General features: G+C 50.6%; 1 protein-coding gene and 1 long non-coding RNA gene across 6 annotated transcripts; one reads left to right on the top strand and one right to left on the bottom strand.

Annotated features, from left to right (window-relative positions):
• Positions 1-28,713: 28,713 nt before the first annotated feature.
• Positions 28,714-32,536, bottom strand: LOC131402049 (uncharacterized). Its single transcript, XR_009218223.1, has 3 exons — positions 32,445-32,536; positions 31,036-31,332; positions 28,714-29,236 (listed from the first exon to the last, which is right to left on the bottom strand). It is a non-coding gene; the product is annotated as an uncharacterized LOC131402049 (long non-coding RNA).
• Positions 32,537-49,630: 17,094 nt separating this feature from the next.
• KANK4 (KN motif and ankyrin repeat domains 4) lies at positions 49,631-111,052 on the top strand. Of its 5 annotated transcripts, XM_058538182.1 has the most exons (11): positions 49,638-49,666; positions 74,818-75,019; positions 80,606-80,692; positions 86,689-88,626; positions 90,413-90,524; positions 93,136-93,354; positions 95,040-95,127; positions 97,185-97,404; positions 103,241-103,383; positions 103,856-104,056; positions 109,159-111,051. In XM_058538182.1, the coding sequence occupies exons 3-11, from the start codon at positions 80,674-80,676 to the stop codon at positions 109,261-109,263; spliced, it is 3,045 nt and encodes a 1,014-aa protein (XP_058394165.1). In that variant the 5' UTR covers positions 49,638-49,666; positions 74,818-75,019; positions 80,606-80,673; the 3' UTR covers positions 109,264-111,051. The 5 variants fall into 5 exon arrangements, with proteins under 5 accessions (XP_058394164.1, XP_058394165.1, XP_058394166.1 ...); XM_058538181.1 differs by lacking the exon at positions 74,818-75,019 and having other exon boundaries at positions 49,631-49,666; XM_058538183.1 differs by lacking the exons at positions 49,638-49,666; positions 74,818-75,019; positions 80,606-80,692 and adding an exon at positions 80,707-80,839 and having other exon boundaries at positions 109,159-111,052.
• Positions 111,053-111,287: the final 235 nt, after the last annotated feature.

The following is a 111,287-nucleotide window of genomic DNA, read 5'->3' as shown; positions in this document are numbered from 1 at the left end:
CCAAAGAACTGGACTTTTATTGCCAAAAAGTCTGCCAAAGGTTTTATTAAACACCTCCCAGTCAGAGCTCCAAAATGTGTTTTAGCATGTTGAAGACTCTAAGAAGTAATTAAACCTAACTCATTTTCACTGTTTTCTTCAACTGCGTTGACCATGAAAACTTTCTTGTTCATTTAACACCGAATACATTACACTGACTGCATATTCTTAGAAACACACTTGGGGGACACCTGCCGTGAGCAGAGCGGGGTTGGTGAGGGTCAATGTGGCTGCAGTGTGGAGGGTGGATTCAAAGGGGTGGTGTGGGAGATGGGCAGACCAAACAGAAGCTCCTCCAGCATCCCAGGTGAGAGATGAGAGGGGCTTGAACCTCGGATGCTGCAACAGGAGTTGAGGAAGAGCAGGTTCCTCTTCAGTGACTGGGGCGAAGAGCAAACCGAGCCTCCTGGAGAAGAAGTCAGACGGGGGCTGTGAGACATTCAGGCCGGTCTTGAACACACAGAGCAGGAGGTGCTGTGGGATTAACAGAGATTTTTAGTGGGAAATTGGGGATGCAAGATTCTGGTTTTGGAGAATGGTCGCTGCTCAAGGTACACATTTGAAAGCCATCAACACATGGGTGACACTTGAAGTCCAGGGCGTGGTCGACCTCCCCCAGGTGGAGAGAGTAGAGCAGAGGGGCTAACGTGGCTTCGGGGTGTGAAGGGACCTCTTGAAATTACTTAAAACTGAACACCAAGTTTTGTTTTGTTTTGTTTCAGGGAAGAGTGTCCCATCGCTTTCAGCAAATTTTCAAAGGTGTCCTTGGAAAAGAGAAGTGGAAGAAGCATTGGTGTAGAATGAGAAGAGAGGAGGGTTAAGGGTGGAGTCTGCAAGGAGGGTCACCAAAAAAGCCTGACGCCTTTTAGCCAGAGCAGTGGAGACACGCAGGGTGAGGGGGCCGCAGGGTCCACACGGCAGGAAGGATCAGCCATTCCCAGTGAGCGGAGGGAGGCCCAGTGCGATGGGTCCAGAGATAACCCTCAGGATCTGACAGTTAGGAGGTCCCTGGTGGCCTCAGCAGGGGCGGTGTCGGCAGGGTGCTGGGGGCGTGAGAATACAGTCAGGGAGTAGTGAGGGCTTGGGAGGAAGTGGAGGGGATGAGAGGAGACGAACTCCATCAGGGAGCCTCTGGTCAAGGCAGGGCTAAGACTGCATGTACTGGGTTCAGAATGAGAGCAAAAAAAGCAGTTGACATCAGGGCTCATCCCTGAAGACACTGTTGTAAAAGGAAGACTGGAACCTACACACTTCAAGACAAAACAATTTCTCTGGGTGAATAACAAATACAACTCATGAAACTCATCAACACACACTCACGCACGCACACACACGCACGCAAAAGCAGCAGCTCCACGTAGGATGGGTGTTCAAGGAGAACCTTCAAGGTCAAAGCCCAGGGGACTTGCTGTTGACTTGGCAGCGGATGAAAGGCGTGCCTTTCACAGGGTGTGGAGACCAGGTTAGGAGTGGAAAGTGAGTTCCATTCTGGATATCTTTTTTTTTTTAACTTGACTGAGTTCTTTTCTCCCAGCTTTAATTGAGATATAATTGATGTATAACATTGTGTAAGTTTAAGGTGTACAACGTGATGATTTCATATATGTATATATTTCGAAGTTATTACCACAATGAGGTCAGTTAACACACCCATCACCTCACATTGTTATCTTTTTGTGTGTGTGGTGAGAACCTTCAAGATCTACTGTCTTATCAAATTTCAAGTATACAATACAGTATTGTTGACTATAGTCCCCATACTGTACATTAGATCCCAGAACTTATTCATCTTATAACCGGAAGTTTGTACTCTTTGACCCCCTTCACCTACTTTCCTCCCCCACCACCCCGCCCCTCGCAACCACCAGTCTATACTCTCTGTTTCCATGAGTTTGGTTTTTTTAGATTCTGCATATGAGTGAGATCATACAGTAAATATTTGTCTCTCTCTGTCTGAGTTATTTCACTTAGCATAATGTCTTCAAGGTCCATTTATGTTGTTGCAAATGGCAGAGTTTCCTTCTTTTTTATGACTGAATAATATTCCATTGTGTATATACAACATTTTCTTTATCCAGTCATCTGTCAATGGACATTCAGGTTGTTTCCATTATGTTGTGAATAATGCTGCAGTAAACATGAGGGTGCAGATATCTCTTTGAGATAGTGATTTCATTTCCTTCAGATAAATACCCCAAAATGGGATTGCTGGATCATACGGTAGTTCTATTTTTAATTTTTCTGAGGAAGCTCCACACAGTTTTCCATTGTGGCTGCACCATTTTACATTCCCACTAACAGTGCAGAGGGGGTCCCCTTCTCCACATCCTCACCAGCACTTGTTATGTCTTGTTTTTATTATTTTTTTTTAACAGGAGAAAAATCAAACAGAAGTTTAAAAACATGTATACATGGGAGAAACTCAGGAAAACTGAGTAACTCTCTCTTATGTTTTTGATAATAGCCATCCTAACAGGTGTGAGGTGATATCTCACTGTGGTTTTGATTTGCATTTCCCTGATGATTAGTGATGTAAAAGCATCTTTTCACGTACCAGTTGGCCATCTGTATGTCTTCTCTGGAAAATGTCTATTCAAATCCTCTGCCCATTTTTTAATCAGATTATTATTTTTTTTGCTATTAAGTTGTATGAGTTCCTTATATTCTAGGTATTAACTCCTTATCGGATACATGATCTGCAGATCTTTTCTCCATTCCCTAGGTTGCCTTTTCGTTTTGTTGATCATTTCTTCTGCTGTGCAGAGCTGTTTGGTTTGACGTAGTTGTCTGCTTTGCTTCTGTTGATGTGTGGACGTCTTAAACTATGCTAAGCTTCAGGGGCCTGTTAGACGCCCAGGTGGAGATGTCAGGATGGGGATAGGGTCCGGAGCTCGAGGAGAGGAAAGGGCTGGAGACAGAATTTTGGAGTCATCATGTTGGATGGGATTTGAGCTGTGAGCTTAGCGGAGATCACCTTAAGAATGAGGACAGGTTGAGAAGATGCCCGAAGACTGAGCTCTCGGCGCTCCTGTGTTTAGAGGTTCAGCAGGAGGAGAAGGAGCCTAGCACTTGGCCAGACCCAATTCAAAGTGACCTTCGACCCCCAGGAAGAGCAGTCTGGGAAAAGTTACTTGCTGGGTACGGTGCTCATAAACTGTGTAGTCACAGCCACCGGGGTAGTAGTCAGCTTGGCAGTATTGCCTGTTCTGCGTTTGTTTTCTTGTGACAAAGTTGAAGCTCAGAGAAATGAAGCGACTTATCCAAGGTCAAAAATCATAGGAGCTGATTTACACTTCAAGGTCGATGCCCACTCAGAGCATATGGCCATGCAGACAGTGCCCGGCACAATTTCAAGGGTGAAATTGTTCACATTAGGAACCATAATGTGAATGGCACCCCCTGGAGTTGTATAGTGCCCAGTACGCACAACCGTACGCGGCAGCCTGTGCCCTTTCTTACCATGTCTTGCTGCCTGGGCATCTACCCTAGAAACTTCCACTACTTTTAACATAAATATTCAAGTCCTTCCAAAGCTTCCTGATAAAAGAGGGTTATCACGGTGATTATAGGCTTGAGCTTTGGAGTAAAACAGAAATTTGTTCAAGTCATAGCTCAGCCTCTTGCTAGTTGTAACCCCTGAAGCTTCAGTTTCTTCACGTGTGAAGTGAAGGCACTAGGAGCAGACACCTTGGAGGGACTAAGCACTGAGAGGAAGGCGGCGCGGAGAAAGTTGAGCCTGCTTTCCTTATGCTCTTTGCCTGGTGTTCATTCATTCCTGTTGTTAACTGCAACTTCCTCAGCCCAGACCTCGGTTCTCGGGACGGATTGAAGTTTTCATGGAAAGGACGGGAATCAGCTTCGGTTCAAATTCAGCAGCATGTTAATGAAAAGGACACCAGGCATCAGGAATCAGTGTGCAGAGCAAAGACGCGCAGCTCAGCATGCGAGGAAAACAGTTTGGGTGACTTTCTTTGGGTCTGTTACTCTTTCTGTTCAGAAAAATGCTTGTTTCATTTCAAGTTTTAAGAAAACAGCAGGGGGCCCAGGGGACTGAAATCTATTTACAACCTAGTTACAGTGTATCCTGTTTTCTCCCCGCTGCTGTTCTGGGCTGAGTACCTAACACAAGCTTCTCCCACATATCTGAAAATAGAATGGAGTTCTGGCTGCAGGGGCTATGAGAAATTTTCACCTATGTTTGCATTTTGTTTTTGTCAAAGGTGCATAATGTTTTCCAGGTTTTTCTGCTCTTCGCCATTCTTTAGAGAAATGAGAGGAAAGAGACCAGTCCCAAAAAGGGGGCGGTGCTGGCGCAGAGCCCAGGATGGTCCTTCTGGTCTCAGAAGGAAATGTGAAGATGGTCTGAGTTTGAAATGAAGACAGAGGAAAAAAAAATTGTGTTCTGGAGGCTGACATCATGGGCCTCAGACAACTGTGTGCAGTAAGCTGATGGACAAAGTTGCTCTTGAATGTTTGTTCAAATCACTTATTTCGAAAGACATCAATATGTGTGAGGGATAGAGCAGGGTCATCCCACTCCTGCCACCTCCATGCACCTCGTCCCACAGGAGGGGGACAAAGGGGACTTTGCAGCCACCTTCAAGAATGTGCAAGGTGACTCCTTCCAAGAGGGAATGATCAATCCTATCTCTTGGAATGATCTATCCTTTTTTTTTTATTACGGAACATTATACTGTATAGCAAGGTAGAGAGAATAGCATCACAAGCGCCCTGTAACCACCATGCAGCTTAACAAGGATCAACTCATAACCCAGCTGGTTTCTTCTATATCCCCTTCCCCCAAGCTTGTTATTTTGAAGCAAATCTCAGGCATTAGATCATTTTTTCCATAAATAGGTATGAAACTTTAAAAAATAAGAACAGAACCATTCCTACACTTTAAAAAATTAACAGTCCTTAAAATCACTATATATCCAGTCTGTTCAAATCCCCTGATTGTCTCATCATTGTTAGCCATTTTTAGGTAGAATCAGGATCCAAATAAAACCCACGTAGTGTACAGTTGATATGTTTAAGTCTAGTTTGATCTAAAGGTCACCCCTCCCTCCTTTTTCTTTTCTTTTCCTTACGATTTATTCATTGGAGAAATTGGGTTAGTGTCTTACAGAGTTTTCCATACAGCCTGTATTTTGCCGATTTAATCTTCTTCTGACCCCTGTATGTCCTATAAATTTATAGCTAGATCTAGAGACTTGATCAGATTCCAATTTAAGTTTTTTGGCAAGAATACTTCGTAGATGATGTGTCTTTCCATCAGGAAGCACAAAATGTCTGGTTGTCTCTTTTTTTGTGTTACTAACAGCTATCAATGATCATTATATAGACCCATTAGGAAATGTAAATAGGCCATCGGCAAATTATATCATTCCTTTATAATGCATTTAGCTGAAATACTCTGTAAAGAGAAACTTCTCCCTATCCACTGCTTGGCTGAAATACAGATTGTATAGGAAAGAGGATAAGTGCTTGATTCTTTTCCTTTATTTACCAGTTTCAAAATAATAAGTTGGTGCCCTAGGATCCTCCAAACATGACCAATGCAATTTGTTGACCAATGAAAATTTAAACGTATCATAATAAACTCATGGATCTTTAATACATTTGATGGTTTCAATACATTGTAGGGATTATTCTTACTAATATTCAAAGTGTTCTATCTTTGACCAGTGGGTGGTAAGGTGGCTCTGGGTCCTTCCGACACAGCCCTTGTGGTCCTCGATGGTCTCCTTGCTTTCCACTGTGCAACACCATCCAGGCTTACCTTGTAGTTTTCTGCCCTAGATTTGGAATCAGCTATTTCTCCAAGGAGCCCTGGTTCCATTTGGTGGAAAATACAGTTTGAAGATCACAGTCTGAGAACTACGTACGCTCATTCGACTGGGTCGGTTATTTGCTGCTAGACTTTTTCCATGGACAGAGCTGGGAAATACTTTTTTTTTTTTTAGGATACAATATATCATGATTTCATACTGATACTTTCATTTCAAATTCAGGGCTTTGGGGTTTTTACTTAACCTCATCAGTCTCACATCTGTATTTCCTTTTTCCAGTGTCAATTCTTTCCTCTCACTCTGAGTAACACTGTTTTTAAAGATGTTCAGAGAAAGAGATTCCACAGTCTTCTGGGAACAGAACACAATGCTGCTTGCCTCCCCCATGATTCATTGGTTGGGTCAGGGCAGGCACAAATTAAATTTTAAAAATCAAAATTGTAATGACTGTGTTTGGAGCTCTCCTCTAGGTTTTCTTTCAGAGAAGCTAAAGTCTCAGGAACTTTTAGCCTTTTGTCTTCTGATTATCTCAAAGGATTGGTTGGAAAACCAGCCCTCACTCTTCCAACCAGTTCTGGGAAATGGTTAGGTCAGTCTCAGAGGGACCAACTGGCTTCCAGAAGCAAGTGTCAGTGATCAGACTCGGTGTTTGTAGGAGCTGAGGTTGGACCACAGGTCACCACCCTCCTTACCTCCGGAGCCATCCAAGGAGTTATGAGGTTCTCAAACCAACTCTGGATGTCGAAACTTATCAACCTGAGGTTTGGGGAGGAGAACAGGCACTAGGACCCTGCCTGAGACACTTATTTAGGAAGACGTATCGGAAGAGTTAAGGAGAAGCATGCTCATGGTTCTAATAAGCACAAAACAACCAGAGTTTGCCATTTCTCACGGCGCTTATCATCTTGTTGTCTTATGAGAAGTAGATATCTATTTCATACGAACTTATCTAGATGCCACTCATGGGGAAGGACCTAAGAAAGAGAAGTTTCCCAAGGCTGTATCTTAACTACAGCAGCTCTGTGAGGGGCTCACAGAATCACAGAATGACAGAATGGCATGGTTGGAAAGTCCCTGAGTCATCTCATCAAGTTTTCAACTTCCTTGAAGATAAGGACCTAGAACCTTTGCTTAAAAACAAGTAAATGAGCAAACAAGCCTATAAGCAAACAAAAAACAAACAACCTAGATCCATTAATCGGAGTTTCCACGGAGGGTTTAGTAATCTCAATATTTAACCACCACCCCCAGGGATTCTTATCTTTGGGGAAGTTTTGGAAACGCTGTAATCCAACACCCTCGTTTTCCAGATGCCGAGATTGAGATGCATGTCGGGGAAGTAGTTTGTCAAAGTCACCCAGCTGGAGGGGAGCAGTTAATATTCCTGAAGGACACGGACCCTACAGTTACTACCCATGAGCCCACCCACTTACAGATGACCATGGTACTTCTTTAACAAGTTGGTGTTGTAGTTGCCCAATGGATCCACAGACCAAGCAGGTTGTATAAATACATGTTAATGGCCCCCCATGGCTAATTCCATGGTAAGGAAGAACTTTTTAACTCATTGTACTTTTGTTTAGCTTTATAATTTCAGAAAGGTCTTTATCACAGCAAAATGTGTTTTCAGAACTTGGCTTTATTGGGAAACATAAGACTTGGAAATGCAAACACACCCTCTCGCACAAAGAGCCCCAGTGAGCCAGAAAGCCTTGCTTAAAGGAAAACAAACACTTAAAGTCGAAAGCAGGATGAAAGCACAATGCAAGGATTATTCCCTGACCTTGGACACTGGCCAGAGTTTATCCACCTGTGTATACTTGCTATTAGGCCAGTGTGCCATGAGGAACGCTGCTCTGGAGATATTAACAGATGTGCTGCCAACAAAGATTTTTCCTGATCAAAGTTTGGGAAATGCTGCATCAGGCCACCCTGTCTTGGAGATACAGAGGGCACGCTAGCCTACTGTGATGGGCCCAATGGCAGGGAAAGAAAGAAAACACCTGGACTGCCTCCCTCAGGGCCTCCCTTCTACGGAAGGAGGCCTCTCCCCTCCATTCCAGGGGTCAAAGGGTGGCAAGCCCACAGCTCTGGTCTCTGGCTTCGCTGGTTCCTCATTTCCTGCTTTGACCCCCAAACCTCAGGCACACCCCCAGGAACAACAAGGAGGCACCAAGGAGCTCTGTCCTCTCACTTGAAACCTTATTTTGCCATCCCGACTTTTTCGTGCGCTGTGCCAAGACGTTCTGCTACTAAAATCTAGAACTTCTGTCTTTTCCCCAATTTTCAGGAAAATACATCATTGTCAATAGGTAGAATTTAACTTTTTTAAAATTTTAATTTCTCCTTAAATCTTTGGACCTGCCACTCCTTGTCCATATTCAAGTATAGTGTAAAGTGAAGGAGGATTCTACACCCAATGGTGTGGCTGGTTATTTTCAGTTGTACAGATTGTAGTGGTTCATGGTCGTGCAGAATGCCCCCAGGACCTGCGATTGGACACTCCGCTGCCTGCCTTCACTGAGGGCTGACCCCAAAGTGGTCACTTAGGCTGTCGTCGTTCAGCCCCTGCACCAACTCTCGTGAAGACCTTGTTCAGCAGGTCACCCACATCCGCCCTAGGAGAAACCACACTGCGAATTTAGCTGGGAGTTTGGTGCCAGAAATGTCTTTTGAAGGACTGAAAAGTGTCTGGTCAGTGTAGATGTTTCCTAGATTTTATTGATGAATAAACACAGAGGAGTGACCCGGGTTCAGGGGAGGGGAGGGAGAGCACAGCTTGTTGTTTAAAACCAGTTGCCACGTGACATGTTATGTTTTCCGTTTTGCCTCAGTTGCTCGGAAGCTGAGCTCTAAATTAATGCTTGATGCAATAACTTCTTTATCCTAGGTTTCAGTCTCAGCTATTGGCCTCCTTCCCAGAAGCTTTATTTATTTTCAGCATCCTACAGCATTCTATCGTACATGTGTTTTTGTTAGCAATAGCTTGAGACCATCATAAGATGTATCACGAAGTGATGCAGGAGTTCTGGAGACAGACACTGTGGTTCAAGTCGGCCCATCCCTGGGCGAGCCACTTATCTGCTCTGTGTCTCAGTTTCCTCGTCTGTTATGGAGAATGTTGAGAGGACTAAATAAGACAATGCTTAGAAAGTGCTTAGCAGAGTGCCTGGGACAGAGTAAGCAGCTGGTGAGTGCTAGTGTACATAATAACAGCAATAAAAATTAGGGAGTACAACACAAATCGTAGATACCTTAAATCAATACTTTGTGTTCACATTCTGATAAAACCATTTTGTTCTTTCAGTCTGTGATACCAGAATTGCTCCTGATGTTAAAAGTGAATGTTTAAATAATGCTTACACCGTTCTAGGCACTTTTTTGAGAACTTCACATGTTAACGGATGCAAATGTATGTTTCTGATGTTCACTGATGGAAATGTGATCCTTACAACAACGCTCTGAGGTGGGACTATCGTTTTCCTTACTATTCAGATGAGACAGTTGAAGCACAGAGAGGTCGACTCATTTGCCCCAGGTTATAAAGAGAGTGAGAGTAGAGCTGGGATTCACCCTCAAGCCCTCCAGCCCCAGAGCGGGTTAGCCATGGTGCATTCTGCTCCCAGCCAGTGGGTACTGAGCATTCGTGAGCCCCGCTCTTTGACAGGGCGCTGCCTGCAGCATCTCAGCTCATCCTTCCGACAACCATGAGAGCCAGACCCATTGGAAGGTGCCATGTGAAAAAAAACAAACCCATGGCCTCTAATATAAAGATCAAATGCGAAACCATCTGCAGATGAGTATGGTCACGATTTATATGTTATTTCCTCTCTGACCATGGAAACTCTTTATTAATAGAATTCATGGTTGACAAATTGAAGATCTTGTGTGAAAAGGACCAAAATAATGAACAAAGGCCACAGAAGCCCTTCTACATATTCATCCTCACTGAAATTAAACCAGCAGAGACACCACACTCAACAGAGCAGTGTGGCATTCCGCCCTTGGCTCCTAACAACCTAGATGCCTGTTGTGTCTCACAACCCAGCTGCCCCACAGCTGCAACAAGACTTGGAATGATCTGCATTTCAAATTCACTCCATGTGAAATTTTTGGCAACATGGAATAATATACAATGTGTGTGTGAGGCTTGGAATTTCTCTTCAGGGAGAACTTGCATCCCTCGAGGGGTTGCCAGTCAGTGGAGTTGTGGGGTGCACATCCACGAGCTGGTGGATGAAACCCTTACCAAGACTGATGTCTGTCTCCTGAGGGGAAAACAGTTGCAGGGAAGAGAACCAAGAAGGTTCACTCTGCTCTGGGATCACTTTTCAGGCCTGGGATGCTGTGACAAGAGTCCAGCTGATCCAGAGTGCTCTGGACAGACTATTTTGCTAACATCCACAGACCACAAAAGAAGAGTCAACTTCTTTTAAGTATAGGCCACTTGAAATTTTCCCAAGACAACCTCAGGCTTCGAGCTCCTAATCAAATACGTGAATGATTGAGGCCTTACTGAAGCAGCTCGGTTGCTGGTAAAGGCAGGATTCAGTGCGTCATTGCTGTTGCCATTGGGTTCTTCAGGAAGAGGCTCTGAGACACAGCGTGGTGCGAGGATGTGTACTGAGAGCGCCCTTGGGAATGACATGTGCAGAAGGGAAAGGAAGGAGATGGGAGCGGGCAGAAGGTGCCGGCAAGTTGTGTTATAGGCTCAAGCGTCTCCACTGACACCCACAGGGAACTCCGGGGCTAACCTGGCCTGTCACAGTTGTCTCATGTTGGGTCAAAATGGCCAGGCCAGCCCTATGGTTGTGGGCTGCCCCTGGAAGGGCATGACCCCAGAAGAGGCATCTCTCCACAACTGAGGTAACCCCGAAGGGTCGACAGCTGTCTGCTGAGGGCGCTTCCGCCAGAGCAGGTGACAAGTCCTCCTGGAGGGGGGCTGGGCGGCTCATCTCCACGTCCGTCAGAGTTACTCATGGGACCCTTCTCACTCAGTGAAGTAATTATTGCTCATCCTCTCTAGGGGAACATCTTAACAGGAGCGGAGAAAAGCTTCTGATCTCCACTGTCAAGCTCCTTCAGCTGAGCAGCGCTCTTCCAGACCCGGGAGCTGAGACCCTGTGCGGAATCTCAACTCTCTCGGGTGGGTTGGTAGGGAAATTAGGTGACATTTTAACTGGAATGATGGCAAATCGTGCTCAATGAACCAAAGCAGAGAGAGGGGAGGAAAGTTGTTACAATTTGTGAGGAATGATTGGAATATATTACTATTTTAATAATGTTGATAAATGTTCCTATTCAAAACTGGGAGAAAATTAACCAAGCTGTATTTGTGGGTTGATAGATATAAAGATGATAGATGGGACCAATATAGTGTTTAAGAGAACAGATTTTTTTTTAAGTCTTTGAAAATTTTTGTTGTGTGGAGATTTTCAAACATATACAAAAGTAGGAGAACAATACAGCAAGCCCCCATCGCTCTGATACCATAATCGTCAATACAAGGCTGATCATGCTTCATCTGTATTCCCAGCCACCCCCCTTCCCTCCTTGAATTATTTTGGAGCAAATTGCAGACATTATAATATTTCATCTATAAATATTTCAGAATGTATTCTAAAATATTAAAAATCAAAAAACCCACAATATCATTAACACATCTAAAAAACGAACAACTTTTTAATTTTATCAAACATCCATTCAGTAATCTCTGAGTGCCCCTGTAAGTCCTAAAAGTATATTTTGACAATTTGTTTATTAGAATCAGAACCTACATAACATACATTAGAGTTGATTATGTCTTGTAAGTTTCCTTTAACTTGTGGATTCTCCTTTTCACCTCCTTTTCATTCCTTGTCATTTATTTGTCGGAGAAACCGAGGTGTTTTCCTACAGAATGCCCTGTGGTCTGGAGGTTGCTGATGGTGTCCCATTGTGTCCTCTAACAGTCCCCTTTCCCTTATTTCTTAACCAAGAGTTAGACAAAGAGGTGCCATCGGAATCAGGTGTAATTTTTTCTTTCTTTTTTGGCACAACTTCTCTATAGGTGGAGTAATTTTCAAAATAACCAGATGGTTCCCTGGTGTCTTCCAAAGCAATCAGGCAGTCGAATGCTAGTTTAAAGGCACTTTGGAATAGCCTTATATGGCTGTGCCTTCAACGCCACATAATCAGGTTCAAATGCAGCATTTGGTTTTATTTTCTTCAAATTTAGCGAGATGGAGAAAAGTATGTAGAGTGTGCTATCATTTACCTAAGAAAGAGAAGTGCTTATAGATATAAAAAATGGAAGGATAAACCATAAGAAAAGGGCTACTTATGGGAAGGATAAAATAGCATGGAGGGGAGAGGATAGAGGCTGTATTTTTATAGATTTGACTTTAGAACCGTGTTCACATTTTACATAAATATAAAACAAAATTTAAAAAAAAGCAATCCCTAAAACTCAAAAGAGCATAACTTTCGAAGGCTGCTTCCACCACTTCAGAACTGGAAACCCCCCAGCAAGTTACTTAGTCAGCCTCAATCAATTCTCCTCTAAAACCGGAATAATTATAGTGACTCCCTTGTTGGGTTGATATGAAGATTGAATCATGTACATTAACACACCTAACACAGTGCCTGGCACGAAGCAAGTGTCCCAATTACGTTAGCTGTAACGCGTAACCCTAGAACTTGGAACAGAGTAGTTTGGAACCAAGCATCCATTTTACATAAAGATTCTCCCTGAGATCCTTCTTAATACTAAGATCCTCCAAAATATTTAAGTATTTCATTTACAAAAATGTGGTTTTTCAGGAATGGTTCTACTGCAGTCTTGAGAAGGAGGGTGGTCTTTACCGACTGAGCGTGGAGGCTCCGATGAGAGCCGGACCTCGGAGGGGGCATTAATCTCACCTCACTCCGGTGAAGGAGAGGCAGTGTTCACTGCACACAAAGGAGCTCCTGCCTCCTCTAGCAGAAAGAAGCTTCTAGGATTCCACGCACAGAAGCGTGGGGCTTTCGTTGGTGGGAAAAGTGAGACATGGCTGGGCCAAGGACCCTGGCGAGAGGACGGCCTCCTCCAGCCAGTCTTTCTCCTAACAGGTTTCTCCTCTGTACTCACATCCTTATGAGCCTCACCCTTCCTGTCCTGGGTCTGAGAGGTCAGCACGTGGTTGGCAGGGCTGTTCCTGAGAGCCCTTCCTAACCAGGACGTCCAGCAATAACTGCACTATACACCAAAGTGGACCTGAGCCACATAGAAACTTCCCACCAAACCCAGACTCAGTGGGTTTACACCCAACTCATTCGTTCTTTACCTGGATCCTAAAATTGCTCTCAGACACCGAGAAACCCCCAACACGAGGAAGAGTGGTAAGGGGCGAGGGTGTTGCAGTGGAAAGAGACAATAACCTTAGCCAATTACAGTGAAAATAGTGTGCTTTTGTGAATTTGTAGAAAACACATGACCATGTAAACACATCGTGAGGGATCCTCCCAGGCCTTGGAAGGGCCTCTGCAAATGAAGGGCCTTGTAGCTTGAGCTCTGTCAGCTTCATGGTAAATCTGCCTCCGCTTCTCAGGAAGGCTCAGTTTTCAGAAGGATTTTCTCAGAAATCCTTTTCTAGAACAGAGCCTCATTTCTCAATTTATTAGCCTGTGGGATGAGGTATTTCCATGTCCAGTTTTCTAAAAATGGAGAGACACCTGCATCTAAGAGCTGGAAATTCCGTGTGGTGGCTGAGGGAGGCGAGGGGGCGGCAGCAGCTGCTTCCAGGACAGCTTTCAGGGTGCAGCAGCCACGGCAGCTGCCAGGTCTGGGTAGGGGGCAGCCCTCCAGGGAGCAGACGCACCCCAGACACAGGCTGGGGGACCACTAGTGACCACAGCGGTTAACAAGGTCAATGATGGCAGAAGGGAAAGTTCCTGAACAATCTCTCCTTCCCAGCCCCCCACCACACATCTTCATCCCCCCAACCCCACTCCCCACCCCGCCCCCTCGGCCAGGGAGCTATCACTACATTGGATTCTGGATGTGGTCCCGTTATGGCCTTATTGATATTCCCTCTGTTATCATGCCAGGGCCCCCAGCCAGGAGAAGCACATGGTCTAATTCTACTTATCACTAGATCCTTAATATCCCCTGGGAGTGTCAGGACGCCTCATTCCAAAGACTGCACGAGTGAAGAGCATTACCGCAAATTACTCATCTTAGACCTGGGCCTAGACTTCTGTTTCGCGTTTTCATAAATGGCTTAAAGGTTAGCTTAGGTTGCATCAGTCAAGATCACAGAATTTTAAATTTCACCTAAGGCTAAAGGTAGCTGCTTTCAAAACATGACTTCAGAATATCAGGAAGTGACTAATGAATTCATCGGAAATTATTATTTGAATTAATGAAACTTTCAGAACTGCCCTTGTGAGCTCTGTAACAAACTCCTTTTTGTTCAAATTTCAAAAAAAGTCAACCAGAACACGACTCCAAGTTCCTCAGATGCATATCTCTGTAATGAACAGGAGGTTTGAAAATGCGCCCTGCGTCTACAGCAGGCTTTATTGCTTTTCAAGAGGGCAAGTTTCTTAGCTTCGAAAAAACCTCCACCACCATTTCCCTCTTTAATTTCAAACCCTCCGACAGAGACACATGGGGAAAGAAGGAGTTGGTTGGGTGGAGTCTTAATGGCTTCCTGTGGTTGTAGCTCTACTGTGGGACAGAAAGGACAGAGAGTGAGATTGCGTCTGTATTTTCATAAGGAAGAAATGTAACGCAGTCCTCACATGAGTGAGACGTCGTGAAGTATACGTGTTGCTGCAGGAATGGATCACGTAACAGCTACATTTATGCAATTATTTGTACAATAGTTGTTTTCCCTACTAAATTCCCTAAATTGTAAACTTCACTTGGCAAGGTTAATTTTTTTTTTAGTTCACCTCTGTGTCCTTAGACACTAGCACAAAACAGATGCCAAAAATATATATTGAATAAGCGCTATTGAGGTCCCAAAGAATGATTTAAAAAAAACATAACTAAGGCTCACATTAAAAAAAAAAAGTCAATAATTTTTAGGGAAGAAAATGTACTAGTTTTTGATAACTTTTCATTTTGCAATAATTTCAAACTTTCAGAAAAGTTTCAAAGTTATACAAAGAACTCTTGAGTGCTCTTCATCCAAATGACCCAAATTTCAACATTTGCCTCACTTGCTTTTATGTATTTGAGAGTAAGTTGCAGACGTGCTGCCCTTGTACCTTTAAATACTTCAGTGTGTAACTCCTAAGAACAAGGACATTCTCTTACATAACCACCCTACAGCTGTCAAAATAAGGAGATTAACAGTGAGACAATATTATTATCTAATCTCTAGACATTATTCAACATTCACTCATTATCTTAACAATATTTTATATAGTAATAGAAAAGTAATCTTTAAGGATCCAATCCGGGATTACACTTTGCATTATCACATCTCTCTAATCTCCTTCAATCTGGAACAGTTTCTCAGTCTTTGTTAGTCTTTCGTGATTTTGACATTTTTGAAGAGTATAGGCCAATTATTTTGTAGGACGTCCTTCAGTTCAGGTGTATCTGATGTTCCCTCATGATTCCATTCAGATTTTGCCTCTTTGGCAGGATCACCAGACAGGTGGTGCTGTGTCCTTTGCAGTGCATTGTATCCGGAGGCAGGGATGTCAGTGCGTTCTGTTCCAGGGGTATAACCTTGGTCACGTGAATACCGTAGGGTTTGCCAGTTTCTCCACTGGAAAGTTACTATTCGCCTTTGTAGTTCCCCTTTGTAGTTGGTAAGTATTTTGTGGGGAGATACTTTGAGGCCATCAAAGTATCTAGTTTTAGCACCATTGATAATTCTTGTTTGAATTAATTATTACTGTGATACTTGCCAAATAGTGATTGTCTAAATCCCACCATTCATTCTACATTTGTTGGTTGGCTTTCTACTATTAGAAAACTGTTCTCTTTCTCCTCTATTTACTATTGATGTGTTTGTTTATATTAGCATGGAAGTGAATGATTGCTTTAGTCACTGGGGTTGTAATCTGTTAATACCGTTATCTACTTGATGTGCATATTCTCCCAGATTAAGTTGGCTCACATGTTCTTTTGACACGTTCCGTTATTTTTGGGTATTCCCTTTCTCTGTAAAATAACAAGATGTTCCAGGCTCAGTCTGAACCTGCTCTGCCCCGCCCTAGAATCAGTCATTCCCTCAGGATCCCTGCTTCCTTGAAGTGGAGAATGGTGCCAAATTTACTTTTAAAATAAAACAAAGACAAAGCAGAGAGCACACAACTGCTCAATAAATGTAATGAATATTTAAAACATATTCTGATGTGTACCATTGCCAGTTAAACAAAAGAGACACAAAGTTAGATTCGTTAAGACTGTGTAGTATGGGTTTGGATATATGCAAATATATAAATAAAACAGAATAGAACCACTGTAAATAGATCTAGTCGTATACCAGACCTCACGATATGATAAAGGATCGTTACAGTGGTCTATTCAACTAATGATATTAACGGTTTTTTAAATATTAAAAATAATCAACTTAGTTCCTTCTTCTCACAATTCAAAAAAAATAAGCTCTTCGTATATTAAAGCCTTAATTATGAAAACAAAACAGAATTATCAGAAGAAAATTTAGAAAAATAGCTTTAGAATACAGAGGTAGTGCAAGATTTCCTAAAACAGCACAAAGTGCATACAAGTTCATAATTTTTACATCTTTTTGGAGGACTCTCCCTTTTATTGTTGTGCCATGATCCTCTCATCATCATTAAATTTTTCATCTCAGAGTTGACCTCATCTGATATTCGTATTTGTATACCAGCCTGATTAGCATATGTGCAGTATGGCGTCCTCTGTCCCTTTATATTCTGTCATTTTCTGTCATTTTGTTGAGGCATGACTCCTGCTAGCTACATATAACTGGATGTTTGTTTTCAAAAATCCAACCTGAGGGGCCGGGCCCGTGGCTTAGCGGTTAAGTGCGCGCGCTCTGCTGCTGGCGGCCTGGGTTCGGATCCCGGGCGCGCACCGACGCACCGCTTGTCTGGCCGTGCTGAGGCCGCGTCCCACATACAGCAACTAGAAGGATGTGCAACTACAACATACAACTATTTACTGGGGCTTGGGGGAAAAAAAGGAGGAGGATTGGCAATAGATGTTAGCTCAGAGCCGGTCTTCCTCAGCAAAAAGAGGAGGATTAGCATGGATGTTAGCTCAGGGCTGATCTTCCTCACAAAAAAATAAATAAATTAAAAAAAATAAAAAATAAAAATCCAACCTGAAGTTTTGTTTTTTCATAGGTTTGTTTAATCCGTTCACACTTATTATCATTCTTGATATATTTGGACTTATTTCTAACATTTCATTGGTTTTTCCATTAACTACACTTTTTCTTTGCATCTTTTAAAATTTTTCTTGACTTCTCGAATTGGTCTTTTGTGTCTTCCTAGGAATCTGGCCAATTCATCTACTTTGTTTAATTTGTTGGCATAAAGTTATTACTAATATTTCATTGCAGTCGTCTTTTTAATTTCTGCAGGGTCTGTAATTTCATTCCTGCCAGTAGCGCTTTGCAATCACCCTAACAATTTAAAACATTCCCACAACTTTCCAGAACTTTCCCTAAGGATCAGCACCCTTCCTGCTGACTCTCCTGATGCAAGGGATTTTTTGGATGGCCGTTGTGTGGTCCCAGGGGCACACCGTGTGCTTGGCCTGGAGAAGGGGTGGGTGTTGGGGTCGGTTGTGGAGGAAACCTGTGGAGTTGCAAGTCCATGGTGTGCGCTCTCTGTGTTGGACGGGTCGGCGACGTCGTGCGCAGGTAAGACTTAGGGGAGGCTGTGACGAGCACTGGAAATGATAGTTCTATAAACCTATGGTTTTGCTTTACTTTTAATAACAAAAGAAAAGACAGGATATGATAATATAATAAAATAATAATAATAATCAAAGAAAAGGCAGATCCATAATAGCAACACTTTTTGCAGGAAAATCCAATCTCCTGGATTTTATAAGCATTCTTTTGTCAATTCAGTCTTTAAAATATCTGACAGAGGCCTTTTTATATGGAAAGAGTTACTTACAGTTGCTTGGTTTTCATGGATATTCAATTTAATAAAGTTGTAAGTTTAAAACAGCTTTTTCTTATGCCTTTAAGCTCAGTGTACCAGTTGGGTTAATTTATTCATAAATTTAGTGATTTTGTATAAAAATAACATCACTTTCACTTGTTTTTTAATTAATATTCACTTAAGTTTAACAGATAATATTTCCTTCAACAATTGACCCCATTTAACTCTTATGGTTAATTAAGGCCCCCTAAATGTTTTAATCCAAAATTTAATATATTTGATTCTTTTAAGCGTGTCAGACACCCGACAAGGCTCATTTACTGATAAGATGAACAAAACCTTCTTTAGCGTGGAAACTCTAGTTACAAACCCAAGACACCTGAAAAGACCTAAAAACATGCAGATAGTCAAACACGGTTTACCAAATTAAATAAATCTTCATGCATGATTTAAAGTAAAATGATATCTAAGAATAATTAAACATTTCAAATTAAAATACTATGATTAATATGTCAGATTTTCTTAAATGTTTCAAACACCTTAAGTAACCATTATATAGAATTTTTTCATGATAGTTATAAAACTTATTCCTAAACATCACATGGAAGTATTAATCCCTCGAGTTTCACTTACTTTGTCCTCTCTGTACTCTATCATGAACTTTCCTAAGTAGGAGAGTCACTTCCCGACCGCAGGGAGCAGATGCACATCTCAGCCCAGCGGGGGGCCTTGGCCTGAGACTGGCTACCGACCCAAGTCCAAGGACCGCGGTTCTGCAACCTGGATAGGACTTCCATGCTGAGGCTCCTTGAGACCCAGTCTCCCCTCCCTGACCATGCCTTAAGGTCATGGGAATCTAAATCCCCAAATTCCACACAGTCAAATTTAAAATCTTTACTGTCATTTCTGTCACAATTGTCTCTTCTCAAGTGGATTCCATGCTCTTCACAAATTGTATTTCCTTACCTGTCTCACTGGTCTAATTTCTATACTCATTCTGTTGACATCATCCTTTGTGCCCCACCTGAATCTTGTATGATTTAGCATAGCTCCTGAATTGTTTAAATTTATTCATTCATTGTGCCTCTCCCGTGTTCCAGGTGCTATACAACAGGAAACCAAGCAGAATGAAACCCAAACAATCCTGCCCTCATGGAACTTTTTTTCCTTCTCTTGAGCTACACTTGGATTCGAAGACTGACCATGTTACTGGAAACCCCGTGGGCTCAGGGCCCAGCACGTGACAATAATACAGGAACAGCTGAAGTTTCCCAGAGTTTTGCTGTGTCTCTCTGTAGTCCTTGCCACCACCCAGAGTTGGGAGAGGGTGATTTTACAGAAGAGGAAGGGGGCTCGCTGGGGTTCAGTAACAGGTCCTGGATTCTTAACCTGTCAGTTTTCCGGCTTGTGTTTAACAGCTATGCCACACTGCCTCCTAGAGTAGTGTGAAATAAATATCTGAAAAAAAAGAAAAACCCGTGGAAAATTCTTGTGGCCCTAACCAGCCGGTTACCTCGGTGTGTACTGAAAAACCATCTGCTCATCTCCCCCACCTGCCCCACCCGGTATCTTTCTTCTGCTCTGCCTGACTGGAGCGTCTGCTGATGTTTTATTTATATGTAATGCACTTAATTTAAACCAACTGTACACCAGGTGTCCGGAGACAGATTCTATCAGGAAACTCTTGCCCTACATTTGCAAGTGGAAAAATGGGATTGGATTAAGCCCAAAGGGAAAAGCTGTGCAGCATCTTCGGTTCATCTCCCCCTACCCCTTCCATGGCTCATCCTTGCTGGCCAGAGGCAACAGGTGTCCTGCTGGGAAGCCACAGGGCCTGATGCTTGCACGCCAGCCGTCGCCTGGAAGAGGAGGCGGATTCAGCTACGCTTGGATTCCTAGCACCTGAAGGACATGACCAAGGTCACTAATTAAATTCCTAAAAAGGTCGAGTGAAGGGGTGCTGGCTCCCAGAGCCCATGTCTGTGCTGTCCCATGAGAGTGACAAATGGGAAGGGTTCTGCTGGCCTGCAGGGCAACGATACCGACTTCTACAGCCCCAGGCTCTGGCTAAGGCGCTCAACAAACACGGTCTCTTTAAACCTCACAATAAGTTCATGAGGTCAGAAACTTTACAGATGGGGAAACCGAGGCTCAAAATGGGGACTCTCCTCCCTCACACTGTGCTCATGCTTCTGATCGAGCCCTTATCATGCTGCACTGTAATCGTTTTGTTCCAGATATTAAAGCGGGGCTTTGGCTGTGATGTGATTCTGGAACTTAGAAACCTTGATAAGCAGGACTTGGAAAGCCTGTGAGTGATTTTCAGTCTGTGAGATGGAGGTTTGACCTCACCTCTGGAACAGGTTGTTCCTTTGTTTTGGCAAAATCTCTAGATGTGAGGCTCCAGAATGTAAGCCAGGTGCCATCCATGGAACTTGGGAGGAAATTGTGAAGACACCATTTGTAGATGCTTTGGACTGGGAAGCGAATGCCCGGGTTGGGGAGGTGAACTGCTGTGTGTTGTTGCAACAGAACCGTATCTCAGCTCTTGCTTTTCTGGGGAGAGTCGGGGAGAGATGCTTCTTGGCTATTTTGAACTGAGCTGTCACCACTGCTGAAGTGCTGCCCACTCTCAGTGGGCCTGGACCAGCCCCCATTGTTGCAGGAAATGGGGAGCAGAGGAGAGAAGCTGGAGTGGCAGGATCCTGGGTCTGGGACCTGTGAGAGAGCATCCCAGGGGCACTTCAGTTACCTGGAGCCAATCACACTTGCTGCCGGAGAGGGGACGGTCCCCACAGAGAGGCTTCAGAATGTGGCAAGAAGAGTCCTTCCTCCACCTGGAGTCCAGCACCATGCTGGCACCCCAGGCAGCGGGCGACTTGGGGACACCAGGAGCCAGCCCCCTTCATGCAGCAATAGCGAATTCATGGGGCGCCTTCACAGCAGCCAAGACATCTCTCCCTTTTCAGATGGCTTCCTGAGCAGGGGCACCAGCCAGGGTGAGGCAGAACAGGAGAACGGGATTCGGGAGCGTCCTGTGGCGGCCCCGGTGCCCACACCCTGTTAGGACTCCCTGACGTGGTTCAAACAGGAGTGGGAATGTTCACGAGCCTCTTAAAATAATTCCTTGTTGTTGATCATCGTTAAATAAAAGCCACAGCAAAGAACCAGTGACCTTTTCATGTTTTTGTAATATTGCTTTAAAACAAAACTGTAATTCTTTGTTTCTCATCCAATAGTTAAGTCTCAATAGCACTAAAATGATTTTGATAAGGAGATAAGGACAAATAAGATGGTGGGGGTTCAAGCCATTGTGATTTGGACGTTGAAAAATACTACGAATGCTTTTTATATGCACGTGTAGACGAATGTGAGCACAGCTTATCACCCACCACCCGTACAGGTAGGACAAGCTTCAGAGGTATGTGACAGGAAATCCCCAGACACCAGGGGCTTAGACAGTGGAGATTGTTGCAGTAATGGCCTCCAACAAATCCCTCCTGGCTGTAGCTATGCCTTCGGGTGACTTGCATGGACCAATGGGACATTAGCATATGTGACACAAGCAGACGCTTAAAGAGAACTTGCATATTAGGACCTGCCTTCTCTGTTTTTTGAACCCTGAGACTGTCATGTGAACAAGCTTAGGGTGACCTACTGGAGGATAAGACTAGATGGAGCAAAGATGAGCCATTCCAGCTGAGGCCCCCTAGACCATCCAGCCCAGCTCCAGTCAATCCTTCAGCCACCCAGCTGACCCATAGAATCAGGAGCTACATATGATGATTGTTCTAAGTCTGAAGTAGTTTGTTATGCAGCAAGAGCTAACAGATACATATAAAACTGACACTTGTTTTCTTTATCTTATAAATGAGAGCTACGAAGCCCAGGGATGGTAGAGCACTCCACTTTGTCAAGGACTGGAGCTTCTTCCATCTTCTTGTTCTCCCAGCCTCAGTCTGTGGCTTACTCTTCGTGATCCGGGTGGTTGCCCGAGCTCCAGCGGGAGCAGTCTGATTTCCAGCCAGCAGGCAGCAGGGTAGAGGGAGTGATGGAAGCAGAGTTTGCTCCTTCTCTTTACAAACACGCCCTGGGAGTTTCACACATACTTGTTGACACACACTTCACATCTCGTTGGCCAGAGCTTAGTCATGTGGCCACAGCCAGTTACAGGAGAGACTGGGAAATGCAGTCTTATTTCTGGCAGCCGTTAGCCCAGCTAAAAATCTGAATTTTTTTTTAACTAAGGAAGAAGGGAAATGGCATTTTGGGGAACATGAGCAGCTTCTGCCTAACTTCTCCCTGCCGTGAACCACTGCAGCCCAGAGTTGTGCTCCTCCTTGAATCTGTACTCGTCAGGCACTCAGTAGCGCTTGGGGAGTGTTGCTGGGTGGATGAAGGATGGTCTGTTCCTAGACCCCTGAGGAGTGCTCACAAGTCCAGGAATTGCACTCCACTCCAGCAGACGGTCGGCATAACCCTACTGTGAGTGACTAGATAACAGAACTTCTTAGCAAGGCTGCAGAATGTAGCAAGAAAGCCACAAGCCTTACAGTCAGAAGTCCCTCTCTGTCACTTAATTCCTGGGTGACACTGGACAAAGGGGCTAACCTTAAGTATCCTTGTCTTTAAAGTGAAAATAAAAATTTCTACCTTAATGGAGACTTAGTGCTTAGCAGGTACAGGGTTTTGTCTGGGGTGATGAAAAGTTCTGGAAATAGACAGTGGCGATGATTGCACACACTGTGAATGGAATTGCGGCCACTGAAATGCACACTTGAAAATGGTTAGAAAACTCCCTGTCTCACAAGCTTGCCGTCCTTCTCTGTGGCCTCACGTGCGTTTATGGAAGGACGTGACAAGGGAAGCCATGAGAAGGCCAATGTAAGAAGCGGTCACAGGAGGGAGGTCCGGGATGGTTCGGGTGCACAGCTGTGGCTGGAGGGCCATAACCACATTTTCCAGGCCTTCCCTGAGTCTGGAACCAGGGCCCCGCGTGGGCTCCTGGCAGCAGGTAGATGGTGCAGAGAAGGCCCGATGTGCAGAGTTAGTGATGAGCGGTTCTCCGGCCAACTCTGCAGGACTGAGAGCGCTGTGTCTGCAAACTCAAGAATTTCATACATGGAGCTGGGTGAGACAGGTCACTCAGTCTGGTCAGAACTGGTCATTCAACTTCAGTTCAATCAATACTTAATAAGCACCTGTGTGCCATCATTAGGGCTGTTAATAAATGGTCTGGCTCTTGCCTCGGGACATAAGGTCAAATTTCACGTCCCTGCTGCCTCAGCTTCGGCAAAGGAGAGAAGAGCAGAAGCGATGCGCGTCCCGCTGGGTGGAGCATCGCCCTCCCTTTCAGCCTCCGTGACTACAAGCCCACTACGAGATGCGGCCTCGCTCACCGTGTCTGCGGGTGACTGCGATGAGCCACACTTGCCGCCCGCACAAGTAGCTCGAGGGAGGGATACACTTTTGGTGTTGTGCCACTGAGATTCTGGCGTTGTTTGTCATCGCACATGACCTAGCCTAACCAGACTGTGCCATGTACCACCCTGGGCTGAGAGAGTGTTTTAACGTAGAGATTAAGCTCTAGAGTTAGGGAGCCTGAGTTTCAATCCAGGTTAGCTGCTTTCTCCCTGTGTGATCTTGGACAAATCGATGAACTTCTCTGTACCATGTTTGGAAAATGGGGATAACGGAAACCATCGCACAGGGTTTTATGAAGATTAAACTAAGTGAGAAACATAGCCCAGCACACAGCAAGTCCTCAGAAACGTGGGGTGATGATGATTCCCTGTAATCCTCACAGCAAGTCTGTGGAGGGTTGGTTGCTCTGTCCAGCGTTGAGGTTTTGGCGTTGTTACTGCCGCACACCCTGGCCCTAGCGGCACAAGCAGCACTGACCCGTCAGTCCACCTTGCGGACATCCTTCTACGTCCCCAGAAGCTGTCCAGCTCAGCGTGCCTCCACGTCTCCTCATCTGCTCTCTAGGGGCTCCTTCACTTACTTAACACAGTGCCACATCCGTGTAACAGATCCCCCTGGCAGAGACTCAGAGCTACAGCCACAGCCCGGGTCCTTCAGTCAGAGACCGTCCTGCTCTCCCCCTAGAAGGCAGGCCAGGAATCAGACCCTTGGACATGGGATCCATCCGATTCCCTTCTGCACCAGACTTGCCTCTTAATCTGCCAAAGATACATCATTTATTAAAGCCATTAAAAAAAACCCAGTAATCGGTACACAAGGTAAAAATATCCCAAAGATGTGGAAGGGTGTAGAGAGATGGCTCTCTAGACGCCCAGTCCCCTCCCCAGAGGCAGTCGTGGTGACCAAGTTCCTCAAAGTGGGTCTTAAACCAGTTCCCGTTTCTTCCTCCGGCTGCACCCTCCTGGCGGTGCACTCTGGGGGCTAATGTCCTTCCTGCCCCAGAACTGCTCTCTCCCACCAGCAACACTCCGTCCCGGCCTCCTAATCCTGCACATCCTGCCTGCCTGTTGAAGCTGCCTTCTCCGGACGAGCTCGTTAGCGATTCCAGCTGTTACTCATCTCTGTTCTTCCGGACAACAGGACATTTCTGCCACATATTTGGAGATTTTGTCGTATCCAGTTTACCAGGTGCTGGTTTCTAATCGCTTGGTGTGGGCCGCCCTCTCCCTGCCCCAACAGCCTGAAGGTTGATCACCATCCCCATGGCTTCCACCACCACCCACACCCTTTGACTCCCAAATCCACTCTCCTGAGGTTCAGATCTATTTCCAATTGAAACTGGGCATCTTCCTGGTTGTCCTAGGGGAACATCCAAAACTGATTTCTTGCTTTTTGCCCTTCACTTACTCTGCTTCCCGAACCGCCTCTCTGCGTGAATGGCATCAACATCTCTGTAGTCACCCCGACGTGAGACGTCAGTCACCTAACCCCACGCGGTGCCCCTGAGCCCCCTCCAGGAGGACGTGTGTGTGGGAGGCTGGGAAAGGCACCACAGGCCCGTTAGCTGTGCATCACAGCGTCCCTCGCATCCACCCCCTCCCTGTACTCCCACTGTCTCTGCCCGGAGAGACTCCCACCACCTCCTGCCTGGTTTACAGAAACTGCTCCCCAAGTGCTCTCCCTCCCTCTTCCCTACACCTATCTTCTCCTCCGGCAATGTCACCTTCCTAAGGACATTTGTGATCCTATCACCTTCCTGCTCAAAAACCTGTCAGGGTCCCCTCAGCCTGGGGCCCCTCCAAATCTGCCTCCTGTCCTCCTCCCCAGACTACCACAGCCCCCACCCCCATGCCCCCCGACCTGACCACCTGCTGTTCCCCAGACAGAAGCCTCGCTCATGCCCTTACTCCTTTTATCCCTTGAATTTCCTCTCTCCTCCTCTCCTCTCCCACCCGAAGCCAGACTCTGGGTTCCAGCACAAAGGTCATCTCCTCGTGAGACCTTCCCCCCGCCTCCAGCCCTGACCCCGCTCCTGGGCAGAATTAACTGCTTTCCCTCTGTGCCCTGCATCTGTGGTGTTGTCCGTTCACATCACATGGACGGTGGTGTCCACCTGAGAGTGAGCAGGCATCATGAGTTCGTCTGGCACTCCCAGCGCCCGAGGGGACGGATATTCAATCTAGGTCTGTTAGACACACAAATGAATGAATGAATGAATTGGATGTTGTATAATTTTTAAATCTGTAAGCAAAGGGGTTGCAGCATATGCTCTTTAAGGGCCCTTGAAGCTCTGAAATTCTGTCATTTGGAGCTCCTCGGTGTCTCCAGCGTTCAGCCCTTTTCCTTCCCTCCTTTCATTCAAATGTTTGTTACTGAGAGCTCCCTGCGCACCAGGCCCTGGACGGGCACTGGGGAAACTGAGGATACTAAGGCATCTTTCTTGCTTTCAAGAAGCTCACAGTCTGATGTGGGGGTTGGTGGCAGGAATGTGTGATCCAGACGTCAGGCACCCACTCCCCCTCTCAGAGGGCAGCTTTCTTTAACATACAGGCCACCTACAGGTCTGGTCCTGCTGTCTCTCTCTGTTTTGCCTGCTATGGTCAGTATCATGCGTATTTCCCAGCCTCTCTGTGGGCCACCCTCTTTTCTGCTGGTCAGTACTTGAAACTCTGAGTCACGGTCACCTGATAGAATGACGCCCCCCGCCAGCACCAGGAAGGAGATGGAGAGGGGCAGGCTCCCCTCCTTGGTCGCCCTTCCAGGCTGTGCAGTGACCCATGACGTCCCCTAGAGGAAGGCGGGAGCAATTTCAGGACTCGGACGCTGCCCACTGAGGGCTCCCTGGTGAGCACTCCGGCTCTAACCTCATTCCTTCTGCCTTTGGGCTTGCATCTTCTCCCCCAAGCACTGTCCATCCGAGCCGACACCCACCTTTCCAAGAAGAGCTATATTCCCCCCTTCAGGGAAAGGTATCAATCCTTGCACCCACTTATCCCCCACCTCCTCCCCAAGTAATGCCCTGAATCTGAGTCATCCCTTCCAGGTAGGGCCACAGGGCTCCAGCCAGCAGCCATCAAGACTCAAGAACCATCTGGGGAGTGAGGGGGTTCCAGTTCCCGGGGTCAAGGATGAGCGAGGGTCCTCCAGGTTAGATTTCCTTTTCCACTTCTGCTGGCACGAGCGCTGGTCATCTTCAGCCATCTCATTAGCAGTCTGGCTGAATTAAGCAAACACGTGCTTCCCAAGGACAGAATGTTTTCTGGAAACATTATCGTCCCTGTAAACCCTGATCAAAGATGGAGAGAGTTCTGCAGTTGCCGGAATGCCTTGCCCATCTCTGGAGTCAGTGAGCCCTGTCACTGTGCGGAGCAGAGCAGGATTCCGTTCCTTTTCTGCACTGGGGGACAGTCGGTTTAATAAAGGAACAGTGACACCTTCTAAGGGCTGCTCCCGATGTTGCTCCAGGAGAAACACGCCTCTGTGTGTTCCCTGTTGCAACTCAACATCATGTGCAGTGAAGGGCACACAGCCGGTGCTCAATAATTGACTGATACCACCAGCTACCCAGTTGCTTAGGACAAAAACCTTGACTCCCCTCTCTCCCACATCCCAATTCTGATTCATAAGCAGATCCTGTATGCTCTATCTTCAGAATACATCCCAAATTTGACGATTTCAATCCACTGCCACCATTCCCTGAGGTATTTTTCTTTATTTCACTTGTCGCCCACCATGAGATTGTAAATCCACAGGTGACCCTCATTGTTTGTGGATTCTGTATTTGTGAATTCACCTACTCGCTAAAATTCATTAGTGACCCCCAATCGATACTTGTGGTGCTTTCAGGGTCTTTCAGACACACACAGGATGTGAATGTTTTGAATCACCTGACGAGCACGTTCCCAGCTGAGGTCGAGTAAGGCGACCCTCTGCCTTCCTGTTTCAGCTCTCAAACTATAAACAAGCGTCTTTTTTACGGTCTGTTTAGTGCCACATTTTTCGCATTTTTGTGCCTTTTGTTGGTGATTTTACTGTTTAAAACGGTCCCCAAGCACAGGGCTGAAGTGCTGCCTAGTGCTGCTCAGTGCAAGAAGGCTGGGATGTGCCTTACGGAGGTTTCTGCGTGCGACAGAAGCTTCCTTCAGGCTTAGAGTTATAGATCACCATGCTGTTGGCCGTGAGCACAGTGTTGATGAATCAACCACATATGTGAAATAAGGTGTCTTTAAACAGAAGCACACAGGAAACAAGGTTATACGTGGACGGGTTGATGAAGATGTTGTGACCACAGGCTTGCAGGAACCTCACCCTGCGCTTCCCCAGAAGCATGGTCAGCGTCCACGGTGACTTTACACAATGTAACTACTGCAAACAATGAGAATCAACTATATTCATTTATGTCATCTGACTCACAGCAAGAACGAGAACTCAATGAGGACAGAAACTTTGCCTATGCTGGGACGATGCCTGGCACATGACAAGTTCTGCATAAATACGTATTGAATCAATGAATGCGTTAGGGGACATTTTTTCTGGACCTTAGGTGATGAGAAAAACTGCATCTTTATTTCTTCACTCTCCAACTGAAATGAAACAGTTCCTTCAATCATGAATGTGGGCAACAAATCATAGTAGAATGAGCAGCGTCTGTGACGGTCACAATAGAAATCAGTGGCATTTTCAAATCACAGTAGAGTTGTTGCAGAAAACTTGAAGTATAGTTCAACTTTCATCAATACTCTGAGTTATAGTAGGTATTTTGCCCACCACCAGATATTATTACTTTAATGTGTTAATAAAGAAACATTTCTGAACCACACATTTTAATAATTGTCTTGAGTATAATTGATTTCCTTTGAAATCTTGTGGTTTTTATTTTCTGCACTTAAAACATTAAACATTAAAACATTCTGAGAAGAGCTCCATAGGCCTCCCACACCATCAGTGAGGTCCCCAACACAGAAGAGTTTAAGAACCTTGGTCTAGCTTCAGGTCAGGGCCACATTCAGGTAACATGTCCAGGGCCATGAAGCTACTTAGACAGCAGAACTGGGATCCACACTCAAGTCTGCCTGCCAACATCATCACAGAGGGGACCTCCTCCACAGAGACAGTCCTCTGTGTGTCCCCGCGGACGTCTGCAAGAGCGCTGGCGGGATGTTTCCACTGGACCCATCAAGTACACCAAGCGCCGATCACACGAGGAGCCTTCTCACAGGGGCTGGAGGCCACTGCTCCTCCAAGAGCAGCCTGAAAACCATCACTGGCCACAGATGAGAAAAGTACTGAAGTTGAGAGTAAGGGTTTATAAATCTTTATAGCAACTTAAATCTAACAATAAAATAAGTAAGGCTTATATTGTGTATATCTTTGTTTTTTAAATTTCATTTTATTTTACAAAATCATTAGTCTGCAACAGATTGAAAATATGCAAAAACAAAAACTAAGCCAAAAACAACACCGGTTTTTCCTACACATAGAGCTTGAGAGTCACCATTGTGAGGGATACAGTGGACAGAGAGTGGGGAAGGAGACACAGATACAACTGGGCCAACACTCAGAAAAACCCGAATAAAATGTGGGACACAGAAGCACATCAGACTGGCAGCACCGGGGCAGGCAGAGGGCAGAGGAGGCACCTGAGCTGTGTTTGACCAGCATCTAGAGGTGGAGATGAGGCCTTCCAGGTGTTCCAGACAGTGGGCTCAGCAGGAGCCCGAGGTACACAAGGGAAGGCGGTCGTCAGGCGTGACAGAGCAAAGGCCAGGGTGTCAGTGGCGAGTGGGGCAGGACACAGAGGAACGCAGCCTGGGAGGGCTCACGGGAGCACATCATGATGGCTGTGGAAACACGCTGAGGATCTGGGGCTTTTTCAGCAGCCGTGAAGAGCAGAGGACCTATTTCCAGCAGGGAATGAAATGATAGAATCTGAGTTTTAAATGATAATGTTTATTGAGCCAAACGAAATTTACAAAGTTCTCAGGCCCTGACACTTGCAGAGAAGAGAATTTCCCTCTTCCATCAGAATGTGCAAATACACGAGATTGACTCCCATAGATGAACATGTGCAAGGATGTGCAGGAATGAGGGGTTCCCTGGAAAAGCAGCTTGCCTCTCCTCTCCTCTCCTCTCCTCTCCTCTCTCCTCTCTCCCTCACTTAGCACTTCCCAACAGCACTTTCTGTGATGGTGGAAATGGCCCATGTCTGCACTGGTAGCCACTAGCCGCATGTGGTCACTGGGCCCTTGAAATATGGCTGTTGTGGCTGAGGAACTGAATGTTATTTAATTTTAATTAATTTAAATTTAAGTAGCCGCATGTGGCCAGTGGCTACCATATTGGACTGTGCAGCGATGTTTACTACCACGAAAACAGAGAAGGAAAACACAGATGCTAGAAGTCTTCAGACAGGCTGTCGTGGCATATTTTGTTAATGAGAATAGTCAGAACAGAGTGAACAAGGAAATGAGTCCTTTTGCTTTTAACCCAAATATGTGGGTTTTAACCTATTTGTGTCCCGTGGGCCTCTTGGAAGGAGACCCGGGAGCCAGGAGCTTAGGGTTCGCTCCTGATTCTGCTGTGTGACCCCAGACAGGTCAGCGCCAGGGGAAGGACAAGGACTGACGTCCCCCGAGCATCAGCAAGTACCAGGCAGGGGGTTAAGCATTTTTACAGATCATCCTGTTTGAACGTCAGAGCAGACCTGTGAAATAGCATTTTTATTTTGATGTTACAGGCGAGGACAAGGAGCGTCAGAGAGGTAAGCAATTTGTCCAAGTCTCCCAGGTTGTGAGGTGGAGAGGAGTCTATATATTTAGAGCCAGGTCTAAGGCCAAAACCCCTCCACGGCCCCCTGTGCCTCCCCGAAGTCCTCGTCACCAGCAAGACAGGACCAGTGGGCCTCAAGCATCCACTCTCCTAGTGAAGGGAAGACGACCCTGAAATATCGACAAGGCAAAGCTGCTGAGTGTGTTCCAGGGCGGGAGGTGGTATTTTCTGAGAATACAAACAGGGCACGGTGATCTGAGCTGGTTCCGCCCTCTCAGTGATATTGAAAATACTTTAAATTTTCCATTTAAGAAATGCCCGGGGCCAGGCCTGCTGCAATCATGTAAAAACCAATATCAGTCTGGAAAGGTTATCACAGCCTTTCCATTTCCAGTCAACATTAAAAATGCAAATGTTTGCTATTTAAATATAGCCTTTGGCCACCAGTGCAGGGCGCTCAGGACACTCGGTGAACCGCAGAGGGCAGCCGTCTGCCCCCAGGCGCACTAGCAAAGCAGGGAGGAGGCAGAGGATGTGCCAAGCCGGGTCCTACCAGGTGGATGGCAGCACTTCCACCCGCTGAAGGTCTGGGGCCTCAGAGGGTGTCCAGTTCCAGTCACCGAATCAGACAGCCATTCACTGGGGGCAGGGACCCTGCTGGTTTCCTTCATCCTTATCTTCCCTGCCCCCAGCTCCGTGCCCGCTGCACAGCAAGAGCTCGAGGGATATTTGTTGACTAGAGAGACTAATTCACCCATCATCTTTTTTTGGATACCCTATCACGTCCCAGGCACCGTGCTAGGCCTATAAACTGGTACAGAAATGAGCCTTTTGGGGAAATCAATCTCAAGTAATTTACCACCCAAGAAGGCAGGTAAGATGTGCAAATAAAAAATAATAGCATAAAACAGCATCGAGTTAACCTCACCGTAAGTATTAATTCTGGAAGTCTGTCAACAACAGGTGTTTGAAAATGTGCCCGATGAAGGATGCTTGCGTGGCTGCACACGGGACCCCGAGCGATCTGGGAGATGGAGTGACTGGAAGGTGGGATCAGCAGTGGGAGCTTCTTGGAGGAGTTGCCAAGAACCTCTCCTGGGGTGGACTCATGTCCTGGGCTCCTCCACTCAGACTGTAGGCTCCGTGGGGGCCGGACTGTGTCTTATTCAGCTCTGCACCCCAATACCTCAGATGGGGCCTGACACACAGTAGGAAGCAGCATATGCTGAAGAAATGAATGAATGAATGAATGGATGTTAGGAACCCATCAGGAATCATAAGAAGAAAAAGCATTTATTAAGAGTTTAGAATGTACCAAATGTTTTATATACTTCTTCTTCGTTAATTATAGCAGTCAGGGTGCAGCCAAGAGACAGGAACCACATCAGTTACTTGAACAGAGAGCATTTAAAGGATTGTTAACTAGGTATAAAGTTAACTAGGTCACTGAAATGGTGCAACGAGAACCATAATGTATAACAGAGAGAGCAACTGCAGAAAGCAGCTGTCACCCGAGGGATGAGGGGCCACAGGGGAAAGTTAGAATTATTAAAATGTAGAAGCTTTGTGGAGGGACAGATCGCTGAGCAGGGGCCCCTGCTGGGCTGGCGCTGAGATCTCTGATCGGACGTGAGGAGGCTGATCCTGCTGGAGTTGGAAAACCTGCACACTGGCTTCAGTTGCTGCCAGAGTAAAGAAGCATTGCTGGAGCGATGTTCATAGCCACCCAACAAACTCCTCTCCATTCTTCATGACCCAGTTAGATGTCACTTCCTCTGAGAAGCCCCCCTGATCTCTTCAGACCCAGCCATGCCCTATGGTGCTCCCGCAGGACTTGGTGCTGCCTTGTCTATATGCTACACCAGATTGAGGCTCCTTGAGGGCAGGCCTAGGTCCATACGGGCTCTGCCTGGCACGTGGTAGGCACCCCGTGTCTAGTGATAATTATAAAGGCCTGTGTCTTCTGGAAGCATGCTTCTGTGGGAGCACTGGCAACCTCAGCACCATACCGTTTGACTCACACTCTGCCTTCCCAGAGTTCTCCATCCAGTGGTGAAGACATGTTGAAAACACCCCCCGGTTTAGCCCCTCACCTCTCACCCCTTCCAACCCATTCTTCTCACTTCAGTGAGATGCAAACGCAACCATTTGAGCCTCTGCTAATCCAAAGGCTTCCCATCGCTCTTAGGATAGAGACTGACTCCTCCACACTGTCGCCGGGCCCTCTACCACCTGCCCCTGCCCTCCTCCAGCCGCGCGTCTCAGCACACCCGTTCCCCTTCCGCCTGCTCCTACTCCACACTCCAGCTCTGGACCTCTCGCGGTTTCCCAACTCACCACGCCCTTTGAATTGTTCTCTGCATCGTGGTCTTTGCAGGTGGGGTTTCCTCCACCCAGGACCCTCCTCTTGCTCCCTTCACCCAAGACACTCCGATTTACCTTTTAGGACAGCTGCTGAGTCACTTCCTCTGGGACGTTACCGGCAGAGTAACTTGATGCTCCCAGAGCAGCCTGTTCCTGATCACGCCTCTCGTCTAGTGAATTGCAATGGCCTGCATTTGCTCAGTCTCCTCCTCTAGACAGTGGCGAGCTCCCCGGCACGTGGCAGGTGCTCTGAAAAATAGATTCCAATTAACTAATTAATTAAACACAAAACAGAAAACTAAGAGAGTTCCCTCCAGATGATTTTGGGAGCCACAGGCTGCCTGAGATGCAGTGAAATAACTCTCTCGGGCCTTGTGAAGAGAGGAGACCTCCAAGGTGGGGAAGGAGTCAGGTCGGGACTGGAGTCTGGGTGAGTGGGGGGCAGCCAGCTTGTCTTTGTGAGTATTGGTTTCTTCATCTCTATAACGGACACTGTAGGGGAGGAAAAAACACTTTTCCTCTCCTCTCCTAGGTTCTGTGGCTGGGCCCCAGGAAATTAAAATGATAAAAGACAGATTAACAAGAGAAAAACCAGTCTATTAATGTGTGCATACACGTAGGAGAAACTCAGTGATGAGTGACTCCAAGGGGTGGTTAGAACTCTGGCTGATTAGCCTCTTAACAAAGAACAATAAATTTGTCAAGAAGTGACAAGACAAAGGAAAAGAGGTTCAGGCTTTCAGGGTCAGCAAACTTGGGAAGGTAAACGCATGGGGAAGTTGATGGAGGATAAGGTTGTTTTGCTGAGGTTTGCTGTGCAGGTGCCACATCTGGGCAGGCAAGAGTCAACAGTCACCTCCTGCAATTGAGTCTAAGAGGTGCCCTCCCGGGTTCTCCTCCTGGTACAGAAGAGGGAGATGCCTTTACAAACAGAAATCTATGTTCTGCTTATAGGTAAACAGGGGGCCAGGGCAGAGAGCCTTTTTTGGTTTTGGTGTCTGCTTTTTCTCATTTGCCTTCAGCTCAAAATAATCCTTATGCCCACGTGGCTTATTTGGGGGTGGCACCTTCAGATCCCCTACAGTCTAAACATGCCCGTCCTTCCCAACAGAGGGTTGTGACGGGATGGCGCACATGGAAACTGTGCAAACTGTGAAGTGCTGTACTAATGTCAGCCATAATCATATCCATGATCGTCATCTCCAGGAGACAATCCAGGCCACAGCCTTGTCCAGTGTCTTCACAGCAGCCCAAGCCAGGCCTGAAGCTCCACCTCCTCCTCCCCTGGGGCCAGGCCCGGCTTCTTACAGAGAAGACATCAAAGCCCCAGCTGAGGATTATTATGGGTCCACGTCCTGGTCCTCGCACAAGCTTCCATCTGAAGTGATAAGGAGTCTGGAGGAAAGGTGGGGAAGCTAATCTAAACTTCCTGCTCCCCAGCCCACCCCCATGCCTGACTCTTTTAAGACGAAGCTCCTGACGTCTGCATGTATTCATGAGGCCCCTGCCCACCGTGTCTCCTTTGGATTTCTTACTCTTCTCTGTGGAAGCCAGAGAGACACACTGGGTAATAAAAGGACCTCAGTACATCCCTCAAGTAGAGTTAAAATCCTCTTGAAATTGAACCCTTAATAAGGCAAAAGACATCCACGGACTGAGCATTAACGAACCTACCATATGTCGGATATTTAACATGTTTTGCATCAATTAAACCTTATATCAATTATTCCTATTTTATAGATGAGTAAATTGGGTCTCAGAGATGATTTAGCTAGATGGAAGGATGGGAGGATGGGAGGATGGATGGATGGATGGATGGATGCATGGATGGATGCATGGATGCATGGATGGATGGATGGGAGGGTGGTCGGATGGATTGGTGGGTGAATGAGAGTATGGACAGATAGGTGAGCGGATGAGTGGATGGGTGAGTGGGTGGGTGGGTGGGTGGAGAATCTTCTTTCCAGAGTCAAGAGGAAGTGATTGCATCTCCCCAGAAAGGCGGAGCTGCCATGTCACACGTGGTTTCACACTGAAGCCCCTCACAGGAATGGGCTGTGTGTGTCACCTGACCAATGTGAGCAAGGCCGTGTTCTGGCAGAGCTGTTCCTGGACCTAAGCTGATGGAGTGGATCTTTCACGGTTTTCTGTTGTGACTTTGGAGTCAGAAAAATCTGAGTCTTGGCTGCACCATTTATTTAACTGTGTGACTACAGACAAGTCACTGAACCCCTCTATGCTTAGTTCCCTCATTTGTAAAATGGAGAACTACCCAACCTCACAGTGCCATGAGGTTCAAATGATGTCACTCAATATAAATATTTGTGAAATATTTATAGTAAGTATTTGTGTTACATATAAGTCAGTTTTCCCCTCTCTGTCCCCTGGGCAATGAGAAAACCACTGCAGAGACGAGCTAAGAGTAAGAGTGGTGAGAATCTCCCCTGAAGAGGGAAGGTCCAGATGTAGTGAGCTTCTCTGGAACAGACCTGGCCGTATTCTTCTGGGGTTGAGAACAGAATTGTTTCTGTCCAGGTGGCCACAGAGGAAATGTGTTCTCCCCTGTCACGAGGAAAGCAATGGCAACTCCGACTCGGGGTGACCTGTGAACTGTGGGAGGGGCCTCAGCAAGTACATGAAATCACAGATGTCTAAGCACTATTTATAAACTCTCCTTCACTGAGGATTTACAAACAAGTTCATTTTCCATTGACTGACTGATGTTCATTCATTCATTTTCCCATCCTCAGCACTGGCCTACAGTGAGAAGGGAAGACGCAGATGGGTTTAGTAACAACGGTGAACATCCTGGCGGCACACCGGGCACCGTTCTGAGCACTTTGTGTGCACTGTCTGGTTAGCTGCTTATAACAACCTTCCATGCAGGTCCTACTGTGACCCACATTTAGCAGATGAGGAAACTGAGCTTGGAGTAACTGGTCCAAGGTCACACACGTGTGAGCAGAGCCAGGATGACAGGGCACGCAGCCTGGCCCCTGAAATGTGCTCTTAACTATCACGTCAGGATTGTACCATCTGCTCCCAGATGATCTACAAGGGCTAGGCTTAAGTCCCTTTTAGAGGCCTGGCCGCCCGGGAGCAACCACCCCGTCAACGCTTGGTATTCTAGCCCCTGGGAACACCTGACCTGTCGCCCAGGGTCCACTGCTGTCAGGCCCAATCTCTTCCCCATTCCTCTCTCTACATCTCCTGCGCTGTTTCTGCTTCTCATGTCACTCCAAGACTAGGCTGAGAGGAGGGCAGTGTAAACTTAAGGCCCATCTCCCTCCCTGCCCACCAGCTTCCCCACCAGATCTGGGGCGGGGGTACCGGTCCCTGATGTTCTTCACCCTGAAAGCCTCCGTCCTGCTGATCCTGAGAGGCGTTGCCCATGACAGCCACTGCAGTGGGGTCACTGGGCCTCGATACATGGAAGGACCTGCCTTTAGTCCTCAGGGTCGTGATAACACCTCCATCCAGAGAGCTCCTGCAAGGGACCAGAACAGGCTCAGAGGCTTTAGGTGCATTATCTCCTGCAGCTCACTTCCCATGGCAGCCCCATGAAGTCAGGATTATCAGCCCCATTTACGGATAAGAAAACCATGGCTCAGTGATGCCAGACAGCCAGCTCAAAGGGTGCTGCTGAGGGGACAGGCTGGTCTGAAGCTCAAAGCCCGGGCTCCAGGCCACGCTGTCATGCAGGCTGGTCTTTCCCTCTTCACACTGGGTTCTAAGTGGAGGTTGGTCCTGACCCTTTCCACTGCCAGGCGGGGGAGACTGGGTGGGTGGCGCTCCGCTCTAAACTTCCTCCAGCGCTGCGGGCCAGCCTCTGGGCTAGGCCAAGTCTACTGGTCTGAGACCAAGGAGCTCCCCGGGAAACACCTCACCCCAGGTGACCAGATGGAGGCCGATGCAGAGTAAGACCTGCCGTCTCCCCTCAACTTTGCCCCGCCTGTCAGTCCCCACACGCTCTCATGCCTGGGTCCTGGGGACAGTGGCCTGTGAGGACAAAGTGAACGAGCAGATTCATTCGGGCCTCCCCAAGCATCAGAGGCCAGAGCATGGAGATCTCTTTTGATAGTCGGTGACATAAACGGAGAGAAAAACTCTCCCACTGCAGTTGTTCCTTAAATCCCTGCAGGGCTTGGCTGTGCTGAGGGCATCAAGGGAGGGACACTGGGCCAGCGGACACAGTAACAGATGCAAAAATACGAGTGCCAGAGGTAGCGGGGCCAGCCATGTGTGTGTGCATGTCTGTGTGTGCACGTGCCTGTGTGTGTGCACATGTGCATGTCTGTGTGTGCGTGTGTGTGTGTGTAGCAGGAGCAGAAGGGGACAGCTCGCAGAGGTAGTCTGGCAGCAGGCTAGGCTTGTGGCTGACACAGGAGGCACCATCTGGGAGCTCCCGGAGACAACACTCATCTCAGTGGGGGGAGCAGTTTCGGGGGATGGGACCATGCAGTGGTGAACCCGCAGGGAGAGGGTGCTTGTGGTAAGTTATCACTCTCACAGTTACATCCTTACTTATGGAGGCTCTGAAGGCTGTGTTCCTGCCTCAGGGCCAGAGGTTTCAGAAGCACAGAACAAATGTTGGCCGTTGTCCTCCTAAAAGGACCAATTCAACAAACAGCCCTGGCTGAAAGGGGGAGGGACATTCCTCAGCCTTGTTTTGTCCCCTCTGGCTGTCCAGGATAGCAGGGGAAGTCATCTGAGCCAACGCAGGCCAGCCGTGACCTATGACCTAGGGCCCAGCCCAAAAAGGGAGCCAGCCAATCAGATTCCATCTCAGGAATCCGAACCAAGAAACGCTGAGACAGGCAGGCAGTTAGCAGCAGGGCTGGAGGCCACAGGAATGCCCTGGAAGGTTCTCTGTGGTGGAGTCAGAGCTGCGGGGGGTGAGGGGGAGAGACGGGAGCAGGCAGAGGACTGGACACGCAGTTGATGGTGCGCAGCGGGGGTAAATGAGACTGGACAAGATGGTGAGAAAGGCAGAGACGGCGCTGGAAGCCACATGTGCACGACACAGAAGTCCCGGCACCTTCAGCCCCTGCTCGGCCCGACTCCACCTCGCTCCCTTTCCCCCGGGCACCCGGGCAACCGAGGAAGGAGGGCTCTCTGCTCCTGGAAACTGGACACCAGAGCGTCTGAGGGAATAGGAGGACCTCCTGCAGGTGGAGGGGAGGTTCTGGGGGAGGGGACCCGAGCTTCAGTCCGTCGTGGCTCTGCAGACACAACAAGGACGCTGAAGAGCTGAGTGAACACGGCTGAGTCCGGACGGGACGTCTCACAGCCACACCCGAGGCAGCGCAATGGGGAGTGTGAAGGCTTCGCACGTGCAGATCTGTGAATTGGGCCGCGGGAAGGGAGATGGCACCGGGGGTGGTGGGGAGCCGGACCACTGGGATCCCGGCGTCTCTGTCCGCCTGTGGGAACTTGGGCGGCTGGGCGGGGGGGGGGGGGCTCTTCTAAGTCTCCCCTGCCCCATCTCTAAAATGGGGACAGAGTAGAGCCTCCTCCCTCGGTCATCGGGGGTATTAGGGGGATTTCTGGAAAGCGAGAGGCCTGGTCTGGGGTGGCGCTCTCCCCAAGCGCTGTGATTATCCTCCACGAAGGGCAGGAGGTGGAACAGAGGTTGAGGAATCTCTTTCCCTGTAGAATTTGCCACCTGCTATGACCAGCGTGGGCCTGTCCAGTGGCGAGCACACCCTTCCCTTTGTCACCTCGGGGACTCTTGGAAAAGAGGCTTTCAGAGCTGCCCTGGCCGCAGACAGGCTCATGTAGCCAGACTTATTAATAGGAGTGCGTCCATTTCTGTCTTAAAATAGCCATAGAAAGTTACTGAAAAGGAGCTTCCAGGTGGGTGGTCAGATCGCTTTTCACTGTCTTCCTCTGGGGAGAGTTCAAGAGCTCTCATACTTTTCTGTTTCATTTACAGCAAAACAGTCATAACAGGAAGAGCCATTGCTCTGTGTAACTTCCTGACTCAAGGATACCCGGGCTGCCTGGGGGTCTCACAGCCAAGAGCCGCCCCACCCACCGCCCACCACCCCGTCCACGTGTCATTGGCAGACAGTCATCTGCCAGGCACAGGGGCCTCCTGGCTCCAATGACAGGGGCTTGCCCAGGGGAGGGGCCCTGGACCTGGGGGCAAGGGCCTTGACCTAGAAAAGGCCCCACCGCCTGCCTAACCTGGCCTTCGCCTCTGTTCTGAACACTTGAAGAGGGTCCCTGCCTAGAGCAAGGGCCTTGTAACAAAAGTCCCCTCCCCAACCTCAAATTCCACCTCCCCCACCACTTCTATCCCTCCTTGTATTTCTTACTCACTCCAGTCCCAAACTCTGTGTAGACACTACACCCAGAACCCTCCCTCCATGTGAACACACACGCTCCCTTTCCCCAGACCCTCACAGAGGCTCTCATCATCTTTGTCCTAACGGCAGTCTTCACGTCCTCTGTAGCCCCAGAAGAGACTTGCTACCCTCCCAGACTCTTACCCTACACTTCTGAGGTAGAAGTGGTGGCTGGGTCGTCCTGGCTCTCAGTTGTCACTTCCACACCCCTGCTTGTCCCCACTCATGTCTTTCTTTGAGCCTCATGCCATCCAGCCACTCTCCTCCTAAGCACCTAAACTCTCCAATGCTCACTCAGGGAATCCTTCATGGCCTGGCTCTCCGTCTTCTCTCTGCTAAAGTGCTGTGTCCTAACCTTAAGAGATTTCAGGGCCAGGAAGACACCTGATCAGACTGTTACTTCCTGGATCCGCTTAACTCCGAGGGCCGTCACCTCCACTCCGCTCAGCACCACTCCCAGACCCACCCTGCGTCTTCACGTGACCAGGCCTGCGTCATCTAGAGTCCAGTAACTTTCTTCAGGGTGGCCTTCTCCCATCCTTTTAGCTATCTCATGACCTCATGCCCAAGACACCTGCACTTTGACCTCCAAGATACCGGAGCCCTGTCTTTCTGTTTCCTTAGTCTGTCAGTCCTCCCAGCTGACAGTCCAGACCCAATGGTGAGCATGTGAACCACACTCACCTCCGTGCCCCCATTTCCCTTGGGCTGCTCGGCCTTCCTCCCACAACAAACTCCAGTTGTTTTCTTCCAGTCTCAGTGGATCCCACATAAGCCCAGCTCTCCCGCCATGCCTGCACCTCCGCTGCCAGCTCCTCTGCTGCCACATCTCTTCTCTGCCTCAACTCTCCCCTCCTCTGACGTTGTCCTCTTGTCCTGTAAGTCTGCCCAGTCTACTCCGTCTGACAGGAGCCCTCCTAAGCCTCTTCCAGCACCCTCCAATTCGATCTCCCCCCACTACAGTCTACTCGTGTGTCACGCACTTCCTCACCTCCTGCACATCCCCAACCCGCTGCACTCCGGCCTGTGTCCTGACCGCTCCATGGAAACTGCTTTCCCTAAAGTCATTGTTCTAGGTACTATAACTGTGCAATAAATGACAAATTGCCCCAAAACTTAGTGGCATAAAACAACCATTTTATTATGCTGGTGCATTCTGAGGGTCAGGAAGTCAGACTGGTCACATAGCATGACTTGTCTCTGCTGCGTGACGTCTGCTGACCAAAGACCTACACGTGGCCTCTCAGTGTGGTTTGGCTTCCTCACAACATGGCAGCCCCAGGGTAGCCTGGCTTCTTACGTGGAACGCCCTACTGTTCCAGGAAACAAGGTAGAAGAAGCATTGCCTTTTATGACTCAGACGTCATTATAACATTTATAGCCTCAGACATCCCACAGCACCACTGCCATATTTCATTCAAGCAGCCACAAGCCCACGCAGAGTCAAGGGGAGACGGTACAGACCCCACTCTCAGTGGGATGGTAGTGAGGTGACATCGTAGAAGAGCATGTGGGGTGGGAACTACTGTTGCAGTCATCTTTGAAAAACACAACCTGCCACAATCTTCAATGATCTTCCAATGAGAATCTGAGGGATGTTTTTCAGTTAACATTGTGATCTCTGCATATTTGTTATTGTTGGTCATTCCCTGCTTTGTGAAACTGTCTGCATCCATCCATCTGCGTCACCATACTCCCAATTCTAGACAGACCTCTGTCTGTTTCCCCGCTTCACATGCACCTCTGTCCTCCTTTTAATGAGAATACTCCCTCGGGGTCCATCCTCAGCCCATGGCTTACCTCACTGTTTGGCCTCCCTCCCATGGCTTCGATTACCATCTATAGGCCATTAACTCCCAAATCTATCCTACCACGGATGTCTCTCTAGGCCTCAGACTGTACACCCATCAGCCTGGGTGATGTGTTCACAAATGCCTCGATTTCTGCATGTCCAAACTTGAACTCACCATCTTCCTCTCTAAACCGGCTCCTCCTCTAACCTTCATTCTCTCTCCTAGGGTACGCAGTTGTCCAGACTTTGACTCTTCCTTTCCCTTACCTCTCACATCTAATCATCTACCAAATCATGCTCATTTTGTCTCTTAAATAATTCTACAAATTTTATTTGTTATTTTACAAATGCAGAGATGAAGAATCAGAGAGGTTGTTATTTCCAAGGTTAAACAGCTATCATCTATTTACCTTCATGTGTTAATCACACAACTGAGTTCTAGGAACTGGAATGAAAAAGCTTGTAAGACACAGTCTGATCCCTTTCGTGGGAGAGATAGGCAAGTAAGCAGTGGACTCCTAAGAGGCATGGTCAATGCTGACATTGTGGGAGGCACGGAGTACAACTGGGGCAGTGAACCCACCCTGGGGTGGAGGTGAGGCTCCATTAGTGATCTATTGCTGTGTAACGAATCACTCCAAACTTTAGCCACTTAAAACAACAAACACGTATTAGCTCACAGTTTTTGTGGGTCAGACATCCGGGTACAGCTCAGTTGGCGCCTCTGGCTCCAGGTCTCACAAGGCTGCCACCTGGTTACATCTGGGACTGCAGTCATCTCCTTGCCTGACTGGGGAGGACTCGCCCTGAAGCACTCACCTGGCTGCTGGCCAGACACATCTGCTTCTTGCCGCGTGGGCCTCTCCACAGGGCGACTCAGAGCAAGGCACCTGACTTCCCCCAAAGCAAGGGTTCTGAGAGAAAGAGAGAGTAAGAGGAGAGGAAACCGTGCCCAAGACGGAAGCCAGAGCCTTTTTGTCACCTAATCTCATAAGTGACACCCATCACCTTGCCATGTTGTATTTGTTAGAAGCGAGTCATTAGGTCCAGGCCCCACCCAAGGGTAGGGGTTGCACAGGGCATGAACACCAGGAGGAGGGGGCACTGGGGCCACTTCAGAGACTGTCTATCACAGGGGTCGGGTGATACCTGAACTAGACTCAGAAGAGGAGAAGCTGGGTGAAGAGCTCTGTAGGACTGTCCCAGGCAGAACACGCTGTGTGTGAAATCAGCTGGAAGAGACACGGACAGAGAGCCGGAGGAAGCGCGTTCTCAGGAAGGCTGGACGTAGGCTGCCATCTACGTGGAGATTAGAATGCAAGCCGGTGTTGCTGAGATCTGCCTCACGACTACCTCTGTCATCCGATGGATCACCTGTGCCTCTCGACTTCACGCCAGCCAGGTTCCTCGCCTAGTGGGCTATTGTCCATTGTACGATTTAACCAAGTTTGAAATAGTTAATCAACACTAAATACTTCACATACACAACAAAGCTTCATTAGACAAAAAGATAAGGAAATTGAACTTACAATCTCTTTCCTCTTAGAAAACCTTAAAAATGCTCAGAACAATTTTCCAGCAGAGCACATTTATAAATCATTACAAATGGGAAAAGCACAACTAGTATTTTCAGTTATCAATCGTTGGAGACGACCCAACACTTTGGAATGTATTTATTTAATTTTTAAATAAAATTTTACATTGAACTGTAACACACACAGAAATGGGCCCAAATAAAGATCAATTAAGTGAATTTTCACAAAGTAACATAGTCTTGTAAATATCAGTTGGATTAAAAAAAAAAGAACATTGTCGCCCCCCCCCGCCGCAAATCTCCCTCATGCCACCTCTTAGTTCCTCTCTCCTTTCCAGATACCTACTATCCCGATTTCTGTCATCATAGAGTAGTTTTTCCTGTGTTTGAGCTTTACTAAATGGAATCAAACAGTCTCTACTCTTTGTATTTGGTGCTTATCATCCATTTTTGTGAAATTCATTCATGTTGTTTCATGTAACAGTAGTTGGTTCATTTTCACTGTTGTTTAGTATTCCATTGTATGACCAAACTACAGTTTATTTACCCATTCTACACTCGATCTAAATGTAAATTGCTTCCAGTTTGGGGAAATTATGAATAGTACTACTATAACCATTCATGATTCTGCCCTGTGGGGTACATATGTACACGTTTTACTGGGTCTGTGCCTAGGAGTGGAATTGTGGGTCATGAGTGCACATATATTCAGCTTTAGTAGATAGTGACAGTTTTCCAAGGTGGTTGTACCAATTTACACTCCAGAGCAATGTTTACGAGTTCCATTTGCTCTACTTCCTGCCAACACTTTGAATTATCAACACTTTTATTACAAGCTATTCTGAAGAGTGGTGCAGTGGTACCTTATTGAGGTTTAATTTACATTTCTCCAATAACTAATGATGCTGAGCACTTTTTCACATGATTGACCTTTTAAACATCTTCTTTCGTGAAGTGTTGGTTTGAAATTTTGCTCATTTCTCTGTTGGATTTTTTTTCTTATTGCTTTGCAAGATATTATATATTGTATTACATATGAGGCCTCCATAACAAAGTACCATAGGCTGGGGCTTAAACCACAGAAATGTGCTGTCTCACAGTCTGGAGGCTAGACGTCTGAGATCAAAGTGTCAGCAGAGTTGGTTCCTTCTTTTTTTTTTTTTGTGAGGAAGATCAGCCCTGAGCTAACATCCATGCTAACCCTCCTCTTTTTGCTGAGGAAGATCCGTTCTGAGCTAACATCTATTGCCAATCCTCCTCCTTTTTTTTCCCCCAAAGCCCCAGTAGATAGTTGTATGTCATAGTTGCACGTCCTTCTAGTTGCTGTATGTGGGACGCGGCCTCAGCATGGCCGGAGAAGCGGTGTGTCGGTGCATGCCCGGGATCCGAACCCGGGCCGCCAGCAGCAGAGTGTGCGCGCTTAACTGCTAAGCCACCAGGCTGGCCCAAGTTGGTTCCTTCCGAGGCTGTGAGAAAAAATCTGTTCCACGCTTCTCTCCTAGCTTCTGTTGGTTTGCTGGAATCTTTGCTGTTCCTTGGCTTGTAGGTCTCTGCCTTCATCTTCACATGGCATTCTCCCTGGGTACGCATCTCTGTATAAAAATTTCCCCTGTTATAAGGACACTGGTCAAATTGGAGTAGGGCCCATCCTCCTCCAGTATGACCTCATCTTAACTAATTACATCTGCAATGATCTTAAGATCACAGTCTAAGTTACTGGCAGTTAGGAATTCAAAGTATAAACTTTGGGGGGGACACAATTCAACCCATAACATACATGTTTTGAGAGCATCTTCTCCCAGTGCGTGGTTTGCTGTTCCACTCTCTTCATGGAGTTGTGGTAGAGGGAAGATGACATAAACTCTTCTCCACTCGCTTCATGGGAGTTGGTGTCGATTCCTCTCTCCCTCTGAGTCTAGGCTTGCTTTGTGACTGCTCAACCAACAAAACGTATTGAAAATGATGCTGCACCAGTTCCGGGCCTGGCATTTGAGAGATCAGGCAGCTTCTACTTCGCTCTTGGAAGACGTGCTCTAGAGAAGCCAGTCTGTGAGGAGCCGAGCGGCCATGTGGAGAGGCCACGTGTAGGTAGGTACTCCTGGTCAGCAGCCTAGCTGCGCTCCCAGTCAATGACCAGCACTCACTAACCAGCCGTGTGAGGGAGTCCACTTGGACGTTCCAGCCCAGCGCTCCAGGTGACTCAACGCCAACCAGCAGCAGTGGAGCAGCAGGTCAGCCCAGTGGAGCCCAGTCAACCCACAGAATCACGGGCAGGAATAATATGGTTGTTGTTTAGGTCAATAAGTTTTGATGAACAGAAGTTCTTAATTTTAATGTATTCCAAATTTATCAATGTTTTTCTTTGAGGTTAGTGCTTTTGATATCTTGTTGAAGAAATATTTGCCCCTTCTAGGACATGAATATTCTCCTGTGTTATATTCTAGAAGCTTATTGATTATCTTTCACATTTTAATCTATATTATCTAAATGATTTTTGTGTATGACATAATGCTTGGGGGCATATTCCTTTTGAATTCAATAATGATGACTTTTTTCAATTTAGAATTAAGTGTGCAGTATAAAACACCAACATAGTAGTAATTTAACATCACAAGTAAGTAAAAGAAAACTTGAAACCTCCATAATTATTTAATTTATCTGCTGTCCTATCGCTGTCTAATAGGTCTCAAGACAACGGAGATTTAGTCATTTATTCATTCGTAAAACCTTTACTGAGAGCCAGGATTTGCCCTTCTGTGTGCCAGATTCTGACCTAGGTGCTGAAATACATCAGAGATACAGGCCTCTCTTCACGTAATTACAATTTTGTGGGAGAAATGGGCAATAACACGTAATTTGAACTGTGCTGAGTATGATGCAAGATGAGCAGAGATGCTACGGGAATCAAGACCAGGAACTTCTAACTTAGTCTGGGGGTTCGGGGTGCATCAGAGAGATTCCTTGCAGAAGTGATGTTTAAGCTGGGACTCCTGGCTGAGTATTAATTATCTAGACAAAGAATTGGAGGCAGGAAAATTCCAGGCAGAGAGGCAGAGGAAAACACAGCATATGCAGAGAACTCTAGGCAGGGAAGAGCCCAGTGTGTTAGAGGAAGTACGAGAAGTCTAGAGGGGAGAGGATGCAGGGGACACAGATGAGAGTAGGGAGGTAGGAAAGGGCTAGACTGTAAGCCTTCTTAAAGGAATCTAGTCTTGGGCCGGCGCCATGGCTTGGTGGTTGAGTGCGCGCGCTCTGCTGCTGGTGGCCCTGGTTCGGATCCCGGGCGCACACTGACGCGCCGTTTCTCTGGCCATGCTGGGGCCCTGTCCCATGTGCAGCAGCTGGAAGGATGTGCAGCTATGACATACAACTATCTACTGGGGCTTTGGGGGAAAAAATAAATAAATAAATAAAATTATAAAGGAATCTAGTCTTATCCCAAGAGCAATGGGATGCCTTTGAAGGGTTTTAAGCAGGGGACTGGCACGATCAGATTTGTCGGGTTTTTGTGTGTGTGGGTGTGTGAGAAAGATTAGCTCTGAGCTAACATCTGTTGCCAATCCTCCTCTTTTTTATTTTCTGAGGAAGACTGGCCCTGGGCTAACATCCATGCCCATCTTCCTCTACTTCATATGGGACGCCGCCACGGCACGGCTTGATGAGCGGTGTGTAGGTCCGCACCCAGGATCCGAACCTGGGAACCCCTGGCCGCTGAAGAGGAGCGCATGAACTTAACTGCTACGCCACCCGGCTGGCCCCTCAGATTTGTGTTTTCTGAAGCTCACTAAGGCTGCCTTGTAGTACGAGGTAGAGCATGAGCAGCGTCTGATGTAGGCTTCAAAATACCATGGTGGTCCCAGGGATGGTGAAACCCCCTCATCTGGGGCATCAGGAAGGCCTTGGTGGAGGAGAATGGTTCAGACACGGGAAGACGGGGTGTGTGAGTGTGTGTGTGTGCGCGCGCGCGCTGCGAGACAGAGAAGGAAGAGTCCAGGTGTAGGGAGCAGCCTGTACCATCACAAAGCTAGATACGTGTGGGGCGTGTGTGGAGAGTGGTGCACTGTCTGGTCGGGCTGAGGATGACCAGAGACACGCCTGGAAGAATGGGTTGCAGATCTGAAGGCCCAGAAGGCACGCACGGCTGCGTACTTGGACAGCCAATCCTCACACTGTGTGGATTCTGTACTTGTGAATTCACTCACTTGCTAACACTGATTGGTACCCCAAGTCAATACTCGCGGCCCTTTCACAGTCATTCACGGACACGGGCTGAGTAGTGAAAATTACCGGTACGCACACCCCCAGCCGGGGCTGAGCAAAGTGACCCTCTGCCTTCCTGTTTCAGCTCTCCTGCTGTAAACAGGTGTCCTTTTTGTGGTCCATTTGTACTTCTATGGTTTTGTAGGTGATTTCAATGTTGAAAATAGCCCCTAAGCACAGAGCTGAAGCGCTGCCTCGTGTTTCCAAGCACAAGAGGGCTGGGATGAGCCTATGCAGAGAATTCGTGTGTTAGATGAGCTTCGTCCAGGTGTGGGTTACAGCACTGTTGGCCACCAGTTCAGTGTTGCTGAACCAACAATACATACTGAAAATATAATGTGTGTGTGTGTGCGTGTGTGTGTGTGTGTGTATATATATATATATATACACACACATATATAGTCTTTAAACAAAAACATAAAATAAGGTTATGTATTGATGAGTTGATAAAAATGTGCCCAGAGGCTTGTAGGGACCTAGCCTGCACCTCCCGTGGTTCAACATTAGCAATTTCAGCCACTTTATAGAACCACCTTGAATAGTGAGCACGGACTATACTATGCACACATTTCCCCCCGAGAGCGGGTCGTTAGACACTGCCACCACACCCCTGATTGAGGCAGCCCTGCAGGAGCACACCTCCCTGTAGAGGGGTCAGCTGACCACGCCGCTTACAGCCAGGCAGGCCTTTCTTCAAGCAGGATCCGAGGGACCGTCTGCCCGTTGGCCACAGTTCCAGGCCCTCAGGTGGGAGGGTTCAGCCTTTGGAGCCACCGAGACCCAAGTGTGAACCCCACCGCCCCAACTTACTAGCTGTGTGGCCTCAGGCAAGCATCCCTGAGAGAACAGCCATTTCAGGTGGTGTTGGGAGTTGAGGAGATGACATGTGTAAGACACTCACCTGGGTGCTTGGCACACACACGGCAGATGGCGAGTGCTGCTGGCCCTCCATCCCCACCCCAGACTCCAGCAGAGGGCGGGCACGGAGGCACTCCACCCTCTGCCTGCTCCTCAGTCCTCCTGGTGCAGCAGTGCTGTGTCCAGTCATTCAAAATCGGCTTCCCAGACTTCTCTGCCTGGAGGGCCGAGGCTAGGTCTCGCAGTGGAGATGCCCACCCTGAGATTCTGGACCCACTGCTGCAGGGAGTCCTCTCTTCCCAGGACTGCACAGGGTCCACTCTCCAGTCTAACTCCTGTTCTGACCAGAGAGGCACGTGATGCGCTAGCTGCTGTCTCTGTGTGTGTGGCTTCTGGTTTCATAAGGGCCTTGGGGGCAGGTGTATTTGCTTAGTCCGTTTTTCACCCCGTTTCTCGATACCCTACTCTGGGGTTCAGGAGCCCCGGGTGCCCCAGTTCAGACCTTGCTTCTTCTGACTCAGCTTTACCCTCAAGACACCACCGCTTCCTCTCTGAGTCATCAGGCTGAGCTTTCGAGGACAGCAGTCTGGCACTCCCACTCCATCTTCCCAGGAAGGGTGCTACATCTCCCCACCCCAGTGCCAGCCCCATGTCTAACTCGACTCACAACGATCAGAAACCAAGAAACAAGTTCTTAATGGGCTCAGAGTATGCAGAAGGAAAAGGTTCCAGGACCAGGAGTCAGATGGTCTGGGTTTCAGTTCCAGCTCTACCCCTAGCTTGTGCAACCTTGAGCTAGTCAAGGAACCTTCCTCCTGAACCAGGGTTTCCTACAGGGGCATCGAGAGGCCCACACGAAATAGGGTAAAGTACCCCTGCTCCCTGGGCTGGATCTGGTCCGTAAACTCATTTCATTTGGCTTGAACAATCTTGATATATATCAACTGTTTAGCATTTTTAAAATGAGTTATTAACAAATTGGGAGACTTCACTTAAATATCTGGATTTACAGCTTCTCTTAAAAAACAGGAAGATTGGGCCATATTAATTCCTTGCCCTGAACGGCAAAAATCGACTAGAGCTGAGTAGCAGCAGCCCCTCCTGCTAAGGTGGGAACCTGAAGCTGCCCTCCAGCTCACCACAGTCCCCACCACTCCCTATTGTTTCCTAATACTGAGGCCAAGCCTATTATTGCCCTAGGGCTATTGATGTTCTTCTAGTGGAGTCCTAGTGGAAGCGAAATCATTATAATAACCATGTTTCCATCAAAAGGGGAAAATGAAAATCCGAGAAGTGTCCCTTGCCCCGTTATCTCCCCTTTCAGGGTCTCAAGGTCAAAAAATGAAGCCCCTTTGGCTAAGTTTTACCTGGAGCCAACAGGCCCTTTGAAAGGCGCGCGGTGGGTCAGAGCCGGGGTCTGGAGTCCCACAGGCTCGTACATCCTACCCCTCCCACGCCTCTTGGTCCTCATCTGGACAATGGGTTGGTACCAGCTCTTTTCTCCTGGGTTTCTTGTGCACAACTAAGGCACTTAGTGAGCTGGTCCTTTAAGGTTAGTGATTGAAATGCAAATACTTCGAACTGATAAAAAGCGTTGTGACAGGTGGGAGTGTGAAGGGAAAGACTTGGGATTCCTGAGTGTGGCTAAAGCAATGGAATGAAGGAAAAAAGCAAATGGGAAAAGAAATGACTTCGGAGAGAGAACGTTCGGTTACATCCACCCACACCTCACTCGTCCACGCCTGCTGACCGCGTATCGCCTCCCGCGCTCGGACTCCGTCACCGGGACTGGGTTCTAGACCTGGCGTGGGCAGCTCATTCCCTTGCGTGATGGATAGAAACGCCCCTCCTAACCGGCTAGTAAAGACGAACTGAGATAAACGTATGTGGGAAGCGCTCTGGAAATCCGAAAAGCGCTATACACAGGTCAAGAGTTTTCCAGTCCCTTTACAAAAAGTTTTTCTTCCAAACTCTATCCAAGGGCTTTTTGAGTGTATCAAGGCTAAGACCCTCCCCTCGGTTTCGCAAGGCTGCCCCTTCCTACACACCGAGCTGCGCCGCGTCAGGACTCCTCTCCGCGCGCGAAGGCGGGGACTCGGGGTGTTGGCAGCGGCGACGCCGGGCGAAGCTTTGGCCGCGGCGGGTGCGCCCCCGAGGCTGTGCGCCCCTCGAGGGTGTGTGCCCCCAGGCTGTGCGTCCCCCACCCCGCCTCCGAGGTGTGCGCCCCTAGCCCAGGCCGAGGGGCCGGCGAGAGGGCGCCCGCGGGTGTGCGCGCCCGGACGCCGAGTGTGCGCGCCCGGGACACGGACTGTGCGCCCGGAGGCTGCGTGCGCCCCGAAGCCGCCGCGCGCCCGCCCGCCGCCCGCCGCCCGCCGCCCGCCGCCCGCCGCGGCTCGCCGAGGTAAGGCGCCTGCGACCCTCCGCGCGCAGGGGTGGCGGCGTCTGGCACCCAGCCCTGCGCCACCCGCTCTTGGCCCCGCGCTCGGCCACTCTCCTTTGCCTCCGCCGCCCGCCTCGCCCCTTCCTGGGCCGCGTCCCGGCTCCACAGAGGCAGAGGCTGCGGCCGCCTGGGCCGACCTGGCGCCCCCGCCCGGGGTCCGCGAGCGCGGGGAGGAGGCTACCGGTGCTGCGCGGGCCGCCCAAAGGCGGGCGCCGCTCCCCTTCCGCCGCAGCCGGCCCCCCAGTGCTGGAAGGGGGAGCCGGTGGGGAGAGGAGGCCGCGTGGCCCTTGCGGCTCCGGCGGTGCAGCCCCCGCCCGGCGCTGCCGAGCCGGGCGCTGCGGTCCGGGATGCGGCTGGCGGGACTGGGCGCCCTGGCGCCGGCTCCCAGGACTGCCTGGAATCGAGCTGTTAGTCTCCCTCCTTTCGCAAAAGCTGGCCCCCGGTTCCCACCCTGGTACTCCTCGGCCCCTGGCTGAACTTTCCGGCGCTCCCGTTGGGCCGCGACCTTGGAGGGAGGCAGTGGGGCCGCCTCGGGGTGCGCTGGCCGCTCAGGGCGCTTTTGCCGAGCCTGCGCGCCGCTCGGTGAGATTCCTCCCCTGTTATCCTCCCTTAAGGTCAAACTTCTGACCCCAAGTACTTCGTCCCTGCGGAGTGGCCAGTTACTTAGCATGAGAGTTGGGAAGTTGAGCCCGTGGCCCCTACACCAGGTCTGACTCTGCGCTTGTCCGGGGCATCCGCTAGGGCTGCAGGAACCAGCGGCTGTAGGTCCCAAGCGCCCTAGGGTGCAGGCCTGGTGGGCCGGGCGGAGGCATTTTGCAGGAGATGGGGGAGATTCTCCCCTTCCTGAGGATGACCCCCTGAAGCCTGGGCAAAGTCCTGTTGACCAAGTAGGGTCAGGGGAGGGTCAGATGCAGCCAGTGACCAGGTTGAGGCCTAGGGAGAAAGCATCTTGAATTAAACACGATCGCCTGGGACCTCCTGGGTGAATCAAAGGCGGGTTCCTCGGAGCCTCTGAAGACATGAGGCAGGAGAACGCGGTGCCACGCGAGGAGTGGAAGGAGAGTCTGCTGCCATATTGCCTTTTCAAGTCCAACCCTCCTGCGTTTCCAAACTCCTCACTGCACCGTGATGTGAGTTATGAGAATGTTAAGGGGCAGTGAGTTTAGGGGAATGGCTCAGGGTCCAGAACAGACTTTCATTCAGTCAACAAATACTTGGTCTGTGCCAGGCACCCGGCAGGGTAGTGGAATACAGAAACGAACAAAACTGGCACTGTCTGGCCTCACGGAGCCTGCAGGCTAGTGGCCAAGACCTACGAATCCCTCAGATAAATAGAGAATTAGGAACAGCAGTGAATTCTTTGAAAGGAAAGGATAAGGTGCCCTGAGAACCTGTGGTAGGTACAGGAGTTGCTGGCAGGAGTTTAGTTGAAGAGGGTGGAATGAGCCTTCCAGGCAGAAGGAACAGCATGTGAGGGGGCCCTGAGGCGAGTAGCAGAGTCCATTAGAGGAACTGTAAGACTGTTTACCAAGTGACCACCAGGGGCCAAATGGGCATGCCCCTTACCTCTGCGTCCTATCGCCAGGCCAGTCACTACCTTCCTGTCTCAGCCGTGATGACGGGCAGTTGGAGTTGCCCTGGCTGGGTCGCAGTGCAGGGGAAGAGAGGGAGAGACTGGCAGGCAGGTGCAGGACCCACCCTCCTGCGTGCACTGACTACCTGCACCTGGCTCACACGGCCCGCGCACTGCGGCGCCCACGCAGGGCGCCAGAGGCAGCGGTTCTTTCCTCCGCTTGTTCCCAGTTGCCCACTGAGTGCACAGCTGACCAAGGCCTCTGCCCGGCGTTCAGGAAGGTTCGTGCTGGGAGTGGGGGCTCATCCCAGACTTTAAAACTAGAAGGAACGCTTTGCCCGCAATGTGAGATTCCTGAGGGGGCTTCCAGGGCGTTTCCTAATCTGGCCCGGCCCACCTCTCCAGCCGCCTTTCTGGCTTCTGCCGCTCTCCGTCTCCCCCAGCCCGCCCCCTCAGTGAGCACCCTCTTCTCTGCTCACAGTGGCGCTCCGGGCGGTTCCTGGAACCCTGCTGCCCTTTGTCTGAAGTGCTTGGTACCCCTCATTCACCCAGTGAATGCACACTCAGCCTCCAGCTCCGGCGTTTAATGTGAGGTCCCCCCCAAAGGCCTTTCCTGACCGCAGTCCAGTGCTGTCTTTTCTGTTTCCAAAGGTCAGACGCCTCTGCCACAGTGAGCATCAGCTGCTCCGTCCTGTCCTGTCTCAAGCACCTGGCACAGAGAGGGGCACAGGGAGGGTGCTTCATCAATGCTGGTTGCATGAAAACCATCTAGTCTGGTATTTCTTAACTTTTTTTATGGGGAGGGGAGAGTATTACATGTATCTTTAAGATTCTGATGAAAATTATGGATACTCTCCTCCAAATGCATGTAACCTACAATATCTTACATACGACATCTCATTTTTTGCAGCCCTCCCCTCGATGTTGACCCCATGTCCAGAACTTTGGGCTTTAATTTTACAGGACACAGAGGCCCAGTGACGTACAGAGGCTGCCGAAGCCCCTACAGCTGTTAAGAGTATGGACCCCTCTGTCCCCACATCCCCCAGCTCCTGGCTCTCAGTCCAGGGCTCCTTCCAGCTCTCTCTGCGTCTTTTAACCAGGTAGCCTCTGTTTGTCCCTGGACCTTGTGAAGGCCACTGCTCATGGCTGGAAGATGGATATCTTAGTTTTGCTTCAGTTCAGGAGCAGCCTAAGGGGTGACGGGGAGAAAAATCTTATCATGGGCAGAGCTGACAGTTAGGAAGACGGGTGGGCCATCTCCCTGGCCTGCGTGTTATTTCATCTGTTTTAGCTGGAGGAGGCTCGCATGTGCCTCGCACTTGTCTTCTGGGCCCTGGATTGAGCCAAGTGGGCCAGGCTCGGAAACGCTCTGCTCAGGACTGTTGAGGTCAGCGGCCCAGCTCTTGGCTTTATCAAAGGCTTCTTCCCCATGGAGCAGGCTGTGGGACTGAAGGAAGAGAAGGGGGTCTTGCTTGCTGTCCCCAGAGCTGTGCCTGCCCGCCTCTGCCATTCTGCAACAGGACACCTGCTTCCGGCTACTGGGGGAAGCAGGGCCTTCTCATCTGCAGATCAGAATCTTCTTTCCCTCAGCAGTTCACTCACTCATCAGCACTGCGTCGAGTCTGCTCTGTACCAGGCCGTGTGCTGGTTCAAGTTTATGAGGAGGGGTCATGGGCTGGGAGCCGCGAGGCACCGGTGCTGCTCTGCGGGGGAGGAAGAGGTCACTTTCCTTCCGGTTCAGCCTACCTTGGGAGGTGCGGTAATACCGAGACCGTGCCAGCTTTTAAAACTCTGATCGCGTGCAAGTTACATCCTCTCTGGGGGACTGAGTTTTCTTAACCGATAACCATCTTTTCTTGCCTGTCTCTGGGCAGTTGTACAGATCTGGTCATCACGTGTCAGATGGCAGATCCAGTCACTTCTGTATGTGCAGCCGGAGCAGTGTGGTATAATAACAGGGTGCATGTGGGTGACGCTCTGGCACAGTTAGTCCTCGAGATGTTACAGTCACGATTCCAGATGTGTCGATGAGGCGCACAGAGGTTAAGTGACTTCCCTAGGGTTATAGAACTAACACATGATGAAACTGTGTTGTGGGAGCTCTGCCTCTGGGGAGCAGGCGGCTAATGCTGTGCCAGTGTGTGGTAGGTATTCGGGAAGAGGTGAGGGCTGGGAGGCCATGGCCTCCGGGGATGGGAGCCCGGATCTCCTGCTCGCCAGCTGTGTGCTCTACAGCCAGACCCCAGCTCCCCGAGCCTCAGAATGCTGACCTCCCAGACCCTGAGTTTAGACTAAGAGGCTTCTAATAGGCCTTTCTGTGAACACTTTCCAGTCTACAGGGATAATATTTCAAAGTAGGATTGAAGGAAAGAAGAGGGGCCCTCCCGCTAAAAATAGGCCTGCTGCAGTTTCCAGGAGAAATAAGGGGGGGGCCCAGATCTCAAGGAGATGGTTAGTGTGATACACAAGCATAGATCGGTGGTCTGAAGGAGCTGGCTGAGCCTGCCTTCTCCAAGGGAAAGAGCCTGTTTTCAAAAGGAACGCCTCCTTGTCTGGCCGGAGCCGTGGGTCCTGGGCCCTGCCCCTCACAGAGCTTTCCTGGGACACAGACATTGTGGGAGAAAATGTAAATGCCAAGGCCCATCCCCCTCCCCATTTTTTCCCCCAAAAGTAAGTAAAACTTGCAGGCGGGATGTATACTACTTGAGTGTGGCTGTGCTGTCCCCACGTGGAGGATCCTTTGTGTCTGCAGCTCCCTTTGCTGGGTATTTCTAGTTTGTTGCTCTGGCATCAGGTCGGGTGGGGGCAGAGGAATGTGGCGTTGGGGAGAATTCACTCCATGTGAGGATGAAAGAGCAGAATCGTCGATCCCCCCGCACAGCCTGGGTTCTGCCCAGAAGCCCCCGGCGCCGCTCTCAGTGAAGTCGATTTTGAATCTCCCCGAGGGGCCCCAGGGCCGAGTGCTTCCAGCTGCTGCTCCTCGCCAGGCTCCCCACTGCCCCCCTGCTGCCTTGGAGCGTGTGGCCATCCTGCGCTTGGGGAGGGGCCTGAGGGACAGGAATGTCAAGTTGGGTGGTTGGCGGATATAACCCAGTGTGGTCAGGGTCTGCATTGATTGGGTACAACACTGAGTGTGCGGGAGGTGGCATTTTATCAGGAACGCTTGAGTTTTTTAAGAGATTGTTTTCATGTATCACTTGTGTGAGTTTTAAATAAATAAATAATGAAAGCCTCTGCTCCTCATAAAAGGAGGAGGGCAAGAGAGGGCAGTGGCTTCACCCTTTACCAGCCCCGTGAGCCCGAGCAGAGACTGAGGTTTACTCGACCTCAGCATCTTCATCTGTGACCTGCTTTGGTGGTACTGACTAGGCTCCTCTGATAGGAGAGCGGACTCCCTTACGCTGGTTCTGATGAAGAGGAGGAGCCACAGAATGCAGCAGTGATGTCTAAGCGCAGGCCGGAAGGAGGCCAGGCAGCCTGGAGGCGGTGCAGAGGGGTCTGAGTTCGAGGCTGTTCCACCGATGCAGCCGGTCACTGGTCTTCACCTTGAGTGCCCCACTGCCCGCCCCGCCCCCACCCCGCCATCACACGAGCCTCTCCTTTGTCACTCAGTTCAGGTTCCAGAGGGCCCTGCTGCCTGAGCTCGGTGCTCTGGAAGCTGAGGTTTCTCTCCAGGCTGCGTCCCGGCCGGTCCCCGGTCAGCCTGGGCCTGGGTGGCTGCTCAGTCATCCTCCCTGGGCCGGTCAGGTGGGAGGGGCCGGCAGAGGGGGTTATATATACAGAACTTGACCTTTTAGGCAGGCAGGGCTGTGGGTGGAGATTCCTCAAGAGGGAGACTCCGGTGAGCTGGAACTCAGGAATACGGCCGGTGCACGCACTGAGCCACAGGACCCCAGGGACTCTTCGCTTGGGGTTAACAGCCCCAAGGGGCCCGTATGCAGAATTCAGGGGAGTCTGTGAACTTGGGGAAATAGCATCTTTGTTGAGCATTTTCTTCGATTATGGCTGTAGGCACGAAGCAGTGGATCTGCAGTTCCTGTGACACGTCACCAGTAGGGATCACAGATGCTTCATGTCACAGTTCAGCTTCTGCGATACCTCCAACTCTGATCCATGCCCTCACAGCTCTGGAATTACAGCAGTTAGCACACCGCTGCAAGAGCTCGTTGTGTAATGCGTTAATGAAGGACATATATTGCTATATTGCACGCTCATTTTAAAAATTTTAATAATTATTTTTTAGTGTAATTGGTTTTCTTTGTAGTCAAGCTATGCATTTTATTTTATATGTTTTAAAACATTCTGAGAAAGGGTCTGGAGGCTTTGTCAGTCTGCTGAAGGGGTCCACGGTGCAGAAGGGTTGAGACCCCCTGACAGGGGGTCTGGGAGCTTTGGTTCCCGATTTCCCAACTCCCTCCCTGATCTTTCATACACTGTCTATCTCCATCTAATTAGTGCATCCTCGAGCAGCAGTAAATTCTACTTAATAGTTTGGCAAATTTGCAAGCGCACATAATTTGTGGTTTGGGTAGAAGGTTTTGATGTATATCCAGAGGTTAATTTACAAATTACAGGCACACATGGACGAGTGGGTAGGCAGTTCCTATCAGCCCACAAGCCAGCAGGCCCTATCGACGCACACCAGTCCACTGAGACGACCACCCAGGGGACAGTTGGGCTCGTGAGGGGGTAAGGCGCTTGTGTGGGCCCCTGGGTGACTTGCCTGATCAGATGCGAGCTAGGATCCTAGGACGGAGGAGAAGCACTGGGAGGAGTCGCCTTGAAGTGGGTTCTGAAATGGAGGGAAGGCAGAGGAGGCCGAGGGAGGCGGAGGGAGGCAGTAAGGATGCGGGAGGACCAGCCGGATGCTGATTGTGAGGAGGAGGCCGGAGAGAGGAGAGCCCTAGGGAGCAACATCAGAGTAGTGGTGGGTTTTTTCCACCTTTTATTGGATGAGTGCCGGACACTGTGCCCAGCCCTTTAACTGGAGCAGTTATTTAATCTCTACCAACCACCCAATAAGGTCTGTGTTTCTATTCCCATTGAGTAGGTAGGTAAAGTGAGGCTCTAAGAGGTGGGACACTGGCTCTAGGTCACAGAGGCATTAGGTGGTAGAGCCAGGAGCTCAGCCCAGGTCTGGCTGATCCCAGCACCTGTGCTCTTAAAAACCAGTGCAGACAACCACACAGTCTGGGAGAACGGTGGCAGCCACTCTGTTTCACTAAGAAGGTGCTTGCTGTACGTCTGCAGTCTTCCCCACCCTTCCATCTGAGTCCTCTACTCTCTGCTCACGCCGGCTCATTGTCCCCGTCTTCTTCAACGTGGACTCCTCTGGGAGGGCTTCCCTGAGCCCCTCAGACCCGATCTGTGGGCAGCAGGCACCACTCCTTGGAGCGGCCAGCTCTGGTCTCAGTGGAGAGCTCACGAGCCTTACTCTGGGGCGTCCCCTTGGGTGTGAGCTCCCTCTCCCCTCCCAGCGCCCCGAGCCGCATCTGGCGTGGAGCCCTGTCTGGCAGAACCTTGATAACAGCAAATGAACCGTGTCCTCCCCTCCCCTTTGCGGGCCCCGTTGCCCGTTCCTGGCACCTCTTCTGGGTCCCCTCACCCAGGGCTGTCTCTGGGAAACCTCACTGGTTGCCTACACCCGCCTTGGGCTTACAGATGAGGATCCTGAGGACCGGCGAGGGCAGGAGGCAGGCCCTGGTGCATGGGGAGTAAGTGACTGAGCTGGAGTGAGAACCAGGCCTGTTGAGCCTGCACACCACACTGCGCTGACACTAACGCTGCAAGTGTCTCTTCTGCACCGTGAAGCAGGCTGGTATTTTTGGGTGAGGGGACATGTGAGGAGCTCCTGGAGTCACGTTCTTCGGCAGTGGCTTCCTTGCTCCACTCTGGTGCCTGCCTCAGGGCTGGCCTTCCCTGACCTAATCTTCTTCTCCCTCGTTCTACCCCGTACCCTCTGCTTTGCCAGCTGCTGAATGGAGCCCTGTGTTAGCCGGGCCGTGGGTGGCCGCCTTTGGGGGATGCCCGGTGGTGCCCTGAGAACCCTGCTGACTGGCAGAGCTGAGACCTGAATTCTGGGCATTAGAGTCATTCCTTTGGATTACTTTGTCTTCTCCAGAGAGCTGTTGTTAAAATACAAATACATTACCTGCTGGGGAACCTGTGAACCGGCTGGCACTGTGGCCCTGTGGAGAGGGCAGTTCCCCAGGCCCTGGTTAAGTCACACCACCTCCCTGTCCCTCAGTTTCTTATCTGTGAAATGGGGATCATAAGAGATTACGTGGTAGGGTTACCCCAGGGATGAAATGAGCAAGTGCACATAATGAGTAGTCAATAAAATTAGCTTTCTTTTTTTCTTTCTAAGGCAATAGGATTACTGGGTCAGTTCTCTAGCTGAAGTCTTGGTTCTTATTAGTTTTTATTAATTAAGTATTTTGTTTGTTCAAGTAATGTAGTCTCCTTTCATTTTAAGATTTTTTTCCTTTCTAGTTATAAAATGGTTTCCAACTTCATTTTCTTGCCTTTAACATGGGGGTAAATATCCTACTTTACTGGTTCGTTGGGGATTGACCTGGCTGAAGTGCCTGCAGATGCCAGGCCCGTCCAGGGCTCTGCCTGAGAGCCTGGTGTTCTGAGTTGTCCTGGGGGTGAGGGTTGAAAGCCCTCGGGGGCTGGGGGGAGGTTCTGGGTGGGCCCCTAGGGAGGAGATGGGGGACAGGGAGGGAGGAGATGGGGGAAATGAGGGCGACCCTGCCCCTCTGAGACCTCTGCCCGGGTCTTCTGCCTCCGAGGCGGGATCTCTGAGGTTCTGGAGTCCCTGGAGGAGTGGTCTCCTTGGCCCCTCCCCAGCGTGACTGGTGGAAGGGTGCTGAGGAGAGCAGAGGTCTCCTCACCCCTCTGATCTCCCGGGGTGTCAGTGGGTGTTGTAAACTGCTGCTTTGAGGGGGCAGTTGGGCTTTTGAGAACATCAACCCAGCTAGATTCTGTGCAGTTTCTCCAGAGACCAGGATGGTTCTCTTCAGCCTGGGCAGGGAGAGGGTCCACGAGCAGGAGCAGCCTGGCTGCCTCCTGGCCTGTGACTGAGGAGGGGCGGGGGCAGCATCACAGGAGTTTTCTAGCAACCGGTGGAGCAGAGAGCCTCACTTCCAGAGTCCTCTGAAAGAGGGTCCTCCCCTCCCCGTTGACTGCCCTGGGCAGCGAGAGCTGTTGTCAGCCCTTCTGCTCTGGCCTGCTGTGGGCCTCTGCCCGCCTTGGGGAGAGCTCCTCCCCCAGCACCTCCCCCCGTCATCCGTCGTAACTGAAGTGACCCTTCCGGAGCAGAGCCGGATGGATGCAGAAAGTCACCTTCCTTAGGACCAGACACCAGGAGCAAGGAGGAGGTGAGTACTGCTTCCTGGGGCCCCAAGCCAAACAGCCACCTGCCACCTGCCTGCCGCGCTCCGGGGCGCAGAGAAGGGGTGCAGCGGGAACCTTCCCCGCCATCTGCTCAGGGCTGGAGCACCTGGGAGCCGGCATCAGTGCCAGCCCAGAGGTGGCCCTTGGAGCCATGCCGTTTTACACCTCACGTTTGTTGATTGCCTGTGCCATTACTGTCCTTTCTTTCCCCCTCTCTCCCTCCCTCCATCTGTCCTTCCCTCTCTTCCTTCCTGCCGTCCAGTAAATACTGACTGATCCCTTAACTCTGGGCCCGGGACTGTGCTAGGCCAGGAGCTTGCAGTCAACAGCGGAGACAGGATCAGACAGTTTGATGGCTGCTCTGACGACCTTCCGACAGGGCGCGTGGGGGTGCGGAATTAGGGGGAGGGGGCCAGTCCTGACTGGTGTGGAGAAGGGGAAGATGCTGGTTGGTACAGCGGTCTTGAGGGCTGAGTAGCAGTTGCAGATGGAGAAGGAAGGAGGAGGATCCCGGGCAGCGTGCAGAAGGAAGTCCAGAGGATATGCAAAGCTGTTCCATAGAGAAGGTCGCTTGTTCACTGAGCTTTGGTTTTCTCTCGTGTAAAATGAGGATAATAGCACCAAAGTCACAGCTGGCACAGAAAAAAATGCTTCCTTCCTTTTTTCCAATTTGTGATGAACCAGAAAGACTTAAACATGTGAAAGTCATGGCAATGAGAGGCAGATGTGAGAAATGCTAGAATCGGTGGAAATACAATGGCAGGAAGTAGCTTTTTGAAGAGAGCCTTGGAGGATGGGCAGTATTAGCTGAGATTGATATTTAGGATTAGGAGGGGCTGGTGGATGGGCAGACTCTGGTAGAGAAGGCAGGAAAGGGCGTCTGTGGGTTTGTACAGTGTGAGCACGGGCACAGAGGTGCCCAGGCACCGGGGGAAGCTGCATCTGTGAGGGCAGGGGTGTGGGGACGAGGCTAGAAAGGTGGGCTGAGGCCATTTTGGTGCCTCGCTGGTGGGCACCTGGGCGGCATTTGGTTTCCATGCAGGTTTTGTTTGACCTGCATAGTGTTAAAAAAAGAAAAAGAGAGGGAAGAATTAAGTCAACATTTAAAAATCAGATTTTACATAAATCCACATTCCTGGCTTCTTTTGGAAAAAATCAAGTCTGGCAACACCAGCCTTGAATTAATCCCCATGTGGCAACAGCTGGCCAGAAGGTGAGTGGTGGACATTCAGGTGACCCCTGCCGCCCCCAGTTGCAGGTCGCATCTCCCACTGGCCCGTTAGCTTGCCTGAATCTCACCACTCCAGTCACTCTTGAGTTACTACAGTGTGTTCAGAAAGCTCCTAATAAAATGCTAATGCATTACAGCGGGGGGAGAAAGACAATTCTAAACCATTAACGTTGTAATTCCTTCATCAGATATGGTGATGAATTTTACTACTCCCTGGGAAAATTTTCATTGTGGAGAAGCAGTTAGGAGGGGAAAACGGGATACTCGATGCAGGATGGCTTAGGAAGGAGACTCTAAGAAGTCAAGTGGGGGCGGACACCTAGAAAAAGGGGGTGTCGGCCTGCGGCGAGTCCTCTGCCCGCCTTTCTCAGCCACGGCATCTGTGTCTCTGCTGGGGAAGGACGCCGAACACTTGTCCCCGGCAGATACTTACTGCCTTGTAAGACCGTTAACACCTTAGTTTATTGACCTTTTAAGCTTAAAAAATGGGATCCTTGAAGGACAAGGTGAGATTTGTGTGTTTTTTTAATTGATAAGGAAACTAGTGGAAAAGAGAAATTTTTTCCGTTTTGTGAATAATTTTGAGAGCGTGGGTGTGTGTTGGTCTGTGTGTGTGTGTGTGTGAGTGGGTGGTCTTTACAATTTGAAAGGCTCAATAAACGCTATTGGGAAATTTTTTATTAAAAAAACTATTTTTAAAATCATACCAGTTAGTACTAAGCATTTAAAATAGTACAGAAACATAAAAAGGAGAAAACTCCAAACTGTCAAGAATTGGCGGTCACGGGCTGGCCCCCTGGCTTAGCGGTTAAGTGCGTGCGCTCTGCTGCTGGCGGCCCGGGTTCGGATCCTGGGCGCACACTGACACACCGCTTCTCCGGCCATGCTGAGGCTGCGTCCCACATACAGCAACTAGAAGGATGTGCAACTATGACATACAACTATCTCCTGGAGCTTTGAGGGAAAAATAAATAAATAAATAAATAAAAATTATAAAAAAGAATTGGCGGTTGGGCGCTGGGGACAGTTTGGAGTGTATATACCACTAGGAGCTCTATCTGTACCCTTATATAGCTCTAGCTATGTGTCCACATGTAAGTATCTGGATAGAAACGTTTTTAATAAAAGTGAGGTTTTGCACACTGTTCTGCTCTGGTTTTCTCCTCCTGCTCTACCTTGAGCATGTTAGAGGCCGTGACGTGTCCTCTAGGCCTGGGTAAAGAGTCTGCAGTGGAGGACACGGCTGGGTCAGAGGAGCTGGTTTTGAATGCCCACGGTGCCCTCCGCGCCCCAGTTCTCCTCCACAGAACGGGGTGACCCTTCCTTCTTCAAAGCTGAGGGTGAGGGTTAAGTGGAAGGCAGGTGTGCTCAGCACAGCTCCCTGCTCCTGGGTGATGGGAGCCCGTCGCGTCATTGGGAAGAAGCCAGCCTTGCTTCCATCCTCCGTTCCTGGGATTCCTCATTCTCCACCCTTCACCCCTTGGGAGAGGAGGCGGGGCGAATCTGGGGTGAATTATAACTTTTCATGGTGGAATTTAAAATCCTCGTTTCGTGCTGAGTAAGACTGGAGTCTCCGGCGGGTCACTCACAGATGCGTCGGGCTCTGCTGGGGGCGTTTTCTTGGGACCCCCTGTATTTGTTCAGCTGCAGGACGGTTCCTGATGCCAGGTGGGAGGGCTGTGGCTTGGGCCTGCCCTCTGTGGGGCCCCTCTCAGTGCAGGGGGTCCATCCCTCGTCTTTGCTCACACGTCCCCTTCCTGCTCCCTCTTGTCCTCTTCGCTTCTCTTCTTCAGTGAGATAACGGGGTAAGCGGTCTTTTTAAAGACGTGTTCCACGAGTGAAGGGAATGTGGTTGTCTCGAGCCAGCAGGGGCAGGAGAGAGGTGTAGATTTAGGTCAGTAGTGTTATGGGACAAGTGAAGCAGCTGAGGCCCAAAGAGGTGGTGAGATGACTCAGACTCACACAGCAAACATTGCACAGGTCTGGATTTCCTGGCCTGCAGGCCTTGCTAGTCGCGCTGTGTCACATTGCCTCTTTTTCTAATTGTGGGCAGGAAGCTCCTGAACAGGGGTGCTGTCTGAGGGGCCCTAGTTCAGGCCTGTCGGGAAGGGCTCTCTGGAATGTGTGAGGTTGTTGGGCGTGGTGTGCTGGGAGACTGCTGGGATCAGGGGCAGGGCACCCGAGGTCAGTGGAGGGGCAGGTGGGGGCTGGGAGGCGAGGATGGCCCGGTGCAGGGCTGGGACGGAAGGGGAGGCCAGCCTTTGTCCTCACTGGTGGGTTTGTGGGTTCCTCCAGCTTTCGGTTTCATGTTGGCTGTTTGGCCCTTTCTGTGCCGTGGTCAGTGGCCCACCATGACATCCTCTTCCTCTGCCCACCGCTTCTCCCGTCTTGTCAACCCTCGGCATCTCCCCTGCTCTACTGAAACTGAGCTCAGGCCTCGCCAGCTTTCTCAGCCTTCTCCCTTTGGGTGTCTGGGCTGCAAGCCGCCCTGGTCTTCCTCCCTCCTCTGCTCCCCATGTGCCCCTCCTCCGCTCGCTCCGGCTCCTCACCCCCCAGCCCCCTGCCCCCCGCCGCCTCTGCAGTGGTTGCGCTGACTTGCATCCATGTCTAGAATCTACCTGCCGACCCTTGGGTTTCTCTCCGGCCCAGGCCCGCTTTCTCCACTGTCTGCTGGGCTGCTCTCTCCGGATGAACCCCGCTCTGTGGGTGAACCCTAGTCAGGCACTCCGCACGCCCAAGGACACACTGTCCATCCTCCTCCTCCCAGACTCTGTCCTCTCCTGATTTCCCTAACTCACTTCTTGTCGCCAGCACTCTCCAGTCCCCGCGTTGGAGACCTGGAGGTTCGACACCTCCCTCCCCTCCCTGACGCAGCCTGAGTGCAGGTGGGTGCCCCGTGATCCAGGGTTGGGTGAGCAGTGGATCCTGTCGCTCTGGAGTCCTGCTGCTGCTGTCTTGCTTCCTCTTCAGCTCCTGCCCCGTCAGTTCCCAGTGCAGGCACCGGGATGAGCACTGATGTCTCCTTCCCAGTTAATCTGTACAGCCCTGTAAGGAGGAAGCCATGTTTCTCCTGTTTTACACGTGGGCTGGGCTGGGGGAGTTGAGGGAACTGGTGAGTGGCCAAGCTGGGATTCAGACTCTGACCTGCCTGTCGCCATAGCTCACGCTCCCCACCTCTGTGCTCTCCTGCCTCGAGCAGGTCCAGTAGCAGGCTGAGCTCTTGTCAGACCTGAGCAAGTACTGGATGCTGAGTACCGCGTCTGCACATGGACGCATCCTTCTGTGCCCATTGCTGTGTCGGTGTTGTTGACCTTGCTGTCATCCAGGCTTGTTGCTGGTATATTTCAGAGTTTGTGCCTCCACCCGGGCTGTTGGCACCTGGCAGTCTTGCCTGTGAGATGCAGGAGCCTAGAAGTGGGAATGTGAGCACATCTTCAGATAGGGCACCTGCTTCCCTCTCTCTGGGTCTCAGTCTCCCCATCTGTAAAATGAGAGAGGGGGACTAGTTCATTGCAGGAGTCCAGCTCTCATGCTCCGTGAGGCTGTTTCATGGCTCTGCTCCCCTGGGGCCTCCTGTATGCTCAGCACACGATAGGTGCTGCTGGGCAGGGCGGAGAGAGCTCAGGAGGCAGTGCCCGCTGTCAGGGGGCTGACAGAATTATTCCAGAAGACAAAGCCAACATTCAGGAAACCGCCAACAGTAGAAGACATTATGCAATTACGCCTGCAATCTCAGATTATACACATTTGTGATCGTTCAGTAAAGGAGCAGAAAAGCTGCTGTTCTCTTAAAAGGGGCAGTTAGTGAAAAGCATTGTCTGGCGAGACTTCTCTTCAGACTTGCTACTCTCTTCCCTCTCGAAATCATTTGTTCATTCTGTTAACTATTTACCATCTACTGATGGGCCAGGCTCTGCGGCACCTCTCCTCCCCAGCTCACTGCAGCCAGAGTTGTATCGAAAACCTGCCTTCATCTTCCTCCTCCTCTGTGGAAAAACCCTGCTGGTCTCCTGCTCTCCATAGAATAGAGTGAGCCGACCCCCTGCCCCTGGCTTCCCCATCCTCTGCCCTGCCCTGCGCCCTGGGCCTCCTTCCCTGGTCCTTTCTCAAGCCCGCTGTACATGTTTTCATCTCTGAGCTAGAGGGCTGCTTCCCCAGTCTGCCTGGCGAACTTTTATTTAGCCTTCAAAGCCCAGCTCAGATACCTCGACTGATGCTTTCATGGTCCTCCGTCATTCCCTCACCCACCGCTAAGACACTGAATGTCCTCGCGTCAGTCTCTGCCTCCCATTTGAGTCCTTAAACGGTCTTTATCCCCCGTCTTATTCATCCGTGAATCCACAGAACCTGGCCTTGAGCCTGGACAGGAATTTCTGATGAATGGCTGATCTTTGAACAGAAAAGGATCCCCTCGCACCCTTCAGGCTGCTGGGCTGTTTAACTTCATGCCCCGCGGCTTGCGGAGGTGACTGGATGATTGAGAAGGCGTGCCCGTCTCTTGTCTCCACGCAGTAGTGGGAGATGCGGCCACAGAGCCTCGCCTTGGCCCTGGGGGGACTTTTGGAAGCAGCGGCAGAGGCTGTGGTGAAGGAGGCATTCGTGTTGGGCTTGCAGGAAGGGGCTTTGTGCTCCAGAGCACAGGCTCCGGGCTGCACACCCGCCCAGGGGCCGGCCCGAACGCCTTCCGCCCTGGGAAGAAAAGGAGGCATTGTGTGCGCTGGCCGCGCTCCAAGGGAAATATTCCTGTTGTTCTTCTATTTTGAGCTGCTCCCTTTTTAAAGAAGAAAAGTCCAGAAGTGAAAATCTCTCCCCCACTCCACACATGCTGCCCACCAATCCCAAATCAGTTGCTGCCTTCGAAATGTTAATTAACCTGTGGATCCCTTGGTTCATGTGTACCACTGCTGTGTCTCTAGGGAGCTGCCTGGTCAGCACTGGCTGGGGCTCTGGGAGGCAGTCCTCGGCCCTCTTGGGCCGTCCCTGGTGCCAGTCCAGATCCTCGTGGGACCTGCCCCCTCCTGCCCTTGGGCCTGACACCCCTCTCCGCTCAGCATTCCTGCCTCGAGGCCCATCTTGCCCCATGCACCTGGTCCTGCACTGACCCCTCACAGCCTCGTGCTTCAGCCCACCGCCCTTCCCTCACATCGGGCCTTGCGGACGGGTGTGGACAGAGCAGGCCTCCGTCTGGGCGTTGGACGCTTGGCAGGAAGATCCGAATGCAGCCCTCGCTCTGCCTGTCGCTGTCCTTGTGACATGGCCCGAGTTACTGAGGCTCTGTAATCTTCGGAACAGGACAGATCATACCTGACCTCGCACACAGAGCCACCAGAGGAGGGTGACAGCGGGTGCCTCGGGCACAGTAAATAATAACAATGAGCGGTTATTGAGCGCTTACTAGGTTCATCCTTCCCTCAGAAACAACAGCCACCACAGCTTCTGCTGGAGTGTTTTCGACAGGCCGAGTGGGTGTCACGTCTGAACAGCCTGATACGGTGCACAGAGGCCCTTTCGCAGCTGAGGAAACCAGCTCAGAGAGGTGGAGTGACGTGGATAAGGTCACACGGCTTGCAAGCACTGCAGCTAGGAATCCTGCCGGGGTCTGTCGCACCCTCCCGTCCCTCCCCACCCAGACACACACCCACCCCGAGCCTGGCTTCTGGGTGCTGGGACCAGCAGCAGCACCTCCTGAGAGCTTGTTGGAAATGCGGATCCTCAGGCCCCACCCACACCGACCGAATCAGCATCTGCGCTTTAACGAGACTTCGCGACATGTACACGCACAGTACAGCTGGAGGAGCACTGAGCCATAGTTTACAAAGTGCTTCTAAAGTAGGTCAGGGCAGGACTTCTTAAACTGTCGTGTGCAAAGAGATCACCTGGCGGGCCTCTTCAAACCCGGATTCCGCCCCAGGGATGCTGAGTTTGCATCCACGCTGCCCCATTCGTGTCTGTTGCTTTCACTCCTGGGTCCCTCCCAGTGTACAGCCCTGTGGGTGGGATCCAGGCAAACTCCTGGCTCAAGGTTTGGCCCCTGGTTGCTCGTGGTTTATGTCGGCCAGAGGCCTCGGGGAAAGCTGGGCTGGACCCGGGTCCTCCGCTGAGTCACCGCAGCAGCCTGCCTCTGCTTCTGGGGAAACTGCCCCATGGCAGGGAGGGACATCTCTCTGCGAGTTACGCGAGGCGGGAGCCTGGCCCCTGCACCAGCCCCGCCCCCGCCCTGGTGAACAACAGACAAAGGAAATTAATTTGTAACCTAAAACCCGTGTATCAGGCCTGAAAATACATCTTTCTGCTGGAAATTTTGACTGAGTGCTAGATCTGCAAACAGCATTTTCTCTAAAATTGATATCTGTGTAACTTGCTGCTGTTATCTGGTTAAATAGTAATTAAACACCTCAAGACTCCTTGGAACTTTCAAAGATTACTTGAAAAGTAATTGTGTTGTATTGATTAAGTGATTTTTAAGTCATTTAGAAAGTCACTGCAGTTCTTAGTCTGTTCCTTTGCAAATAAATGTATCGTATTTATAGACCTATTGCATGGCCCCAAAATGTTGTTTGTTCTTAATAATCATCTGATATTTAAAGAGTGTGGCTGGTGATGGAGGAATTAATGTTGGACTCGTTCGTTTGGAAAACCTTCTGTCTGGTTCCTTCTCTCTTCAGACTCCACTGGCCACTCCTTTCACAGGTGGTTACAAAACCAGAACCTGGGAGGCGGCGAACGCCGTGTTAGGGGCTTGGTCTCTGCACTCAGTCACTCCTCAAGTTGAATTCCAGCCCTGCCACTGACATGCTTTGTGCCTGGAGCCTGTGATCTGTGAAAAGGATATAACAGCACCTACCCAGTACAGTCACTGTGAAGTTCAGTAGGTTTTCATTTGTACAATACCAGACGGTGTATGGCTAATAATAACTATCATTGTAATAACAACATAACTATTTATTATTAGTATTATGCCTCAATTTTCTAATCTGTAAAACAGGTGTGACGGGGAATAGAACTGTTAACATGTGAGTAGCTGCAGCTTCTCTGTGGAGCCTCCAAGTAACTCCCTTCTGAGGAGATTTCTGGCATCGTTTGCTTGGCTGTTCCCTCTTGTTGTTAAGCAGATTGGGGTCACGCAGTGATGAGAAAGCGCTGGACACATGGAGCCAGTACTGGGATTCCCGGTGATGAGGGTTGAGAGACTGGCCGAGGATGGGGGGGCAGCTGCCCGAGGTGCAGGGGTGACGAGTGAAGAGCCGGGCAGCGGAGTGGGCGTGCGAGTTGGGACAGAGCGCCCTGCCTCTGGGGCAGTGGCTTTGCTGGGAGCAGATTCTGAGAGGAGCAGAGATAGGAGAGAAAAATGTGACGACTTTGCCTTGTGCTAACAGTGCTCCCCCCTCGGTGTTTTCTCTAGAGACTGCAGGAAGGTTTGGATGGCCTCCAATCCCTTTTTTCCTACTTAACTGCTGTTTCTCTGAACACAGCACCGAGCTGAGGCTGGGCCGGGAGGCGGCCTTCCTGCCTCGTTGATAGGGGAGCCGTGGCGTAGTGCCTGGGGCTGAGCGGGGACGGGTAGGGGACCCTGTACAGAGAAAGTGCCTGGTTGACGTGTGCGCAGTTCTCCACTCTCTCACCACAGTAACGCCATTGGTCCACGGTTAAACTGGGGACACCAGCCACAAGGCTTGTTTTCAAAGAAGCCATCAATTCGGTGTCCTCCAATACTGCCCTGCAGACCAGTGCCACCAGCATGAGGTTTATAAAGGAAAGCACTGGACCGGGAGTCTAGACAGCCCTCTGTGCGGGATGGGCAAGTCGTTGAGCCTCAGTTTCCCCATTAATAGGTGAAGGTGGTAATGTCCAGGTCAGTTGTATGTTTCTCTGCTCCCAGCAGTAGATGACCGGCAGGGCCCCCCGCTGGTGCCCTCAAGGATACCCAGATGCATGAGAGAGACCTGGACTTGAGGAGCCCCATGATCCGGCTGGAAGGAAAGATGTGAGCATCTTTATTCTCTTCATCAGTTACCTAAGGAAGCTGCCCATCCTGTGCTCCGTATGCCGACCGTCTGTGACACCGCGAGCTGCTGTGGGGGTACAAACAGGGATGTGAACCTCAGCAGCACCGCTTCTTAGTGACTTGACTCACGTTAAAACCAAACCCGAACCAGAACAAGGGCGACCTTCCTCTGTATTGCCAGGTGGTGCACTGTGGCGCACCCTGGCTCCTTCAAGGGAAAGTGCAGTGGATAGAAGTTTCTGGAGCCCTTCTTCCCTCACTGCGTCTCTCTGTTCATCCCCGGCGCGTCCTGCTGGGGCTGAGCGCTCGTCATCCCTGTTTGACCCACATCGCTGTGCCCGCTCCTTTTTTTTTTTTTTTTTGTGAGGAAGATCAGCCCTGAGCTAACATCCATGCTAATCCTCCTCTTTTTGCTGAGGAAGACCGGCTCTGAGCTAACATCTATTGCCAATCCTCCTCCTTTTTTTTTCCCCCCAAAGCCCCAGTAGATAGTTGTACGTCATAGTTGCACATCCTTCTAGTTGCTGTATATGTGGACGCGGCCTCAGCATGGCCGGAGAAGCGGTGCGTCGGTGCGCGCCCGGGATCCGAACCCGGGCCGCCAGTAGCGGAGTGCGCGCACTTAACCGTTAAGCCTTGGGGCGGCCCTGCCCCCTCCTTTCTGACTGTGCTGGCTAGAGGGCCAGGCGGGGCTCTGTGAGATAATAATAAAAGCCTTCCAACTTGCCTGAAAAATCTGGAAACATCATGGCTCCACCCAGGTGTCTGGAGATTACTTGTCAGGCTCAGTTTGCTTTCACTGACTTTCCTGGATGTGCGGGCTGTGCCAAGAAAAATCTTCCTCCCAACCCAGGAGGCAGATGCCACGGCCCACGCCAGCCCTGCAGCGTCTGCGCCTGCAGCCGTGCTCCCGAGCCAGGCTGACGCCTGTGAAGGCTTCACTGGATTCACCAGGCTCAGTGATGCCGGGAGTGGGGGCTGCCCAAGAGGGGGCTGCGGGGGCGCCCCACTGTGGAGGGTGTGTCTGCGCCTGTCATCGAGGTCCTTTCACTGAAATGACCCAGGAAGCACGAGAGGCTGATTCCTCGGTTTATTCCAAGCTGTGGTTCCCAAGGCCTTTTGACCGTGGCCCAGTTCAACCAAGACGCAGAAGACCTTGTAGCCCACTGAGCCCATTGACTCCCACTTTCCAGTGGGGAAGAATTTGGAAATAACACAGGATGAAAGGGGAAGAGAAAAATAATCAAAATGGTCACGCAGCAAATGCTCAGGACAAATCAACAGAAACTCCGAAAAGTAGTTCTACCAGTAATGTAAATTAACAGAATCGAGGTAATTAAACGCCAAGCCAACGCTGATGCTGCATTGTAGCGGTCAAGGGTCTTCGCTGCAAATGCCAGAGCCGGTTAATTCTAGCAGGCATACGTACGAATTCATTAATGGAGGTCAGGTCACTCCACCACCCTGCCCAGGGTCACTTGCCTGCAGCTGACCTTTTCCAGGGCACTTTCTTCTGGTTGGAGGTCTGGCCTGGGTCCCTCTGCCTGCTGAGTGTGGTCCCATGGCTGAGTCCCAGCTATGAAGGAGGCTGGCACTGCAAATTCTGCCTTCAACCTTGGGGAGGCGGGACTCCTAAGGAAGGAAATCACCCAAGCTTAGGAATGGTGTGCACGAGGTGCCCGGGAGCCCAGAAAAGCAGGACAGGTGTCTTCCGCACTAGTAACAGGCACCCTTCCTGAGAATTGCAGAACTCCAGCTCTTGGCCTGTGTGCAACAGGCCTGTGCAAACGCACAGGAGTTTATCGGTGTCATTTAGTGAGGGGTGGTGGTCACACTTCTCTGTAGAACAGAAAATTAAAGTTCTCAGTAAACTCTTGTAATGAACTAATTTTTGTTTATGAGTGCCAAGGTTTATTAACTCTCAGTAACTCACTTATATTCCTAGTTCCTTCTAAGAATGAAATCTCATGTATGGGTTTTTTTTTGGGGGGGGTGATGAAAATGTTCTAAAATTAGGGCTGGCCCCGTGGCTTAGCGGTTAAGTGTTCGCACTCCGCTGCTGGCGGCCCGGGGTTCCCATCCCAGGTGCACACGGACGCACAGCTTCTCCGGCCATGCTGAGGCCGCGTCCCACATACAGCAACTAGAAGGGTGTGCAACTATGACATACAACGATCTACTGGGGCTTTGGGGAAAAAGAAAGGAGGAGGATTGGCAATAGATGTTAGCTCAGAGCCGGTCTTCCTCAGCAAAAAGAGGAGGATTAGCATGGATGTTAGCTCAGGGCTGATCTTCCTCACAAAAAAAAAAAGAAAAGAAAGAAAATGTTCTAAAATTAGATTGTAGTCTTTTCAACAAATGGTGCTGGGAAAACTGAATGTTCATATACAAAAGAATGAAGCTGGACCCTTATCTTAAACAATATACAAAAATGACCTCAAAATGGATCAAAGTCCTAAACTTAAGAGCTAAAACTATAAAATTCTTAGAAGAAAACATTAAGAAAAGTCTTCCTGACATTGAATTTGGCAGTGATTTCATGGATATGATACCAAAGCACAGGCAACAAGAGAAAATATAGATATATTGTAATTCGTCAAAATTAATAACCTTTGTGCATCAAAGGACATTGTCATTAAAGCAAAAAGGCAGCCTACAGAATGAGAGAAAATATGTGCACGTCACATATCTGTAAGGGGTTAATATCCAGAATATATAAAGAGCTCTTACAACTCAACAACAGCAAAAACAACCCAATTCAAAAGTCGGCAAAGGACTCGAATAGACATTTCTCCAAAAAAGATATACAGATGGCCAGTACGCACATGAAAAGGTGTTCAACAATCATTAGTCATTAGGGAAATGCAAATCAGAACCACAATGAAATAACGCTTCACACCTACTACACTTACTAGGATGGCTATAATAATTTTTTTTAAATGGAGGAAAACAAATGTTGGTCAAGATTTGGAGAATTTGGAACCCTCGTGCTTCGCTGGTAGGAATGTAAAATGGTGCAGCTTCTTTGGAAAACAGTTTGGTGTTTCCTCAAAAAGTTAACTATAGAATTACCATATGACCCAGCAATTTCACTCCTAAGTATGATCCAAAATAAATGAAAGTAGGGACTCAAACAGATATTTGTGCACTGATGTTCGTAGCAGCATTGTTCACAAGAGCCGACACAGATGGAAGCAAGCCGAGTATTAGTTGCTAGATGAATGGATGAGCAATGTGCTACATACAGATAATGGAATATTATTCAACTATAGAAAGAAATGAAATTTTGTTATCTGCTACAATTTGGATGGACCTTAAAAACGTGCTAAGTGAAATAAGCCAGACAGAATGACAAATATTGTATGATTCCACTTATATGAGGTGCCTAGAGCAGGCAAATTCACAGAAAGTAGAATAGAGGTGACCAGGGCTGGGGGCAGAGGGAGTGGGGAGTTATTGTTTAATGGGTACAGAGTTTGTGTTGGAGATGATTAAAGAGTTTGGGGATAGGTAGTGGTGATGGTTACACAATACTGTATGTATATTTCATGCCACCGAATCTACACTTATAAATGATTAAAATGGTAAATTTTATGTATATTTTATCACAATTTAAAAAATTAGCAATGTTTGCACAACTCTGATACTACAACCAGCGAATTGTGCAATTCATATGGGTAAATTGTATGGTATGTAGATTGCATCTAAAAAAAGCTGTTAAAAAATATATCCTTTCCAGCTCTGGACAGTCTCTATGATCCATCTGTTCATCCATTTATTTATTCCCTTGATTCAACACATTTTTGTTGGGTTCCCACCACGCCAACTGTCAGGAGTAGGGGGGTAAATAACAGTCATGATCCCTGCCCTTTTCTTACTTAAAAACTGTGGATTTAAAAGGTAATCATAGCTAACATTCAGTGAGTGTTATTACACACCAGGCATTGGTACAAGCGCTTTACACATTTATCTCAGGCAGCCCTCACAGCTGTGCACTGAGCTGGGCTCTTCTTGAATCAGGAAGTTTGCTCAAGGTCACACAGCCAGGATTTGACCTGTCTGCCTTACCTCAAAGCTGTGCTCTTAACCATTCATCAGCATGTGTGGCAGCTGGGTTTCAGCCACCTGGACTGAGGGACGTCCCAGGACACCTGTCCTGAGGCCCTCCTGCGGCTGGGTGATCTGGTAGCGTTGAAGGGAGAGGTAAACCTGAGGTGGACTGGCCTCTACGAGGGAGTGGGTTTGGCAAATAAGGCCTAAGTCAGTGGAATCTGCAGAGCCATTTACAGTAATCGTTATAAAGCAGGTATCACTATATTTTAAATTGGTTATGTGATATAATTTTAAATATAAAATTGAATTTACATTATTGTAACTAATATAGTTATTATTTATTGAACACAGACTATATGTCAGTCTCTGTTCTAAGTGGTTGACATGTATTATCATCTTATTTAATCCTCCTGACAGATCCACAGTGTGTAGAGGGTACTACTATTCCTATTTTACAAGTGAGGCAGCAGAGGCACAGAGGTTGAGTGATCTGTCCAAGGTCACACAAACAGTGGGCAGCAGAGCTGGGATTCCAGCTATAGCTTCTTGACTTGGAGCCCAGACTCTTAACCACCATTAGAACTTGCTCTGCAATTATGTTAAAATATGCAAAATAGGTGGACATGAAACTAGTTGTACTGAGGTGGTAGGATTATGGTGATTTCCAACCTTTTTCCCAAAATAATTTATTTTTTATCTTCCAAGAAGACATTGTAACGGTGATGGTTTTTTACACCAAGAAAAGAAGTCACGTGTCACTGTGACCTTCTTCCTCTTCTTACTTCACTGTTTTATTTTGCTGTGTTGACCGCATGGGCCATGAACCTGAGACGCCCGTCATGTCTCGGACGTGCAGCTCCCCTGTGGGCTGCGGCCGCCCCAGCTCCGCTGGAATCTTCTGGGGAGGGTGTGTCCCCTTCTCACCACACTCTGATCGACACAGGCTCTTTCTTTAAAATTTTTTTTTCTGACTTGTAAGCGAGTCTATGTGTACCGTGGTTAGAGCAGCGTGGTAACTGGATTTGAATTTTGGTGCTGATTGTCTCCTCCTGGGCAGCCGCTCCGAGCCTCAGCTTTGTCCTCTGGTAATGGAGACAGCAATACTATTTCAGAGGATTGTGGAGGGCGTTAGACTGGATGGTGTTTGGAATGGACCCAGAGTGCCTGGCACGTGTAGAATAGAGACAGACTGTGGCGTTCCTGTGTTTACCCAGCATCTGAGTATTGATTCACGCGGTTGAACGTTTCATGTATTAACTGTTGGTTTTTCTTCTTTTCTGAATTGCCTGCTCACGCCCGCTCCTCATTTGTCTACCAGCATCTTGACCTTACAGTGTGTTCAAGTGGAGGACCAGGTGCCTTCTGGAAGGTCTGAATGGAGGGAGGGAGGGAGGAGGGGTGCAGGTCTTCTCCCAGTGGCCCTGACGCCGTCTCTTTCTCCAAGGAGCACTTTTCACGGGTTTGTGCAGCCGCCTCTCTGCCTGCAGTTGGCCTCATTTCCTCTCTGAGAACGCTCTCCGCTGTGAGGGGCCAGTCTGTGGAAGCGCTGATTCCCCTGACTGCTCCACCTCAGGTCTCACACGCGTGATTTCTCTCCATCCGTCTGAGTCACGCTTGGTCAGAACAGCGTGGCCGCCCCGGGCTGCTCCTCAAGGCCCTGTTCCAGCAGTGCGGGGCCCTAACCAGCGCCTCTCTTCAGCCCTGCCTCATCATCATCGCACAGACCGCCCAAGGGCTGACCTTCCTGAGCAGAGTGCAAAAGCCTAAGGGACCTAGGATAAAAGGCACATTCGTAGATAGTTCCATCTCGTTTTCCCGCTTGCCTAGTGCCCATCTTGCCTGGCTTGGACAGTCCACCTTTTCCCATCCTGCGGCGGAAGGGACCTGAGCCATAGAAGTCAAAGGTTTCTAAATTGCAACAGGAGGCAGAGTGCTCCTCAGCCAAGTGATTCCTGCCAGAAAAGCTCCCGTGGATAAACTCGTGTGGTGCAGGGGCTTCTCTGGGGGGCTTGGTGGTCACATGAAGTTGGGCTCTTGTCCCTGAGCTTCCTGGGAGAAGTCACCTGCCTCTAACTTTCTCCAGCCAGTTGGGAGGGACGACCAATGACTATTTTAAATCTATCAGGGAGGCAGTTTGTTCCTCAGTGTATTTTTTCATAGAACCTCAGAATTCAAGGTATATTTCTGATTTTTAAAAAATCTTAATGGTCTGGTCTGTGTACTTAGTTAACACAGAAAAGTACTTTCAGCAGTTGAGAAAGTGAGTGTGGGTGGTCCATAGTCTTGTCCGTCACTCATCCCGTGCCCTTTGGTAAATTTCTTAACCTCCTTCTTGAACAAGATGCTCTAGAATCTTCCAAGGAAAATACGGAATGTGATCCAGTGTAGTGGGAAGAACACAGAATTCTACCCCAGGAATCTTCATTTTAATCCAGACACACTCCTGGGTGAGCCAGGGGAAGTCCCTTCTGTCTGTCTCTCTTCACCTGTACCGTGGGGATGCTCACCCCATCTGGCGGCCCCAGGCTGGCGTGCGGATAAATGGACTGGGGATGTGAGTGCTTTCCAGGTGCACTGGGCTGGGTGCAGGCAGCCTTTCAGGGTGACTCTTGGCTCTGGCATCGATCTCAGTGTGGAATCTGCCCTAGCCTTTGAAAGCACATCTCTTTGACAGGCAGTGTCTGAAGGTCAGAGCTGCTTCGACACATCTTACTGACGGGGCTTCTTTTCCCGAGACAGCCTCGTTTGACTAGAGCCTGGCCCTGTAATCCTCTTGCTGAGCCTGCCCGCAGGAGCCCAGCGCTCTCCTGGCCCCTTTCTGACCGCCCCCACCCCCGTGTCTCCCTCAGGTCGGGCAGTGGTGCTGGCTTGGAGAGCCTGGAGCTGTGCCAGCCCTCACACCTGCCTCTGCTCCCGAGAGCCGCGGCCGCAGTGGGGCGGCCGCATCCCCAGACCTTCCTCGAACAGCTGCCGTCTCCCTGCTCCTGCACTGCCCCTCCCAAGTCACCGCTCTGCACTGCAGCTGGAAGCCCTGCCGGGTCCTTCCAGGAGGTACTCCTCGCTTTTCTCTTTCTGCCAGAATTGGGTGCGTTTCGGTGCTCGGGGCATCAGATGGGCAGAGTGGCAGGGGGCAGGAGCGGCCAGTCTGGCCGGGACTCACTGGTCACTCTTTCTTCCTGCTCCGCCAACAGACTTCAGTCACTGAGTGATCAGGGCAGCCAGCGGTCTGGGCTTGTTCACAGAAGCTTCGCAGGTTGCAGGACCACAGGAGGCAGGGCGGGGGGTGGGGGTTCTAAAGCAGAGCCTGGAAGAACGAGAGGCACCACTGGAGGGTTTCAACTCCTAAGGAAGCTGCATCCTCGTTAGGAACAATTTTGTTAATGAGCCTCATCAGCTGCAGGAAGGCAGGAGGAAAAGCCTAATGAATTGTGGCCCCCAGGTGAGCGCCTGGATGTGGGGGAGGCGGGGGTGTGCTGTTTCGTGTCTTTAGATGTGTCCCTCCCCAGCGGTAGAGCTCTGGGAACTAACTTTCTAGTGGAAGAATTTGCACTTTCTTCCTCTTTCTGCAAGATCCGGTATCAGCTTATCGAGCATTGAAGTCCTTCCTGACCCCACACCCCTCTTCCCGGGAGCAGAAAGGAAGTCAGGATTTGCTTTTCCAGCAAGGTCACAGATCAGCTGACCAAATCCTTTAACAGCTGGGAAGCCGATGCTGCTGGCTGACCTCGGGAGCAGTCACTCTGGTCGGTCCAGCAGCCGCTGCTTTCTGGGAGGGGCTGGCGCTCCTGCTCCAGCTGTGGTAGGGGCAGGATGCCGAGGGAGGGTACTGTGGTCCAGCATTCCTCCCGACAGTTTTCTCCTCTTCCTGAAGCTCCGGGTTCAGCTGCTGCAATGCAGGCAAAAATGACGGGCACTTGCAGAAAAATGTGGGAACAGAGTTAATGAGCTTGTGTTAGTGTGTCATTTATGGAGCATGAGTTATCTCTTTGTCTCCGGGGTCGCGGGAAGTGAGCCGGCTGGAGAACTCGTCTCGCAGAATCTTTCTCAGGAGTGCGTCTCGCCCCGGTGTCTGGGCTTCAGCCCTCTGTGTGAGGCGGTGCTGTCAGGCGCCTTCTGCTTCTTAGCACGGGGACGTGTGCACTCCGGGGTTTGGGGCCCTGGAATGGGAAACAGGAGCCTCTCATCATTTTGGCAGGATCGTACGAGGTAGGGTAATTTTTTTTCTCTTTCGGAAAGAGCGCTTTGTCTTTGCAAGAGACCATGTGGGGGTTGACAGGAGGGCTGTTTAGTGCGCTACCTTGCTAAATATTTGACTTTGTAAGGTTGAATTCTCCAAGAATTCTCATGGCAATAAGGCTGTGCTTTGAGCCAAGCTTTCTTTTCAAGGAAATCCAAGGTGCCGTTTATTTTGGCATGCAGCCTGTTCTGGGATGAAATACGGCATTTTTATTATTGCAGAATAAAGAGAGATTTGAAGAGAACAAAAGTACAGAACTAGGTTTCGGTTTCAGGACTAGGTAAAGGAAGGTTTCTTTGCATTTGGCTTTGCGGTTAGAAATGAGATAGAAAATGGCATTATGAGAGGAATAAATGTGGAGAGGGGGTGGGTGAGGGCATATACTACGGAGCTGGGCAGACCCGGGGAGTCCACGCTGCTGGGTGTGGACCCTGCCGGCCTGGTAGTTACACATGGCCCCGCTCTGGCTGCCAGTGCCTCCTCTTCGGTGGAGTTTGAACGGGCAGCCTCCGTCCCACCTCTTCACTGCCCGTTGGCTTTGAGTGGCCGTGTGGGGTGATGGAGTCCCACACACAGTCCTGCCCCTAGTTAACTGGGTAACTCCGCATTCGCCACATAGCCTCCTTGTGGCCTCCTTTCCTCATTTGTAACTTGGAGATGGCCCCGTGGACTGAGTGACTGCCACATGTTAAGGTACAGGGGGTGTGGAGGCGGGGGGGGACTGAAATAGTCCTGCAGGAATTCTGACCTTCACAAGCTTACAGATCCGTGGGGAAAAGGGCTAGGGAAAGAGAAAGCCAGAAATCCTCAGACACCCAGGATACGATGAGCTGATGAGAGAAGATGAGACCTCATCAGACATCCTTAAGCCTGAGATGGGCCTCAAACAGATGAAAAGTTCCATCACACGCCGGGTACTGCAGGCTCTGAACACGGGGGAGGCAGCTTAACAGAACGAGTAACAAATTGCTTTATGTCAGAATTTTAAAGGGGAGCTCCGTCCAACGAGGCCATTTCTCCTACTCTGTTGTACTGCAGACAAAGCAGTGTGTCCATGTGGCATTTACTCTTCGCTTCCACTCACCAGACCACGTCAAACATCCACCCACGGGAAGAGAGCCCCCTTAGCCACGTTCCAAGGTGTCTGCCGTCAGACCTTGGGCCAAAGTGGAGAAGCTGGGGTGGGCGGGCTGGAAGCGGCCGGATGTGGGCCGGCAGCTCCCCTTCCCTCCTGAGTTTGGAGCCCTTGGAGCAAAAGCCTGCTGGGCCCTCCCCTCCAGAGCCGGGGTGTCAGCGCCGTCTAATTTCTGGAGCCTTGGAATGGTTAATTCCAAGTCAAGTCAAAGAGAACTGTTAGAGGTCTCTATGGTTCTTTTTAGGGAGGTTTGACCTACTGTGTGCTGCAGAGTTATTTGAGGCTCCCCGATGTGCTAGATGAAGGGCTGAGTCCTACTCTAACCATAGGCAGTGTGCGAGACCGAGCTCCCTGAGGTGGGGTGAGAGCTGGTGCATCCAGAGCTCCGTCTGCTCTGCCTAGGGGAGCCTTGCTGCTTGGAGTCCAGCTTTGGAGAGGGTCATGCCTCTGGCCAGGAGGCCCCAAGAGAGCAGTTGCCGTCTCATGCCCAGGTGGCGTTTCAGGGATGCTGTGGGAGAAGACGAGGAGCATCCGTTGGGAGCATTTCCCCTCAGAGAGAGCTGGGGATCCGTCCCAGCATCGGGCTGCCTCGCAGGGTGGACAGACATTCACAAGTGACCTCGCTCCCAGCACGGGCTTGGCGTTGGTTAGGCATGAGGGCAACTCTTCCCCAACACTTGCTTATTATGTGATTTGGGAGGCCTGTAACCCCTCTCAGCCTCAGTCTCCCTATGTGAAAAATGGGGACAATAGTGATCCTCTTGGGCTTAGGTGAGGATTGCATGAGAGAATTCCAGTATGTGAAGTGCTCTGAGCCTGCCTGTTGCTCAGTCATGTTACGGGGTGGCAGGAAGAGGGGGCAGAAGGGAGAGGAGAGGCCGTGATGCTAGAGAGACAGGCTGAGGGGCCCAGCTTAGGGTCTGTGGCCTCACACTTTCTCCCCAGGCTTCACCCTGGAGCTGCCGAGCCTCTCTGCCCGCTGGCATCTGGGGGCTCCGCTGCCTCCTGCAGACCGCGGACCCGCGGCACCCAGACCTGAAGCAGTGTCCTCGGCCTGGGAACCTTCCCTTTCTTTTCTTTTTGTTTTTTTTCATTGTATTTATTTTTTAAATTGAGATATAATTGACATATAACACTGTATTAGTTTTAGGTATACGATGTAATGATTTGATATAGGTCTGTGTTATGAAATGACCACCCACAATAAGTCTAGTTGAGATCCAACACCAACATAGTTATGCATTTTTTTTCTTCTGATGAGAACTTTTAAGATCTACTCTATTAGCAACTTTCAAATATGCAGTACAGTGTTATTAACTGTAGTTGCCGTGCCGCGCATACAACCCCAGGACTTATAACTAGAAGTTTGTGCCTTTTGACTCCTTCACCCATTTCCTCTATTCCCCCACTCCCCGCCCCCTGCAATCACCAATCTGTGAGCTCATGTGTTTTTTGTTTTTTAGATTCCACATATAAGTGAGATCATGCAGTATTTGTCTTCCTCTGTCGACTTATTTCCTTTAGCATAATGCCCTCAGGTCCATCCATGTTGTCTCAGATGGCAGGGCTTCCTTCTTTTGTATGGCTGAATAATATTCCATTATATATATATATATATGTATGTGTATGTATATATATATATATATATATACACACCACATTTTCTTTATCCATATCAAACTTAGGCAGTTTCAGAACCTTCCCTTTCTAACAAGGATGACCTCCCTCGCCCCAGGTTAGAACCTTCCAGGCCTCTCCACTGTCTGCCCCCGTAGTGGCCACACTCAGCCTCCAGGACCACCACCCTCCTTATCCCTACTCCTGCTCCTCCTCTACTCCAGCTCTGTGCCACTCCAAACTCCAGTACTAGTTGCCTCAAAGGTGAGCGAGGGACTTAGTGTGGGCATCCCCTCTGCAGGGAGTGTCTCTGCCTGCCCTTCGACCGTCACACCTGCACAGGGAAAGGCCCCTCTCAGCTGCGTGCCCGTGGTTGGAGGAGCCAGAGCGAGAGCCGGGCAAGCAGAGAGAGGGACACGTACTCCCTGTGGGGCAGACCTGGGACTTCCTCTTCTTTGACAGGCCTGCTTTTCCCCGCCCTCTTCTCAGTTTACTTGTTTGTTCCCCTCTTGTGCATCCTGCGTTGCTGGGGGCCGCCCCTCACCCTTCTCTCACTCCCAGTCCCCCCCCAAACCCTGGAGTTGTTGTCAAGCATGTAGGAATTCCTAAAACAACCCCACGCCCACCGCTGAGGTGTCACAGATAACTCATTATCCTGATGTGTGTGGAGGTGCAACCATAAAAGGCCAATTTCCTGGGTGATTTGTTGTAATGGGGGCTGGAGCCAGGTTGTTTACCATTCTAAGAAAGAGTCCTAGGAATGGATTAAAACTTTGGGGGAAATTTATGATCGAACCTCAAGGTGCCCAAGTTCAGAGCCAGGACAGTATTCCGCTTGATTGTTACCTTCGTCCTCTGGCCACCCAGGTAGCATGATCAGAAATCACCTCTGGGGGCCGGCCTGGTGGCGCAAACGGTTAAGTGCGCGTGCTCCAATGCGGCGGCCTGGGGTTCGCTGGTTTGGATCCCGGGTGCGCACCGATGCACCGCTTGGCAAGCCATGCTGTGGTGGCGTCCCATATAAAATGGAGGAAGATGGGCATGGATGTTAGCCCAGGGCCAGTGTTCCTCAGCAAAAAGAGGAGGATTGGCAGATGTTAGCACAGGGCTGATCTTCCTCACAAAAAAAAAAAAAAGAAAGAAATCACCTCTGGGTGTCAGCTCCGGGTCAGCACTTGGAATTCTCTCACCTCTGTCTTGAAGCTGATCGGGGTGTCAGTGGTCATTTATAGGTACCCTGATCCCAGCTTTTTCTGAAAATGGATTCAAGTTCTTTTACCATGATGGGGCGAGTTGATTTCAGCTCTTGACGTTCTGGAAACAGCACCATGCTGGTTGTCGGAGCCCTGGGTCTGGTTCCAGCTCCTTCACTAATGTGTTGAGGCCTGGCACAGAGCAATCAACTTCTGAGCCTCAGTTTCCTTTCTGCCAAGTGAGGGGTTGACTCCTTTGGTGTCGACCATTGCTACCATTCCATGAAGACACACCCAGGATTGGACTCTAGGGGTGTGTACAGGCTTTTAATCTCCCTCCCTGGAGGCCTCTGAGCTCATGGGCACCCCTGGGAGAAAGGCAGAGATGACTGTTACTTCCTTGGGTGCTATGTTCCCTCCAGACTTATTTCAACTCTAATCTTTCTTTCTTTCAGAGCTTCTGACGAATTTTACAGACTTATCAGATGAAGAGTGCTTGAGAGACTGACGGTCATCATTCCCTATGATGGAGAAGACAGAGGGTAGGGAGGCTGCTGGGTACCCCCGTCTAAAGTGGGCACGTGGGTTGGAAGGGATTGTTACCATCAATCCTGGAAATAGCCTGGGGGGCCCTGCAGGACACGTTCCCCATACAGTCGGTGCTGGGAGACCCAAACCATGTATTTCAGGTATGAACGAGAGAAAATGGTAAGGAATGAGAATGAAGCCTTATGTTTATATCAGACTTGTGTAATTTTCAGAGTGTTTTCGCATCTTATCCAAGCACCAGGAAGGGAGCAGGATGCTCTCACTCATTACCCTCATTTTAGAGATGAGGAACTTTAGGTCTAAGTGAGAGACACAATGTGGTGAAAGAGGCTCCCTTCATACCTGTGTGTCTCCGAGTCGTTGAACTTCTCTGAGCCTCAGTCCCCTCTTGTGTCTGTTAGCTTTGCTGTGTAACAAACCACTCAAAAGTTTATTCACTCAAAGGAAAGGTATTTATTGTTTCTCAGGAGACTCTGTGGCTTGGCTAGGCCGTTGCTCTGGTCTGTGCCGGCCTGGCTGACCTTTGCTGGGCTTGTTCGTGTGTCTCAGGTCTTCTGGGTGACTTGGCGGGATGGTTGAGAATGGCCGCCCTTGCATGTCTGGTGGTCGACTCCATGTCTCCTGGGGCATTGGTGGTGATTCGGCCACCTGTCTCTTGCTGTCCAGCAGGCTGGTGGGGTTTGTTCACATGGTGGCAGAAGGGTCCCAAGCATGGCAAGGACAGACAAACCCCAACGTGCAAGCAGTTTTCAAGTCTCTGCATGTGTCATGTGTGCTGTGCACCCACTGGCCAGAGCATCACAAGGCCAAGCCCAGGGTCAGTGTGGGAGGGGACCACCCAAGAGTGGGGTATAGTTGTGGTTATTTTTGCAACAGTCTCCCACACCTGGTCTGTGGGCAGGTATTAATACCTACTGCACGGGGTTGGTGTTAATGCATGTAAGGTTCTTGAGTAATGAGCATCTTGCACAGCAAATGTCTCGATGAGTGTTCCCCTCTTCCCTCCCCAGGAAACTTGCCAAAGGTCGTAGACTAGACCCTGACTTCCTGACTTCTGGTGAAATGCTTTTTCCAGATCACCATATGTCAGGAAACAGGAGAGCCGATAATCCCCCTTGAATCACCTGACCCTTCGCTGGCGCAAGACCTAGGGACCAGACAGCAGCTCCAGCCCTGCCTCGTCCTTCTTTCCAAATGCAGTCACCATGTATTTCAAGAGTCTGTCTTTCTCCCCAGAGAGCTGTCTTGTCAGTGCATCCGTGGACGTGGTCCCACAGAACACCAGCTAATTCCCTCAGTGCCCTGGGGCCTGTCGTCGCTGCCTGCCTCATTTGTCCCTGCTCAGCCTCCTACACGGCAGCTCCCACGTGATCGTTCACAACCTGCTCAGGAAAGGCACCCTCCCCGGGCACACACGTCTCACAAAATAAAGGCAGGAGAGGGAGAAGCTTCCGTCGCTGTCTCAGCCTGTTAAAGAGGCTCATTAAGTTCCCCTTCTTTCTGGCTGTATTTTTGGCCACTGTCTCTCCAGTTTCTGCTTTTCCCATTTCCTTTAGGAACTGAGTATAGGCTTTTGGACCTTTTTTCTCAGTTTAAATGCCTCTGGTTGGTTTGCTCACCTGCCTCACTTCACTCTGTCCCTCAAGATAATCACGGGGCCATCCCTCCTTCCCTGGCCCCTCCAATCCCCTTTCCCGTGTCTGTGTGCAGCTCTCAGGCTGTGACTGTGTTTGCAGGTCCTTTCAAGGGCCTAGCCATCTGCTGTGCCTCAGACCAAGACTCAGGGGGGAGTTCTAGGCAGCTCCGAGCCTCGTCTGTCTTACTTTTTCCTTCTCGCCTGACTCATTTTCCCAGTTTCTCCAGAATTATTTTCTTGGACTATCATTCCCTCTTGGGGCTGTTGTCCCAACAGAGTTGAACATTCCAAGGAGAGAGCACATCCTCAGCCAACCCTGCCCCACTCAGAACCAGCCGTCCTTGTCTTCCGCTCCCTCGTTGAGGGCCTGCGCCGTGCTCTCCACCATCAGTGCCAACACCCACAGAAACCCTGTGAATTAGGAATCATGATTGCTGAGTTACAAATGGAGAGACTGAGGCACAGGGAAATTAAATAATTTGCCCAGAATCACAGAGGGAGGAGATGACCAAGGCAGGACTCTAATCTAGCCAGGTTGGCTCTGCGTTGGGTTATCTGATCTGAAGTTCATTTTGAGCAGAGACAGTGCTCCTGATGAATTCTCACCCTGGCTTAGTGCCCGGAATTCTGAGCTCCTGCGTACCTGTCACCAGGTGGAATTAAGAGGAGCAGAGCTTACTGGGAGTGCAGGTCTCCCAGCATATCAGGTCAGGCACCCTTGTTCAAGGTCCTGCCTTCCTCTTGCACTGGGAGAAAGAGAGGGATGCAGGGTGGCGGGTGCAGGCACGCAGCACAGTGGATGTGTGTGTGTGCGCGTGTGTGTGCGCGCGCGTGTGTGTGTGCGCGCGATACCCCATAGTGCTGGCTTAGGAAAGCACGGACTAAACCTGTCATCCTGGATAGCTGCTCAGGCTCCAGACGCCTTTGGTTCCCCTCGGTCTCCCTTGTGGAAGATTTTGCCTTTGAATCTGCAGTTTCTTATTTGATGCTATTATTGTATTTGTGCTCTGGACCTGCTCCAAGAGGCCGCTCGGTAAATCAGTGCATTTCTACTGAATTGAGGCAATAAGCAGATAAATAATGCAACCTCTCCTTTAGGAGAGTTCTTTGCCTTCTGGGTCATAAATCTGCTCTCTACTTAACTTTAGACAAATATCTCCTCTCTGACTTGGCCTGTCCCTGTAATCCGGGCGGCTGCAGGGTGGACCAGGAGGCCTAAGACTACAGCCAGGTTCAGCTTGCAAAACTAACAGAGAGCAAGTGCTCTCATTTACTGAAACTGCTGGGGGAAAGCAGGTTGGGAAACAATTGTGTGGGTAAATGGGACTTATTTGGAATCTTCTGGGTGCTGGAGGAGTGTTTACTCCTTATCCGTCTGGAGTCCAGGTATCTGCCACAGGACCTCTGGAACCCAAAGGGAACCATCCTGGGGATCAGCACCAGTGCCTCCTTCTGTCTCCCGTGGCGGTTCTGACATAACTGCCCACAGGCCCTGCGGCTCCCTCGGCATTGAGGCTCGTAGACTCAAGCCTTCGTGTGTCTGGCCGGCTTCGTTTAGCTCGTTGGTGATGACTGTACTTCCCTAAGCACAGAGTCCCCTGACAATCATGTGGCACCGGCCGCAGGAGAGATTAGACAGGCAAGTGGGATGAGCTCAGCCCCAGTATGTCATCACCCATAGGGGAAAAGCATCCAAAATGTGCCCCAGGGAACACCATCATTCCACCTTCTCTGTACCCTGCCCTTTCTCTCCATCCCTTCAGCTTCTCTCACCTGGGCCTTGTCAGCAGTCTCCCAACTGGTCCTCTAATCCTCTGCAAGAATGCCCTGGGTGAAATCACATTTGACCAAGTCTCGCCCTTGTGTAAAGCCCTTCGATGCCCCTGTTACCTAGACAGTGAAGTGGAAGCTTGTTGGCATGCACACAAGTTGCTTCATGACCTGGCTTTGCTGGCCTGCCAATTGTATCTTTTTCTCCCCCTCTCCTTCTCCACTACACTTTCAGTTCCAGCCGTATCAACTGCGTTTACAGAACCCTGAGTTACTGTGGAATTGCACAGCTCCGTGCCTCTGCACGTTCTCTGATGTCTAACTAGAACCTGTCCTGGCTCTCTATTGCTGCATAACAAACCACCCAAAACCTAGTGGCTTAAAACAGCCATGATTATTAACAGAGGCTCAGCTGGGTGGTTCTCACTTGGGGTCCCTCCTCTTGTTGACATCAGGTGGTGGCTGAGGCCACAGCCGTCTGAAGGCTCTTCCACTCCTGCCTGCACTGGGCTGGGCTGGCCGGGCATCGCTCCACTCTCTCCACGTGACCTCTCTCTGCTACTTGGGCTTCCTCACAGCGTGGCAGTCTCAGGGAAGCTGGACTCCTCACACGGATTCCGGCTTCCCACTGGGTGTGCCTTCTAAGAGACCCAGCTGGAACCTACAGGCTTCTTATGACCTAGCCTTGGAATTCTCTCAGCATCGTTTCCGCCATTTTTTTGGGGTCAAAGCAGTCACAGGCCAGCCCAGATTCAGAGGGGTGAGGAAATAGACCACAGCTCTCAATGTGGGCTTCCCTTGCCTGTCTAGAGGGGTAGGAATTGATGGTGCCATCTTGGAGATAAACAGCTACAATGTCTTTCACCCTCTTGTTCTCCTGGAAAACTGCTATTTGTTCATTTAACGCCCAGCCAAATGTTGCTTTTGTAAAGTCATCCCTCTCCTACCGAGGCAGAATTAACCTCCAAGTCCAAGAAAGTCATTCTGGAGAAACGGGGAAAATGAGTCAGGAGTGAGGACTGCTCCTTGATGTGCCTCTGTTACCGTCCTCTCACACTGCACTTACTTGTTGGTGTTTCTCCTTCTTGACCGTACATTTTTTGAGGGCAGGGCTATTCCTGATCCATCTCTGTGTCGTTGGGGGCCAGCTTAGCACCAACACATAGGTGCTCAAGAAATAGTGGTTGAGGTAAGTAAACTGAGTTACTGCTGTTTTGTAATTTTGCCCCCGGGCTGTTACCCTGAGAACCAAGCAGTCAGTCTGCCACACAGAGTAGGTGGAGCCCCTCCTGTTATCCAGCAAATCGGCTTCCGTTATGGGCTTCAGTTCTCCGTGTTTTGGGCTTCCACAACGATAATAACTACAGTATCGAGCATGTATGGAATGTTTATCATGTGCCAGGCATTGTTCTAAGCACTTTATATGTATTAATTAATCAGTCCTCCCAATAGTCTCATCTTACCACCTGTTATTATTCCTGTCTTACAGATGAGGGGACACAGGGAGGTCACAGAGCTCAGACAAAGAGCAGGCTCGAGTCCGTATTCTTTGGCTCTGTGCTCTCCACGAACGTCCTCTCCTGAGCTCAGCATTTTCAGAGCATGTTTAGTGGAATGTCACAGCGATAATAAGGGGTGTCACGTGAGGAACATCGAAGGAGCAAACACTTTTCAACCTGAAGAGGAGGCTACTAGGATTCAGATAAGCAAAGGGCTGACTTGTCATCAGCGTCCTCTGTTGGAGGCAAGATCAGTGGGGCCTTGGCGTGATGGAGAACTTCCTCATCACCGTGTCCCCACGAGTTTGGGCTGCCCTGAAAAGTCATGAGTCCCACGTCTCTTGGAGGATGTATGCCAATGTCCCTTTTGACATTAATTGTCCCTTTTCCCTCGCAACCTTTATTCCAGTCTGTGAAAAATATTTCTTTACTTGGCAAGAGTTTTTGAAAGTGGAATTCGTGTTTGTTAAGCACTAAGCAGTTTTCGGGTGCAAAGAGCATGGGCTGTGCATGATTCCGTGTCCCACTTCTCTCTGATCTTCATGTACCTAGAGGCTCAGGGATCTGAGGAAGCTTCAATAATGTAGAAGGCATAACTCCTTGATATCTGGCTTTAGCAAGGTTTACTAGTACCCACTTGAATAATGCAAGGTTCTTTTTGAATGTTGAGACAATTGCGTATCTCATCCTTTGAAACCTTCCATGTTCATAATTATACCCTGATTTGGCAAATTCCTTGCCACTTCAGTTCAGCAATTACCTGACTCAAACCCAGAAAAACAGCACGGGACTGTTTTGTTTTGCTGGTCTGCAGGCAGATTCCGCAGTAGTAGCTGAGATGGCACACTGCGCACTGGAAACGATTCCCTCTACCTGTTTCCTGGCAGACACTGGCTAAGTATACACTGATTTAATACCATGGTCTCTCCACATGGTCTTTTGAGCACCTCTGCATAATTTAGAGGCTGGAGTGTTTAGGAGAAGTCTCACGTGAGAGCGTTAAGTCAAAATCACAGATATTGGGCCTCACAACCTTGTAATCTTATTAACATTGTGCTTCTTTTTTACGTCTTTTTTCTCCCAGCCAAAGACCAGACCTCTCAGGGGGATGAAGAGAAAGAGCCTCCCAAGAGCCACCCCTACTCCGTGGAGACCCCATATGGCTTTCACTTAGACCTGGACTTCCTCAAGTATGTGGATGACATCGAGAAGGGCCACACCATCAAAAGGATTCCCATCCACAGAAGGGCCAAGCAGGCCAAGTTTAGCACCTTGCCCCGAAACTTCAGCCTTCCCGACAGTGGGGCGCGCCCCCACACTGCTCTTCCTCTTCCCCGCCAGAACTGGTCCCCAGTGGTGCCGAGGAAGGGGTCGCTCGGGACAGAGGGGCGAGCCCAGTCCCTGCCGCCCGGGGGTCACCCCCGAGCCCCCGCCAGCGGGAGTGAGGTGAGCTTCCGCAGGAAGGCCCTGTTGGCCGAGACTGCCAGACAGCTGGAGGCCGCGGCTCCGGGGGAGGCTGAGCTCGCCCCCGGGAGTGGACGGCCCCAGCTTCTGAGAGCGTCCAGCATGCCAGCCACGCTGCCGCAAAACAGGGCCTCGGAGGACCCAAGCCTAAAGTCAGGTGCCCCCATGCCTCCCGCACTTCCTCCGCTTCAGGGCGAGGGCAGTGTCTGTGACGGCTCCTTTGGCCCTGCAGAAGGATTTGCAGGTTTTCAGAGCTCCACCCCACGAGCAGCGGCTCAGCCCAAGGTCAGAGAGTTTAGAGACCTGGTGCCGGGGGTCCCAGAGCAGGTCCGGGAGGGGACTGAGTCTCCAGGGGGTGAAGAAGAGGCTCCAAGTCACCTCTCTCCCCCAAGTCCTCCCTTCTCATCCCAGAATGCACTTTTACTTCTGGAGGATGCCGAAGACGAACACGAAGCCAGAGAAGCAGAGATGGAGGTCACCCCTGGCTCCCCAACACCAAGCCCCCCACCTCTGCCATCACCCACCCCTGAGAATGAGCTCCCCCTGGAGGAAATTGAGCTCAACATCAGCGAGATCCCCCCGCCGCCACCTGTAGAGGTGGACGTGAGGAGCATCGGCGTCCGGGTCACAGAGGAAAGCCTGGGTCTCGCCACCCTGGACCCCGGCAGTGTCTCCGGCCTGCAGCAGCAGCTCTCGGACCTTGAGGGTGAGTTGTCTGCAAGAACTGAGGAGCTGGCCCGGGTCAGAGCTGCCCTCCAGCAGCAGGAGGAGGAGTTCAAGGCCCGGGGGCACAGGATTCAGGAGCTGGAGCACACCGTGGCTCAACTGGCAGCAAAGCTTAGCCAGGAGGACACCAAAGACACGCGGGGCCAGACTGACGCCATGGTCAACACTGACCCTCTCCACAGACTCCTGGCCAGGGAGTTGTGTGACAAGAGCATTGGGGTCAACCTTGTGGGCAGCATGGGATCCGAAGGCGGGGGGGCCAGAGGAGAGGAGAATGGCCTTCTGTGGGGACAGGACAATCACAAATGCAGGGATCTGAGCCCAGCAGGATTGGTGCCACCGCCCCAGCTGTCACTGCTGCAGGGACCCAAGATGGTCCTCAACCCCTCTTTACATAGCTGCCTCTCCACTGAGCTCCGGATCGAAGAAGCAGGCTCTGAGCAGCGGGGAGACCCTCAGGGGGGAGCCCGGGGTCTGGGTAGGGGAGCAGGAGGCTCTTCATGGAGCGGCGACAGAAAGGCGCCCCCAGCAGGGAGGGAGGAGGCAGGTTCAGAGCTCCCGGGGAGGGAGCGCCTGGGAAGGCCGCCCGGCTCACCTGCAGATGCCACTCTTGGGCAATACGTGAAGAAGATCCAGGAGCTGCTGCAGGAGCAGTGGAGCTGCCTGGCGCACGGGTACCCGGAGCTGGCCAGCGCCCTCAAGCAGCCCGCCTCCAAGCTCAGCAGCACCCAGACCCAGCTCCTGAGCTCCCTCAGCCTGCTGCTGTCTGCCTGCTCCGCCCAGGCTCCAGCCCAGAAGGAGCCCCCGGCCCCCGGCGCCTCCCCACCCAGGGGTAAATACTGGTGCCCGAGACGGGGAACCCTTTCTCCTTTCCATGACGAGTCAAAGGGAAAAGGGGTTTTTTTTTTTTTTTATTGATGTTTTAATGGTTTCTAACATTGTGAAATTTTGGGTTGTACATTTTTGTCCATCACCCCATATATGACTCCCTTCACCCCTTGTGCCCACCCCCCACCCCCACTTCCGGGGTAACCACAGTCCAGTTTTCTCTGTCCATGTGTTGGTTTATATTCCACATATGAGTGAGATCATACAGTGTTTGTCTTTCTCTTTCTGGCTTATTTCACTTAACATAATACGCTCCAGGCCCATCCATGTTGTTGCAAATGGGACGATTTTGTCTTTTTTTATGGCTGAGTAGTATTCCATTGTATATATATACCACATTTTCTTAATCCAGTCGTCAGTCGAGGGACACTTAGGTTGCTTCCACTTCTTGGCTATGGTGAATAATGCTGCAATGAACATAGGGGTGCATAAGCCTCTTTGGATTGTTGATTTCAGGTGCGTTGGATAGATTCCCAGTAGTGGGATGGCTGGATCATAGGGCATCTCTATTTTTAATTCTTTGAGGAATCTCCATACCGTTGGGAAAAGGGGTTTTAATTGCATGAGTATGTTTTTAAAAAGATTTAAGCCCCTCCAGGAACCCAGTGGAATAAAGACTGATCCACGTAACAGTGGGGCTCCATACCCTACTCTCGTCCTGGCTCTACGATGGGGACTGACTGCAGGGCCAGCACGTACAGCTGTTCACACGGCACAGGGCACAGAGATGCCAGCCAGGGAGGGTCCATGGGAGCTAAAATCCAGCCCACTCTTCACTTGCCAAGCCTACAGCACTGCACCCACCCTGTTTCTCAGTTGCACTGCGCGAAGGCAATGTATGGGGCGAAGAATGGCCCTGGCTGTGTGTGCCCTACGCCTCGGCCCCTCCATCGTCTCCTGGGCTCTTCATTCCTCTGGTCCCCTCCGGTTTTTGCACACTAGAGGTTTTGTCCAGCTGGGGTTTGGAGGAACATGATATTGAGATCTGAAAATATTTCACTGAATATTTTCTGTGTGTGTGTGTGGGTGTGAGAGATGGAGTGATACTCACACATGGCAGTTGGCCCTGTGGCTGAGTGGCACTTCCTCTCGTAACAGAGCACACATTCTCCTCTGTGAGTAAAGTGGAACCATACTTCACTTTGCTCAGCGAGCAGCGTGTGCGTCAGCTTCCTGCCGCAGATCACAAACCGGCTGCTCCCTCATTGTTCGGTGCTGGTTCTAGTCTTGCCCCCTGTCCCTTTGAGCACAGCGCGGAAGATGCGTGCCCTTGCTCACGTGTGCGCGTGCCTGCCCCACATCACAGGTGTCGACTGGCACATGAGCCAGGGAGGTCGGCTGAGGTGCCCGGGAGCAGCGGCGGAGCAGGAGTCTGGGAGCCAAGTTCGGCTCTGGCTCTGCCGTTGCCTGAGCAAATGTGAGCCTCCGATGTCCCAGCTGTGAGGTGGGGACAACAAAGGCACCTGGCTGTCCTAGAGAGGGCTCCTGTAACTCTGCTCTGAGATCCACACAGGGGGCTTTGTGATCAGCGACAGCTCGGCTGGCGTTGACCAGAAGGCTGGGCCTCCTCAAAGACCTTCAAAATATTTGATTGACATCATTTAGTTCCCTGTCCCTTTCTGCCTCCTCGCACACCTTCAATCTGAATCCCCTGAAAGCAAAGGTCTGGTTTTGCTGCATTCTGGGGTATCCCCAAGATTCTTCTAACCTGTGATGTTGTGTCTGCCTAGAGATCTCCCCGTCGACCAGCCTTAAATCCATAATGAAAAAGAAAGACTATGGCTTCCGTGCAGGAGGTAATGGGACCAAAAAGAACCTTCAGTTTGTTGGGGTTAACGGTGGGTAAGCATCGCTCGTGACGCCCCATCACCTCCCTCCACGCTTGCTCTCCCGCGTCCTCCTCACCCTCTCTGCGTTGTCCTCGGCACTCTCTCTTCCTATGGGGAGGCATCTGGTTTTCATTCTTCTTCAAGGGACTTAATCTCAACAGCCCTTTAAAACCCCATCTCGGGTTTGCATGTGTTTGGCTCCTTGCCAGCGGTGGTGGTCTGCTGGATCCTGTGCTTTGATACGTCTTGGCTGTGGTCCCCCGGGGCCAGGATGCCAGGTGGCATTTGGGAGTTTGGGGGGCACATGGGCCCTTTAGGGAAGACATTTAATCTGGACCACAACACTGAAACTGGGGCAGACTCTTGATTTGTTGAGCTTCAAACTTCATCCATTTAATTTTTTTTCTTGCTTTTACTAACTTATTGCAAACCAAACCAACCTTTTTTAGGATGAAGAAAAACAACCAATGTCTATTGACTCAGAGCATGAACCACACCTTATATATTCTAGAGAGTAGATCATTGGATTTAGAATATTTTCTAAGTCAGTCATTCAACAAACATTTATTAAATGCCAGCAGTGTGTTAGGTGGTGGGTATAACCCACAGTTGGAACGTGGGCAGAGATAAGACGAGAAGTAGAGACAGTGCTGAGACGCTGGGATGAATTCCAGTGGAGGAGGAAGCACAGGCTGCTGTAGAAGCCCAAAGCGGGCACCTGGCCGGTAGAGGGCCTGGGGGGCTGACCGGAGCTGTCAGAACCCGGTTAATTGGGTCAGACCAGAGGGAAGACGCCAGATCCAAACAAGGTGATGTCACAGTTGCAGGTCTTGTGAGAGAAACGTCAGAAATGGTGGAACGGGATGACAGGGGAGTTGCTATTCCCACGCCTGCTAAGGTCAGACCCCAGGCCCAGGAGAAACCTTGTTTGGAGCTGTCAGCAGTTCATGTGCAGAACAGGGAATCAGCTCGGTCTGAGTCTGAAGCAGGTCCTGGCTCCCCCTGTTTAGACGGCCCCCAGTCCCCGTGCTGTCCCCAAGCCTGGAAGCCCATCTCCAGGCCTAGCCTGTCTCTCCCCCCCTGCCGGCTCCTGCCTTTCTTCCCCCTGTCAGGCCCATCTCGGGGCCTTTGCATCTGCTGCCCCATTTACAGAGCTCCTCGCCCAGGTGGTCCTCACTGTTTGTCACTTTGGCGCAGTGTCTCAGCCTTGAAACCCTGGCCAAGCCTTAAAAAATACTGATGCCTGGGTCCCCTCTGAAGACTCTAGTTTAGTTAGTCTGGGGTGCAGGACAGGTATTGGGGATTTCAGACACCCTCAGGTGATTCTGGTGTTAAAACTGCTGCTCTGATTCAAGCAGCCGCTCTGCCCATCAATCTGCCCCAGGCCCTTTACTATGTTATTCACTGTTCTGATCACCATCTGAGTCTATTGTTTACAGGTTTATTTTCTTCCTTTCCCTACTGGAAAATGAGCTCAGTTAGGACAGGACTTTGGTGCAGCACTTAGAACAGCGCCTGGCACAGAGTAGATGCTTAATAAATTTCTATTGAATGAATGAATGAACTTCCAGGTGAAGTTTTTATGAGAGCAATTCTAAGACGAGAACTGCTTGGTAAACGTAGTATGTCTCCCACTCTCTTAATCACAAAACCGGAAAGTTGTTCCAAGCACGAGAGGAAGAAATAGCTGGGTTTAAGCAGGACAGAATGCGAGCATAGCAGGGAGCAGGCTGGGTTTGCAAATCCAGTGAGCCCAGGGTCGTTATGTGGGGCCACGTTCAGAGGGAGAGCATGGGGGGCTCCGTGGAAGTGTGGCCACTCGTCTCCCCTGGTCTCTGTGGCAGTGTCCAGTGGCCCCAGAACCTGAAATCTTTCTCTTAACCCTGGCATCCTCCCTCGGGGTCTCCTGTTGACATCAGCAGGGGGATCAATAAATCTTCCGGGACCTGCCTCTGTGCTCTCTGGTCGGCCTCCTCAGTAGAGTCGCACATGAGTGAACAGAAGGATCATTGCCGGGGAGGGAGAGCCACGCGTTATGTGTCCTGTGCCCTCACTTTTGCTGTTCCAAGCAGTAGTTTAAACAGGCTGCAGCCGAGAAAGGCCGATGCTGGGTTCAGGTATCCTGGAACTCTGCTGGGAGCAGACACAGGTGTTCCTCCCTTGTCGGGGGTAAGCCGTGTGACAGCGGGGGACCAAGGAGAGGTCTCACAGCCACCCAGTTCAGAGAACTCAGGTGGGGTGGGGCTGTTTGCCTAGATCTGGGCCCCTCTCTGGACTGGGCATTAGGATTCCAGAAGCAGATGCTTTCGTGAGAACCCTGCCTGTCTGGATCATGTGGAGGCAGAGGCGAGTCAGGGCTTGGCTGTTTGTGTGCTCGCTGCAAAGAGCTTAGTTATCTTTTCTCCCCAGTGGTCTCTAGCCTTTGAGCCAGAGCTCTTGACCGCCTGTTTCTCTGACACTGAGGTTCCTGGGAGACCCCCTCCAGGCCTGTGGGTGTAGAGAATGGAGGAGGAGGTTAGGAAGCTGGGAAGTCTTAGCTAATGCCCACCTAGTCCTCATTCGTGTTGACACGGGCGGGCGTTGGGCAGGACACACAGACGAGTGACCTCTGTCTCCTTCCCCAGCTACGAGACCACCTCGAGCGAGGAGACCAGTGGTGAGGACAGCTCCCCAGAGGACCTGTCTGACAGCGAGGCTGAGAAGAAATGTGAGGGCCTGGAATACAGGCGGGGCAAGGATGCCCACCCCAGCAGCAAAGCGGGGCAGGGTGTCCCTGAGGGCACTGGCAGCGCAGGCCAGGAGAGTGGGCCTGGGGAAGAGCTCCCCCGCCCCAAGGCTGAGAGGTGAGTCAGAGGGGCACCGACAGGGGCGCTCGACCCTGGACAAAGGGCAAGGGCGGTTGTTCACCCCTTTATCCAATCCTTATTCATTCCTTCATCCATCTACTCACCAGTGTTCATTGAGTTTCTGTTCTACACCAGGTACTGTACACTGGTTGAACTAGACAGACGTGACTCCTGTCTTCACAGGAATACTGTCACAGACTGTCATGAAGCCAACATCGTCCTTACTCTGAACATGTGAAGGACTTTACATGTATTATCTCATATAATCCTTGAACAATCCTGCAAGGTAGAAAGTATGACCATCCCCACTTTACAGATGTGGAAACAGAGGCCTAGAGAAGTTAGGGGACCCAGCTGGCACAGCGGGGTCCCGACCCAGGGCTTCTCCGATCTTTCCCACATGCTGTCTGCCTGTTCCGTTGGCCATGCTGACCTAACCCTGCCTTTTAATATGAGGGGAGGTGGTGGGGCCGGCCCCGTGGCTTAGCCGTTAAGTGCGCACGCTCTGCTGCTGGCGGCCCGGGTTCGGATCCTGGGCGCGCACCGACACACCGCTTCTCCGGCCATGCTGAGGCCACGTCCCACATACAGCAACTAGAAGGATGTGCAACTATGACAGACAACTATCTACTGGGGCTTTGGGGGGAAAAAATAAATAAATAAAATCTTTAAAAAAAAAATAATAATAATAATAATATGAGGGGAGGTCGTGTGGCCAGCAAAAGCATCCTGCTTTTGGAGTTGGACACCCCGGGTTCAAATCTCACATCTGCATGCGTTACTCTAGACCAGGTACTTAAGTCGTGGTCACCTCACTTGCCTCATCTGTAAAACGTGGATAATGGCAGCCTGCTAGGTGTGGTCTGAGGACTGGATAAGAAAAGTACGTAAAATGCCCAGTGACGTGCTTGCCACATGATGGGCTCTCAATAAATGGGAGAAGTAAGAACAGTCAGTGCCACTGTCATCGCTGTCACCGTCCCCAGCCTGCTTGCTGGAGGAGTGACGGGCAGTGAGTATGGCTGACTGTTCAGCAGGTGGACGGGGCTGCTCCAGTGTGGCAGCACCGTAAGGACGTGATGAGAGCGGAGCTTCCCGGTGACCAGTGCCATCGAGTCCCAGCCTGGCCTCTAATGCCGCGTCTGCCATTATGCTAACACAGGAAGGATGCTGGTCATCGAGCACGCCCGGCCTAATTGATTTCCATTTTATTGACTTATTAGCACTATGGTGTCCTTCGTGGAAGAATAACCTGAAGAAATTCGCTGGTATGGATTGGGTTCTTTGGATTTGTCAAGTTGCTCCAGCAGAAAATGTTTGATCCAAAGTCAGAAAGACAACCCTCCCTTTCCCGGCATGTCAGGAATTGCCGTTGGGCCTGTGGCCCCCACTTTGGTGGGGCCATACTTGGTGATCTGCTCCTGTCCCCCCAAAAACAAAAAAAGCAGGGTGAAAAGGGAAATGGGCTTGACTCACCCTTCAGAGGAGTTCAGAAGCCTCGTTGCCAGGAGGCTGTATCCACCCGGATTTCTGAGGAATGAATGCCCCTCATCTGGGGAGTTGCCCAGCTTGGGTGTTTGAGCTGCTGAGAAGTGAAAGAGGAGAGTGAAAGTTGAGGTGGGGATAAGCTTCTTTTTCATCAGCATGGAGTCTGATATATACATATATTTATTTTTCTTTAGATATAAACCCTCAGAAGAGTTCCTTAATGCATGCCGGGCGTTGAGCCAACATCTGCCAGAAACTGCGACCACCACCGACCAACTCTTGGTACCCTGATTTTTCATTGTCGTGTCTGTACTGTTAGTTCCCACTGGGTGACTTTGGTCCCTTGCCTCAGCAGCAGTGTGGCATGCACACAGCCGTCCCTTTCCTCTGGGCGCTCGCTCATGCGCCCAAACTCTGCTGCCTCAGGGGGCGGACCGTGCTGGGAAAGGGGGAGTGATGCATCTGCACAAGAGAGCAGGCCTGTGCTTGGGGCGTTACCAGCTGGTATTAGGCATTGCGCCCTGACTGTCAGTCATAAAGCTATTTGTGGCTTAGGCTCAGAATTGCCTTGCAGTTGAGAGAGCTGTGGGTAGAGTGGGAAAGAGCGTGTGGAAGGGGACCCACGGGTTCTGTTCCCAGGAGCGCTGCCTCTGAGATACCGGGCAGGGCAGTTCAATGCTCAGGGCCTTGGTTTCCCCATTGATGAGGTGTGGGTGGTCTCCTTCACCCCCAAGCCCTGGCATTTAACTCTGTAGTCTTTACTGGTTTTCTTGAGGTGCACCTATGGGTCCAAGACCACAAACAAGAAAATACACCTGTTTCCTCCTTAACACCTTCCTGCCACGGAGATTTAAACACAGAATAATTGGGTTCTACTTGCAATCCAGAGATACTGGCACACAGACACATTTTCCCAAAGTAGGAGAGCAGCTGGTAAGACCCAGCATGTAACAACTTGTAAGCATTTTTAAAGACCATTTTGTTCTTTGCAGAAGAGTCTTAGGAGTAAAAACGATCGATTCAGCCCAACCCATTGTCATTATTTTATCTTAGCTGATTTGGCAAATAACTGTTCCCAGATTGATAAAGAGCCAATGTGTGATGTGGATGTTGATCGAAACTCCTGTTACTTATTCTTAAGTCAATTACAGAATAAGTTATTTCTTAGCTCTACATTTAAAACCCACCACTATGTTCCTTAATATGAGCATCTTTCTCCAGATTCTCCTGAAGATTCCCTGGATAAAGGAGATATTCTGATAGATAAAAAGTGTTTCAGCTGCGAAGATTCCACTGTTTCCACCTAGACGAGTGATCAGAGGCTACGCAGATCTGACACCACATCCATGTTAGGGTCACAGGCCCCCCCACCTTAGAAACAAAGCAGAGTATACAAGGACCTCACTCTGTAGAGCCAGGGGAGGTTAGGGAGCCTGCCCTTTTTTCATCCCTGTTTTGTAGACTAGTAAGGTTCAAAAACGTTGTATGACTTCCAAGGTCACACGGCTGAGCCAGGACATAAGCCTGGCCACCTTGGTTCAGTGACTCCCAATGCAGTGCCTTTTCCAGAATGAGTATGGAATCGTTTCTGATAATCCCATCCCCGTAGTTTCTCCTCCCCTTTAGACAAATGGTCTAAACATGTTCCATGTTGAACACTTAGGTCACGTCACACACGGAGTGGGTGTCATCCGCTCTGGAACTCTCCTCATTCATGGTTCCAAAGGAGCTGAATACTGCAGACAGCGGGGTCCTGCGATGGGTTCTTAAACCATCTTCTCTGAAGGTCCTAGCAAAGCTTAAAAGCCAAAAATAATTCAAGCACAGCTATCTGGGTTTTATTTCAAGCACAAGTTGGGCGTGTTGTTGGTCTTAGCTTTCAGCATGCATTTTTCCCATTACTACAATGTTGTGGCTTTCCAACTATGTGTATTAAAAACATGCAGCAGTCCTGGTAGAGTCTGGGCTGAGGTCTGGACAGGCTGGCTGTGCGTGCGTGGAAGAGAGGATCTTGGTTGTCCTGTGCGTGTGGGGATGTGATCTAAGCTTCAGCTTCCACCCAGTGAAGTGCTTTGTTACCGGTTGTCATGTTGCTCTCCCAGTCTCCCTTTCTGCCTCAATGGGGGGCCAGTCGCGGGGGCCATACTGTGACAGGTTCACAGTATGTTGCTGCGTCCCCAACCCCGCTAGCTCTGAGCCCTCCAGGAGTAAGTTGCATGGGGAGTTGGAGGGACAGAGGTGGAGGCATCAAAAGCTGACTTTTCCCAGTGGAAACGAACACCCCAGCTGGAGCATCTAGGCCAGGTAACCTCTGGACTTGGAATCTTTTGGTGTTTCAGAGGCAGAGCCTGAACACCATCAGGCAAGAGTGGTTCCGCATCTCCAGCCGGAAGTCGTCTAGCCCTGCTGTGGTGGCCGCCTACCTCAACGGGGTCCAGCCTCATTCCCAACACGTCCTCAAGCTGCTTGTCAACCTGGCTGATGGCAACGGGAACACAGCCCTTCACTACAGCGTGTCTCACTCCAACTTCCCTGTCGTGAAGCTGCTGCTGGAGACAGGTCAGAGCTGGCTGCTTCTGTGCAGCCTGCGCCCCTCCCGGAGGGCAGTGCTTGTACCCACTTCTTTCCAGCAAGAGACTCCTCACTGTTGAGTTCCTCCTGTATAGGAGCTGGACTGGACCATGTTGCCTTTATAATATCATTTATCCTTCACAACACTCCTGTGATGTGGGTATTATTATTCTCATGTTGCACTTGAGGAAACTGAGGCTCAGAGAGTTATATACTTGCTCAGGTCACAGGGCTGGTAAATAGTCGAGACGGACTTTGTATTCGGTCTGTCCAACCCCAGAGCTATACCACACTGCCCCTAGGAGAGGTCACGTGTTACATCTTCATAAGTACGTTGTAGCAAAGGCCGTGGCTCCGTTTGATCAATTTGACTCAATTTGGCTCAGTCATCCTTCACCAAATATTTGTGGACTACGTGTGAGGTCCATGCTGGCCACCACCAGGGATGCAAAGGTGAGCCAGGTGTGAGCCCTCTGCTTCCCAGGAGGTCACAGCCTGATGATCAGGGTGGAGCAGGGAGACAGCTCACGAGAGAGAGGTACAGAACGTGATTCCAGGACAGAAGTGAGACAATGTCCTGTTCAGGGAGCAAGGAAGGTACACTGAAGCAGGTGGGATCCAGCAGAGGGAGAAATCTCCCAGAGGAGAACACCAAGGAGGTAAGAAAGGAAAATCTGGAGACCAGAAGGCTTCCGGTTGGATTGGGACATGAATTAAGGTTGAGGAGGTAGGTGGAACCACAGCGTGGAGGACCTTGAGTGCCAGACCGAAGAGTGTGAGCCTATCTGAAGGCAGCGAGCAGTCAGTCCAGGGTGGTGAACAGGGGAACACCGGAACCAGGCGAGTTCTCCACAGAGGTGAATTTGGTGGTAGGAGCAGGGGCAGGAGGTGGCGGGCCAGGCAGGAGGCCATTGCAGGGTCCACAGAGAGGTAGTGAGGGATCACAATAGGAGAGGGTGGTAGGAATAGAAGAGCAGAAAGCCACTGGGGAGCTAGTGACAGACTGGCTGTGAGGGAGGGGAGTGGGGTTCTCTGATGTGTTGGGCCTGAATGGCTGAGAAGATGGTGCAAAAGGAGGAGAACAAGTGTGGGGGAAGCAAAAAGGATAATTCAGTTTGGGGCAGATTTTGAGTTTCCCGTAGGTCGTCCAGATGGAAGTTTCCAGAAGGCTATTGAGAATTCCAGATCCAAAATTAACGGGCAGTAGACTTTTGGGTGGGGCCAGCTAGAGCACAGCCAATGGAGTCCTTTAGGAAAGGAATGTAGATGGAGAAGGGAAGAGGCTGGAGAGGGAAGCCCTGCGGAATGCTTGCATTTAGGGGGAGAGAGAGAGAGCACACCGGTGGAGGAGACCCAGACGAGCTGTGTGAGAAGCAGGAGAAATAACAGAATAGTGGCCAACAGGGACCAATGATGAAGACAACGTCAGGAAGAGAGATCATCCGCTGGGCCAATATGATAGTACCCTTGAAGGATGATGCCTGGGCTTGGCAGGTTTGGGAGGGGTTCACTGGTGACTTTGAAAACAGCCGTTTCAGGGAGATATTGGGAGGAAGCTGGATTGCAGAGGTGAAAGGAGTGAAGTGGGTGGGTCGGGAAGGCAGTGATGCAGCGTCATGACTGGAGGAGGCAGGAGAGACTGCAGTTATTTTTGTGTGTTTGGGGATAGAGGATACCTGAGCACGTTTGTTGGCTGAGAAGAAGAGTCCAGGGAGGCGGGGAGGGGGACAGAAAGGGAGACAGAGACAGAGATAAAGAGAGAGAGAGAGATTAAAGATACAAAGAGGAGAAGAAGCTTGGTCTTGCAGGAGCTGGAAAAACCTGGAATCCACAGCAGATGCAGATGAGGTCAGCCTAGTCACGCTGCTGGATATTTGTTCCTTTGAGATGGAAATGAAAGGAAGGGAAGGTGGTAAAGGTCCAGAGAGATGCTGAGGAGGAAGAAGAGACATGAAGGCCACTTGCTTTTTGATCTTGGCCTTGATCTTCTCGGGAAAGAGAGAGCGGGTTCTGGGTTGTGCAATCTGGAAAGGGGTGGTTAATAGTCAAACAAAGAACTCTGCAAGGATTGCTGAGCGTCCCCATGGTCTGCTGACACCAGAGCACAGGGCTCAGAGTGGACTTTCAGCAGCGTGTGTGACAACATCAAGCAGCCTGGGAGTGACGGTGTGGACAGGTGGGTGATGGGGCTGACTGAAGGTGTGTGGGTCCCCGAAATGTCATCTATGAGTTAGGGAGGCTGTCGGGGGGATATCTAGGAGGGTCCCTACCAGAGGTTAAGCCCCAAATGCTCTCCACAGATTAGGCCCTCGGCTGAGCACCCGGCATATGAGATCTCATTTAATCCCATAATGATCGTATTAATAGGGATGATTATCCCTGTTTTATGGATGACGAAAGTGACGCTCAGGAAAGTCGACAGGCTTGTCCGAGATCACGTCACAACTAAGTGTGCTGCTGGGGTTTGAAGTCAACACCATTGAGTTGTTCTTCTCATTCCTGGCATCCAGGAAGTGGAGCACTTGCTGGATCTGTAAGCCTTATTAGGAGGCTGGAGGGGGAGTTTAAATGGGCATCGGAAAGTCTGAATTCTGGTTCCAAGAGCTTTCTCCCAACTTGGATCTTGTCCACCAGCTTAAACCCCTCCCACGGCCTCCCATAGCTCTTAGAATGGAAGGCAGCTTCCTCAGCCTGGCCCTCAGCAATCCCAGATGGCCTAGCTCCCACCTGCCTTCACTCTCTCTGCCACCACCACCATCCTCCTTCCCTCCACTCCGGCCACGTGGCCTCAAACTCGCAGAGCGCATTCCCTCCTTGGGACCTTTGCACTTGCTTTGTAGCTGGAGTCTCTTCCCTGAAACTCTTCTCATGACTGGCTCCTTCTCGTCCTTCAAGTGACAGCTCAGATGTCACCTCAGCAGGCTTCCTGGTGACTCCATCTGAAGTGGCTGCCCCGTCTCTCTCTCTCTAGGGGAACACCTTGTTTCTTTCTTTCGATGATCTTTGCTTGTCACTTCTGCCCAACAGAACTCAGTTAACTCAGTCATGGGGGCTTCTGTCGTCTTGTCCCTTTCAGTATCCCAAGCACCTAGACGAGTTCCTGGCTTATAGTAGGTGTTGAGTGAATCTATCTGTTAAGTGACCCCTGGGAGCTAGGTTAAATTCCAGGAAATTTTCAGTTCTCCAGAATTCCGTCAAGCGCTTTTCACCTGAATGGATAGGTGACGTACATAATGACAGCCCCAAGTTCTTTCTGCTTCCCACATTATCAAAGGAAGATGCAGTTACAGTTCTAACATGGAGCCGATTTTGTTGGATTTCAGTTCCTCATGGGTTCATGGGTGCCATAAATGTGGTAGCTGTGTTGAGGAAGGCGCACACCTGAGTGGAGCGTGCCTCTGTGTCCGTTTACCACGTTCGATGTCAGGGGCTGTCAGTAAGAACAACTTCCACTGCTCTTTGAGGGCCTTCCCCACCAGTCACAGTGCTGGTGTGGTACACATATGCACGGCCACATACGGTCCTTGTGGGGACCGTGAGGCAGATATGAGCTGCATTTTCCAGGTGAGCAAACTCAGGCTCAGAGAGGTCAGCTCATGTGGTCAGGGTCACAGAGCCAGTCAGGAGCTGAGCCAGAATTCCAACCATGATCTGTCACCCTCCCAACCTGGGCTTTTTCTGCTACCCCAAACCAGGTTTCAGGGACACTGTGAGACCTTGGAAGCCCCTGTTATGTGCGCAAAGAATCCAGAGATGGGGAATGTGGAGCCCTCGTCTTAAGTAGCTCACAGACATGCAGCTGTTAGCAGTTCTCCAGGTGGGCCGGGCCAGGCCCGAGGATGGACGACATCAGATTAGGCTGTTGTAAATTTTTGCTGATGTTGGCTGAGACTCCATCAGTGCTCATCAGCCCTGAAGTGGCTTGGAAGCTTTTCCCTTTAACGACTGGAAGAGCTATGTGGCCACAAGCATGAGGTCTGAAGGGGGCAGGGAGAAGAGGCCGAAAGTGCCGTTCCCTTCCCTCCCTGGAGGAGGCCTGTGGAGGGGGACGGACGGTCACACTCCCAGACCTGGGCTCCCTTCCCTGGCAATTGTGAAGCATCGGGAAAGCACATTGGAAACTGTGAGGGGCTGCAGGAGGTGACCTGTCTGTGGAACACAGAGCTCAGTCCTTTGTGACCCATCCTTCGTTTTGCCAGATGGCCGCTGCAGAGGAGGAGCATGCTTGTCCTCCCCTCCCCTCCAGGCTCCTGGGGGGCTGCCCAGAAGCTTCTGCTGTGAAAGCCCTGGGTCCTCAGCCCTCACTCTGCTGAGCTACAAGTCATGTTTCTGAAGAGAGTAGAGAGAACCACGACCTGAGGCTCATTTACACCTCTCTGAAGCAAATAAAATCGTTCTGGGGTAAAAACAGAAGAGTCACTAGCAGGCAGTGCACACAATCCCGTCTTCACCAGGACGGAGCTGGGAGGCCATGCTTGGAGGTGTGATTCAGCTTTCCTGGCCCAGCTGCTCATGACAGCGGTCAGAGGAGCTTTGGGGAGGAAAGTGCTGATTTCTCTGTATCCACCGGCATCCTGGTATCACTGTGGTACATTTCTGAAAAATTGTTGGGGTTGGCTGGAGGGAATGTCGGCCAATGTTGGTTTTTCCCTTGCACGGAACTTGTCAGTATCCGTGACTGACATTTTTTTAAAAACCAGATGTGTTACAATGCATACCCAAGTCTTCCCGAGCGAGTAGCAAGGATATAAAGACAATAATACCGTTCTGGACAATAATAATAACAACACTTAACGCTTTCTGAGTGTTTACTATGTGCTAGGTGCTGTGCTAAGTGCTTTTGGTATTTGAACTCATTAAATTTCTATTATCATCCCCATGTCACAGAGGAAATGCTAAGAAAGGCCCGGTGACTCGATCTCTGAGATAGTTTTACTATTGTCCAAACATAGGTTTTTCACATAAGCAGTGGTACTGGGAGGATCTGCTTTCCCACACAGCATCTCCCGTGAGAGGGGGGATGTTGACACAGCAGACAGCAGGCTGATAACCTCCTGCGCCTCCTTTGGTGGGAGGGATAGGAATGCACATCCCCAGGGTTACAAAGCAGAAATTTCTTTTGAGTTCTCATTTAATACTTCATCTTAAAACTATGCCAGTTTTTCCTTTTTGTGAAATGTATATTCTTAATTGCTTTAATATAAAAATGTATGGAGTCGTTTTCCCCTCCGTTTTTCAAATGAGATGGTTATTCCTGGAAGATTTCCCATGTTTATCCTGTGGCATTCTCATGCCCCTTGGTACATTGCACAATGTATCACTAGAGCTTTGGAAGGACCTGCAAACACAGCCATCAGCTTAGGAGACACACATAGGCACAGAGAGAGTGAAATCTGAAGTTGCGGCCATGGGTGACATGGGGCCGGGTGAGTGGTGGGCTCTGGAGCCTGACAGACCTGAGTCCTGGTCTCACCTCACCTTCGCTTGGGCAGTTTATGTAGCTTCACTGGCCTTCAGTGTCCTCATCTGTGAAATGGGAACATGTCTTGGGCTCCGCTTTAGGAAATAAAGCCATGGTATTGGCCCCCTTGGCCATCTCTGACTCTGCCGTCAACCTTTCTTGCTGGGTATCCTCAGAAAACTTGTAAAGAAAAGTAGCCACTTTGAAGGGCTGCTAAAAATGTAAAACATGGATTCAACCACTGGGAAAGGATTGCCCTGTTCCGTGGCCTTTTAGCCAGCAGGCAGCGTCCTGTTGATCAGGCTGGAGCGGGGTCTTGCCCTGGCCCCTCGGGAGCCGTTCCAGTGGCTGCTCCTCTTGCAGGTGTCTGCAGTGTGGACCATCAGAACAAAGCTGGCTATACCGCCGTGATGATCACTCCCCTGGCTTCTGCAGAGAGCCATGAAGACATGGCTGTTGTCCGGAAGCTCTTAAGAGAAGGAAATGTGAACATCCAAGCCACTCAGGTAGGAGGTGTGAACATGATCTCCTCCTTAATAAATGTGGGCACTTCCCAGTTTTATTCTGCCAGCGGGGTGAGAAATTCATGCAGATCCACGTAGGGTTTTTAACTCAAGAGGTCTGGGCTTTCCAAACGGCATCTTTCCAAAGCCTGAACGTTTGATTTCCTCAAAGGCTCCCGAGACCCAGAGGCAGCTGGGACAGAGGTCAGTGAGCTTGTAATCTGTGTCCCAGTCTGAAAGTGGGCAAATTCCATCTGGACTCGACTTCTCGAATCAGATATTCCCACACTTAGCTCCTTGAGAAGGCATTTGCTAGTTGGCTGCTCTAGGAATGCCCTGCAGGTGATCCACCTTGCTCATGAGCCCCAACTCCCAATTCCCACAGGGCGGTGTGAGGGGGACCAGGTCCCCGTGCTGGAGAGGGGTCCTTCCCTGCCAGCCACCACCTCACCGCACGCCTGTGCTCTTTGTGCAGGGAGGCCAGACGGCGCTGATGCTGGGAGTCAGCCACGACAGGGAGGACATGGTCCAGGCGCTGCTCAGCTGCCAGGCAGACGTCAACCTGCAGGACCACGAGGGGTCATCGGCCCTCATGCTGGCCTGTCGCCATGGCAACGCTGACATGGTGCGGCTGCTCCTGGCACACCCGGCCTGCGACAGCAGCCTGACTGACAAGGTGAGACTCAGGCGATTAACAAGTAGGTGTTTGCCTCCCTTCCTGAAAAGCGCCTTGCCAGCCAGCGGAATTCAGGGAACCGTCTGGCAGCAGCAACCGAATCAGCCTCCTAAGGCTGTTGTGGGATTTAAATGAGATGATCCATGGTGAATGCTGGGAGCATTGGAGCTGGGGAGCCCCAGACACTAGCCTTTCACCCCATCCTGAGGGGACGTGCCCAGGCCTGGCTGAGGCCCTGAGCCTCCTCTGGTCACGGCAGTAATAGTGCGTGGGCTTTGAGGCAGCAGCTTGGATGGGGACCCCCTGCTGTCTGTGGGGTCTCCCAAAAGGCTGGATAAGGAGCCAAGTGGAAATCAGGTCCCCTCCTGGCAGTGATCCGCCTCACAGGGCAGCCCCTCCATCAAGCCAGCCTGCTCAGGTCGTGCCGCGGACATGTGCTTCTTCCATAAACTGCCTTGTGAGGCGCTGGTGAGGATGATGGTGACAGCTAACGTGTGTCAAGAGCTTGGTGCCGGGCACTGTACTGAGTGTTCCATCCCACTTAAATCCCACACCAGCCGGGGAGGGGGCTCTGTGGATGCCCAGTTTGCTCACAGGTGCCCTGGGCTTGGGTGGCTCACCCAAAGTCACAGCGAGTGGAACCAGCTCCGTCCACTCCTAAGCCCACACTCAGCTCTGCATCATCGTCACTTGTCACACTGTGGGGCCACGCCTCTGGTTCCTGCTGAGTCCCCAGCACCGAGCAGAGTGTCTGCCACACATCAGGCAGGTGAATCAGTGTTGAATGAGTGAACCCCTGAGCTTGAGGTGGACGGTCAGGACGCGGTCCTTTTACTGGTTGTTACGGTAGGTAATAACTCTAGAGTCCTTGTGGGACATTACCTCGCTGATCCTCCGTCACCCAGCGAGGTGGAGACTGCTGGCCCATCTTTACCACCAAGGAGACAGGCGTGGAGAGCTTACGTTGCTGTCATGGGTGCAGGCTGCGGGTCCTTGGAGCAGGGATTCAAGCCCCGGCCTGACTCCAGTGTCCTATTGTTGGCACTATCCTCCTCCACACTCTCTTAACACCCACAGTTCAGGGCAACAAGGGCCTGGGGAGGGGAGAGAGTCCCCCACCTGCTCTTACTAGGCCACATCTGAACTGCCCAAGATTATTCCATCAGCGATTCAAGCTGCTGGGTCCCTCCCACGCCCAGGAACAGCCACCCCAGTCCAGTGTCTCAGGTCCTGTGAACCCCAGCTCCATCCACGGCTGTATCTGAGATAATGAGAGAACACAGACCCTCCTGAAATGCACGTGGGAACATGGGCTGCTGGAAACAAGAGCCTCCTTGTCCAAACACTGTACAGTCAGACAAAGGATCTGCGTTAATGAGCCCCCACAGGGTCGCCCTGAGGCAGGAGGAGGCAGCCCCTCAAACTGGAGCAGGCCAGGGCCGTCTTAGAAGTGACCACTGCTATTGCCCGAGGAGGCCTGAGATGCAGGCCCGTGGGACAGGGCGTGTGAGCCCTGAAGGTCCCTGGTAGCTGGCTAATCATCAGTGAATCTGGACACCTCTGCAGGTGGGTCACAGACGAGAGGTCAGTGGCTGCTCTGAGGAGGTGGAGGAAGGGCCGTCGAGGGGGCTCCGCTGTGCTTCAGACAAATCGAGTGACTGTGAGAAGCGTGGACTTAAATACTCATGAGCGTGAAAGTGGGTTTAGTGACTGTGCCCTCGGGCAGGTCACCTGGCCACTCGGAGCCTCTGTGTGCTCGTCTGTAAAGGGGGCTAGTAACAGACCGTCTCTAAGTGTGGGGATATTGATGAGGCCGGTACTCGACACCTAGGAGGTACCCACTCGACGGGAACTGTCACCGCTGTGAACGGGTGAACAGTGGTGGCTGATGCGAAGCAGCCCCACAGGACTGAGTGGGGACCTCGCCTGCACAGGCAGGGCCTGGAGGGAGTAGGGAGGGTGAGGGTCTGGGGTTAGGAGAGCCAGTCAGAGAGGCCTGGCCCCCAAAGGGAGAAGGGGCTTTCATTCGGGGTGACTTTGCCCCCCAGGGGAGACTCGGCAGGGGACATTTTTATTTGTCACAAGTGGGGGAGGGGTGTTCCTCGCTTCTAGTGGGTCGAGGCCGGGACGCTGCTCAAGTTCCTGCGAGGCACGGGAGCAACGAAGGATCACAGCTTACCCGGCCCAACACGTCGACAGCGCCGCGGTTGAGGAAGCTGATGTAGGCGCGTGCTGCGGTCCAGGTGGGCTCAGATGGCCGTCTCAGTCAAATGCTGGACCAGGGAGAGCCAGACCGGGGTCTGGGACAGGCCGGCTGCAGGTCAGGCCTCGAAGCCTGGGGCGGGGCACTGGCCGCCTGTAGGAGAGGGTGGCGGAAGGTGGGGAGGTGAGGGAAGGCGGGTAAGCGCAGGGGCCCGGCCTTGGGCAGCGGGCCGGCGGAGGTTCTGGACCCCGCTCACGCCCGGTCACCTGCTGCCTGCTTGGTCAGGGTTGACTCAGGGTCACACCCAAATCCCCCAAAGGTGCTATGCTGAGAAGTCTCCGCGGGAGACGGGCCCGTGACTGGGCCGACGGCCACCGAGCCCCCTGCTGGAGCTTCCACTTGGGGGCGAGTCTGCCCCTCTTGTGATCACCGTATCACGTCAGCGGTCAGCTTTCCCACGGAGGCTTAGATGCAGGCCCAGGTTATCTGATAATTCCCTCGGAAAACTGAGAGAATTCAGGTCTTGAAATTGGTTTCTCTCATCCCGCCAACATTTAAAGGTTGATGTAAATGCAGAACCCCCAGAACAGCAGGCAAGGCACTTCCCCTGGGTTAGAAGGTTGTTCAAGAAAGTAGTCACCCAGCCTCTTGGGGCTGCCAGAGTGACAGGACCGGGAGGTGGTGAGGACTGAGCCTGACCCAGGCTCGCCTTTGACGGCTTGTTTGGCAGCCATCAAATCGAGAGCTTCCCGAAGGCAGAGACGATGCCTCCCCATCTTTGCCTGATACGTGGTGGGTTCTTGGTGAGCTCTTATCGTATTGAGGGCTACTTTCCACACACACACACATGCATGCGTGCGCGCACACACACAGGTCCTTTCAGTATCCTCAGGCCTGCAGTCTCGCCGAGCAGGGCTCGCCGTGCCTGGTCCCACTGCAGCTGCATGCCGTGGGCTCGTTCCCGTGTGAGGGACACATGCTCCCAGATGGTGTCCAACCACGCTTTCTGAGTTGAACGTGGTCCCTCATCTCCACGTCTGCAGCTGAGGAGCTCACAGACGCAGGCTGTTGTCTTCAGGCGGGCTCAGTTCAAAGTTCAAAGGTGCATGTGTCCCTGGGCCTCCCTGTGCTCTTTCCCATCACAGCGGTAATCACACCGTCTCTGTGTTTACACAGAGTCTCTGGGTTGACAGCGAGCAGCGATGGAGGCCAGAGTGCAGGGGACGGGCCTAAACAAACCAGGCCCGTCCGTGGGGCTTTTACAAGACTCCTCTGCTGGACGTCTTTGCTTCCTTCCAGATTTGTCCAAGCTAAGAGAACACTCACGAGGATTTAGGGTGCTCTGGGTCTTCATCAGCTTGGAAGCATACCTCTCTGGTACCGTCCAGCTCCCCTTTCCGACAGTGCTAATTGAGGCCCACCAAAGGCAGGCACGGGGCCAGGGCTGGGCCAGCAGGAACAGGCCAGAGCCCGGCCCGACCTCGTGGAGACAGCGTTATCACATCACCCACACCACCAGCTCATAAAGGGCGGTGAAAGGAAGGTACAGGGGTCACGGGGCCTTTTCAGAGACAGAACTTCCTAGGTTTTATGAAGCCCATGTGCCATCCTTGGGGGTCCTGCTGAAATGTGCCCCCTACACACACACATACACACCAGTCATCCCCGAGTGCACTCTGCTCCCCTTCTGGGCTGTGTGGCCCTTTGCCTGCATTATGGTTACTGACTGGACTCCATCCTGCGCACAGAAAAGAGACTGCAGAGTTTTGAGCCGAGCGTGGACACCTCCCACCGGCTTCTGCGGATGTTTCCCGTTTTAGGAAGCGATCCCATCCATACACAGTGGGAACGACCTGGTGGGTCTTGGGTGCCCCCCACGTTATCAAACCCATTTTTTATGCAGCAAGATGTAAGAATATTCACACCAACTAGGCTAAATAAGGATCATAGACAGCCTCAGGTCGGGTTTTCCCTCCAAAGGGGTTACCAAAAAAGTGGTTTGGGGAGCTGTTTAGATTTCAGAGTTCTGGCTGTGAGATGGAGCCCACTCCTGAGACTGGCTGCCCTTGCGGAGCTCAGCATCTGCTCATCTCTCTGGAGGAACGGCCGGTGTTGCTGCCGAGAGCCCTTCTGTGCGGCTTCCTCAGGCAGCAGGACCTGCTGCTTCCTGCGTGGCGCCAGCCGTGCAAAAAGCACTCTGGTGTCCTGTACCAGGAGGTAAAAATGTGAGTGTCCTTCCATGCTGCAAGCCCACTTCTACGAGTTGGTCCTTAGGAAGTGATTAGAAATGGGAAAATGCTTTCTGTACTAAGTTATGATGGTGAAGACTTGGAAACAATCTAAGTCTACAGTAGAAGGGAAACAGTTCAGTAAATTGTGGAGTATTATACAACCAATAAGAAAAATTATATGTTATGATGACTGTGTAAGAACAGGGAAAAATCTTATAGCCTACCATGGTAAGTTAAAAATAAAAGCAGATTCAAAAATTGATACACACTATCATTCCTCTGTTTAAAAACCAACAACAAATTTGCCCAGGAGAAAAGACTGGAGGGAAACACACCAAAATGCGAACTTGCATTTAGGTCCATGTAGTGGAATAACGGAAGAGTTCTTTCCTCTGTTTCCCAATTTTTTAAAAAAAGTATTAAAAACTAAGCAACGTGTCTTTATTTCCATTGCACGGCTCTCTAGGGGTGAATGCTGTTTCCGTGGAAAGGGGCCCATCGCTCCTGAGCCTCATGCCCTATGAACCCCCTCCTCCCCAAGGGTCTCTGGACACTTGGAATAGACTTCCATGCCCCCTGCATGCCCCCTGCTCCCAACTCGCCCTTCCTCTCTGGGGCGGGAGGCAGCTGGGATAAAATTTGTTTCTGCTTTTCTTTCTCCCCTGCAGGCTGGCCGAACAGCTTTGTCCATCGTCCTGACATCACCCGCCCACGTGGAAATTGCAGGGCTTCTGCGTGCCCACGCGGAGCAGGGCAGGTCCCTGGGGCCGTAGGGGCTGCGGAAGAGCTGGCAGCGGGAACAAAGGGCTCCCTCTCTGGATCCTCCCTCGCCCTTGGAGAGGGCATGGGTCAGAGCCCGAGGGCCGCCCCTCAAGAGAAGGAACTATGTCAAATATGCACATACATTCCTGCCGTATAATTCTGCTCATTAAGATGCTTTGTAGTTTTGCCTTAGGCCAAGCCCCCAAACTCCGCGGCTGCAGAGCAGGGTGCAAGGCGCAGGGTGCACTGATGTCTCAGCGTCCCAAACATCCCAGCCTTGAGTTCCTCGTGCCTCCACCCTGTGTAGCGCCGTGTAGCAGGCAGGCAGGAGCACATTAGCACAGCAATACTTTTTACATGGAATTTTTAAGTGCACCATCCTTTTGTTTTTTAATCAACTGTATATGAATTTGTCCGTGGAATATGCATGTCTAGAGAGGATGGCAGTTACGCAGCCGCCCTGGCGATCATCCTCTAGAGGACCCCAGGAGAATCACCACGCGGACGGGTGAGACTGAACAAGCCCCCTTTGGGGCCCTTGTTTAGTTGGAGTTGACAGAGAAGTCTTAAATTCCGTCAAGATAGATAGGAAGAAGCACGTTGGCGTCAGTGCCAGATACAGTCTCGACTGTTTCCGAGTCTTCGAGTGGCTCCAGTTTGCTCTAGGGAAATTGGAATTAGGAAATTCAGTGCAGTGATGCACACCAGTGGTGTCTAGGCAGAGTCCAGTTAGACGTCTGCTCTCCTGAATCTGTGAAACAAATCGATCAGAGTGAGCATCCTCCTGGGTGGGTTACTGTCATCCAGAAGCCCCCGCATTTCCTCCATGGCTGTACCCATGGCCTCATGGTAATCCCCCTCCTTTCCTCTCCTAGCCCTTATGAGCCAACTGTGAGGCTCACCTCCCCCAGGCTCTGAGGTTTCCAAGGCTGCTAATTGCAGAACCTGTGGGCCTGGGCTGCAGCAGGAGTGTGGGGCCCCTGGCAGGGCAGGGCAGGGCCCACCCTGGGCTGATGTCTCTCTCCAAGGCACAGTTCTTTCTTAAACTTCCATAATCCCAGGAGACCACACGTGCCCGGCTCATATTCAGTAAGTCACTCAAGGTTATCTATGAATTTGTTCTTTCTTAAGTCTCTTATGCAAAAAATCTCCCTTCTATAAAAAGGAGAGACATCTAAGTTCGGTGAGCCTCACATTAAAACCCCATTTTGACTCAGATACCGATTTGCTTGGTGCCCCCTGGGTGAGTTACAGAACCTTCTTGGGCCCCAATTTCATCATCTCTGAAAACGGAAATCACCCTACAACCTACTTCCTGGGGGTGTTGTGCAGGAAACAGCTGATGGAAGTTTTGGAATCCAATTTAATGCACAAAGACCGTCTACAGAGATGGCGCGGGAACTTCCGTATTCCGTCGTAATTCACAAGAGAGGCTCAGAGGCCCAGAGCAGGACGCTGACGCCGGACGGCGTGACTCAGGGGTGGAGACAATGGAGCAAATAATGAGCTAAAAATGCTTTAAATGGGTTTATTTTGACCTCAAAGCACATTTTAAAAGCAAAAGCCTACATTAATAAATGTTCTAGCCCAGTGCTTCTCCAACTTTGATGTGCGTACAAATCACCTGGAGATCTTGCTAGAACACAGTAGGGCTGCGGGAGGGAGGGCCTGAGATTGCATTTCTAACCAGTTCCCGGGGATGCTGATGCAGCTGGGCACCCCACACCTGGAGTGCAAGGCTCTGGCCTGTCATGACTGTGTATTAAAATCCTGCCTCTCACTCTTTTGTCTCAAAGTCTCTTTGCTCTTCTCTGCTCTCAGTTCTCAGGAATTTGCGTGTTTGTCTTATTTGCTGTTGTGTGTCTGCAGACAGCAGTGGGGCTCCATGTCCTGTGCTGCCAACTCAGGGTCTCTTTCTGCATCTCACTTGGGGGTGGCAACTTGCATTTGGTCCCTTTTTTTAATATCTCATTGGAGTCCAGCTATTAAAAACAGCTTCTTTACCAGAGAAGGCAAACTGGTTTTCCTAGAGTTT

The sequence above is a fragment of the Diceros bicornis genome, chromosome 4 (genome assembly GCF_020826845.1).
Source record: "Diceros bicornis minor isolate mBicDic1 chromosome 4, mDicBic1.mat.cur, whole genome shotgun sequence".
NCBI lineage: Eukaryota > Metazoa > Chordata > Mammalia > Perissodactyla > Rhinocerotidae > Diceros > Diceros bicornis.
The sequence above is the reverse complement of the archived record's forward strand: the minus strand, read 5'-3'. Positions and strand labels throughout refer to the sequence as shown.

Excerpts from the sequence above, each read along its gene's own strand:
- KANK4 (XM_058538180.1), top strand. The coding sequence starts at position 85,930 with ATGAGTCCCACGTCTCTTGGAGGAT. Across the intron at positions 93,355-95,039 it reads CCCCGCCCCAAGGCTGAGAG|ATATAAACCCTCAGAAGAGT; the intron begins GTGAGTCAGAGG and ends ATTTTTCTTTAG. Across the intron at positions 95,128-97,184 it reads CCACCACCGACCAACTCTTG|AGGCAGAGCCTGAACACCAT; the intron begins GTACCCTGATTT and ends TTGGTGTTTCAG.